General features: G+C 38.5%; 9 protein-coding genes, 1 long non-coding RNA gene, 1 other non-coding gene and 5 pseudogenes across 16 annotated transcripts; 7 read left to right on the top strand and 9 right to left on the bottom strand.

The window, feature by feature from the left end:
* Positions 1-9,761: 9,761 nt before the first annotated feature.
* Positions 9,762-13,656, top strand: LOC104732622 (transmembrane 9 superfamily member 4). The gene is made up of 8 exons (XM_010452185.3): positions 9,762-10,131; positions 10,503-10,543; positions 10,624-11,209; positions 11,302-11,439; positions 11,528-11,684; positions 12,261-12,745; positions 13,061-13,319; positions 13,414-13,656. The coding sequence occupies exons 1-7, from the start codon at positions 9,980-9,982 to the stop codon at positions 13,278-13,280; spliced, it is 1,779 nt and encodes a 592-aa protein (XP_010450487.2). The 5' UTR covers positions 9,762-9,979; the 3' UTR covers positions 13,281-13,319; positions 13,414-13,656.
* A 682-nt stretch (positions 13,657-14,338) lies between these two features.
* Positions 14,339-15,295, bottom strand: LOC147931119 (uncharacterized). Its single transcript, XM_087477186.1, has 3 exons — positions 15,200-15,295; positions 14,871-15,005; positions 14,339-14,767 (listed from the first exon to the last, which is right to left on the bottom strand). The coding sequence occupies exons 1-3, from the start codon at positions 15,293-15,295 to the stop codon at positions 14,339-14,341; spliced, it is 660 nt and encodes a 219-aa protein (XP_087333312.1).
* Positions 15,296-15,753: 458 nt separating this feature from the next.
* Positions 15,754-17,697, top strand: LOC104732621 (uncharacterized). 2 transcript variants are annotated; one of them, XM_010452183.3, is made up of 7 exons: positions 15,754-15,896; positions 16,106-16,235; positions 16,354-16,390; positions 16,831-16,904; positions 17,013-17,106; positions 17,221-17,303; positions 17,387-17,697. In XM_010452183.3, the coding sequence occupies exons 2-7, from the start codon at positions 16,164-16,166 to the stop codon at positions 17,567-17,569; spliced, it is 543 nt and encodes a 180-aa protein (XP_010450485.2). In that variant the 5' UTR covers positions 15,754-15,896; positions 16,106-16,163; the 3' UTR covers positions 17,570-17,697. The 2 variants fall into 2 exon arrangements, with proteins under 2 accessions (XP_010450485.2, XP_010450486.2); XM_010452184.3 differs by having other exon boundaries at positions 15,804-15,896; positions 16,115-16,235.
* Positions 17,698-18,180: 483 nt separating this feature from the next.
* LOC147931118 (secreted RxLR effector protein 161-like) lies at positions 18,181-18,750 on the bottom strand. The gene has a single exon (XM_087477185.1). The coding sequence runs from the start codon at positions 18,748-18,750 to the stop codon at positions 18,181-18,183; it is 570 nt and encodes a 189-aa protein (XP_087333311.1).
* A 14,269-nt stretch (positions 18,751-33,019) lies between these two features.
* Positions 33,020-48,941, bottom strand: LOC104733845 (wax ester synthase/diacylglycerol acyltransferase 1-like; annotated as a pseudogene).
* Positions 48,942-62,325: 13,384 nt separating this feature from the next.
* Positions 62,326-62,431, bottom strand: LOC147931117 (small nucleolar RNA R71). Its single transcript, XR_015576892.1, has one exon. It is a non-coding gene; the product is annotated as a small nucleolar RNA R71 (small nucleolar RNA).
* A 291-nt stretch (positions 62,432-62,722) lies between these two features.
* LOC104733843 (uncharacterized) lies at positions 62,723-63,918 on the top strand. Its single transcript, XM_010453383.2, has 2 exons — positions 62,723-63,296; positions 63,380-63,918. The coding sequence occupies exons 1-2, from the start codon at positions 62,723-62,725 to the stop codon at positions 63,916-63,918; spliced, it is 1,113 nt and encodes a 370-aa protein (XP_010451685.2).
* A 16,727-nt stretch (positions 63,919-80,645) lies between these two features.
* LOC147931116 (uncharacterized) lies at positions 80,646-82,129 on the bottom strand. Its single transcript, XM_087478125.1, has one exon. The coding sequence runs from the start codon at positions 81,770-81,772 to the stop codon at positions 80,843-80,845; it is 930 nt and encodes a 309-aa protein (XP_087334251.1). The 5' UTR covers positions 81,773-82,129; the 3' UTR covers positions 80,646-80,842.
* Positions 82,130-82,368: 239 nt separating this feature from the next.
* On the bottom strand, positions 82,369-83,655 carry LOC104732620 (uncharacterized; annotated as a pseudogene).
* An 8,045-nt stretch (positions 83,656-91,700) lies between these two features.
* LOC109127996 (uncharacterized) lies at positions 91,701-92,169 on the bottom strand. The gene is made up of 3 exons (XR_015574141.1): positions 92,094-92,169; positions 91,895-91,988; positions 91,701-91,780 (listed from the first exon to the last, which is right to left on the bottom strand). It is a non-coding gene; the product is annotated as an uncharacterized LOC109127996 (long non-coding RNA).
* A 1,133-nt stretch (positions 92,170-93,302) lies between these two features.
* LOC147931115 (uncharacterized protein At1g43920, Chloroplastic-like) lies at positions 93,303-93,931 on the top strand. Its single transcript, XM_087477929.1, has 2 exons — positions 93,303-93,543; positions 93,617-93,931. Exons 1-2 carry the CDS (start codon positions 93,370-93,372, stop codon positions 93,902-93,904), a joined length of 462 nt encoding a protein of 153 aa, XP_087334055.1. The 5' UTR covers positions 93,303-93,369; the 3' UTR covers positions 93,905-93,931.
* A 92-nt stretch (positions 93,932-94,023) lies between these two features.
* Positions 94,024-97,931, bottom strand: LOC147931114 (uncharacterized; annotated as a pseudogene). Its single transcript, XR_015574140.1, has 4 exons — positions 97,493-97,931; positions 95,604-97,378; positions 94,555-95,528; positions 94,024-94,470 (listed from the first exon to the last, which is right to left on the bottom strand). The product of XR_015574140.1 is annotated as an uncharacterized LOC147931114 (transcript).
* A 2,464-nt stretch (positions 97,932-100,395) lies between these two features.
* LOC104732619 (protein REVEILLE 2) lies at positions 100,396-102,478 on the top strand. Of its 3 annotated transcripts, none has more exons than XM_087479260.1 (6): positions 100,396-100,582; positions 100,834-100,919; positions 101,068-101,139; positions 101,236-101,347; positions 101,451-101,782; positions 101,873-102,478. In XM_087479260.1, the coding sequence occupies exons 5-6, from the start codon at positions 101,582-101,584 to the stop codon at positions 102,251-102,253; spliced, it is 582 nt and encodes a 193-aa protein (XP_087335386.1). In that variant the 5' UTR covers positions 100,396-100,582; positions 100,834-100,919; positions 101,068-101,139; positions 101,236-101,347; positions 101,451-101,581; the 3' UTR covers positions 102,254-102,478. The 3 variants fall into 3 exon arrangements, with proteins under 3 accessions (XP_087335386.1, XP_010450482.2, XP_087335387.1); XM_087479261.1 differs by having other exon boundaries at positions 100,435-100,582; positions 100,688-100,919; XM_010452180.3 differs by lacking the exon at positions 100,834-100,919 and having other exon boundaries at positions 100,414-100,582.
* Positions 102,479-102,935: 457 nt separating this feature from the next.
* On the top strand, positions 102,936-115,097 carry LOC104732617 (tocopherol cyclase, chloroplastic-like; annotated as a pseudogene). Its single transcript, XR_015575029.1, has 16 exons — positions 102,936-103,362; positions 103,457-103,573; positions 103,656-103,823; positions 103,939-104,037; positions 104,155-104,326; positions 104,502-105,129; positions 111,942-112,206; positions 112,303-112,547; positions 113,085-113,164; positions 113,321-113,397; positions 113,482-113,651; positions 113,799-113,893; positions 114,037-114,141; positions 114,217-114,332; positions 114,439-114,588; positions 114,696-115,097. The product of XR_015575029.1 is annotated as a tocopherol cyclase, chloroplastic-like (transcript).
* LOC147931113 (rop guanine nucleotide exchange factor 5-like) lies at positions 103,157-104,226 on the top strand. Its single transcript, XM_087477184.1, has 5 exons — positions 103,157-103,187; positions 103,457-103,573; positions 103,699-103,823; positions 103,939-104,037; positions 104,155-104,226. The coding sequence occupies exons 1-5, from the start codon at positions 103,157-103,159 to the stop codon at positions 104,224-104,226; spliced, it is 444 nt and encodes a 147-aa protein (XP_087333310.1).
* Positions 115,098-116,072: 975 nt separating the features above from the next.
* Positions 116,073-116,489, bottom strand: LOC147931112 (secreted RxLR effector protein 161 pseudogene; annotated as a pseudogene).
* Positions 116,490-117,400: the final 911 nt, after the last annotated feature.

Genomic DNA, 117,400 nt, shown 5'->3' with positions numbered 1-117,400 from the left:
CTGGAAAAGCAGTTCAAAACCCCAAGGACTATGCTACTATGCATGCCATCACCACCCAAGCTGTAGATGTACGACTCACTGAGGACACTGAGAGTTTAGATGGGAAGGAATTTCTTCAATATGAAGTTCATATAAAGGATCCTGTCGAGGTGCTCAAGGATCCAATTAAGTCAGCTAAGCAATCTGATCCTGAAGCTACTAAAGAACCCACTGCTCCCAAGGATAAACCTGTGAGATTCATTCCTCCACCATACAAGCCACCTATACCATTTCCAGTGAGGTTTAAGAAGAAGCTTACTGAGAAGTATAAAGCTCTGTTCGAAAACCAAGTCAAGGAGATTGAACTTAGGATGCCTTTGCTTGATGCATTTGCACTTGTGCCTCAATATCAAAAGTTTTTAACTGATTTGGTAACAGAAAGGACCAAAGAGAAGGAGGAGATAGCTAAAGGAGCTCAAGCTAAGGTTTTGGAAGATGAGAGGGTAGTGCATGACATAGGTGGGGTTATTCATGAATGCAAAGCTGTTATTCAGAAGATGATTATCCCAAAGAAGCTACAGAACCCTGGTTCTTTCACCTTGCCTTGTTCTCTAGGTCCATTGACCTTCAAAAAGTGTCTATGTGACCTTGGTGCTTCAGTAAGCCTCATGCCACTCTCTGTAGCTCAGAGGCTAGGATTCAACGAATACAAGTTATGCAACCTCCGCTTAATATTGGCTGATAGGACTACTAGATTGCCTCATGGTCTACTAGAGAACTTGCCCATCAAAATTGGACAAGCTGAGATTCCTACTGATTTCGTGGTGCTGGGAATGGATGAAGAGCCTAAAGATCCACTAATCCTGGGAAGACCTTTCTTAGCTACAGCTGGAGCAGTTATTGATGTCAAGTAGGGGATGATTGATCTCAATCTAGGTAAGAACTTCAAGATGAAGTTTGATATCAAGGATTCTAGGAAGAAACCAACTATTGATGGACAGACCTTCGTGATTGAAGAGAAAGATCAGAAATCTGGGTTTGACATCTTTGAGGATGTGAATGAGGCAGAAACAGAGGTTTTGGTAACCAAAGAGAAAACTCAAAGTGTCACTCAACCATTCTCCAACTCGAGTGCAGTCGTTACCCTCCCTAAGTGTCAAGACCTGCTTCCTAAACCTCACCAACCGCAAGAGTCAAGTCCTCCCGCGCTTGACAGTTTGTATAAACTCCAAAATACTCAGATTCTAAGGGATTCAGTGAAAGAGTTAACAGCTATGGTGAAGGAGATGAGTGGGCAAATCAAGAAGCTCCAAGGTACAATGAAAAGTTCTCCTCCAAGGAAATTAAGGAAGAGGTTTGGGATAATGAAGAAGAGGTGTTGCAGAGTTCAACCACCACCGTGCATTCTCAACCATCGTCGACTCGAGCAAGGTTCAACCGACGGCGTGGAATCAGACTCGACCCATCCTGAGAGGTTCATCACTCTGCACACGTTCGAGCCACGCCTCTGCTGTCACTCTCGAGCCAATCTCACTCCGCACACGCTCCAACTACCATGCTCGAGCCACTCAAGCCAACACCCGATCGAGCCCCTCTCTTGAGCCACACATGAAGTCTCCATCGAGCCAACTCGTCAGAGAACACTCTCTCTGGTTCCCTCCCCAGCACGTCAATCTTCATATGTGTCAGGGGAGCGTCAGCCTTCACCCGCTCCTTCATGCCACTCGTCACATGAATACAGGGAGAGAAGGAGACTCGGTTTGCGAGGTTCCAGAGCCTCCTCTAGTCGGCGATCAGCGCGTCGTTCTGCAGCTCAAGATGAGCACGAGGTTGAGATTGAGGTTGAGCAGCGAGTTGAACATCAGGGTGATTATCAGCCTACCGAGGTTGTTGTGTTGGTATCAGACCATGGCGAGTCCAGAGTCGATGACATGCAGTGTGACGAGCAGCCGAACATGTACCAGAACAGGCAAGCGGTAGAGCAGCAAGTCGACCAACCAGCTGAGGTCACCCCCGCGGATCCCGAACAAGGTGAAGGACAGAGTCAGTTTCACGCTCCTCCTTGGGCAAGCACGGACTCCTTCTTCTACTACTGAGGTACTCCGACCTTCCCTTTGTACATATCATTTCATTCATGCATTGTTTCTGTTGTGATTCTTAAATCCTCCTGCAAATTTTTCTTACACAGGAGACTGTGTAATTTAAGTTTGGGGGAGGGTTTGAGATAATGTATCTGATGTCGTGTTTTGTGATTCTTATTTCAAATTTTTGCATCATATCATGTTTGAGTCTGCATCCATCTATTTGCATAGAAAAACCATAAAAATTTGAAAAAAAAAATCGAAAAATTTCCACAAAGAGAGAGTGTTCATGTAGTTTGCACTTGCATATTAAGATTGAGTCTAGGTTTATTCATATAGGGTTGTTGCATTTAGCATAGGGGTTGATGATGATTGTAACCTTGTTAGCATGCTGGATTCAATAGGATAGGATCAAGGCCCTTGTTATTAGTTCTTTGATGCTTGTTTATTGAACTTGAAAATGTAAGATTGAAGCATGTTTTGAATTGATATCATTCCCTATCTACATGAACCTAATCCTGACTTGCAATTATCATGTGATGCATTGAAGTTGAACTTATGGATACCATACACATACTTGGATTGTCTTTCACATTTTTACCACCCTTGTCAATCCAAGTAGTTGATTCCCATCTTTGGAACAGTTCCCCGCACCCTTAACCAACCATTCTTTCAAGCCAATTGTATTCTTGAGTGTCAGACCTTTTCCGAGTTGAGCTTGTTAGAAAGTGTTAGGTTTTAACCGACAAGAGTAGGATCCTGTGTAGTTCTAGTTCGCGTTATCCGGACTAGTAGGACTAGGTGAGAACTCAATTTTGGGTATTGGGTATGGATTTGTGCAGAAAAGTAAAGAGGTAGAAAGTCTTTAGGAGGGGGATGTGTTTACATAGTTTACAAGTCTAGTACAGGATTTGGGTTGAGCAAAGTAAAAAGAGTTATTGGTTCTGGGCATAAAATAAAAAGATTAGACAAAGAAAAAGAAAATGCTTAAGTTGTCTAGAGTCCCTAGAAGAAAAGAAAACGAACCATAGTGATAATAAAGATTTTCCAATCCGCTAGAATGAAAAGAAGTGAACTCCTCCTAAGACTAAGTGTAAAAAGTTTGAGATGAAGTTTCTGATGAAGGGTAGAGATAGGACCAACTTCGGTTTAGAGTGTTCTTTGGGTAGACAGTGCGCTGCTCTTGCATGTATCAGTTGGTTTCAACCTTTAGCCTTCTCTTAAGCTCAACTCCTTTTCGTGAGAGAACCTTGTTCTGTATTGATAAAACCACTTGATGAGGAGACCATCTATGTCTCTAACCTTTACCCTAGCCAAATGAGTTCAATGACATTGCTTAGCTTGATTCACGGTTCTCTGTTAATGAATGTTAAAGGGGATGATTGATAGGATTGTATGTGTAGATTTGAAATAAAGTTCCTTCACCATGCATCATAGAACTAAAAAAAAGGACCTTGATTCTAACTACTCTATTCAGCATGTTTTAGGTTCTGAGACCCCATCTTCACACCTCTCTTCCATACTTTGTTCTTGATAGTTTGCTTGAGGGCAAGCAAAGAATAAGTTTGGGGGAGTTGATATGTCTATATTTTGCATCTCCTTAGCCTGTATTTGTCATGCATTTAGCTAGGACAACTAGTCGTTTTGCATCATTTTAGAACCTCTTTCGTACGTTTTGCATGTTTAGGAAGTTTCTGCATCATCCTTGCATACATTGTGCATTCCGGAGTTTTTCAGGTGTCTAGGAGACGTTGGAAGCGCAGCGGATTGAGCCATGCTCAACCTCCGCAACCGAGCCATGCTCAACCTCCGCAATCGAGCCACGCTCAACCTCCGCACCCGAGCCACGCTCAACCTCCGCAATCGAGTCACGCTCAACCTCTGCAACCGAGCCACGCTCAACCTCCGCAACCGAGCCACGCTCAACCTCCGCAACCGAGCCACGCTCAACCTCCGCAGCCGAGTCACGCTCAACCTCTGCAATCGAGCCATCCTCACTTCCACAATCGAGCTATCCTCAACCGCCTCAATTGAGCCATCACTCGAGCCACCGGTCTAGGGATTCAGCTTTTGACGTATTCATCAAAGTTGTAGAGAATTGAGTCATCTTTCCAGTGCCGTTTATTTCAAGCCAATCGGAGGTGTGGTTCAAGAGTTATCATCGTTTTAGTGGATGCGTATACACCCAGCTCGAGCCACTTTCACCGATCATGCTCGAGCCATTTTCACTCACACCACTCGAGCCACTCCTACTCACACCATTCGAGCCACTCCCACTCACACCACTAGAGCCACTCCTACTCACACCAATCGAGCCACTGGATGCACACGGACAAAATCGCGTATGCTAGGAAGACGCTCCGTCTGACATGCTTCAGGAGATTCCCAAACCGACGCTCTATCTTATCGTTTTAAGTTTTAGGGATTCACGCGTTTTTACTATATATACATTTTGTTAAGTCTTGTTTTGGACATCTTAGTTTTTATCTCGTTTCTTTTGTAAAGTTTACCTAGCCACCGAAAAACGTACTCTGACTTTGTATCCCGACATCTTTGAACTTATTCAGTATTTTGATTTGATTTCTTCTAAAAAGTTGTTCTTCACATTTTAATCTATCTAAGAATGCTTGTTTCAATGTTTTCTGGGTTTGCATCCTTGACTATGATTTTTGGATCTGAGTAGTGTGTTAGTTCTTGAGGATGGGATAGATTAGGTGGAGGATCTTAGGATGTAGAGTGTTTAAGCGTTGATTGCATGATTCCCTTCTGGACTAGAGTAAGAAATACTCCCTCTGTATCACAAAGGATGATGTTGTAGGATTTTCACATAAATTAAGAAAAACATTTAATGTTTAAATATAAATGCATTATTTATTTATAATAACATTTCTTATAACTATTAACCAATAATAATTTACTAAACTTAAATATTTTCATTTAATAGTTCTTGAAATTTACAATTTTTTAACATTAATTGATAAAAATCAATCTTTGTGATACAAGAAAAAATTCTAGAAAATCATCTATTATGATACAGAGGGAGTACTAGTTTTTCTCTTATCAATTGGGACTAGGTTTGAGACATTTCCACACCCAAAAGGTGTTTGACGAAATGTCTGACCAACTAGTGCCAGAGACTTACGTTCCTAGCCTAAGAGATTAGTTGTCTAGGATGTTTGTTGACATGAATGAACTTGTTTGTAATGCCTGCTCGACCATGATCCTCTAGCGAGAGCTAGGTATGGAAGTGGTTGAGTCTGAGTAGCTTTTGCCAAGAGATTGGATTAGCTAGGTTGTGATGTTCATTGTTTAGGGATAGTTTGCTTGTGGTATGTTAAACACTCTGTAGACTAGGATACTCCACCGACATCAATTACCCCATCCCTAAGACTTCTTTCTTTCTGATTTTTATTACATTCCTGGAACAGTTTCGTTTCTTGCTTTTTAGTTCATGCTTAGACTCGTTTATGTTTTTATTCATTTTCGCTTCTTGTCATGCATTCTCGTTTCTAGTTCTGTGACTCATTTCAGTTTTGCATTTTGATCATTCTAGGATTGTTAGAAAAACACTCTTTTGAATTGGCTTAACTTATGACTTCTTGATTGCATCTTGAGTGACTAGCATCATTCCATTTGGATTGACACCTTAAGTACTACAACTACATAAGGTTAATTGAACCTACTAGGAAACACAAAAATCCTAGTATCAATTTTCTTCAATTATTGAATGAAATATTCCTTAGTTATACTAATGACAATTTAATGTAAATCCCCTATATATTTTGATCTTCGATTATATCACCAATAGAGCTTTATAAAATTATTAGAAAGGTAACATTATTTATATTTTTGAATATATAATTTTAAATATATATTTTTTTACATCTCATAATATAGTTATATTATTATATTACAATACATAATAAAATTAATTTAATTTCGAAAATATGTAATGTAGGGAGTAATATTTATCAATTTTTGAATAATATTTACCAATTTATAGGAGAAAAATATTGTGTATATAAATAAATTGAATATGAGTTGCAGTTGACAAAAGAAATATATATAGCAGTGCGAGTTTATGTAATTTTATGGAATACTAAAGGTTAACAATAAATTGGCTGCGAAGCTCTCTGACGACGACACGTCAGCTTTTTCTCCAAAATGTTTCTCTTTTAATATATAGGGGATGTTTGTTTTTTCTTTTACAAAACAACTATAGTTACCAATAGTAACCATTCAATTAACTAGACCTACATTTATATATAGAAGATAATCTATTTAGTTCATTTTTTCTTTCAGGAAAATATTAAATTTTAAGCTATGATTGAATTATAATATTTTTTAATTAATAATTAGTTTTATGGTTAATTTATGTATCATAATACATAATCTTATGACACAATGTGATTTGTTAGTATTTATCTTAAAGTGTTTATTTATCATTATTGATTGATTATTTGTTTCTTACTTCTTTTTTGTTGTTAAAAATATTTATATATATGCTTTCAAGTTTTAAATTTAGTGGTAATTGACTATATTCTGGTTACTTACAACAACATATATATATATATATATATATATATATATATATATATATTGATAAAAAATCTAAGATTTGATAAAACTAGAGTTTTATGAATATTTAATATATTTGTATAAACAAACCAAATTAAATCAAATAAAAATTATCAAAATCTTCCTACTCATTCATATTTAGAATCATTTTTTCAACCACCACCAAAAAATGTTTAGCCGAGGTGAGAAGTTTATTTCTTACATTTTTTTTCTTCACTAAATGAATAAATTATATATGCTTTCAAATTTTGAAAACAATATATAGAGATTTTTTATTTATTATGTGAATTATGTATTGATTCAAATGTATGCTAAATAAAATCAAATAAATATCTCAAATTAATAATTATGTTTGCAAAATTAGAGGAGGGAGACAATTATAAATTTTCCTTAAATCAAATTGAAATGACTAATGATTTCAGTTATTTTTCACATTCAAAAATTTACTTCTCTTTTAATACATAAGATAATCATCTTTTTTTTTGTAAATTTATTTAGTGTTAATTTCAAAAATTTAACACATAAAGCCATAGTCATATGTACATGTTTTGAACATTATTTTATTATATGTTGCTGTATCTGACAGCATTAGTAGTCTTTATCTGGGTCCATGTGAATTTAGAAGAGAAAAAACTTCACTAGGTTGTTAAATTAATGTTTCGAAAAAAATTTGATGGAAAAGCAAAAAAATTGATTTTAACTTATTATGTAAATTTATTTGTTTGGCCATTTGGTCACAACATTTGGACTAGTACCTCCTAAATGATTGTTCTTAAGGGTGACAACATATATGTTAACAAAGTATATGTTAGCAATTAAATGAAAGACCTTAAACATTCATGAGACAAAACATTGCCAAAAATATATAAAAACCAAGGTGAAGCCAATATAGATATATAAAAACAGAGGAAAATTTGATCTATTCGAGCCATAATATTGCATTAGGTTGAAAAAGGTTTTAATGGTATAAATCACATTTTAAAGAAAAGGAAAATTTCTTTAAAAACCTCAACTTATTTTTATTTGGACGTTTAATACCTAATAGTTTTTGGTTAGAATAAAAACATCTTATGTATTAAACTGGTGTCAGACAAAACTTTATTTTAAAATCGTTGGTGGATTTCAACCCGCGACTTAACAGATGTCGACGGCCATTACTAATGACTGTTAAAAAAAATTATGCAAGTAAATCTACATTCTAAGTTTTCGTTAAACTGATTTCTTGTTTTTAATATCTTTGCATGGAAATATTCAATTTGTTCACATTACTAATTTGATTATCAAGTTAAAACATCAATACCAACAGTGTGGGCTTGAATTTTGAAAATTGATAAAAAAAAAAAATAAAATAAATAACTATGTGGTTTTGGAATGTAGGGAAGGTGTTGGTCTGAACAATATGGAGGCCCCAAAATTTGTTAAAAAAAAATATAATTTTTAACATTTTAAAAGGTGACGATAATAATATTATACTTTTTATGTTATAGTTTTATGATCTGAAAGCTCATGTTTGGAAACTGCATACAGATCCCAAGCTTAAAGTGTTTCTGTGGAAAGTCCTGAGTGGAGCTCTACATGTTATCTCCAAACTCAAAAACAGAGGGATACGGCTCGAAGATAGATGTCAGTTATGTGGTCAGCAAGACGAATCAATCAATCATGGTCTCTTTCAGTGTTTTGGTGCTAGACAGGTCTGGGCTCTTTCAGATTACCCATCTCCTGAGTTCGGCTTCGACAAAGGCTCTGTCTACTCGAACCTCCACCATCTTCTGATTAATAGAGACAACAAACATTGGCCATCTCAGTTGAGGAAAAGTTTTCCCTGGATCATTTGAAGAATCTGGAAGAATAGAAACATCTTCCTCTTTGAAAACAAGTCCTTCTCAGCTCCTGACTCGGTGATAAAAATTCGTGATGATGTTGAGGAATGGTTTATTGCCCAGAGGTTGGATATAAATGGAGAGATGGTACAGGAGACAACAGCGGTAGCAGCTCAACACAACACACATGGAAGAGGTGAACCAGAGGTACGGCCGAGAAGGATTGAAAACTGGAGTCCACCTCCCTTATCTTAGGTTAAATGTAATGTTGGTGTGTCGTGGTTGAGAAGGAACCAACTTGCAGGAGGAGCATGGGTTTTGAGCGATGATAGGGGAAAGTTCTCTTGCACAGTTGAAGAGTTTTTACCAATGTAGAAAGCAAAGTCAAGGCCAACTTTTTGGTTACCAATTGGGCAATCGAATGTCTTTTAAGTCATTGATGTGTCAAAGTCACCATAGCCTTGGAAGATGCTTCACTGGTTCGTTGTGTATTGAGACCAAAAGCTTGGCCATCCTTCAATTATGAATCAGGTGAACTCTTGAGGTTATTAGGTTTTGTAGATAGGTGGAATGTGGAAGTGGAGGGATCAAGAACTAACAGAGGAGCTTTTCTCATTGCTCAAAGTGTCACAAGTGAGTGTAGACTTCAGTCCTATGTAGCAGCGGGTGATCCATCTTGGTTGCATAGGGTTTTCGATCATGAGAGAGTTATATCCTCTGCATAGTTTCGGTTACTTTGGCTTTGGTAGTAGGGTAGGAAATTTTTGGGTATGGCTATGTTCACATAAATGGCATCCTTTAGATTAGACAATAGTGTAACCATGGGAGTTCTTATACTTTTTGGAATCCTTGTAACATCTTTTGTACTCTGTTGATATGTAATCCATCAATATAATTCAGTTGACCAAAAAAAAAAGATGTAGTTAGATTAATAACAAGTATATTAGGTTTTATAGTTTGCTTGTTGTTGCTATTTTTATAATCGTTCTTAAAATCCATCACTAATTTGATTGAGCAAAAAAAAAAAATCGAAGTAAAACATGATTGCAAATCTTTAGAAGAACATTTCTTTTTTTGTATTGTTTAACAAATTAGTCTCTTTTTTTTTTTGTGAGAACAAATTAGTCTTTGTAGGCAGTTCCTACACTATTTTTAGAAGCAATTTACATGTAACTTCACAAAAACAAAAAGAGTGCAGTGACCTTTACTCCTAATCCCAACAATCTGAGAGTTAAAATATCATTATCATTAATAAAAATATAATAATCACAAGTATATATTATTTTTCTTCTATGAAAATTATATATATATAAAATAAAAGTTGGGGAAATCGAAAATGACAAAAAGTGGTTTCTCCGTTTCAAAAAGTAAAATTTCATGACTTGCATTGCGGAGAACCAAAAAAAAAAAAAAATTAGAGTCTCTCACTCTCAATCTCTCATGATCATAATACACCCAACCGCTTTAAACCTCTGACTCTAATCGCTAATTTCAGTATCTCCTCCATTGGTACTGCCGGCGATGACGTCGCTTCTTCTGGTCTTCTTCTTCTTCTTCTTCTTCTTCCTCTTCGGCGTTTCTCCGGTTATCTCCGACGGTTCCGATCACCGTTATAAGGTCGGTGATGATGTTCCCCTTTACGCCAACAAAGTCGGACCGTTTCACAATCCCAGGTCTGTTCGCTAATTCTATTTCAGATCTGAGCTTTTGGTTTTCTGAATTTCGTTTTCCCAATTGCATGAAAGATCTCTCCGCGTTTCGTGTTTCTGATTTAATTTTTGAAATACTAAATTTCCTGGATGAGAACAGTCTCAAGCTTTGATTCGTAATTGTTGGACTGTGCATTAGGAGGATTTGGTGTATATGAATGTGCCTGGGGTGTGTTCTGTATCGTTTCAAGCTTTTTGAATTTTAGTGAATGTTAGTGTAATAGTAATTTAAGCCTCTTTTATGTAGATCATTAGTGATGTTCGATTAATTTTTAGTAACTCTGCTGTCTTAGTTTGACCTAACAATTTTTTTTTTTTTGTTTTCTGTGTTGCAGTGAAACATACCGATACTTTGATCTCCCATTCTGTTCATCAGGTATGTATGAATGGTATATTGCTTAGTTTCCATAGGTGAATTTTTGTTATTTTTATATAGATGAGGCATATCTTTTACAGCTCCTGTTAAGGAAAAGAAGGAAGCTCTTGGGGAAGTTCTCAATGGAGATCGGTTAGTCAGTGCACCCTACAAACTGGAGTTTTTGAATTTCAAGATCTCTGTAGTTGCATGTAGAAAGAGGTTGAGTAGAGAAGACGTTGCTAAGTTTCGTGATGTCATCTTGAAAGACTACTACTTTCAGATGTATTATGATGACTTGCCCATCTGGGGGTTCCTTGGAAAAGTTGTCAAGGATGGCAAAACTGACCCATCCGAGTACAAATACTACCTCTTCAATCACCTGCAGTTTGAGATTTTCTATAACCAGGACCGTGTTATTGAAATTATTGTGAGAACAGACCAGAACTTTCTTGTGGACTTGACTGAGGACAAGGAAGTCGAAGTGGATTTCACATACACAGTTCGATGGAAGGAAACAGAAATTCCATTCGAGAAGAGGATGGAGAAATACTCGCTGGCTTCTTCAATGCCCCACCACTTGGAAATCCACTGGTTCTCTATCATTAACTCATGTGTCACAGTTCTTCTCTTGACTGGTTTCCTTGCCACTATTCTGATGCGAGTCTTGAAGAATGATTTTGTCAAGTAAGATATTAACTAAAGAGCATAGCATAATTGAATTTGTGACTTTCAATATGTCTTGTAACTTACCCTGTAGACTTTTGTACTTCATATAGGTATGCTCATGATGAAGAGGCAGCTGATGACCAAGAAGAGACTGGGTGGAAATTGATTCATGGTGATGTATTTAGGTTCCCAATACACAAATCCCTGCTGGCTGCGGCCCTTGGTTCTGGCACACAACTGTTTACACTGTACGTTTTCACATTGAGTTGTGGTGTTGTTTCTTGTTATTGTGTATTCTTCTCACTTTGTAACACACTTTTTTTTATTTGTATGCAGAGCTGTTTTCATCTTTATGCTTGCGTTAGTTGGTGTCTTTTATCCCTACAACCGTGGAGCATTGTTTACTGCATTGGTGGTCATATATGCACTTACTTCAGGGATTGCCGGATATACTTCTGCTTCTTTCTATTGCCAGCTAGAAGGAACTAATTGGGTAAGTATGGATACTAGTTTATGGGTTTTTGTTTGTCTTAGGATTTTTTTTCTTATTCATATCTTCAGTAGTCAGTCAAAAGTCTTACAACGTGGGCGCAATTAGTCAAATAATCTGGTATAGTTTCTGCCCATGTGATAAGATGCCTGTCTACAGTGCGTAAGTGATATATTTGGTGAAAATTGTCAGTACTGCGGCAATTTGTTTTAGTATTCAGTACTAACTCTATGTGTTCCTTTACTAACTCTCTTTTATCCGGAAAATATGTGTATAGTTGAGGTCTGACCTTAATTGCCCATTAGATGATTAGATTTTTGAGTTTTCTAGTTCTTTTTGCATGCTGGGTTTTAACTCACAGTTCTGAACATTCACTTTTAGCAGTTTGAGGAAAGGCTATGGGCAATCACGTTTATCTTGTTCTCATTTGCAATTGGTTATCTATTTTTAATTTCTCTGTTATTCATATTGCTCCAAATGGTTTGATGCGAGGATGATAGCGTTGACAAAGTGAGTGAACAGTTTTAGAACTCAATAGCTTCATTAAAAAAACTGATATTGGTTGTCCTGTCTTGACAGGTGAGGAATCTTATACTGACTGGAAGCCTCTTCTGTGGACCTCTTTTGCTCACTTTCTCCTTCCTTAATACTGTTGCAATTGCTTACCAAGCCACTGCAGCTTTGCCATTTGGGACAATTGTGGTTATTTTCCTTATATGGGCACTGGTTACTTCACCATTGTTAATACTGGGAGGTATCGCCGGGAAGAACAGAAAGTCCGAGTTTCAAGCTCCTTGTCGTACCACAAAATATCCAAGAGAGATCCCGCCATTGCGCTGGTACCGGAGAACACTTCCGCAGATGGCTATGGCTGGTTTTTTGCCGTTCAGTGCCATTTACATCGAGCTTTACTACATATTTGCCAGTGTTTGGGGTCACAGAATATACACCATCTATAGTATTCTTTCTATCGTCTTCCTTATTCTCGTTATAGTCACTGCTTTCATCACAGTTGCGTTGACATACTTCCAACTTGCTGCTGAAGACCATGAGTGGTGGTGGAGGTAATGTCGTCTTTCTCTTTCTTTAACTTCTGATTCCATTATTTATCTTCTTGTATTTTTAGGGAATATATGAATTAAGTTTCCAACTAATTGAAACTACTTCTGTAGAGGTTTTTCATAACCTTTAACAAAGACAGATATAGTAGTAAGAAAACTTGATTCTTTGCAAATGAGAATCCTATAAGTCGTAATTTTTTTCATTTTGTCTGTGGTGGTTTCATGATCTCAGTTATAGATCAATGCTTTAGCCTGTTTGTCTATAAATTGTTTGATCTTTCTGTGCATCTGACTATTTTGTATATTCTGCATTGAAAGATCATTGCTATGTGGTGGATCAACGGGCTTGTTCATATATGCCTACTGCTTGTATTACTACTATGCACGGTCGGATATGTCAGGGTTCATGCAGACTTCCTTCTTCTTTGGCTACATGGCGTGCATCTGCTACGGATTTTTCCTCATGCTCGGGTCAATCGGATTCCGTGCTTCCCTTCTCTTTGTTCGTCACATTTACCGCTCCATCAAGTGCGAGTAAAACTTGAATATTCAACGACACCTTCTCTAGTGGTGACAGGTAAGAACATCATATTAGTGTTTGGACTTTGACTTGTTGATATCGAAGTTATGGTGCCAATGTTTACTTTTAACCTTGTTGATCATTGTAACAGCGATGGTAAAATGCGGCCGAGGGCCATCGATCCGGTGAAGTTGTCTAGTTTTGGTTTTGGTACCCCTATCATTTTTTTAACAGATCTTTCATTGCTTTTTCTCCGTTGGGATGATGTACTTGAGAACGATCGTGAGATAGAACACTCAATTTTCTCGTACATATTTTCTTCTCCATAGCAGTGACTAGTGTGGCTATATTCTTATAATGACTAATACGACGTCTACAAATTTTAAGGTTTCAACTGGAGACCACTGAAGTACCCCAAAAAAATGTAACAAAATGAATGAGGAATGAAAAAAAAACAAATGTTGAGAAATAAAAAAGAAAAATGCAGAGCAAAAAATTATGTTATTATGATGAATGATTGAATGGTAATTAAAGTGATAATAATATTTTTCTTAAATAATTAATTAATTCATTGAAATTAATTTACTATTTAGTTGACTTTTACATTTGATAGATTAAAAAAAGGATTTTCAAAAATACTCTTTTAATATGTCACTTTTAAAAAATATCCTTTTAAGTTGTTCATTTTCAAAAATATACATTTTATATGTATAAAATAACTAAATTCTAAGCACTAAACTTCAAATAATAAACCATAATCCCTCAAAACTATATCTTAAATGTAAAATAGAGAACCCAAACCTAAAAAAAGAATTCTAAAATTTAATTTAACATATTGTAATGGTGGAAAAAAGGATAAAAATGAAAATGTTTTAAAAATGTATTTTTGAAAAGGTATCTTAAAAGAGTTATTTCTAACAAATTCTCATCAAAAATTTGCGAATTAAATTTATATATTTCATGTTATCTATCAAAATTATTAAATTATATAAAAATTTTAAAATAAAATTGTAGGAGTAATTAAATCAAAAGATATTATTATTATTATTATTTTTTTTGACAACAAAGAGATCAGCTCATATGAGCCAATGCGAAGGAAAAACGTTTACAAACAACACTTGTTGCAGAGATGTATGCGCTTGGCGTGCCAACTTATCCGCACTTACATTTGCACTTCGTGGAAATAGAGACAAAGAGAAAGAAGTAAACTCCTCCATGTCCATCTTGATATCGTCGAGGTAGGTCTTGAAGGCCGGCCAGTCTCGAGGCGAAGACACCATCTTCACCAAGTCTAAGCAATCTGTATAAAAAGCCACTTCCCGATAGTCATGTCCAATCATACACCATATAGCCCAAACAAAGGCTTCTACTTTGGCATGTAATGGTGAAAGACTACGTCGAAAATTGGTTGCACCCCTCGTCGTCAAAGCGTCCTGAAAAGACGAACACACCCATCCTGCACCTGCGAAAGCATCGTCTTCTTTCCACGAGCCATCTACAAAACACTGAAAACCTGAATAACTATGATGAAGGTGACCTAGTCGCTCCAAACCCCGAGTACATGGGGGGGTTGGTCAATGGAGTTGGATCCTCCTCCACCTCCTCTACCTGAGCCTGCAACCAGGAAGTCGCCTCCCCAACCGCTAACCTCACTACATCCTCTGGTTTTTCCATTAAATTTTCAAAGACGCAAGCATTTCTCGCTTTCCAAATGTACCACATGAGCCAGGGAAAAGCTTGTACCTGCGAACCCGGATTTGCTGAACCTAAAAAATGATCTACATTGGTATACAGAGACTCCATGGGAAAAGAATCTGGCCCAATGGGTACGTAAGCTAAAGCCTAAACCTGGTGATCTGGGAGACACCGAAAAATCGCATGATTTATTGTTTCCTCGTCCGCCCCACATCTTGCACAACCTGGATCACAAGCAATACCTCGACGGCGCAGGTTGCCAGACCGAAATGCACCCAGACAACACTTGCCACATAAAATGTTGAATCTTCGGTGGACATGGGACTCTCCAAACCCATCGAGGAGAGGATTAATATCCGGCCCGTACCGAGTAGCCTGAGAAAACCGCTACTTGGCCAAGCGCTCCGTATCATATCCTGATTTGACCGAATATTTTCCAGACTTAGTAAAATGCCAATCTAGGGAATCTTCCATCTGAGAACTACCCAACGGTAAAGCCCCTATCAAAACAGCATCCTCCGGATCAAAATGCTCTAGGAGCAGATCCATACGCCAAGAATTGTTTTGATGATCAATAAAGTTTTGTAATTTTAAAGAAGGGTCCTTGAAGGAGCCTTTACTCAACACTGGTCTCGGGGAATGAGCTGGTATCCATGGATCAGTCCACATAGAAATGGTCTCTCCAGAACCAACCCGTTTAATAAGCCCTTTGTTTACCAGCTGAAACGATACTCCGCCATCAGAGTACGATCAAAAGATATTATTATATTTTCAATATTATTTTACTATCAATATTATTTTCCAATTTTAATTTCTTAAAATTATTTTCTCTCTCTCTCCTCAATTAACAGATTCTATTTCAGTGTAATTTTCTCCCGATTAAAAAGAGCTCTCTCTCTCTCTCTGTCGATCGATTTTGGGATCCCTAGCCTCCAGCAGGTAAGATATATCAGCTGCTTAGCTTTCTCATTTCTCATCTACAGACAAATAAGAAGAGCTCTCTCTCTCTCTCTCGATTTTAATTTTGATTTTTCGATTGGGCTTCCGATTTGTTTATCCTGAGTTGATTTTGCACTTTTGATTATTCAGAATTCCGTATTTGGCTTCTGATTATAATGATGTTGATTCACGTTCATATACATATATAGTCTTTGCAGAAGAACAATTCATATTCATTCGTCTCTAGAGTTTTTTAAGTGAGAAGGAATGTTTACAAATAAGGAAAGACAAGAAGAACGTACAGGAAAACATGGAACACCAAGGCTTCAATTTCTACAGGTCTTTCTCAAGAACCTAGTTACCATATAGTTTGTCTGAAATTGTTTATATCTCTCTGTGAGAAGCATTGTTGTTGGAGCTTAGTTTCTGTCTTCTTTTTTTTTTTTTTTAATTGCAGGAGCTTGTGAGTCAGTTTCAGAATGCAACTGATCAAGGTAGGATGTACTAGTTTGGGTTTTAGTAGTAGACCATAATAAGTATTGATTCATGTTTCTGTTTCAACATTTCGAAAGTATTGTTGCATAAAGACTGGCTTTGGTGCTTTCTTGTGATTAATATATCTGTTGACATTTGTTTTTGTGTGAAATGTTGAGTCTATACGCATTGCTGATTTGCATATATGATTTATAAGGATTGTGTGTGTGTGTGTGTGTGTGTGTGTGTGTGTGTGTGTGGCTCATATGGAACATTAGGGTACTTAAAATAGAAGATACGGTGGTTTGTGTTAAACAATCCCTTATGGCAAATTGCTGTCATCACTTTCAAATGCTTCTGTTAAACTATAGATTTAGCTAGCCTAATTAAGTATATCTCTGGTTTTTTCACTTAGTTTTGTCAAGTTATTTTGACACAATTATTGTTTTTGCACCTGCAGATACAAAGGAGAAAATTGTAGCAAACTTGGGGAATTTCGCATATGACCCTTACAACTTCATTATTTTACGTCAGGTAACTCTCTGAGTATGCTCATCTTCTTCTATCGTTTCCCATGGAGAACCCAAATATCCCCCACTTCAATTTTCTCACGATGAAAATGTTAATGGTGTACTCGATCAGCTAAATGTCTTGGAACTATTCATAGACTGTCTAACAGAGCCAAATGAAAAGCTTGTGGAATTTGGAATAGGAGGATTATGCAACGCTTGTGCCGGTAAAATGCCTGGAATATACAGTTTTACTCTCTGATTCTAAACTGTTTTTTGTTGTTGCCATAACTGCAATTTACTGATCATCAAACTAAATGCTCTTTTCTCTTCTTGTGCAGACCCAAAAAATGTTGCTACAATTGTCGAGGCTGATGGAATTCCTCTTATAATCAAATGTTTATCAAGTCCTGTACGGAACACTGTGAGTCCACACGAGTTTCTCGCCTCATTAATGTGTTTTCTGGTGTTTAAAATGGAAACTCAAAATTGTTTGTTTTCAAATAGGTGAATTACGCCCTTGGGGCGTTGTATTACATGTGTGACTATAACAGAGCAACAAGAGAGCAGATCTTGAGACCAGAAGTGGTGGATCTCATAGAGAGGTACGCAGCGGCTGATTCAGTCAGTGTAAGCTTTAGTAACTTGGCTAAGGCGTTTCTTGACAAGCATGTTCATGCATACACATGAGATTCTTGAATATTATCTTGGCTATTTTTGGTTGGAATTAGCTTGTATAGCAATGGGCCAAAACACAAACGCTACAATGGATGTGTTGATTTTTGATGTTTTGTGATAATATAGATGAGTAATATAAAGGCTAGATGAGTAGTTGGATCCAGTTGGTGGTCGTAGTTCATATTATATGAAAACTTCATAAATTCGAGAACACTTGGCGTTGTTTGGTAAGATCATGGCTAATCCCATTGTCGACATGGACAGTGAGATCTCTCACAGTTAAATGGGACGGGTCTCATGGTTAAATTAAAAGATATAGAAAGAACTTGAATATAAAGAATGTCTCTCTTTATTAATATGTTTAGAAAATCTTCTCTCGAAACTAAACACTTCTTAAGCTCTCTCTTAATCTTATATCAAGGTCACAACTCAACACATGATATATATAGAGGCTTTCTTATTCCTATTTCTATTAGGACTTAGAACTAGATAACTCCTAATTCTAACTTGAACATATTTTGAGTCTCTCTCTTATCCTTATCACTCCATTGTAAGGATAACTTAGACTTCAAGTTTCAAAACTTATCCAACAATCTCCCTCTTAAGCTTTGAATTACTCTTTGTCAAATCATGAACACCAAGCTTCTCATTTCCATAAATTGAATTCTTGCCAATGCCTTTGTCAATGCATCCGCCTTCTGATCAACTCCAGGAATGTGATCCACATAGATGAGTACCCTCTCAACACATTCACGAATAAAGTGAAAACGTTTGTGAATGTGTTTACTTTTGCCGTGAAAGACAGGATTCCTTGCGAGTGCGATTGCTGCTTTGTTGTCGACGTACAACATGATCTGCCTACTCTTCCAGCCTGTGATTTCACTTAAAAGATCTTGGAGCCAAATTGCATGCTTAGCTCCTTCTGTTGCTGCCATAGACTCGACTTCACAAGATGAGAGTGCGACTGTGTCCTGTTTCTGTGAACACCAAGTAATTGGTGTGTCTCCAAAGAAAAACATGTGACCAGTTGTACTCCTTCCATCATCTTGATCGACATTGTGACTACTGTCACTAAATTCCACTATCTCCTTCAAGCCTCCTCGCTTGTACTTCAATCTATAAGATGTTGTTCCTCTCAGATATCGTAATATCTGTTTCATGATCTCACCATGTGATTTGCGCGGACTCTGCATTTATCTGCTTGTTATACCTACTGCGAATGCCAAGTCAGGAAGCATATGCAGTAAGTACCTCAAACAACCAACATTCCTTCGATAACGAGTATGATCTATCTCCAATTCTTCAAGAGCTTTGGAAACCTGCAAACCAAACTCCATTGGAATTAAAGTTGGACTACAACTCGCTAATCTAGCTTCCACTAGAATCCTACGTGCATAGCCTTCTTGTTTAATAGTGATTCCGTCTTCCTCTTGATTCATCTCAATACCAAGGTAGTAAGTTAGCTTGCCTAGATCAGTCATCTCGAACTTTGCAGACATCTCTGCTTTGAACTCTTTTATTGCCTTAAGGTTGTTACCCGTAACCAACAAATCGATATACCGCAACTAAGAGCAGATCAACTCCTTTTGACTTTCGATACACAGATGTTTCTTTAACACACCTCTTGAAGCCTAACTCCTTCAAAATTTGATCTAGCTTTGTATTCCAAGCTCGTGGAGCTTGTCTTAATCCATACAAGGCCTTAGACAACTTATAAACTCTATGCTCCTCACCTTTTATCTCGAAACCCTCTGGTTGATCGACATAAACATCTTCTTTTAGTTCACTGTGCAAAAACGCCGTTTTCACATCTAAGTGATGGATCTCCCATCCATCTGCTGCAGCCAAGGCAATTAGTAATCGTATAGTTTCTATAAGAACTACTACAGGGAAAGCTTCACCAAAGTCAATACCACTTTCTTGCACATACCCTTTGGCAACCAGTCTTGCCTTATGCTTACTTATAGAGCCGTCTACATTTCTTTTGATTTTAAAAACCCATTTAAGCCCTATTACCTTCACATCTCTTAGCTTATCAACAAGAACCCATGTCTTGTTTTTTGTTGATAGAATCTATCTCATCCTTACAAGCAACTCTTCAAACTTGCTGGTCTTTAGCATCTCTGTAAAACAACGGTTCATCATTGATCAAGAACAGAAGTATTTCACTTTCTACCGTTGACAATAGAACATAGTCTTCAAAACGTTTTGGCTTCTAGGTTGGGCGAGTAGTTCTTCGTAGAGGTTGCTGTTGTTGTGTATCTTGGGTGACAATGATCTCATTGTCATCTCTGTTTTCCTGAGATGTAACACTCTCTGTTTCATCTTCATCTTGATCTTCAATGTCATTATTTGTCACAACCGGTCCTTCTCCTGCATCCTCAACATCACCCCACCGCATATGAAACATCCCTGGTTCACTAACGGATTGTGCAGTTGAAACAAGATATATTTGTGGGTGTGATATGATGAATGTATGCAATGGTGAGATATGAATGAATGGATGGTAAGGTGTTTCAATTCCCCTTATGCAGTTGCAGTAGCAGTATAAGAGGTGTCAATCCAATATGAGAGTTGTGAACAATCAAGATGTGTATATGAGCCTAAGTTAAGCCAAGTATGCAAAGGATGTTTGTCACTAACAATCCTATTGATGAATGTAAAGAGCAGAAGGTAAAGCTACTAGAACTAGATGCTAAATGTAAATGGAACAGAATGATTATGACTAATATGAAGCTAGAACAGAAATAGAAACTATACTAATGAACTAATGCAAGACAAGTAATGAACAAGACACTAAGAGAATGCAACAGAAATGCAACTAGAATGAAACAAGAGATAAGACATAACAACTACAAATCATAAACAAGAGTTCTGGGGATGAACTCGAGCAAGCACTCGATCGAGTGTAGATCGAGTGCAGGGTCGAGCTGGGCAAATCCGTGAAACAGAGCAATACAAGAAAAACAGAGCAATACACAAGCGAATCAAACAACGATCAAACAGCAGGATTAAGACTTAAAAATTAATAAACAAGGAAGGCCTTGAGGAGGGATTCATGGGCTGGACTAATGGATGAGGTCATCTAACTTGGTCAACAAATCTCAAGCAAACTTTGAGCTAATCTCTAGACATATATTTCTAAGACAAGTTTAATCCACTCTCATGGCAAGAAACAATCAAACCTATGCATCTCTAGACTTGTTCTCACAAAGTAAAGAATCTACACAAGAAGGCATTAAGCAATATGTCTCATACCAAACAAGACCTCTAATCTCTTAGCAAGCCTAATGGTAAGCTCTAGATCTAGCCTTATCTATGCTTCTTAAACATTGGTGTGATGCTAAGATGCTTGAAATCAAACCCTACCCTCTCAGTTATAGGATCAGCATTAAGAACATCTAGCCTAAAAGAGATTCTACCACGATCAAGCTTGACCAAAGCAAACAAACCTCAAACACAGCCCAGCCTAACCCATCCTCAAGATCCTAAGCTACTACTCACAAGAACACATGATGAACATCAAAGTCATAAACCCAGAAAATACTGAAACTTGCATCAAATGAAAGATAAAGCAAAGATCTACAATATTCAAGAATTAATCAAACACGAATTCTTAATATCTTGAAAGTTATGAAACCAACAAAATCCAAGAATCTTATGTCTTCTCTCTTAAAAGAGTACAAGATCTAAGAAAAATAAAAGTGCAAAAGGAATAATTCCCAAAAGGGTACAAACTAGGTTTCTGACTATTCTAAAAAGCTGGACCCTTGGTGGCTGCTGGGTACAAGGTCTTTAAATAGAAAAAGTAGTGGAAGCCCTAAAAATGCTAAAAGACAAAACAGCTAGGCGGCTCGGCCAACTCGACCCGGTGCTCGGTCGAGTGACCGGTCGAGTTGGCTTCTCTCGTGCAGCTTCCACTCGGTCGAGTCCCTCTCTGCACACGGTCGAGTGTCTGGTCGAGTGGGCGGTCGAGTGGGACTCCAGACCTTGGTTCTTCAGCCATAACTCTCTTGCTTTCCCTTCATGATTGCTTCACTTCTCCTCAGCATTGCTTCCATGCTCCTTAAGCTCCAAAATCACCTGATTATGCATGAAAAGATGCAAATGCAATGGAACTAAACTCTAATGCATGATTAGTCCTAAAGCTATGCAATAATGGTGAAAATGGATAGCAAAAGATGCAAAAGATGTGAATATACTAAGTGAAAACAGGGTAAAATATATGAACATCAACACCCCCAAACTTAGTCTTTGCTTGCCCTCAAGCAAATAATCAAGACATAAGAAGGTAGGTGAGGTTTGAAAGTGGGATCTCAGCTCCTAAAGCTTGCAAATAAACCGTCTAGAATCAATGTCCAAGTTACTAGTACTATGATGCAAGTTGAATGAGCTGTACTTAAAGATTTTAGACAAGCATATCACAACCTTTACTGATTTGAGCCTTAGATATCCACATGCATTCAAATCAACCATTTCCTTTAACATTCATTAATCAAGAACATGAATCAATTCTATGCAATGCTTAAACTCACTTGGCTTGGTGATAAAGGTTAAGAGACAATAATGGTCTCTTTTTAGAGTGGGGCTTATCAATATCAAGGTTCTCTCATAGAAATGGATTGAGCTTTAGAAGAATGCTAAAGGTAAGAACACTTAGACACATACAAGAACAAAACCTTGTCTACCCAAAGGCACCCAAAAAATTCATCCTATCAATCTAAACCCAAATGATCCTAGTGCTACCCTTTAACTTCTTCTTTTCTCTTTCACCCTTTTCTCTTTTGGTTTTCAAGCCTTAGGAGAGGTTTCTTATTTGATCTTTCTAGTGGGATGGGGGATTCTTACTTATTTGCTATGATTCTCTTTTCTTCTTATTCTTAAGACATACAAGCTTTTTGCTAGACTTTTATTTTCTTTCTTTTCTTTTCTTTAACTAGAACCATAAAATTTTTTACTTCCCATCCTTTCACTAGACCTTGCTTAAACACATTCTCCTCTTAAAGACTCTACCCTTTTTTCTTTCTCTTTTTCCTCTTTTCTTTTCAAAATAGCCAAGTCCCAAACCCAACAAGTGAACCACCTAGTCCTATCTAGTTTGAAAAAATGCAAACTAGAACTACACAAGGCTTTACTCTTGTCAGTTCAAACCTAACACTTTCTACCAAGGTCAATCCCAAAAATAGGCCTCACACACACAAGAATAAACATGGCTTGAAAGAAGGGATGATTAAGGGGTAGGGAAACTGATTTCAATAGTTAATCAATCACTTGGATCAACAAGAGTGGTAAAAAGGAGAAAGATGATCCAAATATGTATATGGTATCCATGAGTTTAAAGCAATGCACACATTGATAACTGAAATTCAATATTAGGTTCTTATAGATAGGAAATAGCTTCAAATCACAACATGCTTCAATATAGACCAAATGCAATGCAGGAATTCAAGGCTTGGTTCAATCTTATGCTTCTAACCACTCAACTAGCATCAAAGTACTATTAACTTGCGCATTGATCCTAGTCTAGTGAATTAAGCAAGCTAACAAGGAAAAACTCATCATAGATCCCTAATGCAAATATTATACAATCCTACATGAAACATGCTAAACAAGATCCTAATATGCAATGCAAACTACATGAACACTCTTTTTTTATAAAGATTTTTGCAAAAAATTTTCAAATTTTTAGGGTTTTTCTATGCCTTAGATGCTATGCAAATACTAACATGATGATGCTAAAAATTTGAAATAAGAACACAAAACAAAATGTCAAATGCTATCTCAAACCCTCCCTCAAACTTAAATCACACAGTCCTCTGTGTGAAAGAAATTTGATTGAAGATTCAAGACCAAAAACAAAACACAATTTCAAATGCAATGATATTTACAAGGGAAAGTGATAGTGGTACCTCAAGGATTGGAGAAGAAGTTGTCCACATCCTCTTGCATACTGTCAAATGTGTAGTTGGGGTCTTGTTGATCACTTGGAGATGGAGTTTGGGGCAGCTCGACGACGGCGATCGACCTGCACTCGGTCGAGTGCGTGCTCGAGCTGGACTGCGAGTGTTCTTTCCTTCTTCTATCTAGACTCCCTTGCTTCCCTGACCACGAAAACACCAAAAAAAAAATCAAAATACCAAAAACTCCTAAGAAATAAAGACAAAGATACCTTAGGGACTTCCTCCATAGTGAGCTTGTTTAGAGTCACTAAGCTTGACTTCTTCTAGCTTTTCAAGCTTGGTTTGGAGACTGAGGTGATGAAATCCCCCCTGGTTCTACTTGATAACCTTGGTGTTGTTCCTTGATCACTACTTCCTTAACACTTGAACCATGTTTCTTCTTAAACTTGAGTCTTGGTCTTGCCTTCTTCAAAGACCTCTTGTTGAGCTGAACTTGAAGATCCTTCACTAAACCAGCTAACACTTGAACTGAAACCTTTAGCTCTTGGACAGTCTTGGCTTGGGCTGAACCTTTAATCCTAGGGTCCTCTCCATCCTCAAAAACTTCACAACTAGCTTTTTTCTCTACCACAAAGTGCTGACCTTCAATAGTAGGTTGATGTGTTGAATTCTTGATGTCAAACTTCATAGTGAAGTCTTTAGCAAGGTGGAGCTTGATGGTTCTCATCTTAACATCAATTACTGCCCCAGCTGTGGCTAATAATGGTCTTCCCAAGATGAGAGGATCTTCTGGCTCTTGGTCCATGTTCATGATCACAAAATCAGTTGGGATTCTAGCCTTCCCTATCTTAACTGGAAAATCTTCAATTACTCCAAGCACATCCCTCTTGGATCCATCTGCTAGGCCAATATAGAGATTGAAAGGCTTAAAATGTTCATATCCCAACTTCTCAGCCACTGAATATGGCATTAAGCTCACTGAAGCTCCTAGATCACATAGACACTTGTTGAAGTGCATATAACTGATGGAGCATGGTAGGTTGAATGAGCCTGGATCCTTAAGCTTTGTTGGGACAACAGCTTTTCCAATCTCTCTCAAATCCTTCATGTCTTGATCATGAGCCTTCTTCTTGGATAATTCAAGAAGCATGTCCTTAAGGAAAGGTTGATTAGCATATTTTTCCAAAGGAGGTCCTCTCTCTTCCTCTTTCTCCTCAATAACAACCTCTTGTAGTATGACCATCACTTCTCTCTTCTCAATGACAACCTCTTCCTTCAAAGTCATCACTTCCTCTTGTTGCAAAGCCATCTCTTCCCTTTTCTCAATTATCTCCCTGAGTTCTTTCAGCTTTTGTGCCTTGAAACGCCCTGGGAATGGTAGAGGCGGTTTGTAAGCGGGAGGGATGTATCTAGCAGGCTTAACAGCTTCAGTGTCTTCAACTCGATCGGCCACTCGATATGGCACTCGGTCGAGTGCTTGCTCAAGCACCTGGTCGAGTGCTTTGACGAATTCAGTCTGCTGTGCACAATCTTCACTCTGGGCTTCAATAAATGATGAATCCTCCCCACCTTGAGCCTCACTGTCCTCAGTGACATCTTCTTCATAGAGATTAATAGCTTTAGCTGTGAACTCCCTTGGGTTTGGCTTAGGAGCTGAAGTAGAAGCAACGGAGCTTTCCATGTACTTGACCTTAGATTTTAGGTTACTAGAATAGGAATTCAATGTTTGGTTCAGCTCATCAAACTGCTTTGCTACCTCAATCTGCCCAGTTGCTTGCCCAAGCATAAATTGTTGCATCATAGCGCTTAAGTCAGGTTCTTGGGATTGTGAGGTCTGAAACATTGGAGGGTGACACCATTGAGCCTGGAATCCTGGTTGATGTTGCCATGGTACAGAATGGAACATTCTGCTGTGAAACATGATGACTGACTTGGACAGGCACTCGGTCGAGCGCAAGCTCGAGTGGGTGGTCGAGTCGACTGGGAAGTGATGTCTATTTGTATCCGGCTTCTGACTCGATCAAGTGCTCGATCACTCACTCAGTCGAGTGGTGGTCGAGTTGATGGTCGAGCTGGTACCTGAAACTCAATCACAGACAAGCAGGAGAAGAAACGAGATCAGTAGCGAACAAGTGGATAAACGAACTTAATCTTAGACTTCTATTGATCCTAATTGTCACAAAAATACTCTCAAATGGGCAACGGCGCCATATTGAAACAAGATATATTTGTGGGTGTGATATGATGAATGTATGCAATGGTGAGATATGAATGAATGGATGGTAAGGTGTTTCAATTCCCCTTATGCAGTTGCAGTATAAGAGGTGTCAATCCAATCTGAGAGTTGTGAACAATCAAGATGTGTATATGAGCCTAAGTTAAGCCAAGTATGCAAAGGATGTTTGTCACTAACAATCCTATTGATGAAATGTAAAGAGCATAAGGTAAAGCTACTAGAACTAGATGCTAAATGTAAATGGAACAAAATGATTATGACTAATATGAAGCTAGAACAGAAATAGAAACTATACTAATGAACTAATGCAAGACAAGTAATGAACATGACACTAAGAGAATGCAACAGAAATGCAACTAGAATGAAACAAGAGTTCTGGGGATGAACTCGAGCAAGCACTCGATCGAGTGTAGATCGAGTGCAGGGTCGAGCTGGGCAAATCCGTGAAACAGAGCAATACAAGAAAAACAGAGCAATACACAAGCGAATCAAACAACGATCAAACACCTGGATTAAGACTTAAAAATTAATAAACAAGGCAGGCCTTGAGGAGGGATTCATGGGCTGGACTAATGGATGACGTCATCTAACTTGGTCAACAAATCTCAAGCAAACTTTGAGCTAATCTCTAGACATATATTTCTAAGACAAGTTTAATCCACTCTCATGGCAAGAAACAATCAAACCTATGCATCTCTAGACTTGTTCTCACAAAGTAAAGAATCTACACAAGCAGGCATTAAGCAATATGTCTCATACCAAACAAGACCTCTAATCTCTTAGCAAGCCTAATGGTAAGCTCTAGATCTAGCCTTATCTATGCTTCTTAAACATTGGTGTGATGCTAAGATGCTTGAAATCAAACCATACCCTCTCAGTTATAGGATCAGCATTAAGAACATCTAGCCTAGAAGAGATTCTACCACAATCAAGCTTGACCAAAGCAAACAAACCTCAAACACAGCCCAACCTAACCCATCCTCAAGATCCTAAGCTACTACTCACAAGAACACATGATGAACATCAAAGTCATAAACCCAGAAAATACTGAAACTTGCATCAAATGAAAGATAAAGCAAAGATCTACATTATTCAAGAAGGAATCAAACACGAATTCTTAATATCTTGAAAGTTATGAAACCAACAAAATCCAAGAATCTTATGTTTTCTCTCTTAAAAGAGTACAAGATCTAAGAAAAATAAAAGTGCAAAAGGAATAATTCCCAAAAAGGTAAAAACTAGGTATCTGACTATTCTAAAAAGTTGGACCCTTGGTGGCTGCTGGGTACAAGGTCTTTAAATAGAAAAAGTAGTGGAAGCCCTAAAAATGCTAAAAAACAAAATAGCTAGGCGGCTCGGCCAACTCGACCCGGTGCTCGGTCAAGTTGGCTTCTCTCGTGGAGCTTCCACTCGGTCGAGTCCCTCTCTGCACACGGTGGAGTCCCTCTCTGCACACGGTCGAGTGTCTGGTCGAGTGGGCGGTCGAGTGGGACTCCGGACCTTGGTTCTTCAGCCATAACTCTCTTGCTTTCCCTTCATGATTGCTTCACTTCTCCTCATTATTGCTTCCATGCTCCTTAAGCTCCAAAATCATCTGATTATGCATGAAAAGATGCAAATGCAATGCAACTAAACTCTAATGAATGATTAGTCCTAAAGCTATGCAATAATGGTCAAAATGGATAGCAAAAGATGCAAAAGATGTGAATATACTAAGGGAAAACAGGGTAAAATATATGAACATCAGCAGTCGATGAATTCCAACTCCACTTGCTCTTCTCGTTGAACACCACATCTCGGCTTACAACTATTCTCCTCGTAGATGGATTAAACAGCCTATAGGCTTTTGATCCAGGTTCTATCCCAAGATGAACTAACGATTGAGAACGATCATCAAGTTTCTTGAGAAGAGCAATATCGACTTTCGCATAAGCCATACAACCAAAGACTCGCAAATGACTATTGTTCGGTTTTCTTTCTCGCATACATTCGTATGGTGTGATGTTGTTAAGCGACTTTGTAGGTACCCTGTTGATCAAATAGGTTGCATGTCAAACACCTTCCCCCCAAAGATAATTAGGTACTTCCATTGCTTTAAGTAGGCTCCTAGTCATCTCCATTAGTGTTATATTCCTTCTTTCCACAACACCATTTTGTTGTGGTGTGTAAGGGGCTGTTAGATGTCTTGTAATCCCAACAGATTCACAAAACTCATTAAACTCTCTAGATGTAAACTCTCCCCCTCTATCTGTTCTGAGAGTTTTGATAGTTCTTCCAAGGTCCTTTTCTACAACACTCTTGAACCCTTTGAAGCTTCCAAAGGTCTCACTCTTCTCCTTTATCAAGATGGACCACATATATCTTGAGAAATCATCAATAATAACAAATATATACCTGTTATTAGCGAGCGTTGCAGGTGTTATAGGACCACACATGTCCGCATGAAGTAGTTCCAATGGTTTAGAGGCTCGAAATAAAGCAGTTTTCGAAAACACTTGTCAAGTCTGCTTTCCAACCAAACAAGATTCACATAGCAACTTTTCTTCCATTACATCAGTAAGTTCGTGAACCATTTTATGCTGAAACATTCCATGATTGTTTTGAAACTGATGTGACCGAGCCTGGCATGCCACTTCCATATGTTGTTTTCAAGTCGTGATATTAGTGATGTCGGTCTTCCTACCTTGAGACTGATTTTGTAAAGACGATTCACATATCGCATTACCTTCACCAGAAGCCTCTCGCTTGGATCATGAACTGTGAGATAATCACATCTCATTCGAACATCACATCCTACCTCTGTTGCTTGTCCTAAGCTCAGTATGTTGCTTTTGAGGTCAGGGATATAATAGATATCAGACACAAGAATTTGTTCTCCATTCTTGCTTTCAAACAGTATCAAACCTTTGCCTTCAATCTTCACACATGATCCATCTCCAAACTTAACTTTTCCTTTTATGTTCCTATTAAGCTCAGAGAAGTAAGTCTCTTGTCCTGTCATATGATAACTTGCCCAATTGTCAAGGTACCACATGCCTTCTTCTCTGCTGTAGTTCTTTGGTATAAGCTTGTCTTCATTCAAGAAAACAACTTCATGCATATACAGAGTCTGATCAGCCTTCTCTGTTTCCTCTGTTTCGACCTTGTTTGCTTCCTGCACCTTTTGAATTTTCTCGGGACAAGAGGAAGCGTAGTAACCAACCTTGTCACATCTGAAACAGGTTATTGACTTCTCTTTCTTTTCCTGAGTTTGATTCTGATTAGTATGATAATCGGTTTGTTCTTGTCCATTATATCTTCCTCTGCCTCGTCCTCTACCACGGCCTCTGTAGCCTCTTCCCCCTCGACCACGACCTCGACCACGAAAGTTGTTAAAACTCGGGTTGTAGGTCGACTGTGGCTGATAATCGTTGGAACTAGTGAACAACAATTTCCCTTGTGTGTCTTCTTACTTATCTTCTCCTTGTATTCTCTCTTCATAAGCTTTGAGTCTTCCAACTATCTCTTGGAAGCTAGTAGTATTGAGATTCAATACTTGTTCTAGAGAGGCAACAAGATAAATAAACTTGTTCCTTGGCACACTGTTTAACAACTTCTTCACCATCCTAGGCTCATCAATTGTCTGTCCAAGTGATGTTGCTTGTGTCGCGATTTCTGATAGCTTCCCTGCAAAGGTGTCAACCTTGTCTGATTCTCCCATCCTTAGCTTCTCGAAATCAGACATCAGAGTCTGCAAACGTGCCTCCTTGACACGATCAGCTCCCATGTTCCTTGACTTTATCGAATCCCAAATATCCTTCGGTGAAGGTAGATCACCTACTTGTAGTATGAGAGATTCTAGGATCGATTGAAACAGCAAAGCAATCGCAACATCATTCTTCTCATCATCTGTTGAACCTGGTTCTATTGTCTCCCAAACCTTCTGAATTCTTAAAATCACCTTCATCTTCATAGACCAAACTGTATAGTTTGTAGAGGTGAGCTGAGGGCATTGAATCGAGACCGACTTGTCCATATCCTTCGGACGAGTTCCGGTTGCTAACTCGCTCATTGTTTTGAATCGAATCCGCTCCTTTGGATTGATCAAACACCTTGCTCTGATACCAAATAAAAGATATAGAAAGAACTTGAATATAAAGAATGTCTCTCTTTATTAATATGTTTAGAAAATCTCCTCTCAAAACTAAACACTTCTTAAGCTCTCTCTTAATCTCATATCAAGGTCACAACTCAACACATGATATATATAGAGGCTTTCTTATTCCTATTTCTATTAGGACTTAGAACTAAATAACTCCTAATTCTAACTTGAACATATCTGGAGTCTCTCTCTTATCCTTATCACTCCATTGTAAGGATAACTTAGACTTCAAGTTTCAAAGCTTATCCAACATAAACTGGTTATCCCACAACTGTTGGACGATCGGGAAATGTTGGGGTAGACGCAAGTCACGCAACCGTCTGCAAACTGCAAATTCTACACTTGCGGATGGTAGCGATTGCTAGCTTGTAATAAAAATATATGGACCAGCAATTAATTTTACCCTTCAATACATGACAAAGAAACAGCATGAAAGTTGCGATGGTGAATCCAGGCGTGTACCATCATTCGGGTGAAGTTGTCTTATTTTTTCAGATCTTTCGCTTCTCCTTTAAAGTGATGGTCCTTGTCTCCTTGATATGTTTTTCTTCTCCAAAATGTGTGATACCGATTGATGTTGTCGAAAAGACTAATACGATGTCTACCAATCCTTATAGTGACGAATATCATATATAAACAAAACAAAAATTATTTAGGGAGATATGCTTTAGATGATACAAACAAAAACGTTTTTCCCATGATCACGCAAAATATTTGGCCAGATACATTTTGATTTATATCTCATTAAAAGTTTTGGGTAGGGATGCTAATTTGGATATGCAACACCCATTTATTAGAAGGGTATGTTGAATTAAAATGAACACATTTAAACCCATAATTTTTTTTGTCATAAATGAGTTTAAATGGGTTCATTTTAGTTCAACATACCTGCCAAAACAGTAAACCTAGTTTTCTCACCAAAACCGTAAAAACGTGATTTCCAGCCAAAACACACAAAATTGTCTTTTGTTATCAAAAATGTTTTTTTTTCAAAACCATGTTTTCCCGCTAAAACCGAAAATCCGAGTTTTTCCATCATTAAAAAAATTCTCACAAAAATACAAAATTGCATATTATCACCAAAATTATTAAAAACTAAAAATTAAACTACAATCGAGTCTGTCTCAGAACCGCAGTTCCTCGATCATCATCTCCTACAATCGATGCTACAACAATTGGAACAAAATCAAAAACATGCAAACGAAAAGGTAAAGTAAAAGCATAGTTAGCCAACCCATCTGCTAGACAGTTAGCTTCCCTATACACATGCGAAACACGGACTATCCAGTCCCTCGATAAAAAGCCATGGCACAACCACACCAGGAAAGACAGGGGATGTGAGTCACTAATCCTTGTTGTTAAGAACCCAACCACAATCTCTAAATCCACCTCTAGTTCCAGTCGTCGAACATTTTTCCCCCATGCCAAGTACAGCCCGTGATACTTAAATGGATTTGATGGATTTAAAATGGGTCAATTTATGTTTAAATAGATACAGTTAAATGGATTTCAAAACTAAATAGGTTTATACTTAAATAGGATGAGTTTAGTTATGATGGGTTTAAATGGGGTGGATTTACCCATTTTAACATCCCTAACTTTGGGAGAGGAAACTAATGTATACACAATTATGAAAGTTGACCGAGGGAAGGAGCACGAATCGTATACCGCCTAGAATACACGGGAGATTCATGGTGTATCGGAAACACCCATTTTTCAATGTTTTCCAGAATGTGACATGTCCAGCAAAGAGGGAATGGGATCTTTTTTGATGGAAATAAATGATAAAAGATCAAACTGACTATTATGAGAACCATAAACGGAGAAATAATGAGGGATGGGATACTTTTCCATGGAAAATTGCCTATCCCATTTCTCTCTAATAAATTTTCTCATTGTAATTTGGAAACGTCTTAATGTTTCTATTCATTTCTTGTTGGTTTGATTTCCTAACAAAAAGCTTAGCCCGCAAACTTAAAATCTTGCATCAACAAACGACTAATTTGTTACTCCCTCTGTTTCACAAAAAGTGTCATTCTAGCCTGATTTTTTTGTTTCAAAATAAGTGTCACTTTAGATTTTCAATGTAAAATTAAGCATAAATTTCCAATTTTAACCTCATATTCATTGAAGAATATCAAGAGTCAATTTCATTTTTAAGGGTATAAAAATATTTTAATATGTTTTATTAATTTGTGTGCAAAGTATCAAAATGACACTTATTATGAAACAGATGGAGTATTTGCGAATTAAAGGAATTTAAATTTTCGGTGTCGCATCATTGAATTTACATAAATGCATATGGGTTTATTTGATTGTATTATGGTTTAAAATTTGTTAACAAAAAAAAAAACTTTAGTAGTTCAAAGTTTTTACTTGAGGCATCATTTTCACAGTACCTTTTTAAATTAAAGTTCTTGCCAGATAGATTTTAATTGATTTTAAGCTGAGTTCATGATTAACTTCTAAATTATCTAAAATGATGTGTACTTTCTTAGTTTTTGGCGATTTTTTTTTTTGTTTACCGACATTTCTCTAAATGTTTCATAAAACATATTAGATCAAACCAAATTAACAAACCTGCACTTCACCACACATTTTTTTTTAATTTTTATTTTACATTTTTTAACTGAAAACAGAAAAGTTCATATTTGTTATACATTTCATAGGTTTGATCAAACATCAGGTGATGTTTCTTAAACTTCGCTTTTACGAGATCTTTTCTCTTGCATGGCAGCATATTTGATGACCTTGAGTGCTTCTACCATATCATCACATAGTCTATGTGGATCTGGAATAGTTGTTGTGTCAACAGCTAGATTGATGACAATCTTGTTTACGTAGCTTATGAAATGGATACTGAGAGCCTTAAACATCACAAAAACAAAACAAAAGAAACAATTAGTTAAATTTAACTTCATCAAAAGTTTCATAATCTTTTAGAAGAGTAAACAAATGTACAAAAAAAAGGGATGATTAAGTATATATGAAATCAGTTGTACGTACTTGTGATCCAACTAATGCACTTCCCGCGATATATGAAATCGGATGGTGAAAAAAACTTATTTCTTCATCGGGACCTTTCACATTTGAAAATGCCAACGATGTGTGACCAAATATCCTCTTTCCAAAATCTTCTACCGCCTGTTAATTTCTTACAATAAAAAAAAAATTAGTTAAATGCATTAAGTTGTATCGAATAGATATTGCTCATATCGGTTTTGTATATTTTTCACCTTTCCTCCAAACAATTTCAAGGTGAATTTTATGATTCCATAGAAAATAAACGCTTCGAGAGATATTTTTTTCCTATCCATTATTGCTTTGGCTCGTCGAATGTACTCCAATGGATCATTCTCGAATTTCACCCACAAAGGAAATATGATAGTTCCTATGAAGTTTCCCGATCTACACTTTGAACCCTTCGCCATCATATCAGCCAAATCCTACATTTTCACATTTCATTAAACTTTACACTTAAACTAATTAAAAATTTGGTTTTGTATGATTGTATATAACTATGAATATGATGACTATCATTTCTATCCTTGAAACAACCGACCTTTTTTTTTTTTAATAAATAAGTAATAAATATATAATAAAATAAACTACAACTAGTGGTCCCATACCCACTAGTCACCTAACCACAACACAACCAACAGCGGAAATAATAATATCAATATCCAATAAATATTAAACCAATAAATACGAATAACCAATATAAATTCCAGTCTTAACTAAAGATCCAAACATCATAAACCAAATAACCAGCAATCCTAAACAATGCTCTAAGACTCAACTCTAGCAACCTAACCATGCTAGATAAACAATCAACCGAGTTCCTAGAACATCCTCCTCTTCATTGCCTGGATTCCACGATCACACTTTGCCTTTACCTGCACCACAAACACATATTGCAATGCATGAGTATTTTATAAACACTCAGTAAGGCGATCCTCCCATCTACTGGGCTATACACACAAGCAATAGAGTATCAGTAATTATCACACAACATTCAACACACGTCAATCACAAAACAGGACTTAGCATCGACCGATGCCAAACTAGCATCGACCGATGCCAACTGGAGAAGCATCGATCGATACAGAAGCTGCATCGGTCGACGCAAGTATAACTTGCATCGACCGATACCCAGTCTGCATCGACCGACGCATGCTCGACGCACACGAAAAACCCTAGAGTTCATCGCGCCGTCCTCGCACTTGCATCGACCGATGCAAGGTATGCATCGATCGACGCAACGTCGAGCACCGTGAATTCTCCAAAGCTTCTCGCCGGATTTCGTTCCTTCAACCACAAAACTCAATCCCAAGCCACAAGAAAGCTTCCTAACGTCCATAACAACAATCTAATACGTCTAACCACAAACAACAAGCAAATCACTGAATTCTCTAGCTTAGATAAGCCATGGTCCTGCACTTACCTGTGCCAAGACGAATCTAAACAAAACACAAGCAAGAACACGCTTCCAGGAACTCCTACAGCAATCCCAGCTACAGATCTCCTCAGGAAAACGCCAAAACTCCAAGAAATCTCCAAGAACTCTTTCTCCCTTCTCTTTTCGCTCAAAAACGGCCACCCACGAATAATGAGACAAAAGGGACGAAATAAGGGTTTTCCCTTTCTCTTTTCCCCAAAACGCAGCGTTTGACTTAAGTCAAAACGCACAGAATTGAGTCAGCATCGATCGATGCTCCTACTGCATCGATCGATGCACATCCTAAACCGGAATTCCGGTTCACGGATGTTAGAATTCTCCCCCACCAAACTGGATTCGTCCTCGAATCCCAAACAACCATCAGCCAAGGAGTCCCGTGCAACCGTCTCCACGGCCCGCACTCCTCCGACCGAACTGCAGAAGGTCACCTCTAGGTGATAGACTCACGCTCCAGGCGTCATTTGCTCTCGACTTTTGGACTTTCCTTTTTCTCATAGGCCTAAACCTTGAGTTTCATCGGCTCCTCATCAGACCTAAGTCTGCATGCCAATGCTGGCTCCTCATCAGGCCTAAACCTGCATGCCATAATATATAAGGAAAAAAAATCCAACTCGTCTCTCGGGTCGTCACCCTACAGCGCGCCTCCGGACCGTCGTCCGAAGTCGATATACCAACCATACTCCAAAGTCACAAAGTCTCCGAATATGGCAGTACTAGGAGAACCAAAGTCCTCCAAGAGTCGCGAGCAAACGATTCTGAACACGTCTGAGTCCTATCCCTATCCAGGTTTCCTTCCCGTGAATCGCGTAAAAACATCTCAATGTTCTACCAGCCACATATTCCCTCACTGGAATACCATATGACCACACAAGGATCATATACACGCCACAAGGGCCGCCACAAAGGCCAAACAAAATGTCCTAAAGAGGACCGCCACCAAGGCCAAACAAATGTCCTAAAGAGGACCGCCACCAAGGCCAAACAAATGTCCTAAAGAGGACCGCCACCAAGGCCAAACAAATGTCCTAAAGAGGACCGCCACCAAGGCACTCTGGCTAAACAGCCCCGCCACAAAGGCCATCTGTCCCGAAGGACCGTCACAAAGACACTCTGGCTAAACAGCCCGCCACAAAGGCATCTGTCCCGAAGGACCGTCACAAAGACACTCTGGCTAAACAGCCCGCCACAAAGGCATCTGTCCCGAAGGACCGTCACAAAGACACTCTGGCTAAACAGCCCGCCACAAAGGCATCTGTCCCGAAGGACCGTCACAAAGACACTCTGGCTAAACAGCCCGCCACAAAGGCATCTGTCCCGAAGGACCGTCACAAAGACACTCTGGCTAAAGAGCCCGCCACAAAGGCCAAACAAAACGGCTAAACAGCCCGCCACTAAGGCCACACACAAGCCCCTCCAAAGCTTTCCACCACTAAAATGGACAAACTCTCTCTCCCGAGTAACTTTCTATATTTAGCACTTTCCATTGCTGGAAACTTTCCATTTAAGGAAACTTCTATTTCGGGAAACTTTTCCCCCAACCCCGCCTCACGGAAACTTTGTACTCCGAGCACCACCTCATCTTGTTACTGAGTCGCACAACCAACCACCCCAAGCGACCGAGTAACAAGAGAGATGGGCTGGAATACTCCATTCCCGCTCCAGCCACGGATTACAGACGGAACCAGACTAGGCAAGCTCAGGTCGTGGTTGCTTCTCATACCACTTCTTGAACCTTGCCTTCATCCTTGCCTCAGGTTCCCAAGTCTGCTCCTCCACACCATCACAGTCCCACATGACTCTCATCAAAGGAATCTTCTTCTTCCAAAGTTCCTTGATCCTCCTCTCGAGAACCCTCACTGGTCTCGCCTCCAAAGTCATGTTAGGCTGAAAATCTTCTGGAATCTTAGCCAACAACTGATCATCCTCACGGAGACACTTCCGCAACATAGACACATGAAATACCTTATGGAAAGCACGCATAACCTCAGGTAACTCCAGTCTATATGCCACTGGTCCAACTCGCTCAATCACTCTGAACGGACCCATATACCTCGGACTCAACTTAGTCTCTGTCAATGACCTGTTCGGACCCCGCAACATGGCCATCTTGAGGTACACTCTGTCTCCTACCTGAAACTCCAGGTCTCTCCTCCTCTTATCAGCATAACTCCTCTGCCTATCCTGAGCCTCTTTCATGTTCAGCTTGAGAACCCGGATCTTCTCTGAGGTCTCCTGAACAAAATCTGCCCGTACATGCTCCTCTCCCCCACCTGAGTCCAGCATAACGGTGTACGACATGACCTCCCATACAAAGCCTCATAAGGAGCCATACCAATATTCGCCTGATAGCTGTTGTTGTAAGCAAACTCTACCAGGTTCAGGTGATCTGCCCAATGGCCACCCCAATCCAAAACACACATCCTCAGCAAATCCTCCAACGTCTGGATCGTCCTCTCAGACTGTCCATCTGTCTGGAGATGATAAGCTGTACTCATATGCACCTTAGTGCCCATCTCTGCCTGAAATGCCTGCCAGAACACCGAAGTGAACTTAGAATCCCTATCAGACACAATGCTCGCCGCACCCCATGCAATCTGACTATCTCCCTCACATACTTCTTAGCCAAGACCGCTGCTCCATCAGTCTTCTTAATGGCCAGAAAATGTGCTGACTTAGTCAACCGGTCCACGATGACCCAAATAGCATCAAAGGTCCGTGACGCTGGCAATCCTACCACAAAATCCATGGTGATCATATCCCACTTCCACTCAGGAATGGGAAACTCTTCAGTAACCCGCCAGGAACCTGATGCTCAGCCTTCACTAGCTGACACACATCACACCTAGAAACCCAACTAGCTACATCCTTCTTCATCCCGACCTAATGATAGTACCTCTTGAGATCACGGTACATCTTAGTCGCTCCTGGATGAATAGACAACTTGCTCGCATGAGCCTCTCTCAGAATCTCCTGCCTCAACTCCTCATCCTTGGGCACACACACACGACCGTGCACCAAGATAGTACCATTATCTGAGACCTGGTACTCTGAATCCACATCCTTAGAAGCATTCACCAGCCTCAAATCCTTCTCCTGAGCCAACCGCACTCTACTTAGAAGATCTGCTCTATCTACTGCTTCCAAACCCAACGGTTCCTGTGAAACAGCACACAAGCTCAAAGCACTGATCTCTCCTACCAGAGACTCCATCTCCTGCTCCTGAGCCGAAGCTACCCTCTTCCGACTCAGAGCATCTGCAACCGTGTTAGCCTTACCAGGATGATAGGCTATCTCCAAATCATAATCCGCCACAAGCTCCATCCACCGCCTCTGCCTCAAATTCAACTCAGGCTGAGTGAATATATACTTTAGGCTCTTATGATCTGTAAACACCTGTACCTTTGCACCATAAAGATAAGATCTCCAAATCTTCAGGGCAAAGACTACATCACCCATCTCCAAATCATGAGTAGGATAGTTGCCTTCATGCACCCGCAACTGCCGCGATGCATAGGCAATCACCTTCCCATGCTGCATCAGAACACACCCCAAACCAACTCTAGATGCATCTGTATAAACCACATAGGGTTCTCCCTGCTCAGGCAAAGCCAACACTGGCGCAGTAGTCAACATCTCCTTCAGGCTTGCAAAGCCTTCCTCACACTCTTCTGACCAGACAAAAGGAACATCCTTCCCTGTCAACTTAGTCATAGGACGTGCTCTGCTTGCAAACCCCTGCACAAACCTCCTGTAGTAACCTGCCAATCCAAGGAAACTCCTGATCTCTGTGGCATTCTGCGGTCTAGGCCAATCCCTGATAGCTTGAATCTTCTCTGGATCTACAGAAACCCCCTCTGCAGAAACAATGTGACCCAGAAAGCCCATCTCACGCTGCCAAAAACTACACTTGCTCAACTTGGCAAACAACTTCTGCTCCCGCAGCTTCTCCATAACTGCCCTCAAATGCACTGCATGCTCCTCAGGACTCTTAGAATAAACCAGGATATCGTTGATGGAAATGATGACAGATACATCCAGAAACTCCTGAAACACACTGTTCATCAATCTCATAAACGCTGCTGGTGCGTTAGTTAACCCGAAAGGCATCACTACAAACTCATAATGCCCATACCTCGTCCTGAAAGCAGTCTTCCTCACATCTGCCTCATCTATCGGTATCTAATGATAACCCGACGCCAGATCCACCTTAGAGAACCAAGTAGCACCCCTCAACTGATCCAACAACTCATCAATCCTTGGAAGAGGATACTTGTTCTTCATAGTGACCCGGTTCAAACCCCGGTAATCTATGCATAACCTGAAACTCCCATCCTTCTTCTTCACAAACAACACTGGCGCTCCCCACGGTGATACACTAGGACGGATGAATCCCTTACTCAACAAATCCTCTAGCTGCTTCTTCAGCTCTGCCATCTCTGCTGGAGCCATTCTGTAAGGAGCCTTGGATATCGGTGTCGTCCCCGGTTCCAGTTCAATGGTAAAAGGATCCGACCGAGATGGTGGTAATCCCTGCAAAGACTGAAACACATCCTCAAATTCCTCTACTACCGGAATACCGCTAACCGTAGACTTCCCCACTGACTCTGTCATAGATATAGTAACCAGATAAGCCTCACGGCCCTTCTCGATCATCTTCCCAGCCTGAATGGCTGAAATCACGAGACTCCCCGAAGTCGGTCTAATACCCTGAAAAACCAACTTCCCTCCTGGACGCTCAAACTCCACTCTACCTCGATAGCAATCTAAATGCACCATATGCCGATGCATCCAATCCATCCCGAGAATAACATCATACAGCTCCACGGGACTGATAAGCAAATCCGCTGGCCATGACTCTCCTGCGATCTGAATATCAATTCCTCTAGCTCGTCCAATGACTCTCAGGAACTTGCCTCCCGCAACTCTAACAACTCCTGTACGCTCTCCAGGATCCCCGCTGATCCCCGCACACTCTGCACACTCTGGAGTAATGAAGCTATGCGAAGCTCCATAATCAAACATAACGTGGGACTTAAACCCGCCCACCAACAAGGTCCCTACACAAACCTCATGTGTTGAGAACCCTACACTTTATCACAGGAAACATAAAATCTGACCCTACTAAAATTCACAAAGATTAAGTACCAGAAATTAAACCTGTGATCGCCCCGGCACTGGTTCCACCAGTCTCCACTGTCATGTAAACCCGAGGCCCCTGCTCAATCCGTGCTACCTGCTGACCTCCAGGCTGCACCTGCTGTAACGCTGCCACTGCTGCCGGCTGCAACTTGGGACAAAAAGGCCTGATGTGCCCTGTCTCCCTACAGTGATAACATACTCGAGGTCCTGCCGTCGGAACACTCCTCTTGGGACAACTAGCAATCTTGTGATCCCTGCTCCCACAACTGAAGCAACCAGCACCACTCGGCTTCTGCGTAGCCTCCCACTTCCTCTTGGTTCCCTGGGCATGCCTACCGCCCCTGCTAGAACCACCCTGCTGCTGAGCCTTACCAGGCTGAGCTACTGGAGTAACCGTCACTGACTGTGCCCGGATATCCTCCTCAATCTCTGCTGCTGTCTCCACCAGCTCTGCACGCGTAGCATAAGACCTCCCTCTACAATGAACTCTCAAGTCATCTCGTAGAGCCCTCAAAAACCTCCTGATCTGAGCCTCCTCAGACTCCATACCCCGACCCCCATAACATAGAAGTCGACTGAACTCCAAATCCAGCTCCCGCACTGACCGTGTCCCCTGAGACAACTGAAGGAACTGCACCTCCAAACGATCCAATGCCTCTCTAGGAAAATACTTGCGGTTGAACTCCAAAACGAAGTCAGCCCAAGTCATCTCCCGCTGCACCCTCCTAGCAGCCACAGACCTCCACCAAAACTCAGCACCACCACTCAAAAAGTAGACCCCTATGTCCACCCAGAACTCCTCAGGACATCTCAAAGTGTGGAAGTTACGTTCCACTCTCGTCCTCCACGCATCTGCAGCAGTAGGATCTACACCAGTAGGATCTACACCTCCTGAAAACTGCTCAGTACGCAACCGACCCATCTCTGTCAACATGCTGAGATAACGAGCATGGACCCCCACATCCGCAGCCACTGGCTGCCGCTCCTCCGCCACCACTGGTGGCACTACCTGAGCCTGAGCCGGTACCACTGGTGGTAACCGCTCCAACACCTGTGCTAGCAAAGCCGCAATGTCAACACCAGGGACTCCACCCGCTGGGCCTCCCACACCCGGGACCCTAGCATCACCGACCACTGGAGCATCAACACCGCCCCCTCCGGCCACACTCACTGAATCCCCCGGTACACCCTGCGACTCGCCAACACCCTCAGCTGTCACACTATGGTCCTCGGTCTCACTAACCACTGGGGCTCTGCCCCTACCACGACCTCGTCCGCGACCACGACCGCGTCCACGACCTCGACCAGCAACAGCATCCTCTCTAACCATCTGCACTACCATGAACAGAAGGCTAAGCAAACAATTACTATTTAACACTGAAATAGAAACTCACCGTGGAATCACCAGTAGGCTCAAAGAGGATGTTCTAGGACTCCATGCCACACACAATTGACTAACTCACATAATCAATCAAGACATGCAATCCCAAACATCTACAGCACAAAGCCTAGTGAACCCAAACCTAGAACCGTAAGGGCTCTGATACCAAAATGAAACGACTGACCCTTTTTTTTTTTTTAATAAATAAGTAATAAATATATAATAAAATAAACTACAACTAGTGGTCCCATATCCACTAGTCACCTAACCACAACACAACCAACAGCGGAAATAATAATATCAATATCCAATAAATATTAAACCAATAAATACGAATAACCAATATAAATTCCAGTCTTAACTAAAGATCCAAACATCATAAACCAAATAACCAGCAATCCTAAACAATGCTCTAAGACTCAACTCTAGCAACCTAACCATGCCAGATAAACAATCAACCGAGTCCCTAGAACATCCTCCTCTTCATTGCCTGGATTCCACGATCACACTTTGCCTTTACCTGCACCACAAACACATATTGCAATGCATGAGTATTTTATAAACACTCAGTAAGGCGATCCTCCCATCTACTGGGCTATACACACAAGCAATAGAGTATCAGTAATCATCACACAACATTCAACACACGTCAATCACAAAACAGGACTTAGCATCGACCGATGCCAAACTAGCATCGACCGATGCCAACTGGAGAAGCATCGATCGATACAGAAGCTGCATCGGTCGACGCAAGTATAACTTGCATCGACCGATACCCAGTCTGCATCGACCGACGCATGCTCGACGCACACGAAAAACCCTAGAGTTCATCGCACCATCCTTGCACTTGCATCGACCGATGCAAGGTATGCATCGATCGACGCAACGTCGAGCACCGTGAATTCTCCGAAGCTTCTCGCCGGATTTCGTTCCTACAACCACAAAACTCAATCCCAAGCCACAAGAAAGCTTCCTAACGTCCATAACAACAATCTAATACGTCTAACCACAAACAACAAGCAAATCACTGAATTCTCTAGCTTAGATAAGCCATGGTCCTGCACTTACCTGTGCCAAGACGAATCTAAACAAAACACAAGCAAGAACACGCTTCCAGGAACTCCTACAGCAATCCCAGCTACAGATCTCCTCAGGAAAACGCCAAAACTCCAAGAAATCTCCAAGAACTCTTTCTCCCTTCTCTTTTCGCTCAAAAACGGCCACCCACGAATAATGAGACAAAAGGGACGAAATAAGGGTTTTCCCTTTCTCTTTTCCCCAAAACGCAGCGTTTGACTTAAGTCAAAACGCACAGAATTGAGTCAGCATCGATCGATGCTCCTACTGCATCGATCGATGCACATCCTAAACCGGAATTCCGGTTCACGGATGTTACAATCCTTGTTGCTGGTATTAAGTTTATAGCTACAGCACCACGAACACAGAGCTTTTCTAAGATCTCTTTCTTCTCGGCCTTTGATCCATCTGTTAACAATTATCAAATATTAGAAGTATTATTGAGGATGTTCAAATACTATGAATTATGATGTAATTATGGTTTGAGTGATTGAGTACCTTTGTTTTTAATATTATAGGGAGTGATTACATATCAAAAATATAATAATTGAAGAAAAATAATATTATAGGTAAGGTGGTTTGTGGATTTTTTTTTTATGGTAAAAAAATAATAATTGAAAAGGTATATATGGTAAATGATAGATACTTATAAGAGGAGAAAGGAATTTGAATTAACCATATTTGCTACTCAAATATCTTGAAAGACCTGCTTGTGTCATTCCAAGAAGAACATCATTCACCTTCTGCAAAATTTTTGAATATTATGAAGTTGTTATATAAAGTTTACGTAAAAACGAAATGAGTGATCAGTATATAAAGCAAAATAACAATTACTATACATACCATGTTCATTGTGTTCTTCACAAACTTGACATCATCAAAACTTATTATCCGATGGATAAGCTTCCAATATTGAAATCCATCACTGGTGTAAGTTCCTAAGATCAAGATTGATCAAACCGCGACTTTGAATCGATCACAGAATACGTAAAAGCAATTAAGGAAAGTAAAGAAAGACGCAAGCGATTTAACGAGTTCATGTCCCAAACCGGGAACACTACGTCTCACCGGAGTTATAACTCTGGTAATCCACTAGAACGATGAAGAGAACGATTCTGTTACAACGCTCAAGCTCTCTCTCACTCTAGATCAAATCACTTCTCTCACTTCTCTCTGATTAAGATCTAACAACCACTTAACCTCTTAATCTCCCCTTATTAGAAGATCAGATCTGAGAGTGAGTAACAAACTCGAACCTTAACCGTCACGAGCTTGATTCAATCCGAGTAAACAAACCTCACGTGAAACCCACGTGCTTCCTTCTTGAGCTTGTAAGTCAAACCCTCTCTTTGACCGAGAGCCTTCTCAACACTTAAGCATTTCTGATATAGAATCTGAGTCATACCTCACAATTCTCCACCTTGACTATGATTCTCTCCTTCTGCTTGTTCCTGTTCTAGTTCTTGGATTACCCCCTCCGGTCCCTGAGCTCCACCGCTCAGTGTTCAGTAACTCGGAGCATCTCCAATGCTCCACTCAACTTATCAACTGGAAGCACCTTCGTAAAGATGTCCGCTGGATTGCATTCACTTGCAATCTTAAGTACCTTTACCTTACCTTCATTGATAATGTCTCTGATGAAGTGCAATCTGATGTCGATATGCTTGATCCTCTCGTGGTGAACTGAATTTTTTGCCAGTGCTATAGCACTCTCAGAATCAGAATGAACCTCCACGAATCTTTGAGGATGACCAAGCTCACCAGCTAAACCTTTGAGCCAAATGGCTTCTTTAACTGCTTCAGTCAGAGCCATATACTCTGCTTCAGTTGATGAGAGAGCAACAACCTTCTGTTGCTTTGACTTCCAGCTAATAGCATTGCCTCCCACTGTAAACACATAACCTGAGATTGATCGCCTAGAATCTCCATCTCCTGCATGATCTGAATCACAGTAGCCTCGCAGGTAGAAATCATCATTCTTTCGATAACACAGGCTTCTCTTCTCAGATCCTCTCAGGTACCTCAATACCCATTTAGCTGCCTCCCAATGACTCTTAAGAGGCTTCCCCATAAACCTGCTAATAACTCCAACAGGATAAGCTAAATCAGGTCGAGTACCTATCATTGCGTACATGATTCTGCCTACGGTATTTGCATAAGGCACCGTCTTCATCCTGTGGAACTGATCTTCATATTCCTGATCAGTTGCAGCTCTTAACTTGAAATGTGCCCCTAACGGAGTCGCAGCTGCTTTTGACTGATCCATATGAAAAGACTTTAAGATCTTCTCCACATAACCAACCTGAGACAACACTAAAGTACCAGCAACTCGATCTCGAGTAATCTCCATGCCTAAAATCTTCTTAGCATCACCTAAATCTTTCATCTCAAATTCTTGACCCAATAAAGTCTTCAATTCCTGAACATGAGATCTACTGGTAGATGCAATCAACATATCATCGACATATAATAACAAATATATGTAAGTCCCATCCTCAATTTTTCTCTAATAGACACAGCTATCATAAGCACTTCTGTTATAACCAATCTCGCTCATGAAAGCATCAAACCGTATATTCCACTGCCTAGGAGATTGCTTAAGACCATACAGAGATCTCTTAAGGAAACATACCTTATTAGGATGAATCTTATCTTCAAAACCTTCTGGTTTAGCCATTACTATCTCTTCATCCAAATAACCATGCAGAAAAGCTGTCTTCACATCCATCTGTTGAAGCTCCATATCAAACTGTACCACCATTGAAAGTATATACCTGATTGACACATGTTTCACTACTGGTGCAAAGATCTCTGAATAATCAATACCCTCTTTCTGAGAATACCCCTTTGCAACTAATCTTGCTTTAAACCTTGGTGCTTCAACTCCAGGAATACCAGGTTTTCGAGTATAAATCCATCGACAACCAATTACCTTAGCATTCTCCGGCTTGTCTCCTAAGTCCCATGTATGGTTCTTCTTCATTGATAACATCTCTTCTCCCATTGCAGCATTCCATTTCCCCCAATCAGGATCAGATAGGGCTTCTCTATATAAACTTGGTTCTGTCTTACCTCCATCCTCAGCATAGTAAGCAAAACCCACCATATTTGATTCCTGATACTTTCGATTTACCTTGATAGCTCTTTTACCTCGATCTCTGACTAATTGATAGTCACTTAAATCCTCCTCATCAGACTCTACCTCTGGATCTTCTTCAATCATTTCTCCTTGATTTAGAGGTTGCACTGCTTCTTGTTGACCACTCGTAACTCCACCTTAATCATCTGAACCTTGATTATTCTCCTCTTCTTCTAAAGATTTCAACTCTAAACCCAGATTCTCTCAGTCCACTTCATGCATATCCAACTGAGATGACTCCTTAGCTTCTTTATACATCACCGCTTCTCGAAAGACCACATTACGGCTGATCACACACCGACCTTCTTCAGGAACCCATATTTTATATCCTTTGACACCCTCAGGATAACTAGTGAAATAACTCTTCTTTGCTCTTGGATTCAACTTCCCTTGATCAGTGTGAACATATGCTAGACATCCAAACCTTCTTAATGTACTTAAGTCAAGTACCCTTGAAGTCCATCTTTCTTCAGGAAGATCACACTCAATAGCAGTTGAGGGAGATCTATTTATCAAATATACTGCAGTAGAGGCTGCCTCAGCCCAAAACCTCTTCTCCATACCACTTTCACTCAGCATGCTTCTCACCTTATCCATTATTGTGCGGTTCATCCTCTCTGCGACTCCATTCTGCTGTGGAGTGTAAGCACATGTTCTATGCCTCACAATACCTTCATCCTTGCAGAACTTATCAAAATATTGATTACAATACTCTAACCCATTATCTGTCCTCAACTTCTTTACCTTCTTCTCTGATTGTGTCTCCACCATCTTTTTCCAAGTGACAAAATTCTCAAAAGCTTCATCTTTCTTCTTTAAGAAATAAATCCAGGTCTTCCTCGAGTAATCATCAATAAACGAAATGAAATACTGGCAATTTCCCAATGAGAATGGGTTATGAGGAGATCCCCACAAATCTGAGTGCACATAACCCAACTTCTCTTTCGTCACATGTTGAGCTTGAGGAAAGCTCACTCTGTGGTTTTTCCCAAATACACAATCTTTACAGAACTTCAGGTCTCTGATGACGTCTCTTTTTATACATCCTTTCTTAACCAAGATATCTAAGCCTTTTTGACTCATATGTCCGAGGCGACTATGCCACAGGACAGTTTCATCACTTGACACTTCTGAAACGTGTGATTCTCCAACCACCGTTTCACCTTTAAGAATATAGAGTGTCTCCCTCTTTTCTCCTCTTAGAATTGCAGAACAACCCATTATCACCTTGAGAATACCATTCTGAGACTTAAACCAACATTCTCTATCTTCACGTGTCCCCAATGAGATTAAACTTCTAGACATAGATGGCACAAACCTCACATCTGTCAGAATAATACACGTACCATCTGGATTCTTGATTTTCACACTTCCAATTCCCTGAACCTGAGACATCGAATCATTACCCATCTTCACATAGCCTGAGCTCACTTTTTTGAACTCACAAAACCAATCCCTCCGTGGAGTCATATGAAACGAGCAACCTGTATCCAATACCCATTAATCAGTCTTACTCCCAGATGTAACCAAACTTTCACCTACGGCCATCAGAACCATTGCTTGATCACTAGAATTTGCCACCCCAGCTTCTCCCTTATCAGAACCCTGCACCTTTCCTTTGTTTTTCTCAAGCCATTTAAAACACTGTTTCTTAAAATGACATTCCTTCCCACAGATCCAACACACACGTTTTCCATCCTTAGACTTCGATCGAGATCTTCCTTTACCCTTGTTACTTTGACCAGTATACTTTTCCTCAGAACGACCTCTTGTAAAATGTCCCTCTCCTACAGATTTACTGTTTTGAGTTACATCCCTTTCTTTATCTCTTGCCGCAACCATAACATCATCTAACCTCAGCTTCTCTCTACCAGTGCTATACTTCAAAGTCTTTACCAAACTATCGAACCTAGCCGGTAAAGAACTCAACAGAATTATAGCTTGTACCTCATCTGATACTTTGATCTGAAGATGATTTAGATCTGCGACGATCTTCAAGAAGTCATTAATGTTATCATCAATCTTCTTACTCTCTTGCATCTTGAATGTGTAAAAGTTCAATTGAGAGTACACTCGATGTGGCAGAGAAGTAGGCATAAACATCTTGTTTAATGTCGACCACGCCTCCGCTGCAGTTTCACACAACTCAATATTTCGCAGCACCTTATCAGCCACATTCAAGAAGATAACGTTCTTAGCCTTATCACACCTTTCCGATCTCGATACCTCATCCGCTTCACGTTTCTTCTTCTTCTCAGGATCTTGTTCTTCCTCTTCTGTGAGTGGCGGAGACGGAGCTTTCTCCACCAGCACATCCTTTAATCCGATCACACTTAGATGAGCTCGTATCCTCGTTTTCCACAATGAAAAGTCTCCCGAACCATCAAACACCGCAATCGGAACTCCTGACATCTCGATTCAGCTTCGCAACACCAACGCCGTAGCTCTGATACCAATTGTAAGTTCCTAAGATTAAGATTGATCAAACCGCGACTTTGAATCGATCACAGAATACGTAAAAGCAATTAAGGAAAGTAAAGAAAGACGCAAGCGATTTAACGAGTTCACGTCCCAAACCGGGAACGCTACGTCTCGCCGGAGTTATAACTCCGGTAATCCACTAGAACGATGAAGAGAACGATTCTGTTACAACGCTCAAGCTCTCTCTCACTCTAGATCAAATCACTTCTCTCACTTCTCTCTGATTAAGATCTAACAACCACTTAACCTCTTAATCTCCCCTTATTAGAAGATCAGATCTGAGAGTGAGTAACAAACTCGAACCTTAACCGTCACGAGCTTGATTCAATCCGAGTAAACAAACCTCACGTGAAACCCACGTGCTTCCTTCTTGAGCTTGTAAGTCAAACCCTCTCTTTGACCGAGAGCCTTCTCAACACTTAAGCATTTCTGATATAGAATCTGAGTCATACCTCACAACTGGGATTACCCAGAATAGGATTTTTGGTATCTTGCATAAAGAATACTGTAAGAATTAACTTGAAAAATTCAACAATAGTGGTGAAGGTGACTCTTATTAAAAACAAAAGCCCAACAACCAACCACCAAGCCATGGAATTAACAGGTTTCTTTGTAGCCACGGTACTAGAAATTAGTGCGTCGGGGTCTGATGTTTTTCGTGAACAAGCAAGTAAGAGAGACATAAGAGACATTCCATCACCAACTGTGTGATGTATTTTTACTATAGCCAAAGATTCTGCTTTTGATGTCTTTACGTTGAGCAAATGAAATTCCCAAAGTGGTTTGGACATGTCCATTGGAATGTTAGCAATGGTTGAAATATAATCTTCTATGAACAGATCAGGATTTTCAATGTTGGGATAGTCAAGATCCGGCACAATTATATGATCTTCTACTCGAACTTTAACAGGAATCCACACCGGTTCTCCTTTTCTCTTGTAGTCTATCTCCTGAAAAGGCAAGAAAAATTATATATGATCCCTAAGACAAAATTCAGAACTAATATACTTGTGATATTTGCATACTAAAGGGATAGAAACAAATTTAATTCTATTAGTCACTGAAGAATTCTTTATATATATCTTATTCAGTATGTTTATACTTATTATATGTATATACCAAAATTATAGCTAGTACATATATAACAAAATGCGTGCATGCGTACGTATAGAATATTTATAAATTACCATTTTGCTACAGAATCTGGGAGCATTGATCAATGAGTTGTTGATGCCTTCAACAAATTTCGATGGGTTGCATCTAATTTTAAACCCAAAAGTTATAACAATGAAGAAATTTGGGGAACTTAGCATATGTGACATTGGGCTAAGCGGCTCCATTGGCTTTTCTCTCTCCATGTCTTTTTCCATTTTTATGGTTTTTTTTTACGATTCTCCAACCTTTTGCAGTACCACTTCGCTTTTATAGCATTCATATTTTGTCCTTCTCTCTTTTTTATGTATTATTATAAGTAGTAAATGAGGTTTGGTATGAGGTTAGGGTTTTGTGGTTGCTACCTTCGTGGGTTCCTTCTGTAGTTTTTTTAAATTAAGTCCTTCCATTTTATTTATAAAAAAACCCATTTGGTTTCTAAATATCATTTCATAATAGCTGTTGTTTTAACATAAATTGTCTTGATAAACTTCAAATTAATCAACAAATTAGATAGAGAAATAATTAAGTATGCGGTGTATAAATAAAAATAAGAAAAAAATATATTAATTAAAATTTTATATGTAGAAAATAATAAAATTCGAGAGTATACTACTTAGACATTTCGCTATTACTATTGTACATCAGTAATTATAAAGATAGTAACAGAGGACAAAAATTAGATTGGAGTTACCTTAGATTTAGAAGAAAATAGAAAAATATGTACAATGTGTTAACCATTTGCAAGAAATGAAGTGTTTTAGTTAGTTATAAAGAGATGGCAAAGTTAGATAGATATAAGAAAATTATCCACTAATTATGAAAGAGGATAGGGTTTTAATAGAAAACTTCCAAATATTTTTGCTTTTTTTTTTTTTTTCTGTGGCGGCGGGTTAAGAAGTGAATATCTTAGGCGGATGGAGGAGGGAGATAACGATAATGGTCTCATTTATTTGTGTTTATTTTTCATTTCTAGTGATTGCGAGATAACTAGATTGAGCTTTTTTGTTCATGGCACTTGTGAAAGAGATATAATAGTAGCTAGCTTACTTGAATACATAAGGTGATCAGTTATCTGGTTATGATGTTAAGTCCAACCCTTTTATTAGAATTTGACCTAACTAATCTTAAAAGCTAGTTTTAAAAAAGAGTTTTTCATATCTTTCATATATACTGCCTAAAAATCTTTATCCTATTCGATGTGGAATTTTACACTTTAATAGTCTCTTTTTTTGGTCGAAACTTTAATAGTCTCTTTTCAAAGTGGGAAACAGTAGTACTAAAAATTTTTAAACCCAATATATCAGAATCACAACAAGATATGATACTTATATGAGCCATGCACATAAATGAAAAACTAGTGAGAAGTCCTTTTTTAAGCATCATATTTGTTAAGCCTAATTCAAAAAACCTAGCTCAAAACAAAACGATTGTTATATTCTTTATATATAGGTCAAAAACTTTATCCCATCTAATATGAGACTTTAAACTCTAATAGTTTTTATGCGTGCAGACCACGCCTAAATTAGTCATACACGTACGTGACGTTATATATGCAGTTTGTCCAACATAAATTTATTAGCAATCGTAGCCCAATAAATTTCTATACAAATCTATCAGAGTTGTTTTAATTGCCCATTTGATTTTTTATTTTTATTTTTAAATTCAACATATTTTAGAAATCAAAATACACTTTCATGTTTATCATGCCAACATGTGGAAGCATATTAATAGAATGCGAGTCCACTAGTACTGTTCGAGTTACATTTATGTTATTTTGGTGTATACTGTTGACATAATTGTTGGTCCCTGGATACTATAAATTTTTTTTTTTTTAACCTATTTGTTGTAGGTAAAGATGCATCCATGAGGATAACGTTTTTTTTTTTAAAATGTAGTTTATTATATCAGATTCAACACCCTCCACTTCAACTTTTAACACTTTACATCAGTTTCTTTTTCTTCCACCTAATCATTCAACACTCAATTCAATTTTAACTTTCCCAATAGTTCTGTTTAATAAAATTCAACACCTTACCCTACTATTTTATATTTCTTTAATTTTATTTTAATTTATAATTTATGATTACATATCTAATAATAATTATCAATTAAAACTAAACTAATATAATTTAAAATTAATAAATTTCTATATAAATTTATTTATATTGTAATTTATAATTATTTTTTTTTGTTTTTTGTAAGTAAAATGAAGAAGATTAAACACACACAAACAAAAAAATTGGTCCAAGGAAAATTGAAAATTATAATAAAAATTGATATTTTTTTCTATTTCCAAATAAAACAAAGACTAGTCTCTATTTGTAGATTTTTTTAAATGATGAATTTTGATGTACTTTTTATTTTATAAAAAAATAAATTAATGTAAGATAATTGAGCTAAAATAATTAGGATGAAATAAAATCTCACAAAAAGCAAATGGATACAACTCATTCACATCTTCTTCTCTCATATTTCGTCATGTGTCAATGTAGGTTCCACTTTTTTCAGATTCAACTAGTTGAATTTATTCAACTCAGTTTAATACATGTATGATTTTTTAAAAATTCAACAGGTCCATTGCATGAATTAAACAGATTCAACACCACTAATGTATGATGTTGATATAAATCAAAACCCGATAAATACTGATTTAAATGGAATACACGTATGAGCTGGCCCGACTGTGTCCCATTAAAGAAGTGGACATAGGGGAGTCCACCAATCAAAGCCAAAATTGCATCTGGTGAAAACTCTAGTAATTGGCCGAAGCTGAAGCAAAGCTTCAAGATCAATGAGGTCTGCTTTTTTTCATTAATCATCCAGAACACTCCATCTTTAATTTTGTTGTTCCTAACACCCGAAAAAGAAAACCCATTTTCTCTCTCAGGCACTACTATCGAGGCCCCAAGTTTGCCAACCTCCTCCGACGCCGGTGAAGCTTCTGCTCGCCGGTGTCGGGATCTCGCTCCATCTGCTCTCCTTGCTGTTAAAGTCTCATTTGTTCTTTCTTTACTTTTTTCCCCATTTTTCTTTTGGTTACAAATCTTTCCACAAACCTCAGATCCCGGCAAGATATCAATAGACAAAGTTAAAGGGTGCAGGTGGTTTCCGATGAACCCCCTCCTCTTTCCTCTGAATGCTTCAGCCGGTGTACCGCACCCACAATCAAATGACATCCGTACAATCAGATCTGGATGTGTATCCTCACCTGAGAAAGCTTCCCTTGAGGCACCGAGTCTAGCAGGTGAGTCCTCCTTTGGACCAGCTGCTACTTCTCACCCGGTGGAGACGTCGACGGCACACGGCGCCTCCGTTTTCAGGTCAAGCTCTCTTCCTTACAATCTTGAAATGTCTTTGTGGATCCCCATCCGAACCTTTCACCTTTCTTCTGGCTTGGGTTTGCTGGAACCTTGCTTATAAGAGACGTGTATTATCCTGCAAATCTACTCACCTTCTCCGACCAGCCACCGCCGCCGTGCTATCAATACAGCTAGGTCAACTAAAACGAACATTGGACTTCTTTTGGTGGGCCTTGACACCTTCTTCGGCCCATTAACAACCCAAACAGTAAAGGCCTCAGGGATAAAGCCCAGTTTTGACAAATCCGATTATTCACGAAGGTACATCATATTGTTCTCTCGTTTTGATTGTAAGGGCAGAAGATACCTTCTAAATCTCAAATCGTTAGTTCTGATCGATGTCTGTGAATGCCATCTCCAATCCCTGATCCAAAGCAATCCATTGAACATCACTCTCCATCTAAGCTACAGGCTCTCGGGAATTTTGCTTCTGGCCTCATATTACCTCTGCAGAGTGATGAAGATCGACATTATGACCATGCCTCCAAGGAGCGCTGGTTACCGAATCCTCCTCACTCCTCTGCTTTCATATCCCTTGATCGCTGAATTAAATCATGTTCATTATATTTTTCTCCGGGGAAAAGCTCATACAAGGTCGGCTCCAATCATTAAACTATTCCAATCCAGGTACGCTACTTTACAGCCTATAGTGATGTCGATTCTTAGCCAATGGTGTGATCAAGATTACGCTTTCTATGGTTTCCATCTGAGAGGTAATTCACCATTGTTGCTTTGGCGTCACTCGCTCCTCCTGAGAACCCTGGTAATAGTAATCTGTTCGACTCTGCCCTTTGAACCCTACTGCTTGAGTGTCTATGGTGTTTGGGTCCATAACCCATGTTGTCCGAGCGTTAGTTGCGGTTTTGTTTCTTCCAAGACCATTCTAAACCCTATGGCAATTCCACTAAACATACTTAAGCGACAGAGCATTCCAAACCTTGCTCGAAATTGTGTCAAGCTCCTACTCCGTGTAGACCTTCTCAAACTGGTGAGAAGCTCAGCCTTGACCCCTTCTCTAACGCCAATACGTCTTATGAAAATGGCTACCTCTCATCCATTGACTTGGTCATGGAAGAGTTTGTCGATAATCTTGATCTCACATCTACCAAGATACTTCCAAGATTCTGGCTCAAAGCTCTCAAGAACCTATTGCCGACTATCTTTATCTCTGCTTTGTTTCTTTGTTGTTATGGCATTGGGGAATGCCCTTGTTTCTTGTAGTTTAATCTTTGATTGTATTAATCTTCTCCCTTGAGTAATTAATGCAAGTGGTTTGACAAAAAAAAAAAAAAAATTGTTGTTCCTCAGTCACTAAGCTGATAAAGAGTCCTTGGCAGTTAATAGTCACCGAAAATAGACATGTTCCTCAGTCACAATTTTTGTTTCATTCAATCTTAAATAAATCAATTTTCATTCAACATGTCTATTATTGGTGATATCAAAAGTAACAAAATGAATACTGAGCCCATATTGAAACTCAGATATAATATTTTGCCTATTTATTAATATTGATTCAAACTCATTAGACCATAAAGCCATCATGCAATATAATCCATCCAATATTATTTTAATTAATATATTTAAATAATCATAATATTTAAAAATTTCTATTAATTTTTAGATATATCAATTATAATAACTTAAGGTTTAAAATTTAATATATATGATAAAATTAAACATTTAACTTCAAAATTAAATTAAGCCATATACAAATTTATTCAATTTGGATTTTTGTAAATTAAGCTTCATGCTCATTTAGATTAAGATTCAGTCTAATTATATATAATATAATTTTGAATCATTGTCTAAACATTTCAGCTGATGTGGGAATTGAAGATACAGTATTTTCCATCAAGTAAGTAATATATGTCTGTTTTGTATTATATGATGATTTAAGGAATTAAAAAAATAAATTAAACAAAGTTGATAGGAAAAATATACTTTAAATCTGAACAAAATATTTTAAATATCAATATAATTAATTGTTGAAGATTATATGGATAATTTTACAATTAATGTTAAAATATTTTAGTTATGTTTAGTTATATGGATAGTATTGGGAATTAATTGTAAAGTTGTTTAGATACATAATTTTTTTTTTTTTGTCAACAAAAGATTAGCTCATATGAGCCAATAGGGTGGATACATAAATATAATAATTTCATTGTAAATATTTACTAAAACAAAGATTTTCTTTAAAATGTACTTAAAAAATGTTAATGTAGATGCAAAGTTCATCTGCTCATTTAATGAAAATTCACATATTTATCCAAAAAAACTTGATTTAATTTTTGCGTTATAAGAGAAACTAATTATTAGGATATGTATCAATATATTCTCTAAAGATACAACTCTATCGTATTAGACAACTTGTACATGTATAAATACCACACTTTACCATATGGAATAAACAACTTAACATTCTATTCTACAATATTTCATGGTATCAGAGCAGAAGATTCTGACCTAGTTTTTTTCTTTCTCACGCCGCCGTCACTTAGTTTGTGACTGCCGCTTTCTTCTATTGTCTTCTATATTCTACCTTCTTTAACCACTTGTCCGATGTCGGGAACCATGGATTCCTCTACTACAAGTCAACTTGCCGTGACAACCACGGTAACTAACCCCTACTCGCTCAGCAGCTCCGACAACCCTGGTTCTCTCATCTCCTTGGTGGTATTGAAGGAAGACAACTATCCTGAATGGGCCACCGAACTTCGCAACTCTCTGCAGGCGAAGCAGAAACTTGGGTTTATTAATGGCTCGACTCCTAAACCAGCTGCAAATCCAGAACTTGCTCAGTGGCTCGCGGCGAACTCCATGATTGTTGGTTGGATTCGTACATCCATTGATCCTCGCATCCGATCTACAGTCTCTTTTATCTCTGAGGCTTCCACCTTGTGGGAGAGCCTCCGTGTTTGTTTCTCTGTTGGAAACGGAGTCTGCAAGCAAGTTCTCAAGGATGAGATCGCTTTGTGCAAACAAGATGGTCAACCAGTCCTTGAATATTATGAACGTCTCTCCAAACTATGGGAGGAACTCCAAAATTACAAATCCAGCAGGGTTTGTCGTTGTGAGGCTGCACCTGATGCAGCTAAAGAACGTGAAGATGACCAAATTCATCAATTCCTCTTTGGTCTTGATCTTCCTCGTTTCTCTCACATACGCTCTAAAATTACTGATGAGGATCCCTTACCGTCTCTCAACCAAGTTTACTCAAGGGTGATACGTGAAGAACAAAACCTCGATGTCGCACGCCTCAAAGAAACAACAAAACCGGAAGCAATTGGTTCTTCTGTTCATACCGAGCAACCATCCAAGGTTGCTGCTGTCTCGGTTCCTAAAACTCATGATCGTCAATGCACTCATTGTCATCGCCAGGGTCATGATGTTAGTGAATGCTTCTTACTTCACGGTTTTCCCGACTGGTACTATGAACAAAAGGGTACTACTCGTTCCACCGCTGAAACACGAGACTCTTCCTCTCGGTTCGACAACAAGTCAGTTAAACGTGGCGGACGTTCGAGCAGAGGCACTAGTTAGGGTCGTGGATGTGTTCACAGTGCGCAAGCTGCATCTTCCTCTACAATCATTACCGATCAGATTTCTCAACTGATCTCGCTTCTCCAAGCTCAGCGTCCTAATGTGTCTTCTGGACGGTTATCGGGTAAAACTTTGATGTGTCCGTATTTTATAGGGTTTTAACAATAGTTTTTAGGATTGTTTTGAGTCTTTTCTTAGGTCCAAGTGTGCTTTTAGAGTCCTTTTTGTTTTCTGTGAGTCTTTACAGGTCCTAGGTGACTTTAGGAGGAATCTGAGCGTTTTGGGGATGAAAATATGTTTCTGGAGCTAAATTGGTTGAAGACTGATCGAGATAGAAGGCAGATGGAGTGAGAGCAGAAATACGTTCCGGATCTACTGATCCTCGCGAGATCGACCAATCCCATCCCCGATGCAACTTTTTCTTTTTCGTTTTAAACCGACTTTTTAGGGTTTTATTTTATTATTTAAGCACGGGGCCCGACTTTTAGAAAAACAACTTTTATTCTACGCTGTTTTGAGCACTTGTAAGCTTGGAAGAAGATCTCTTATCCTTTCTAACCCTTTGGAGAAGAATTCTGAACCCTATTATCTTCTCTTGCAATTTAATTATGACTTCTTCATCCTTGATTTGCTGTGCTTTGATTTCGATGTCTAAGTAGTCTCTCTGTTGGGTTTCGGGTTTCAAAGGGGTTTTATGATTCACTGATTTAGGTTGTTAGATTCGGGATTGATCTATTGTGTTCTTCATCTATTGTTGTTCTTATTGCTTAAACTAGATTAACTACCTAGTTTATGATCTTAGGTTAAATTCATCTAGGCATCAAAAGTGTTGTTGAATTGTTTGAAAAGAACATAGGTGAGCAAGGTGATCCTTAGCCAACGACAGTTGAAGTTGGGGCACCTTGTGAACATAATCGAACTAGAATTTTATGCTTGCTAGGATTGTTTAGATTCAAACGACGGTTTAGGATTCATTCGATGCCTTGCATAGATAACTAATACTGCGACAGTAGGTTAGTTTTATATTTGAGATTTGAGTTCAAGAACGGTTCCTAAAGCTATCCCAATCCATCACCCAATTTCGTGATCATAACTCTTGACTGATTCCCTGCGCCCAATACTTTCTCTTAATTTTACAAACTCTTATTTATTTTCTGTTTTGTTCAGTTACTTGAAAAACAATCCTCTTATTGCTTTAGCTATACTCGGTCTATATAATTTCACAGTGTATCGTTTTTTCTCTGTGGATTCGACCCTGAAGTGCTACGACGACACCACTAGATCGTGGTTGAGTGTGCTTCGGGTTATTGATTCAACTCTAGATCAATTTGGCACCGTTGCCAAGGACCAAAACGTTGCCTTTGAAATTTTAGATTCACGTTTAGTCTAAGGTTTCTTTATTCTAGTTACTAATAAGTTCTTCCAACTTTATTTCTTTGTTTCAGGTGTATGCTTACAAGGAGCAGCAAGAAAACTGATCTGCGCATACTAGGGAACAAGGAATTAGCACAGCTCGAACAGGAGAATCGAAGAGCAAAAGCACAGACCAATTCTATGGCTGACGGAGAGAACACAAGGGCTAATCCGCCCAACCCTCAGCTCGTCATCATCCAACAACAGCAGAGGCAGAACCAGCAAGAGCAAGCTGAACTGAACCCACCTCCGAGGCAAGCCACCTTGAGGGATGAAGATGCTCAGAATAGGTTGTTTGCGAATCGATCTGCGATTCAACCTCCCGCTCCTGCAAGGCAAGACTATTAGATTAAGTATAGCCTAATCAATATGGTTCAGAACCGCGTGTTCCACGGTTTGCCATCAGAGAGTCCTCTAGATCACATTGAAGCTTTTGAGAGGCTGACCAGTACGACGAGGTCCAATGGTGTACCCACTACAAGAAAACATGTGTTTAGCGACACCAACAATCGTCGCTAAACCGTCGCAAAAACCTACTTTGCGACTATTATGCGACTATTTCAGATAGTCGTTAAAAAATGGTCGCAAAATTTAGGTGTCTTAAAATGGTCGCAATTTTACGACAGAATTATGACTGCTCTAATATAGTCGCTAATAAGCGACTCTTTACAGACTATCTATATTAGGAAGCTTCGGTCGTAAACGTAGTTACAGTTCAGTCGCAAGTTAGTGATTAAGTTGTTCGACCATTTTCAGACTCCTTTCTGTCGTCGCAAAATAGTCCTCGTTTGTTAGTAACCATTTTGCCACTAGTCTGATAATTTCATAGAAATAAATTTGGTCGCAAATTGGTGAGATTTTAGCATATAATAAACCTGTTTTATCTATCAAATTTGGTATGAATCACAATAAATTACAATTGAAAACCAAATTACCACAAAAGATATCAAAATCATTCATTAAACATAAAGATTAGCATAATCATTGTATTAACCAAAAATATCATCCTAAAGCAAAAACAAGTAAATGTCTCAAACAAGCAATTCATGTTTCTTTAGATAAAAAGACAATGTTTATAACTTGGAGTAAGTGGAGAAAGGGGATGTGGTGGCTGGTCTTGTGTCTAACTTGGTGGCTGGTGAGTACCTGACACGGTGGCTGGTGGTATGTTGTCTTCAGGTGTGCAGTCTTCAGGTGTGGTTGCTGGTGTTGTTGCTGGTACTCTTGGTCGCAAGGAAGCAATAATAGTATCATATGCTGGATCTTTCTCTTTCACGTAGATGAGAAGCTCTTGATGCTCCTTCTCACGTCGGACATTCTCAGCATCTAGATGAGCTATCTTCTTGCGAAGTTGTTCATGAAGCTCGAGAAGTGATGGTTGAGAAGATTCTGCATAGCTTTCCTTCCTTTTCCCTTTCCTTACTGTCTCAACAAGAGATCCAAGACCAAAAAGGTTTCCCTTCTCATCTGTTTGAGTACACTAAAACAAAAAAAAACATCAAGGTTAGAAACATCAAGGTTAGAAAGTTATCATGAAGAATAATCATACACACTCATCAAAATAAAGAAACTAAGGAGTTACCTTAAGAAAGATATCATTCTTTCATCAATGCTGAGAGTACGATGAGTTGAACGTTCAGAAGAATTCACTGAATTTTCTGGACCATCATCGTCCACTTCACACAGTCTCTCCTCTAATGTTTTCTCATAAGTCTCAGCTACTTGTTTAGCTTTTTGATCAACAAACGATCCGTCAGCTCGAGTATGTGTCTTCATGAACACTTCAGCAAATGATACCGGACGGCCCAATTCTTCTTCCTACAAAAAAATTGTGAAATGTTAAAATCATGGAAACAAGGTGTTTAGAGTGTTATAATCATGGAAGCAAGGTGTTTAGGGTGTTATATCATGGAAGCAATGTTAAATTACCATTTCTTGATGAACTTGCACATATGATTTCTGACCGGCAAGGTGTTTGTGGACTCCAAGACCACCACGATCAGAGTTTCTGCACTGCGAGGCATTTGTGCTCCTCTCCATTACATCAGGTTCGTTCCAATGTTCACACATCTCAGCCCACAGTTCTGCACTGGTGATCCAAACAGGTTGTTTACCACTGCTTTTAGCTTGACTAACAATGCCTTTCATTCGCTTCTTGGCTATCTTTAAGAACCCCTCTCTAACAAGCTCAGTAATCCCAGTATCCCAATAGAACTTCCGCTACATATTACAATTGAGTTAAGTTAGTGATGATACTAAGTCAGTTATGAGAGATAATAAAACTTTGAAAGCTATAAGACATTACCGCAAATGTCCTGAAATATCTCTCTTGAATGTGTTTAGGAGTAACCTTCAAGCTGTAGTAAGGACCATCGAATTTCCTTCTAAATATTCCAGAGATCAGGCGATAAATCTTTCCTTTGTGTCTGTTAAACCTGTCACAAAACAAACACAATCAGTCTTAACCAATACAAAGTAACACAATCAGTATTATCGAAACAATCAAACACAACCTCTACTTAATGAACAAAACAATCAATCTCAACCTACCACTAAGAGCAAAGAGAACAATCTCAATCTCAATTGCAAAACAAAACAAACAATCTCAATCTCAACTTAATCAACAAAACAAACAATCTCAATCTCAAAACAAACAGTCAATCTCAACCTACCAAACAATAAAACACAACCTCTAACTCAACCTAACTCTAAGAGCAAAAAACACAACCTCTAACTCAACCTAATTCTAAGAGAAATTACCATAGAGTCTCAACGTCGGGGATGGGATCGACAGACAGAACTGGGAGATGTTGTCGGCCTGGAAGAGCTAGCATTGCATCTAACAAACCTTGGTAGTCTTGTTCGGCAGGATTAGGAATAGGGTTTTCTTCTTCGGCATGATTGGGATTAGGGTTTACTTCTTCGTAATCCTCTTCTTGTTCTTGTATAAGTGGAGGAAGAGGAGGCGGTGGTTGAGGAGCAAGAACCGGTGCTTGAGAACCAACCCGCGGTTGTTGGGAACCAACCCGCGGTGGGGGAGAAGCAACCCGAAGTGGTGGAGAAGCAACCCGCAGTGGTTGAGAAGCAGGAGGCGATTGTTGTGTCCTCGGCGGAAACTGGGACGGCATAGTTCTATACGAATTACTCACGGACTGAGAGCCTGATGGATTCGAGGAGTGAGACGACGTTCCGACACCACTTCGACCTCCGCGTGAAGTCGCACCATTGGAGGCCTGATTAACTGCGGCTCCAATGGGTTCCCTCGCACCATTGGAGGCCTGATTAACGGCGGCAGAACTGGGATTAGTCGCACCATTATAAACCCTAACACCTCCAGCGGATCTGGCTCCGCGACCCCTACCACCTCCAGCTGATTTGCCTCCGCGACCCCTACCAGCCATTAGAGAGAGTTTAGAAAGAGGAGAGATTTGAGAGAAGAAGAGGCGAGATTTGATCAATTGAGAGGAAGAGGAGAGATTCGAGAGGAGAAAGAAGAGAGAGTTGAAAGGTTTTCGAAACTTTGTCAAAATAGAAAGAGAGAAACAAGAGAATTTGTAGTGTTCTTTGCCTAGTAATTAACGAAGAGGAGTCGCAAAGAGGTCGCAAAAGAGACACACATACTAAAAAATTTGCCTAGTAATTAACGAAGAGGAGTCGCAAAGTGGTCGCAAAAGAGACACATACTAAAAAAAAGGGGGGAATATTACGCGCCTAAACCTTGGCAAAAATAATAAAATGGTTAAACTTAGTAACACAATGGTCACAGAAGGGTAGCGAAATCGTCGCAAATTCAGTAGCAAGATAGTCGCAAAAATCAAGAGTCCCAAAGTTAGTAACAAGTTAGTCGCAATGTGTTACCCTTTTGTGACTCTCCGACTTTGGTCACAATACAAATTTTTGGAATCTATAATTTTTGCACAATTCTATAGATATCAATCAACAATATGGACTCATGATTGTCTTATAGTGTATATGGAATAGTTTATGACCTTTAAATATTGTTTTTATATCTTTGTTTTGCAATTTTTATAGAATCCTAAACCTTCTTATGAAATAACATGTATATTCTTTACAATGATTTAGATATTATGAAATGTTTGTGTCTAAATACTAAAACGGAAAGCTTTGACAAAGTTTATATGACTGATATTGATCAATTTAAAGTGAAAATGTGTATAGAAACATGTTAACATTTCTCTAATGTGAAATTTCAAATTCAACAAATCGAGAGTTGCTAAGGAGTCGCAAACCAGTAGCTAATTCAGGTGTTAGTCGCTAAACAGTCGCGAAAGAGTCTCTACCTCATGTGTTAGACGCTAAACAGTCGCAAAAGTAGTTGCACAGTGGTCGCAAATTCAGTAGCAAGATAGTCGCAAAAATCAAGAGTCCCAAAGTTAGTAACAAGTTAGTCGCAATGTGTTCCCCTTTTGTGACTCTCCGACTTTGGTCATAATACAAATTTTTGGAATCTATAATTTTTGCACAATTCTATTGATATCAATCAACAATATGGACTCATGATTGTCTTATAGTGTATATAGAATAGTTTATGACCTTTAAATATTGTTTTTATATCTTTGTTTTGCAATTTTCATAGAATCCTAAACCTTCTTATGAAATAACATGTATACTCTTTACAATGATTTAGATATTATGAAATTTTTGTGTCTAAATACTAAAATGGAAAGCTTTAACAAAGTTTATATGACTGATATTGATCAATTCAAAGTGGAAATGTGTATAGAAACATGTTAACATTTCTCTAATGTGAAATTTCAAATTCAACAAATCGAGAGTTGCTAAAAAGTCGCAAACCAGTAGCTAATTCAGGTGTTAGTCGCTAAACAGTCGCAAAAGAAGTTGCAAATAAGTCGCACATGTCGTAGCAACTTCGTCGCAAAAAATAGGAGTTAGCAAGTTATCGATAAATAAACTTGTGACCCGAGTATACGTTGCAAAATCGTTGCTAATTTGTGACTCTTTGTGTTTTACAAATTATTGTCACTGAACAGTCTCAAAATGCGATTGTTTTGCGACTATAATGTTTCCGTCGTAAATTTGCGACTGTTTTGCTTCTTCTTTACATTTAGTCGGGAAACAGTCGTAACTCAATCGCTAAGTGGTTGCTATTTTTTGCGACTGAACAAAGAGTCACAACTGGTAGTCGCTAAATGCAGGTTTTCTTGTAGTGACCCTATGACTATCGAATGCTGACTCTGTTCCAATTCTCTTTGGCGGATAAAGCACTTAGATGGCTGAACTTGTTGGATGCTGGATCACTCACCACTTGGGCGCAATGTAGAGCTGCTTTCTTGAATCACTTCTACACCAAGTCACGCTCAGCCAAGCTGCGAAGCAAGATCACTACATTCTCGCAAGGAGGCATGAAGTCATTTTGTGAAGCATGGGAAAGGTTCAAGGAATATCTTCGCGATTGCCCTCACCACGGTTACACTCAAGAGAATCTAATGAATATTTTCTATGGGGGCATCGAACAGAAGTATCAAATGGCATTGGACACAGCCAGCTAGGGAGATTTCTCCACCAACACCGCAATCGAAGCCAATGCACTTATAGAGAACATTGCGGCCAGCAATAGCAATCACGGCACTGACTATGACTGTACGGTTCGGGTCAATGCGGTCGAGACTGATGCTATTAAAGATCTCACGGCCAAGGTGAATCTCCTGCTGAAAAGGGAGCACCAAGGGGTTAACATGTGCGAGGAACAAGCTGGGGGATATGGGAGGACAAGGGAACTTCCAAAATCGAGGTTTTAACCAGAATTTTAGGAATCATCCTATTCTGTCCTACAGGAGCAACAATGTCGAGAACCTCCAGGATCAGGTCTACCCACCGCGACCTCAACAGAGCAACTTTGCACATGGATTCCAGAACAAGGGTACAGGTTTTGGTGGATCGAATTTTCAACAGAAACCTCAGGTCAACAACTTCGCGCAAGGGTATCAACCGGTTGCACAGCAGGCAGCAGTCTCACAGGAGAGCAAACTGGAACAGATTATGCATGCTCTGATGGAGAACCAGAAGAAAAACGCCACTAAGGTGACTGTCAAGATCGACAACATGTACTCTGAGCTGAATGGGAGAATTGAATCGTTAAATTCTCACATGAGAGTGTTGGAGAACCAAGTGGCACAATCCGCGGCTAGAGTCAAAGCACCTCCAGGGATACTTCCAGGGAAGAACGAGGCTAATCCAAAAGAATATGTGAATGCCGTCACCCTTGAAGCGGCAAGGAGCTTCCGGAACCGCAACAGAAAGCAGGGAATGACCAATCCAGCGGTGAGACTGACCAGTCTAAAACACAAAATCATGAAGGCAACCATGACAAAGTTCTCAACAACATTCCTGATGATGTGGTAAAACATGGACCAACAGTTCCTGAAGAAAAACAACCCAGCGGACCACAGCAACCCTATGCACCCAGACTACCTTTCCCTACTTGCCGCAAGTCAAAGATTCAAGAGCGAAAGTATGAGAAGCTGAAGTCAGTAGTAGGAGAGCTTCAGGTTAGACTCCCTTTCATCGAAGCAGTAAGGATGGTTCCAGCTCATAAGAAGTATATGGAAGAGATTCTAACAGACAAGCTCAGTCTGGAGAAGGGAGTGATGTACCTCACACAAGAGTGCAGTTCTATGCTCCAAAATCGAATGCCTAAAAAATGTGGGGATCCAGGACCATTTACTCTACCTTGCACGATAGGAGATCTCAAATTCAACAAATGTCTCTACGATTTAGGAGCGAGCGTGAGCCTTATGCCACTCAGCGTTGCCACGCGACTTGGCCTCTACAGCTTTAAACCGACCCAAGTCACCCTCGTCCTTGCTGATCGTTCCACTCAACGTCGAGAAGGGGTATTGGAGAACTTGCCAGTGCAAATTGGTAACTGCTACATCCCTACAGATTTCATCGTTTGAAACTTGATGAGGAATCCCAAGAACCAATCCTACTTGGAAGACCCTTCTAGGCCACGGCTGGTGCGATGATAAACGTTAAAGAGGGAAAGATCGATTTGAACATGGATGATCTAATTTTGAGATTCAACCTAGAGAAAGCAGCTAAGAAACCTACAATCGATGGTCAAACCTTTTGGGTTGATACAATAGGCGAAATAGCTGATGAGCTTTATGATGAGGTATGTACAAGGGATCATCTGGCTGTCGCATTGACAAAGAAGGAACCAGAGCTGGGATATCTGTCTGAGGAGACTAAGGATTTGGCCAGGACACTCGATGCTGCAGTAGTTCTGAAACATGAAGTCCTATTCATCTATCTGCAACCTGGACTGACTGATTCGGAAACTGGACTGACTGATGCAACTCCTCCTGTGGAAGCATCCTTTAAGGGCAATGGATTGACCATTCCAGGCGACAGATCAGCTGATCCCGAAACTTGCCCTGGGAGAAAATCGAATCAGGAGGATTGGAGTGAACTCAAAGCTCCAAAGTTGGACTTAAAGCCACTCCCTGAAGGGCTAAGGTACGCTTATCTGGGACCTAACTCCACATATCCGGTTATCATTAACTCTAACCTGAACAATGTTGAAACCGCACTCTTGCTCTGCGAGTTAAGGAAATATAGGAAGGCTTTGGGCTATTCCTTAGATGACATTTCAGGTATATCACCGGAGTTGTGCTCACATCGGATTCACCTTGAAGATCCATCTAAGTCTTCCATCGAACACCAAAGGAGGCTAAATCCGAACCTCAAGGAAATGGTGAAGAAGGAGATCCTTAAACTGTTGGGAGCCGGAGTGATTTTCCCAATCTCTGACAGCACTTGGGTGAGCCCAGTCCATGTAGTGCCAAAGAAAAGAGGGGTGACAGTAGTTGCAAATGAGAAAAACGAGTTGATCCCCACCAGGACACTAACAGGGCATCGCATGTGTATCGACTACCGCAAGTTCAATGCAGCCACAAGGAAGGACCACTTCCCTCTTCCATTCATTGACCAAATGCTTGAGCGTTTAGTGAACCACCCTTACTACTGCTTCTTGGATGGTTACTCTGGTTTCTTCCAAATTCCGATTCACCTGGATGATCAGGAGAAGACCACTTTCACTTGCCCCTATGGCACATTCGCTTACCGACGAATGCCTTTTGGGTTGTGCAATGCCCCAGCCACCTTCCAGCGCTGCATGATGTCGATCTTCTCCGACTTGATTGAGGAAATTATGGAAGTATTTATGGATGATTTTTTGGTGTATGGCTCATCCTTCTCCTCCTGTTTATCCAACTTGTGCAAAGTGCTTCAACGCTGTGTGGATAAACAACTTGTGCTGAATTGGGAGAAATGCCATTTCATGGTCACCAATGGGATTTTTCTTGGCCATCGAATTTCTGAGAGAAGGATAGAAGTCGACAAAGCCAAGATAGAGGTCATGTCCAGTCTGCAACCTCCGAAAACAGTTAAAGACATTCGCAATTTCCTTGGCCATGCTGGGTTTTATCGAAGGTTCATAAAGGATTTTTCCAAGATAGCCAGACCACTCACCCAGCTACTATGCAAGGAAATCTCTTTTGAGTTTACTGCAGATTGTTTGGAGGCCTTCCTAACAATCAAACAAGCACTGATCTCGGCTCCAATAGTCCAACCACCTGATCGGGATCTACCATTCGAAGTTATGTGCGATGCAAGTGATTTTGCTGTGGGAGCGGTTTTAGGACAACGCAAGGATGGTAAGTTGCATGTTGTTTACTAAGCTAGCAGGACACTCGATGGGACACAGACCAAGTACGCCACAACAGAAAAGGAATTACTCGCCATAGTCTTTGCCTTTGAAAAGTTCATGTCCTATCTGGTCGGATCCAAGGTTATTGTGCACACAGATCACGCCGCACTGCGCTACTTGTTAACTAAGAAATATGCTAAACCGAGATTGCTGCGATGGATACTACTACTGCAAGAGTTCGATCTTGAGATAAGGGACAAAAAGAGGATTGAGAATGGGGTTGCAGACCACCTTTCTCGGCTGAGAATCGATGAAGAGATCCCCATAATGACCGAATCCCTGAGGAGAATGTGTATGTGGTTGCAGCCTTCATCGACTGCTACAAAGAGAAAGCCGATGTTAAGGTACTTCAACAGACAGTTAACGATTCGCCATGGTATGCCGATATCGCAAACTATTTGTGTGCTGTAGAAGAACCTCCGAACTTCACTGGATATGCTAAGAAGAAGTTCCTCAGAGATGTGCAACGCTACTTCTGGGATGAGCCTTTTCTTTACAAGCATTGTGCTGATGGCCTCTTTAGGAGATGTGTTCCAGAATCGGAAGTCCAAGGAATTCTTTTTCACTGCCACGGTTCTAGCTACGCGGGACACTTCGCTACTTTCAAAACCGCGACAAAGGTGCTCCAAGCAGGCCTCTGGTGGCCTACTTTATTCCGAGATGCACACGACTTTGTCTCCCGATGCGACTCTTGCCAGCGACGTGGGAACATCAGCAAGCGGAACGAGATGCCACAAAACTTTATCTTGGAGATTGAGGTGTTTGACTGTTAGGGAATCGACTTCATGGGGCCTTTTCTACCCTCCTATGGCAATCTTTACATACTTGTTGCAGTGGATTACGTTTCCAAATGGGTTGAAGTTGTTGCAAGTCCTACTAATGATTCGAAGGTGGTACTCAAGATGTTCAAGCACATAATGTTTCCACGGTTTGGTGTTCCTAGGGTGGTAATAAGCGATGGGGGCACTCACTTTATCAACAAGCTTTTTGCAAACCTTTTGCGAAAACATGGCGTGACACACAAGGTTGCTACCCCTTACCATCCACAGACCAGTGGGCAGGTCGAGATATCTAATCGAGAAATCAAGAGCATCTTGGAGAAGACAGTCAACTCAACCAGAAAGGATTGGTCCTTAACACTCGATGAAGCACTATGGGCATATCGGACTGTTTACAAAACACCCATCAGCACCACCACTTTCCGGCTAGTTTATGGGAAATCATGTCACTTGCCTGTTGAGTTTGAGTATCATTCCTTATGGGCGACCAAGTAGATGAACTTCAACGTCAAGACCGCAGCAGAAAGACGCCTTATTCAGCTGAATGAGCTTGATGAGATCCGCATGGATGCTTATGAGAACACCAAGATATACAAGGAAAGGACCAAAGCCTTACACGACAAGAAGATTATCCCCAGGGATTTTGCTGCGAACGATTTGGTCCTTCTTTTCAACTCAAGGCTGAAGATATTTCCCGGGAAGCTGCGTTCCCGTTGGTCCGGACCTTTTCGAATCAAGGAAGTCATGCCTTATGGTGCTGTTGTACTTTGGGACCAAGAAGGCAAAGAATTCACTGTAAATGGCCAACGTCTTAAACCGTACCTAGCGGAGTATGACCCGATTGAGACTTCCCTCCCTCTGGAAGAACCACAAGCTGTTTAGGCAGTAAGACAAGTCAGGCTCGAGACTATAAACAAGCGCTAATGGGAGGCAACCCAAAGGGTATGCATTTGCTTACCCTTCTCTTTTTGGTTTTGTTTTTCTTTTCTTAGGAAATTTGCTATTTTTGTATTCTTTACAGAGTCACTCGAGAATCACGTTTGGTAGTGAGTTTTGTTTGAACAGGTTCTAAACGCAGAAGATGCTAAACCCTTTTCAAGGGACGTTCCGTGGTGGTCATGATCAGCTAATCCAATTCTCGATTGACTAATCCCCGTTCCAGGTAAGTAAAATCGCGGGACGCAAAAAAAAAAAAATGGTTTTCGGGTTTATGAACTTAAATTGAACCGGGTTAAACCGGATCCGTGTTCACACCCCATAAAATCTAATTTCTTTTCTTCTTCCTTCCTCGCCGTCCACAAACTCGTTTTCCCTCTCCTCTCAAATCCTCTCTTGTTTGATTCAAATTTTGGGTTTCTTCAACTTGATTTTTCATCCTTTACCCAACCCAATTTTTGTGCCAATCATTCGAACAAGGTAAGTACTTCCTCTCCCAATTTATATTCGGTTTCGGCGATTCCAAGGTTTTCACTTCTCGATTTTTGAGATTTATGCTATTCTCTCCTCTTCTTTACCGTTGATGAGTGCATTAGTGAGATTGATTGTCCTACATAAATCTTGGAGCTAGATTTAGGTTGCAATAGCTTGAATTTGGCATAGGCTTGTAACATGGATTTATTTAGCTTAGGGAATTTTCGATTGCTTCGATATTTCTCATATGTTGGCTATTTACTCTTTTGTAGACAATGCCTAAATGAAGCCGTAGCGGTAAGGAGACTGCCACTCCTTCCGAAGAACCGCCAACGAGAGTTTGGAGTGATGAAGATACTAAGGGTTTGAAGCTACTTGGACAATGCAAGATGGAGCCAACTTGTTTCGTTGATCGGGAGCTCTTTGAGAAGATGGGTATGCTGTCGGATGTTGATGAGTTGGTGAAAAATATGGGATTTGGTACTTTCGCTGAGCAAGCATGGGACTTGCATGATCGGCTTGCAAGAGAGTTTCTTGCCACTGTGCAAGTGGATTCGTCAGGCGGCTCTGATATAATGGCCGAGCAGTGTTCGATCAGCTTCTTCCTACTTAAGAAACACTATGTCATCTCCATGTTTGATATATGTGACATATTCGGTTTCCCCAGAAACACATTGTGCACGATGGAGAAGCTCGACAGTAGGATAGAAATTTGGAAGCTTATTGCTGCTGGGCAATATGCTTCTCGGAGCGCCAGACAGTCTCGCATCCGCAACCCCGTCCTCCGAATCACGGCGAAGTTCCTGAGTAACACAATTTATGCTAGGGCTGAGACTAGCACATTGCAGTTACCTGAGTTGTGGATGTTTTTCCATGGTCTTTGCAGGTTCCTTCATGCTCCGGATTCCCCTCTGTACCAGCAAACTCATGATGTCAACTTTGGCTTCCTGCTATCTAAGTAGTTTGAGCAGGTTCGGAGGAACATGGCTCATGCTAAGAACAAAAGAGTTCTCATCAGCAGTTTGGTGACCCCTATCATCGAGTATTGCGGCGTTGTTTTGCCACCGCACGCTATGGTGTCACAGCGGAAGTTGCTTGACCTCAAGTACATGTTTACTAGTGACATTTTGGTGAGACACAACTTCTGCTATCGCTTCCAGACCAAGACCGGTCAGCTTCGTTATATACTGATCCCTATGCCTTTCGTCACCTCCCTCCGCAAGGTTAAGAACATCGATTTTGATCCTCCTGTTGACATCCTTATGGATATTGACGATGTTCTTTTGGGAGAGGAGCGAGAGCCTGCAGCCCTCTGATCCCGTAGCCGCCCACAACCCACGGGGACATGTACCCCTTCACAGTCGTCTCAACCGTTTCCACCATTTCCTCCTTTTGATGTGAACCAGTTTCTTGCTGCACCACCTAAGGAGCCAGCTCGAACCGAGTTTGAGAGATGGGTCTACGACACACAGCGGAAGAACAATATGTTGCTCACTTGATTGGCTACTTGGCTCCAGAGTCTCGCACCATCCTGCTTCGCACCACCTCCAGCAGCTCACATCGATACCGAAGACGAGGAGGATGCAGCGACTGAGCCTCTTGGGTCTGACCATTCCGCGACGTCCTCACCATCTCAGCAGACCTGACCCGTAGCTACCTATTTCTTTTCTGTTTCTTTTCTAGGATTATTATTTTTATCTTTTGATTTTTCTTGTCGGAGGTTTCTTTTCCTTAGCTTTGCTTTCACACCGGGACGGTGTGAAGTAAGTCCGGGGGAGGGATGTCTCCAAGTTACTAATGTCGTTTTCTTTAGTTGTTTCTTTTGATTTTTCTTTTATTTGAGTCTGTTTGTCGTGTCTAAAAAAAAATGGGAAACTATGATCATTTCTAGGAATCTTTTGCTTTGAACTAACACTCTTATGATTACTTTTGTACCTATGATTTGGAATGAAGCTTGGAATGAATATGAGCAGTCTCAACACGCCCCAAAAGACACTCGCCAAGGAGAACACTAGGTTGAACCAGAAGTTATCTCTAGCTTTGACAAGACTTAACCGGATTTAATTTCTTACCTTGGGGCTTGGTATACATTGGACAAGATTCCTCCCTTCAAGCCTTACAAGACATGCATCTCCTCACAAAGTATGCTTCCCCTCTCTCTTCCCTTCAGTACTCAGCTAAAAAAAAAAGAGAGAAGCAAAAAGAGAAAGAGAGGATATAGGTAATAAAAGAAGTGAACCAAGGGTTGTGCGTAAACCCGTGCATCCTTCGGAACTCATGGAAACCTGTCCGTAAGAAAAGAGCAAAGGATTGATTAAAAAAAATAAAATGATACCCTAGAAAATTAGGGAGAAATCAATCCTTTGGAAGTGAGAAAAGAGAGAGGAAAGGGAGCATAAGAGGAGGTCTTGGGCGATAAGAGGTTGAAGGAGTCAACAGTTCAATGATCGATACTCCCATGGTAAGGCCGCACCTTTTTACTAATCTGATGTAAAGAGACAACGATGGGGAGACTGAAGGTTCTCTAAGGCCGTGGAGTTCAGAGTAGGGAGTGTTGATCCTAATCATGGGCAGAGTACAGAAAGTAGTTCTCAGTTTGATGTGATGAAGAGTGCGAAGAAGAGATCCCCAAGAAAATGTGAGTTTCCACTTTCAAACATTTTCTCTAATCTTGAGTTTTTGTCTGTTCTTGCTTGAGGACAAGCAAAGATTCAAGTCCGGGGGAATTGATGTGTCCGTATTTTATAGGGTTTTAACTATAGTTTTTAGGATTGTTTTGAGTCTTTTCTTAGGTCCAAGTGTACTTTTAGAGTCCTTTTTGTTTTCTGTGAGTCTTTACAGGTCCTAGGTGACTTTAGGAGGAATCTGAGAGTTTTGGGGATGAAAATATGTATCTGGAGCTAAATTGGTTGAAGACTGATCGAGCTAGAAGGCAGATGGAGTGAGAGCAGAAATACGTTCCGGATCGACTGATCCTCGCGAGATCGACCAATCCCATCCCCGACGCAACTTTTCCTTTTTTGTTTTAAACCGACTTTTTAGGGTTTTATTTTATTATTTAAGCACGGGGCCCGACTTTTAGAAAAACAACTTTTATTCTATGCCGTTTTGAGCACTTGTAAGCTTGGGAGAAGATCTCTTATCCTTTCTAACCCTTTGGAGAAGAATTCTGAACCCTATTATCTTCTCTTGCAATTTAATTATGACTTCTTCATCCTTGATTTGCTGTGCTTTGATTTCGATGTCTGAGTAGTCTCTCTGTTGGGTTTCGGGTTTCAAAAGGGGTTTTATGATTCACTGATTTAGGTTGTTAGATTCGGGATTGATCTATTGTGTTCTTCATCTATTGTTGTTCTTATTGCTTAAACTAGATTAGCTACCTATTTTATGATCTTAGGTTAAATTCATCTAGACATCAAAAGTGTTGTTGAATTGCTTGAAAAGAACATAGGTGAGCAAGGTGATCCTTAGCCAACGACAGTTGAAGTTGGGGCACCTTGTGAACATAATCGAACTAGAATTTATTGCTTGCTAGGATTGTTTAGATTCAAACAATGGTTTAGGATTCATTTGATGCCTTGCATAGATGACTAATACTGCGACAGTAGGTTAGTTTTATATTTGAGATTCGAGTTCAAGAACGGTTCCTAAAGCTATCCCAATCCATCACCCAATTTCATGATCATAACTCTTGATTGATTCCCTGCACCCAATACTTTCTCTTAATTTTACAAACTCTTATTTATTTTCTGTTTTGTTCAGTTACTTGAAAAACAATCCTCTTATTGCTTTAGCTATACTCGGTCTATATAATTTCATAGTGTATCGTTTGGTCTATGTGGATTCGATCCTGAAGTGCTACGACGACACCACTAGATAGTGGTTGAGTGTGCTTCGGGTTATTGATTTAACTCTAGATCAAACTTGTCTTACTGATGTGATTCTTGATACTGGTGCTTCGCATCATATGATAGGCGATTGTTCTATCTTACATGATGTTGTTGATATTATACCCTCTTCTGTCACAAAACCTGATGGTACAGCGTCCCGCGCTACCAAACGAGGCGTTCTTCCTCTAAACTCCACCTATAAGCTTTGCGACGTCCTCTATGTTCCTGACTTTGATTGCACTTTGATTTATGTATCTAAGCTGCTTAAACAAACGGGTTCTATTGCGATATTCACTGACACTTTGTATTTCTTACAGGACCGTTTTTTGAGTACTTTGATTGGGGTGGGGGAAGAACGTGAGGGAGTGTATTACTTTACGAGTGTTCTCGCTGCTAGGGTCCACACAGCTTCGTCGGTTCAAGCGTCGTTCGGAGCCTTGTGGCATAAAAGACTAGGACATCCCTCTACTAGTGTTTTACTTTCATTACCAGAATGTAGCCAATCTCCGCATGATGTTGGCAAGATTGCAAGTTGTGAAATATGTTTTCGTGCTAAACAAACACGTGATTCTTTTCCTATTAGTATCAATAAAACAATGGAATATTTTTGTTTGGTTCATTGCGATGTCTAGGGTCCATATCGAACACCATCTACCACCGGTGCTGTTTAGTTTCTTACTCTTGCCGATGATTACTCACGCTCCGTTTGGACATATCTTATGTCTGCGAAGTTTGAGGTTTCTCAACTCATACGCAATTTCTGTGCCATGACCGAACGATAATTCTCCAAACATGTATGCATAATCTGTAGTGACAATGGTACCGAGTTTATGTGTCTCACTTCTTACTTCCAAGAACACGGTATTCTTCACCAAACATCCTGTGTGTATACTCCACAACAAAACGGTCGGGCGGAGCGTAAACATCGTCACATTTTAAATGTGGCTCGCGCTTGTCTCTTTCAAGGCAATCTCCCTATTAAGTTTTGGGGGGAAAGCATCCTTACCGCTACTCACCTCATTAATCGGACACCATCCTCTGTTTTGAAAGGCAAAACTCCATATGAAGTTTTGTTTGGTACACGCCCTTCGTATGACATGCTCCGCACATTTGGTTGTTTGTGTTATGCACACATTCGTCATCGGGATAAAGATAAATTCAAGTCTCGCAGCCGCAAATGCGTCTTTCTTGGCTACCCTCATGGTAAGAAGGCTTGGCGTCTTTATGATCTTGACACTGGTCAGATTTTTGTGAGCCGAGATGTCCGATTTCAAGAGGACGTCTTCCATTTTGCGACACCATCTCAACCTTCTCCTCCGTTACCGTCTCCACCTTTGGTTGTCGCAGAGGATGATTGGTTTGCTCCAGTGGCTCCGGTGTCCTCTCCTACTACCTTGGATTCTTCTCAGTCTCTGGTTGTCATTACTTCTACTCATGAACAAACTGCTTCCCAGACGGTACCTTCATATATACCTCCTGTCCCTGAACCTAATCCTACCTCCAGAGCAGTTGTTGACACTAATTCCTCCTCTACATCACCTTACCGACTGATTAGTCCTACGGCTAAAACGGTTCCTACTACCTCTAATCCGGATGACTCCAGATCTTCTTCCCCTGGTCTTCCTGAACTGCTTGGTAAAGGGCATCGTGTTAAGAAACCTTCCATCTTACTCAAGGATTATGTCGTACCCCCAATACCCTCTACTTCTCACGTTCTCTTCTCTGGTCTCCCCACGTCACACTCCTCGAACTCGGTTTCTGGTAAGGTCCTATATCCCTTATCTGATTATCTACATGACGCTGGTTTTTCAGCAAATCACGTTGCATTTCTCGCGGCCATACTCGACAGTACGGAACCTAAACACTTCAAGGATGTCGTACTGATCAAGGAATGGTGTGAAGCTATGCAGAAAGAAATCGATGCTCTTGAGGCCAATCATACATGGGATTTAACCGACTTACCGGTGGGGAAGAGAGCTATTAACTGCAAATGGGTTTACAAGCTCAAGTTCAACTCTAAAGGTTCACTTGAGCGCCATAAAGCTCGCCTTGTTGTAAAAGGTAATCATCAAAAGGAGGGAACAGATTTTAAGGAGACTTTTGCTCCAGTCGCCAAGATGACAACGGTTCGTTCTCTCTTGGCTGTTGCTGCTGCAAAGGACTGGGAAGTTCACTAGATGGATGTTTATAACGCCTTCCTTCATGGTGATCTTGAAGAGGAAGTGTACATGAAGCTGCCTCATGGTTTTAAATGCTCTGACATGACCAAGGTTTGTCGTTTGCGTAAGTCCTTATACGGTCTTTGTAACAACTCGTCCCGTGGATCTCACTAGCCTCACTGCTAGCCCACTAGCCTCACTGCTAGCCGCCCCAATGGACCCCAAGCTGGCCCTGCAGGGCATCAATCCTAATCCATCACTGTGGATATCCAAATCCACCAGTAGGTTATTGGTGCTCCAGGCGTTCCTCAAACCCTGGTCTCCACCCTTTAACAACCTTCCCACAGGACAAGCTGTCACCAATTGACCTGCAGATCAATTGGTGACAGCTTGTCCTGTGGGAAGGTTGTTAAAGGGTGGGGACCAGGGTTCGAGGACCGCCTGGAACACCAATAACCTACTGGTGGATTGGGATAACCACAGTGATGGGTAATGATCGATGCCCTGCAGGGCCCGTTTGGGGTCCGTTGGGGCGGCTAGCAGTGAGGCTAGTGGGTTCCACGGGACGGGTTGTTACAGTCTTAAACAGGCTCCTCGCTGTTGGTTCGCCAAACTGTCTTCCGCTCTTTGCAACATTGGTTTTACTCAAAGCTATGAAGATTACTCCTTGTTCTCTTATAAGAACGGTTCTACCTATATCCACGTTCTAGTCTATGTTGACGACTTCATCGTTGACGGCAATGATCTCGCTGCTATCAATTGTTTTAAGGATCAACTTCACAAGTGTTTCCATATGAAAGACCTTGGCAAGTTAAAATATTTTCTTGGTATAGAGGTGGCGCGTGGACCGGATGGCTTCTGCCTTCTCAACGCAAGTATGCGCTAGATATTATTAAAGAAGCAGGTATGCTTGCCTGCAAAACTTCGGCTGTCCCCATGGAGTTGAGTCACAAACTCGGTTCGGTTGTTATTCCTGTCTTTGACAATCCCGAACAGTATCGCAGACTTGTTGGCCGCTTTATCTATCTCACTATTACGCGTCCTGATCTCTGCTATGCTGTTCATATTCTCTCACAGTTCATGAAAACGCCTCTTGTTGCTCATTGGGAAGCTGCTATACGACTCATCAGCTATCTCAAAGGTTCCTCTGAACAAGGTATCTTTCTTCGGTCTGACAGTCTTTTGTCCCTTACTGCCTATTGTGACGCTGATCATAGTGCTTGTCCACGCACATGACGGTCTCTCTCGGCCTACATTATGTATCTTGGTGATTCGCCTATCTCGTGGAGGACCAAGAAACAAGATACTGTGTCTTCTTCCTCAGCCGAAGCTGAATATCGCTCAATGGCCTTTGCTCTCAAAGAGATCAAATGGTTGAAGGCTTTGGTGACAACTCTTGGTGTTGATCACAAGCATCCTATTCCTTTGTTCTGCGACAGTCAAGCTGCTATTCACATTGCCGCCAACCCTGTCTTCCATGAGAGGACCAAACACATTGAACGTGACTGTCACCAGGTTCGCGATGCAGTCCAGGACAAGTTGATTTCTACTGAACATATTTCTACAAATGATCAAGTTGCCGATCTTCTTACCAAGTCTTTACCTCGACCGGTGTTTGATTATCTTTTGTCCACGTTGGGTATTCGCAACTATGACATACCAACGTGAGGGGGGGTATTAGGATATGTATCAATATATTCTCTAAAGATACGAGTCTATCGTATTAGGCAACTTGTACATGTATAAATACCACACTTTACCATATGGAATAAACAACTTAACAATCTATTCTACAATATTTCAATAATTAATGTGAGAATATTTAACATTAATACAAATTTTTGATTTGGGAATCAGGTTTCTTCGTTGGCTTCGAAACACTAGGGTTTTGACTTTTTATCTTGGGCTTTGAACTTCACTTGTTCGTTTTGGTGCTTTATAATTCGTTGTAGCTTTACAGAAAAAACAATTGCACTAAGAATTAATTCTGCTCATGTCTATTTGAATATAACCAACTCGCTGACGGCTGATCTTTTTTTTTTTTTTTTTTTTTTTTTGAATGAATGTAAAATTGTATTCACCCCAAAAAAACGTTTGTACAATAAATGCTTCTGTGTTTTAAAAGGATCTAAAATGCTGAAAGATCAAAACAAAATTACATCTTAAGTGGTAGAGGAGGAGCGTGCATAGGGTCTCATGGAGAACCAGAGTTGCAGGCCTTCTTCGTAGCGGGGGTCATGTATGTCGAGAATCGTGCTGAGATGGTTGCGTACATTCTTGTCAATGTACCAGATCAGCCGAGCTTGTGGAGAGGGAGTCTCGCCATGTCGCCGAGCGTTCCTCTCGCGCCACAGATGATAGATAGTTGTTTGAAAGACATACTTGAGCAGGAATCACTGAAGGAATGGTAGAGCTGGAGAAGTTAGCAGTGGGAGCATGCAGCGCCAGTCCGTTGAGTAGTGAGCAGAAAGCAGAGGTTGCGTGAGATCTTTCCAAATGGCAGCGGCATAAGGACAAGAAAAGAACAGGTGATCTCTTGTTTCTTCCATGCCTGAGCAGAGAACGCAGTTTACTTGTTGTCCCGAGGACCAATGTTTTATGCGATCACCAGTATCCAACCGGTTGTGGATCGCACGCCAGAGTAGGAATGAGTACTTTGGGGTGGAGTACTGGTGATCGCATTCCTACTCTGGCGTGCGATCCACAACCGGTTGGATAACGGATAAGTCCCCGAAGACAATTAAAACTTACTATAAGAGAAATTTAAATCAGAAAACGAAAGAGAACGAACCCAACAACTAAACCAGAGGCATACTAACAATAAAAGCAAAGACAAATACTAAGTCTAAACAAACAAACCAATCTTTTCTTCTGAAGTATCTGCGAATGAGCTATACCAATGCTGCCCACGGCCAACACAATGATCACAGCTGCTTCCTCCTTTCACATGAGAGATGATCTCTCCAAACCAAGAACCAAACTTCATAACCTGACAAGTAAAGGTTCAATTCAGAACCTCAATAAACACTTCCAGATGCGGCCGAGACGGTTGACGCGTCAAGTAGAGCCTAGATAGAAGCCATATAAGAGCAATCCGACATCCTACAGATTCGGAAACGCAGAGACAAGGAGCGAAACATAACTACTTCGATGAGCCTTGAAAACAAGAACAAAACTCATCTACAGAAGCTACCATCACCATCAACTTCCACCTAAGAGCAGAAAGATCTGAAGTAGAGAACCAAGCATAAACTTCGAACAACACAAACCTCTTCTAAGTAAGGAGACGAACTAGATGGGAGACTAAAAGCTAAAACCAGGCAAAACGGATGAGCGAGAAACAAAGGGGAAGTGAAGTCTGCAAACAGAACACTCACAAGCCACACACGGCATCAAAACCACTAAGAAGCATAGGAGCGGGTAAACAAATCTGGGTTGTGAGCATGCGCAAAAACAAAGGCTTATCGCCGTCGATCTCAGATCCGGTACCATCCTCTTCGCAAGAGCCACAAACCAAGCAAATCTGAAACGCTCGACCGATTCCACAAGACACCCAAGATACAAACTGGTTAAACTAGAACGAATCCCCAATCGAAATCTAAAAACTTCCCATAACTTAAGATAAAACTAAAACAGAGTAGTAGATGAAGGGAAACAGGGAGACCGAAGCCGGTGCTGGAGGAGCCACCGCACTCCGGTCTCAGATATAAAAAAACTTGAAGCGGCGCTGTGTATTAGGTTAAAGATCTAAAAAAACTTGAAGCCACCGCACTCCGGTCTCGAAACTTATCTCTCTCCATGCCAACACTAGAATATTAAGAATATGTTGTCGTATGTGTAATATTTTGTAGTTCATATACTAAATAATTTATAAGTTAATTTTTTAAATTTTGACTACAAATCTATAGTATATGAATTATGAAATAAACTAATAGTTTTAATGCTGGTTATATAGTCCAAACCCACCATGCTAGGCGGATCATCCAATATGTTCAAATATTTTTAACCCGCAAAAACTCATCATACGAAACCCGTGAAAGTAAAATGCAGTATGTGAGGCTAAAAGTCACTTTTTATTAAATCAATTTTTCAAATTCTTATCAAGTAAAAAACAATACTTATAAGTGAACCTCTTCATTCACATTCGTATAAAAATAAGGAAATAAGATCTGTATACATTTGCAATTATGTTTGTTACCTTTTAAAACACATAAGTTTTATTAAAAAAATCAAATATAAATAGAATTAATTTATTTATTAAATTAATTATTTAATATCAATGGCATGATTGTAAATATGTTCCAACTTCAGGATTTATTTGCTAAATGTCTCCAAAATGTATATATAGATAGAGGGAGTAGCTAGGTAGGGTATTATAAGAGACTAATTACAGTATAAAAAAGTTTTACATAAAATTAAACAGATCCACAATATACGTTAATCATAGATATGAGAATATTTTTGATACACCTTCTCAAGATGTAAGGACTTTTATTTTTGATACACCTTATTAAGATGTAAGGACTTTAGTCGCGCCAATCATGAAACAAGCCTTTTGAAATTGAGTCCTAGGCAACGATTTTGTCAGTTCATGCGGTTACATGAGAGACACACAAATTAAAGCATCCACTTGAATGAGATTCTGAATGAAGTGAGAGTAAAGCGATATGCTTTATTCTTAAGTAAAATTCTGGATTGCACAAAGATATGTGGCACCAATATTATCACAATATCTTATAGTTCACAGGCTGTATTTGCAACAAATCTATATTCAGCTTCCATCGGTGATCAAGTAACTCCTTTTTGCTTTTTGGAAGACCAATAGAACGTATTGGTAGAAACAAAGTTATCAGCATCACCTGTCCAACCCGCATCTGAGAAAACATGAAAAGTTATTGGTGAATCCTTGTGTATAAAAGTACCATGGTTGGATGTTCCAGCAAGGTAACGAAGAGCCCGTTTGGTAGCCTACCAATGGTATGAAGTTGGGCAACGCATAAATTGCAAGAAAAACGTGTGACAACATAAGATACGTCTGATCCGGTAAATGCTAATTGAGGCTCCCTACAACTAAACAATATTGACATAAACTAGCTAGTACGTAGGTGAAAGAGCAGGCTTAGAGAATTATAGGACCACAAGCCCAAATTTTTTGTTGGGATTTGAACTCATGATATCTAAGATGTTTATATTACACTGCTTTTACCACTAGGATAAACAAACTTTTCACTAGAAAGACCGATTATGTAACAGTATATTTAACGGCTGCAACCAGCAAGTGGATGCTTCATCCAATATAAGTAAAAGTAACATACTCCCAACTTTGGCATAACACGTTGAATGGTTATTTAAGCTAGAGGTAGACTCGATTCTCAATTACCAATTTTACTCGGCTTTCTACAGTTGTTATGAAACATTATTTCATTTTTATGGAGCAAGTGACTTTGGATGATGTATGATGGTCCCTTTTCCAAGGAGTGATAAATCTTTCAGATTCATTATAGTAGAATTTTTTTATATAATTTTTAAATTTATTATAGAAATTTATGAAACAATCTCCAAAATCCCCTCAATTGTACAGTACAATCAACGACTTTAACTTTGCTCACGAATAAACTACATATACGGAATGACTTACACTTATGTAAAGATTTAGTCATAAGACCATCTCCAACCCATCTCCATTTCTATCTGCAAACTCCATTTTGGAGAAAAACCTTCTCCAACCCTACTTCATTGTCATCTGCAAAATAGAGATCTCTATATTTGTCTCTATATTTGAAGACTTTTAATTCATTTCTCTATTTTGGAGTTGAACTTTTTTATTTGCAAATCAGTCCCTTAAATTTATCTATATTTATATTTTATATCTAAATACAATTAATTATTATTATTTTATACTTAAACTTATAAATAATAATTTTAAAATTAAACAATTAACATATATTACATAGAAAATAGACAATAAAAAAAGTACAAAATAGCATTATTTACTACCAATAAAATTTAAAATACATAATATGATTTAAACTAGAGATTAAAAACAATTTAATACAACAAAGACTAATAACTAATTAATATTGTGTAATGTAATGTTGTTCAATAATAAATTTTAAATAGAAATAACATGCTATTATCTTTTTTTTTGCTGAAAAAAATAATTGGGTCAAATTTGTAATTTTAATTAATAAAGGATAATTATATAAATTAATAATAAGATATAATAAAATATATTAAGAATATTCTTTTTTGGAGTCAAATATGGAGAAATAGGTTGGAGTAAAACCTATTTCCAAAATAGAGTTACTCTAAAATGGAGTCAAAAATGAAGAAATAGGTTGGAGATGTCCTAAGTACATCCTAAGACTATTTACAATGGTTTTCATATTACAACACCCATTTTATTCTTTTTAACCCTCCACATCATCTTCCCTCTCTTCCACATCATAATTCAAAACCTACATCATTTTTATCCTCTACAATAGTTTTATTTAATAAAATTACAACACCTTACCCCACCAATTTTATTTCATATTTTTCACCTTATTTGTGTTTATTTTTTGTGATCACATATTATTAATCATATTTAATATCAAATGAAATTTAAATAAGTAAAAATTAAATAAATTTATATAATAAATTGAGAGTTTGTTTTTCTCAAATAAAATATATATATTATTTGCAAATAATAAAAACAAGAAATAAAAATAGCCATTATAAAAACACATATAATACAATGATGAGAAATTTAAAATGCAATACAATAAACATACAACACAAGTAAAGAAACACTCATAACTTAATTAGTACAATAATCTCAACTAACAAACTTAAAAATCTCACTCACTACGGAACTAACAAACTTAAAAATCTCACTCACTACGGAACATTCTGAATTGTGACCATAAGTGTTTTACTAGATCTGCTTGTAATTCGTGATGTACACTTGAATCACGCAACTCAGATCTAGCACGCACATAATTTGCAAATACAGGTAGCACTTCGTTCGAGAATGGTTGTTCTGTACTAGACCCACTTGCCTCAGATTGATCATAATCAGTCCAATGTTGAGCATATGTCTCTCGTTCATCCTCAACAATCATATTATGCAATATGATACATGACCTCATGATGATCGCCAAATCGGCTATGTCCCACATGCGAGCTGGTTCACGAATGATTTTAAATCGAATCTGCAGAACTCCAAATGCACGTTTGATGTCCTTCCGACACCACTCATGGCATTGTGCAAATAACTTGTCTTGTTCACTTTGAGGTAGCCTAATTGATTTGATGAAAATATGATAAGAAAGATAAATACCGTCAGCTAGATAGTACGCCATATTATATGGACGTTGGTTCACGAAGAAATTCACTCTTGGAGTATTTTCTTGTTCAACATCATCAAACACCGGTGAACCGTCTAGAACGTTTATATCGTTCAATGTTTCAGGACATCCAAAAAAAGCATGCCATATCCATAAATCATGAGATGCAACTGCTTCAAGAATAACAGTGGTGGTTCCCTTATCTCCGCGAGTAAATTGACCATTCCATGCTGTAGGACAATTTTTCCATTCCCATTGCATGCAATCAATACTCCCAATCATCCCCGGAAACCCTCTTATCTCACTAACACGCAAAATTCTTTGCAGGTCATCTTGAGTCGGGGCTCTGAGATACTCTTGCTCATACAGTAGTATGATTTCTTTGCAAAATCTTCGTAAGCACTCCAAAGTTGTAGTACCTCCAATTTTGATGTATTCATCCACTGCATCGGCTGCCACACCATATGCTAACATTCACATGGCTGTGGTACATTTTGCTAATGAAGATATACCTTCTTTCTTAGCGGCATCAAATCGTTGGGTGAAATAGTTATCGCTGCTTGATAGGTCTCCAACGGTCCGAAGAAAAACATGTTTTCACATCCGAAATCGGCGACGAAACATTGCATCGTCATATGTAGGTTGATTGGCAAAGTATTCGTCAATTAGTCTTTGATTTGCTGCTGCATGATCTCTCTTGACGTATTTTCTCTTGCTATGAGGTGGATAGTCTTCCTCTATCTCTCTTCAATTGCAGACTACCTTTGGTAAGCTTTAATATCAAAAGGATGTTCTGATGGATCCGTTGAGATTTTTTAGTAAAGTGAGGTTTGTGGTATTGGTACATCAATGGAAGAAAGAGTCCCTATTTATAAAAAAAATGGTTGGAGGACTGAGTTCGAATTGAATGGTTGAAAATTCATAGATAAGGATAAGATTCACGGATTACATTATTAAAGCATAATGTAACAATGCAAATTATTAAAGAAAGAAAGTGACAAACACACTTTATTAAAGCATAACGAGCAACAAAAATTATTAAAGGAGAAAATGACAAACAAACATTATTGAAAGAGTAAGTGGCAAACACTCATTACTAAAGGAGAAAGTGACAACACACACATTATTAAAACATGAAGTGACAAAACACAAATAGCCACTTGACAATAATTAATTTTCAAATAAATTGTGGCTCAACTTCTGCAACAGCTCTTTGCCCTTGTCGTCGAGATGTTCCTTTTCAGTTAGCTTGAGATACATCTTCATCTTCTTAGTCAGCGTCTTTTCCTTAATCAATTGGTTTGTCTCCTTTTGCAACATGTCTATGTTGTTCAATTGATCCAGTTCTTGTGTCTTCAATTGTTTGAATGTGTTCCATTCTTCGTTAACCGCTTCCAAGGCTGCACCCTTACCTTTCTTTTTAGCCTTTTTCTTAGCAGCATCTCTCCCCATTGGACGAACACTAGATCCTACAGAATTGGAGTCACTAGCATCACTATCGTGGGATCTCTTAGATCCACTGCTTGCAGAGCCAATATTTCCTCATACTTGACTACCATAACGTGGTTGATCACGGATTGCGAGCCACTCTTTTATATATTTGAAATTTCCATTACCAGCACTTGAATAAATTTAATGCGCTTTTGCCAATACGTCATCCTCCGACCACCTGCTTTGTTGCATATGTTTAGCGTTATCGTAAGTGCCAACCCATTTTCCCAAGCTTTTGTTCATGTAGTTGTAGTGATTTATGCATGAAACTCCATCACACGGAGTATCAAATGAGCCATGCTCATTACAGTACTCAGCAATTTTACCCCAATATGAATCACCTTTTTGGTTTCTGTCAACGATGCTATCTGTTCTATATTTAATCCACCCACTTAGTAGCACCAAATTTTGCATAACGGTCCATTTGGAGGTTCTCTAACGAGCAGAAGTTGAATCATCTTCATTTGTAATGGCTTCATGAACACCACTCATACCACCAAGAGTCGTTTGTGTAGAAAATTCAGGAAATTCAGCTCCTCCCACATTCGTATTAGTTTCATTACCCATTGGAGAAGAAGAATAAGAGGGTGTTTGAGATGAATTTGACATCATCGATCCATGATATGGATGATAGTTTGGAACAGCTGACGGCATGAAGAAATTTGGTGGATATCCATAGTTTGGTATATGATGGGGATGGTTGGGAGATTGATTTTGAAACTGATAATTGTTGGGATTTTGGTAGCGAAAAAGATAATTAGAAGAATTTTGGAAATTGAAAGGGTTATTATTAGGATCCATTTAAAAACAAAAGGACGGGGTAAAACAATAAACAAAAGTTTATGAAGGTTGATAGCAAAAATATAGTAGAATAGATGAGTTTTTTTTTGTGTGTCCAAATTAAATGAAACAAGTCTCTATTTATAGAGAATGAAAAATGATGAATTTTGGTATAAAAATATTAAAATAAAATTTTCGGATTCTATAAGGTAATTGATCTCAAATAATTGGATTGGATAAAAAATATATGAAATCTAACCATCCAATAGAAACACAACACATTTTCTTATCTAAATATTATCTTAGAATTAAAAAAGTAAAAATAAACTTTTCGTTCAAAAAAAGAATTAAAAAATAAACCAATAAAAACCTGCCACTTGGCAAGCACAACCCAAACTTTTGCGATTCAACTCCGTTGAATGGCTTTAACACAGTTGTCTCCAGCTCATCACTTTTCTCTTTTTCAACTGACCATTGTAATGCTTCAACTGTTGAATAATTTATTCAACAGCTTAAAATCTCACTATTGTAAGTAGTCTAAACTAGCGAAGATGTTTTTAATTGATGTGCTGAATAAGGGGGGAAACCGCCAAAATCAACCCTAAATATTTGTGAAACGCTTATTTATACCTGAATTTTAGTATCCAGCATAAATCAACCTAAATCATCCAAAATTTCAAATTTTATACCTCACATATGTAAAAAATTTGGCCAATTTCAACATCTCTTTTAACTGTGTTAATTAGCCAGTTAACGGCACTGAGTTAGACGACACCGTGGCATACATGTGGCAAAAAGAATTTAATTCGACGTCGTATTGGTTGCAAAATAATGAAAAAATATTGTAAGCAGGACCCGAACATGCGGATGAAAGACTACCATAATGATTCCCAAACCATTCAGCCTTATTAATTTATTATCTTGTAAAGCAAAACGTTTTTATATATCCTATTTTATTTTGTCCGTTCATCTTCTCTTCCCCTTTTTTGTTTCCCATGGGAACGGAGACGACTCAGAAAAGAAAACTGTAGAATCCAAAAATCAAATCGGAAAAGTCCACTGCTCGATATCCTCTTTAGTATCCAAAAGAGAAGCTCCCCCTCAAGCCCACTGCTCGATATCCTCTTCTCTCTCACACCGAGAATTCCTTCATTTTCTCGTCCATCCCAAAACCATTTTCTTTCTCATCCCTTTCCTAAGAGAGAACCCAAAGCTCTCTTCTCTTTTTCTAGGGCATGAGACGGCTCGGGAAGGAACGCCTAAAACGAAGAGGAGTTGTCCTTAAATAGGGAAGGTTTAGGGTTTCTTCCAAAACCACACTAAACTGCCCCCAAAATCGGAGACGAACCAACCCACAACTTTTAAAGGGGTGTCGTTCGACCAACCTCAAAAACCAGAAATTGGTTCATGGGCGTTACAATTCTCGCCCTCTAACAATAAATTCATCCTCGAATCTGAAGCACCGTCTATCCATAAGACGCACCCACCACCGACGCAACGGTTCACCCAATAATCCTAACCATCATGCCCACACAACCAATCTCGAGATTTAACCACCATCAACCTCTGAGGTCTACATCTAGTCACTGTGCTTATATTCACGTCCTAGAAAATATTTGCTCCCAACTCGTCCACTCTCAGGTCAACACCTTTGTGCTATAATGATCTCACTCTCATAAAACTGTCTTTGAGTCATACCGTCTCACTTTCATATCGCAATCCTCGAGATCTCGATATCAGGGGAACTATTTATCCCCTCAGGAGAACTAATGTCTATCGAGAGCTAATGATATTTTTCATAGCTTAGTTACGGTCGACATTGCGTTTGTAAAATATTTTCTCAGTATCACAAAGAATAATTTTCTAGGATTTTTTCTTGTATCACCTAGATTGATTTTCTGTAAATTTTTATTAATTAATGGTAAAAAATGTAAATTTCAAAAATCATTAAATAAAAAATATAAGTTTGATGAATTACCCGGGTTCAGGATGGATCTTGGAAGGTGGGTGACTCTTTTGCAGGTGCAAGATGACTTTGTGCAGTGGCTCAAGGTGCGTCGCCAATGATGGGAGCCACTAACTTCTGACGTAGTCTCTCTCCCTTGCATGTAGAAGTGGAAGCCTTTATATGGGCTATGCGGTGTATGATCGGACATGATTACCGCGATGTGGCTTTCTTCACAGTGCTCCGATTTGTTGAAGATGGTGTCTTCACCTGCCGACTGGCCGGCTTTCTCCCCATACTTTGAAGATATCAAGACCGACAAGGAGGAGTTTTCATCTTTCTCTTTATTTCTTATTTCCAGAAATGCTAATGTCACTGATGATTCTTTGACACGCCAGTACATCTCCGCAACATGTTTTGTATGTAAATTTTCCCACCTAATTGGCTCATTTGAGCTGATCCTTTTATTGACAAAAAAAAAAATTGATGAATTACTATTAGTTATTAAATATGAGAAATGTGTTATTATAAACAAATAATGTATTTATACTTAAATATTAAATGTTTTTCTTAATTTATGTGAAAATCTTTAAACATCATCATAGAATGGGATCTAATATAAGTTGTGGTTATATAAGGTCTTGACAAGCTAAATTGTAAAATTCTGGAATTAGTGTTTTCGAGAACTTCTAAGCCATGTTGCTTTAAGATTTATGAGTCTTTTATATATATCGACATTTTAAATGTTGAGCTCCTAACTGAAATTTTTCAAAATTCTTTTTCCAATTATGTGTAGGCATAGGGAATTAATGCCTTGGTCACATGACTTTCGGTAATATACGCTGCATCATGTCCAACCAAGTGTGTCTGACTTCTCCATTTCTGCAATTTCTTCTCCAAGTGCTGTTCACATATTCTCATGTTTGTTAACGTCAAGTTTTCGTTAGACTTTTAAGCAAAAATGAAAAGAAAGGCCGATTATGTATTGATCCGTTTGACTGTAGGCTGTAGCCATCATTGTCGAGCTAAGAAGCCTGTGATACCCTAACCATTTACAATGTGATGATATATTGATTAATTTGCTATTATTTGGGCTTCTTTTAATTTTCATTTACATATTTTAAATATAAGTTACTTATAATGGTAAACAGTTTTTAGATCTTAAGTACTATCTATTTTGACCAAAACAAATACCAAAATATAACTAAATTTGCAACGAACACCCATGGAGACAAAACATGTACTAATTATATTATACTTTACTTAAAATATAAAAAATAGAATTCATAACTGTTTGAATAAAATCAGAAGACAGTTACTACATCAAACTTAACAAAGTACTTTTATAACACATGAACTTTTAAAACAAATTCAGACAATTTTTTTGACATTACTTTGTCTCAAGTTCACAATTTTGTTTTTTTATTAACAAAAAATTGAATTCAAAAGAAGAATTTCCCAAAAAACAAACATCCCTGAAAAGAAAAAAGAAATTGTAAAATACTAGATTTTAACCCGCGGTACACCGCGTGCATATAATAATTATTATTATTTATATTTTATATTGTGGCTGTTTGTTAAATATTAGATGTTTTGTAAATAGACGAATAACTAAATTTTTCGACCGTTTGTGCGGCTAAATGTTTATATTAATTTTTTAACCCGTAATACACTTCATGACTATTTGTTTGTTATCTTTAGTTTATTTTGTTTAGTGTTTGAGATTCTATTTTGATTTTTAATTATGATACCAAAAAAAATAAGAGATCTAAATACATAATAAGTAATTTATACGTTGTGATTAAGTCATATTTTTCTAATGATTTAATTATTTTATACAATCTTAGTTAAATCAAATTGATTTTATATGTCAAATATTCTGATATTAGTAGTGTTGACAAATAATAAAATAAGGATTTAACATGTGTTAGCACAAATTAAATAATATTTTATTAATTTCAACATGTCCTCTTTATAACCCATCTACTATATAATCATACTATATAGTATTTATTTTTTTAATTATACATATTCGTAATATTTTAAAATTTTATTAAGTTTATATATATTAATTATAATATTTAAATAAATGTGAATCAAAGTTTTTCTTACGTTAAACTCACAGGTTTTGAAAAACAAAATGGAAATCAAATTGTTATTTATTCGTTTGCAAATGATTCAGAAATAAAATATTTTCAAAACACAATAGAGGTGTAGTTTAAATATATCATAGTTTCTGTTTCTATATTAATTGCTGTAGTTTTTTAGTTGGAATGTAATGTAAAATATTTAGAAAACAAAATTTGAACTAATGCTATCTTGTGTTCCTCAACTTTAGTTCTACTGAGAATTTGGTCCGATTTCAGCATTCTGACTCATTCAAATTCTTCGAAAAGGTTTTTCACCAACCCTAATTTTCTTTCTCCATCTCAAGTAACTTTCGTGTTTCTCACGACATTCTTTTGGTATTACTACAAGTCTACAATACAAGAGCTTGCTTTCAGTCCTCCGGGTGTCATTAGAATAAAAGAGACTGAAAGCATAAGGCCTCAAGTCCATGACGAAAAAGCAATTATGAAACAAGGCCCATTTGATCTCAGTCCCTCTCGCCAATATAAGAGGACAAAAGCAGAGAATCTTGCTCTGCAACACAAGGACACAAATGAAAAACCGATGCAGAGGGCAAAGATAGGAAAACCAGCTGGCTCTCCCACAATCGTACTATCTAACCGTTTTGATCCTATCCTATCAGAAGAGAGTAGCTAGATGCTAGACAAAGTGTAAGCCGATCCAACACTGGGTATAGATTGTTCCATTGCTAGTATAAATATAAGCATCTTGTATCCATAGTAAGGCAATCGATGGAAATCCAGTAAAGCATCATTCACTAACTTTCTTCTTCTTCTTCATTTATTCACAGAGCCTTCTTCTTTGGCCTAGCCTTCAAGAAATTGACAGAGGATACAATTTCGGCAGAAACACATGTTTTGAGATGGATTTAGTTGGATACAGGACGCTCATAAAGCACTTCTTCTTTGCTTACAAATGCTTTATTTTAGGATGCAATATTTTACGGGTTGGGATGCAGAAAGAGCCACAAAGGTAACTAAGAGTAGTTGAACTGGCACAAATATAAATCAATCAACCACACAACTTGTTTTATAAACAAGTCTTATATATTTTTTTGGTCTACGAACTCTTGTGTTCAAAACAATAAATCAGTGAACAAATTGTTGACTTAAGTTTGAAGTTAACTTGAGGGATAGGCTACACTAATCCTATTAGAGTTATGATTCTAAAGAGATAAGGATCAAATAAGTTAGGAGTTATCTAAATTTATGTAGTTTCCTAGTAGGATTAGGTTTGGTGTTTTACTATATATATGTGTCGAGGCATGACACAATGACTTAGTGGTTTTTGAGAGAAAGAGAGATTGAGGGTTTAAGTTTTGAGAGAATTTTCTTAAACTAATAAAAGTGAGTTTATACTTTTGCAATCTTGAGTTCTTTAAAACCATATTCAAATTTTAGATTTGGTATCAGAGCTATGGGAGATATCGTCGAAGCAGCAAAGATGGTGGAAGGAGGAGGATCCTCTTCTCTTAAATGTCACATATATGTTTTTGTTCTTATTGACGACCATTCTAGATATATGTGGACAATTCTCTTGAAAGAGATGATGGTCGAGGAATGCCTGTGGGACAATTCTCTTGAAAGAGATGATGGTTGAGGAATGCCTGTGGGACAATTCTAGATATATGTGGACAATTCTCTTGAAAGAGATTGATCAATTGGTGGCAACTTGTCCTGTGGGAAGGTTGTTAAAGGGTGAGGACCAGGGTTCGAGGAATGCCTGGCGCACCAATAACCTACTGTGGATTTGGATGAATAGTTCCATTTGCCTAGTGAGGGATTAGGATCGATCCCCTGCAGGGCCAGCTTGGGGTCCGTTGGGGCGGCTAGAGGTGGGCTAGTGGGGTCCGCGGAACGGGTTGTCACACTCAGACAGAGGGTTTTGAAGTAAGAGGCTCAGAGGACAAGGTTTACAAGTTGAATAAAGCCTTTTATGTTTTAAAACAAGCACCAAGGGCTTGGAATGATAAGCTAAATCAAATTCTCAAGGATCTGCAGTTTAAGAGGTGTACGAAAGAGCCATCGGTTTATTGGAAAAGGGTGCATCAAGGTTTTATTGTTGTCGCAGTGTATGTCGATGATCTGTTTGTGTCAGGAACATATATAAAAGTCTTAGAGGATTTTAAAAAGGAGATGGCATCTAAATTTGAGATGAGTGATCTCAGAAGATTAACCTACTATCTTGGGATTGAGGTATGTCAGCATCAAGGAGGAATTACGCTAAGCCAAGGTTGTTATGCTTTGAAAAATTTGGAAGAAGCAGGAATGAAAGATTGTAATATGGTTCATACGCCCATGGATGAGGGATTGAAATTATCAAAGTCTCCAAAAGAAAAGGATATAGATGCGACTAAGTATATGAAAACTGTTGGATGTTTTCGTTATTTGCTTCAAACAAGGCCGGATTTGTCATATTGTGTTTGTGTGCTAAGTCGATATATGCAGAATCCGAAGGAGTCATATGGTGCAGCGATGAAGCAGTGCTTGAGGTACTTGCGAGGAACAACAACATTTAGACTGACGTTTGCAAGATCAATTTCACCAAAAGTTTCAACCGAGCTAGTTGGTTACAGTGACAGCAGTCACAATGTGGATCCAGTCGATGGCAAGAGCACGACTGGTCATGTTTTCTATCTAGGAGGAAGCCTGATCACTTGGTGCTCGCAAAAGCAAGACACGATGGCGTTATCTTCCTGTGAAGCTGAGTTCATGGCCGGCACCGAAGCTGCGAGACAGGCAATTTGGCTTCAAGACTTTCTCGGAGAGATCACCGAGTTACCATGTGGAAAAGTGGTTATTCGAATAGATAACCAATCTGCCATTGCATTAACCAAGAACCCAGTTTTCCATGGGAGGAGCAAGCACATACACACAAGGTACCATTTTATTAGAGAATGTGTTGAGAGGGGGCTTGTGGAAGTTGAGCATGTACCAGGAGAAGAACAGAAGGCGGATATATTAACAAAACCTCTTGGAAGGATCAAGTTTAAGGAGATGAGGGAGCTCATTGGAATGAGAGACTTGGCTGGAGTTAACTTTAAGCTTAGGAGGGAAAATGTTGACTTAAGTTTGAAGTTAACTTGAGGGATAAGCTACACTAATCCTATTAGAGTTATGATTCTAAAGAGATAAGGGTCAAATAAGTTAGGAGTTATCTAAACTTATGTAGTTTCCTAGTAGGATCAGGTTTGGTGTTTTACTATATATATGTGTCGAGGCGTGACACAATGATGTAGTGGTTTTTGAGAGAAAGAAAGATTGAGAGCTTAAGTTTTGAGAGAAATTTCTTAAATTAATAAAAGTGAGTTTATACTTTTGCCATCTTGAGTTTGTTAAAACCATATTCAAATTCTAGACAAATATTAAAATTGGTTGCACGATATGTATAATCTACATTGCTTCTAGACTGATACAAAATACGGATTCCTAATTACTATTCCGTGGTATGCGTACTTAATAATAATTAATAAACGTTTAAAAGCTGAAAAAGTTTGATGTTATTAAAAAAATATTGAGGCCTAAGAAACTCGTACACAGCCATAAGTGATAAATGTTGACACATTGAATATACAAAAAACTTTTTCACTGGTGTATGAAAAATGTCTCTCCAATTCATTTATTTAACATTTTCATTACTCAACTAGATTCCCACTAGACGCAACTAAACGCTTTCCCAATCCTCAAAACAATCATCGCACCATTTGCGTTTTTGGCCCAAACTGGCGAAATCGCCATCTTTGGTACTTCCAAACTGAATCCAACTACATCATCGTGAAAAAGATAATATTCAAGAATCTCATGTGTATGCATGAGCATGCTTGTCAAGAAACGCCTTGTCAAGCTTACACTTGAATCAGCAGCTGCGTACCTCTCTATGAGATCCACCACTTCCGCTCTCAAAATCTCCTCTCTTGTTGCTCTGTTATAGTCGCACATGTAATACAAAACCCCAATTGCGTAATTCACCTGTTCGGAAAAAAAAAAACAATTTTGAGTTTCCATTTAAACACCAGAGAGACATTAATAAGGCGAGAAACTCATGTGGACTCACAGTGTTCCGTACAGTACTTGATAAACATTTGATTATAAGAAGAATTCCATCAGCCTCGACAATTGTAGCAACATTTTTTGGGTCTGCACAAGAAGAGAAAAGAGCACTTGGTTTGATGATCAGTAAGGTGCAGTTATGGCAATAACAAGAAACAGTTTAGAATCAGAGAGTATATTTGTATATTCCAGGCTCTTTACCAGCACATGCGTTGCATAATCCTCCTATTCCAAATTCCACAAGCTTTTCATTTGGCTCTGTCAGACAGTCTATGAATAGTTCCAAGACATTTAGCTGCTCGAGTACACCATTAACATTTTCATCATGAAGAGAAGAACAAAGTGTTGGATATTTTATCTGGGTTCCATGGCACCATGTTGATAGTGTACTTGAACTTACCTAACGTAAAATAGTGAAGTTGTAAGGGTCATATGCGAAATTCCCCAAGTTTGCTACAATTTTCTCCTTTGTATCTGCAGGTGCAATGCAAAAACAATAATTGTGTCAAAATAACTTAACAAAACTAAGTGAAAAAACCAGAGATATACTAAATTAGGCTAGCTAAATCAATAGTCAAACAGAAGCATTTGAAAGTGATGACAGCAATTTGCCATAAGGCAGAAGTATCGATAATGTAGGACAATCTACAGAACTCAAAATTTCAAAATAAGAGTTAAATTGCCAATCTCATTTCTAGGTTTGCACATGCTATGATATGTGCAATGTTGACTGAAGTTAGATATGTGCCGATACAGTAATGTTTAACACAAACCACCGTATCTTCTATTTTAAGTACCCTAATGTTCCATATGAGCCACACACACACACACACACACACACACAATCCTTATAAATCATATATGCAAATCAGCAATGCGTATAGACTCAAACATTTCACGCAAAAACAAATGTCAACAGATATATTAATCACAAGAAAGCACCAAAGCCAGAGATATACTACTAGATTAGGGTCATATACTAAATCTATAATCCAATATAAGCATTTGGAAGTGAGCAATCTTCCACTAAGACAAAGTGAGGACAAAAACTTGACATTAAGGCAGGAGTATTGATAATGTTGGACAAACTACACAACTCAAAATAAGCGTTAAACTGCTAAGTCTTATTGCTAAGTTTGCACATGCTATGAAGCCTACTATCATATATCGTCATTCATACCTAGGTTCCCTAACAATCCATATGAAGCCGCACAGAGTCCTCAAGAAACACAAGAAAGCACCAAAGCCAGTCTTATGCAACAATACTTTCGAAATGTTCAAACAAAAACATGAATCCATACTTGTTATGGGGGAAAAAAGCCATAAAAATCCTCAACTTATCATTTTCGTTGAATTAAATCCCGAACTTTGTATATGGTGAAATATATATTGAACTCTCCATTGACGTTACGATAAAACCTCGAACTTGTGTTGACCAGGCCAATTTGAGCATCACGTTAACTCACTAAACGGAGGAAATAAACGCGGTTCAGTCTCTGTTAGTATTACCCGTTAGCAATTAAACACTGTCGTTTTAAACAAAACAAAAACCCCCAAATTCGATTCATATATCTCAGAACCCTAAAAATTGAAATCCCCCAAATTCGATTCCTCTCTTTTTCTTCTTCGATTCTTTTCCAATCTTCTCACAGTGTCGCAATTCTGATTTATTCATTATGAGTTCTAGCTCTGAGACATCGGTGATTCTCGGTGATCGTGGAGTGCCATTGAAGTGTGGATGTGGATTAAGTGTAATGAAATTTACATCAAAAACCCAAGATAATCCTGGCCGACCGTTCTTCCGTTGCATCAGCAAACGAGATGCAAGCTCATGGACAAGCAAGCGAGATGTAAGCTGAAGCTGATGGTTTTTTATGTTGATTATGTGTGTTATGGTGCTAATGTTGTTTATTTATGCATTAGGGTCACTTGTTTAAGTGGGTTGAGGATGCTGTCTATGAGGAAGTTGAAGATGCATTACCAAAACTAGGAATCTTGGCAAATGAGATTGTCAAAGCCAAAACTGAGATAAATGACCTCAATGCTGCTATGCAAGAGTTGAAAGAAGATGCAATGCAAAGGAAAAGAGACATCTACAAGCTTAATATGTTGTGGAAAATGTGTTTTATGTGGCTTTGTGTAATGACAGTTTTCATTGTCTACTTAGTGGTTGTTAAAGTTAAACAACCCAAGCTTGTTCTCGGTTATTAGTTTTTTTTAGTTGTATGTTGGTTTGTATGATTGGTAATGAAATCAGTTTGTTTCGTTTCAAAGAGTTATGGTTCATTCATAATAAAAGAGTTACTAACAACAAAAGAGACATCCTTCATGGTCTGAAAACAACAAAAAAACATAACTCATGGTCCTAAAACACACCAAAACATAGAGTTACTAACAACAAAAGAGACATCCTTCATGGTCTGAAAACAACAAAAAAACATAACTCATGGTCCTAAAACACACCAAAATATTCCATGCCATCATACATCCTAACTTGAGCATTGAAACCATGATGCCCAACCTCCTGACGCTTGTTGCCTCTGTGGTTGTTGTTGTTCCCACTGTGTTGTTGGCGGCATTGGTGTTGTCCTACGTGTTTGACTTTGTGGTGCTGCCATCGGTGATCCTTGAGAGGGTTGTGATTGTCGTGTTGGCATATGTGATCCTTGAGAGGGTTGTGATCCTTGTATCGGTTCCCATTGGTTTGGTTGTGGTTGCGATTCTCCTTGTGATTGTGATTGTGCTTGTCCTTGTCCAAACAAAGCATTCCTTGGTTCCTAGTTCAATATATTATGAGTATGACCTTACTTATTGTGTTAAGAACCAAATATAAAACGAGAAATTTACAAAATATGACAAACCTGGTCCTTCCTAGGTCGACCTCTTGGCCTTTTAGGTTGATCTGCAACACTTGGGTTTGAACAAGATAACCTATTGTGACCCTCTTGTTTGCAATTTGAACATGTCATGACTCTACCTTGTCGTGATAATTTGGTGGTGCTTGATGAGGCAGTTTCAAACCTTCCCTTCCTCCTAGCATGGTTAGGAGGTCTACCACGATTGCCTTTTCTCCATGGTGGTGGCAAAACTCCTAATCTATTCATCCTAGGCCACTATGACTGGCCTTGAACAGGCGCAATACCATCTTCATAAGTTTTTTGCCACATTTTTGTTGTGTACCAGTCGACAACATAATCTTCAACCTTTTGCTTTTTTGCTATGATAACAGAAGCAGCATGGACGCATGGGATTCCAATCATCTGCCACTTAATGCATCCACATGTATGATCATTCATATCTACACAGTAAGTATCATCATGCAACTCTACCTCGTGTCTATCGTTCCTAGCCATGCTTCTTATGCAAAACTGTGACCCTTCTATCATTTTTTCTATCTCCAAATGTGCTCTCTTCGTGAATCTTGTCTTTAATCTGCCAGCTATAATATGCCTCTTCTGATTTCTCACCATACATTGTCTCCTAATATCCTCAAGCATTTCTAGCAAAGGCTTCCTCCTAGCTTGACGTATGGTTCTATTAAATGATTCACTCAAGTTGTTCAAGTTATCATTGCAACATGTACCTACTCTGAAAAAAGCTCTAGACCATGTCTCTGGTTTAGTCTTTAATAAAGAAGCAAAAGCACCTGGATTATATTTCTGCAATGCTGCCATATTTGCATTATATTTTCCAATGGTGTAGCTACGAGCAATCTTCCAAAATAGACGTTGCAGTTCCAAATTGTGACTATCCCTCTTCCAATTCTCCATAATATGCTTAGCACACTGACGATGTTCTGCTTGGGGGAGAATGGTATGAATAGCTTTCACAAGACCTTGCAAAACAAATAAACTTAGATAAAATTCTCAATAATATATGAACACAAAAAACACATCAAGCAGAAATATACTTACCGATTGCTTGTCAGATATTATAGCAATTTTGCTTCCATCCTCAAGACCCAAACTCCTAGAGAGCAACCTCATAAACCAGTCCCAATTGTCATCATTCTCAATCTCAACCACTGCCCAAGCAACTGGTACTATCCTATTGTCTCCATCTCTTCCAACTGCAGCTAATAGATGTCCCTTTATATCCTATTTCAAGAAAGCACCATCTATTCCTAATATTGGTCTACATGTTTCCTTCCATGCATCTTTTTGTGATTTAAAACACACAAATAAACGATAAAACCGTTGCAAGCTTCCTATTGTTGGCCCTGGAATTGTCTCAATCTCAAAGATTGACCCTTCATTTGATCTGAGAATTTCAGCTTGATAATCCCAAATCCGTGAAAAGTGTTCTTGATGACTAGCACTCGCTTCATGCCTAAGTTTTGATTTTGCCTTTGAGCATTGTTCTTCACTAACTTCCAGGTTGTACTCTCTCTTAATCTCTGCCTTCATCTCATGTGCGGTGATCTTTGGGTTCTTTCTTAACCTCTCTGAAAATAACCAAGCTATTGTTCCTCTCTTTAACATATGACTGTAACCAGACCTCACACATCTATGCTTACCCTCATATCGATTGATTTGCATCTTGTGTTTCTTCTTATCATAAGCACAGTAGCATCTCCATAGACACTTACCATCCTCGTCAACATAAGTACATTTTGCTCCAAGCTTCAAAGATTGCGATCTATATAGCTTAATGTCGTATCTAGTTTTAAGAGAGTACCTCAAAACAGCAAGCTTGAAATCATTTGGAGAACTAAACGTTTCCCCCAAATGCAACATCTCTTCAGCATCTTCAGGTTCGACATGATTATCGCCATCAACATTGTCTTCATCTTCACTATCTGATACACGATCTGGAATCTTCTCCTCATCCCAAATATCATCTCCACTATCCACATCAGTCAAGTCTTCCTCGTCTCTCGCATCCTCTCCAAACTGATTTGCCATGTCTTCGCAAATAATTTCTTCTAAACCAACACAATTTCTATCTGATTTGCCAGTATCTTCATACCCAATACCATCACAATCATCGTCGCCTACGACCTCACAATCATCCTCACTAACTTCCTCACGGTTTTTATCCCCAGCAGTATCACCACCGAACACAACAAGAGCATTACCTTCACCATTAGTCACTTCGGGAGCAGCCACTTCGGGATCAGCCAATTCGGGATCAACCAATTCGGGATCAACCCTCTTTCGTTTAGAACGACGCTTAGAAGGCTTCTTTTTATTCACCATCACTTAACGATTTAGAAGAAGAATTGAAGAATGGAAGAGGAACTAAGAAGAAATAGAGAGGAATCGAAGAAGAAAAAGAGAGGAATCGAAGAATAAGAAGGGAGAAATTGAATTTGGGGGTTTTCAATTTTTAGGGTTCTAAGATATGTGAATCGAATTTGGGGGTTTTGTTTTGTATAAAACGACAGTGTTTAATTGCTAACGGGTAATACTAACGGAGGCTAAACCGCGTTTATTTCCTCCGTTTAGTGAGTTAACGTGATGCTCAAATTGGCCTGGTCAACACAAGTTCGAGGTTTTATCGTAACGTCAACGGAGAGTTCAATATATATTTCACCATATACAAAATTCGGGATTTAATTCAACGAAAATGATAAGTTGAGGATTTTTATGGCTTTTTTCCCCTTGTTATGGTCTACTACGAAAAAAAAACTAGTACATCATAGCAACCTTGAACGGTTGCATTCTGAAACTGACTCACAAGCTCCTGCAATTTTTTTAAAAAAAAAAAGAAGAAGAAGGCAAAAACTCAGCTCCAACAAAAATGCTACTTTAGATTCATTGGCACAGAGATTACAATCTCAGAAACATTAAACCAAACCTGTAGAAAGGTGTTCCATGTTTACCAATACGTTCTTCTTGTCTTTCCTTATTTGTAAACATTCCTTCTCACTCCTTTATTTTCTGCAATTACAAAATCAAAGCCTACAGAAAACCACAAACTATGAGAATCGCAAAGAGAAACAGAATCATCTAATACTAATGAGAATCTAACAAAATAAATAAATCAGAATCGATTCAAATTTCAAAAAAAACACCGTCCGTTATGACACCACCACGTCGTCTCGGGACACGGTGAAGCAAGGCGGCAAGGCTCCGGCGATGCACGGCCGAGAACTATAAGCAAAATTTGTTAGACCCATAACGCTTACAAGACTGGGCCGTCTTAAACTGGCCCAATTCTGACTTATCCAACTTGAGATAAAATAAACCCGTGATTGAAAAGCAAATATCACACATATGTTTATGCATTACTTGTCAGCGTTGTGTTTACATGGTTCATCATTAATATATACAGTATAATTTTGAAAGTTTTAAAGTAATATCATATGGTAAAAAATATTTTCGTCACAAATTATGTTATCTAGCTCAATTAGCATATTTTGTCATGAATTTTCAATCATTCGGTTTCATTTTTGAATTTGACTTTTTTGGATATAAAACAAAGTAAAAAGTATCAAACCCTTTCTCAAATAGTTAGGTTCAATTCACACATACCATACCAGATATTTCTTTTTCTTCCCTAAGTTTCGACTATTGAGAAATATCTCGATTGAAAAAAACCATCACATGTAATAACTCGATTTAAGTAATAATATCTTCTGTATTTTGTCAATGCTTCAGTAATATCTATTGATTTGAATAGAGTCGGTTAATGATACGAAACGTATCACGTATGTGTTTCAATAAAGATTATGTTTATTAGAAAAAAAAAAGAAAAAAAAAGCAACAAAAATACATGAACCAAGAACTTCTTAGTGGCCACTACACCAGTATTTTTACTAGTAGAATTTTTTTATAAGAATATTTTAGATTCGTAAGATCTGAAATAATAATGTAAAATTTTATAATAACGAAAAAAAGATAAAAGGAAAAAAAAAAACATAAACCCGACGATAGCTTAAAACACCACCGAACGAGAAACGAGTGGGCAAGAATTATTTGGTAATTAATAAATAATCGAGTGGCGTACAATTACAAACCAAGCATGATCCCTATCCTTCTTCTTCTCTCTCTCTCTTACCGTAACTCAACGCCACGTGTCTGACTTTTGGAACAACCCAGAGGACAACACTTTTTGTGCTGACTAGACCCAAAAAGTGCAAACCAAAAGCTATGTTTTTTTTTCTCTCTTTCATTTTGGGACAAATTTTCTAATTTGGATAATTGGTTTTTTTTTGTATGACTTGCAAAGATATTTATATTTTACAATTTTTGTCCTTCACATAAAATACCTATTTAAATTTTGGATTGAAGCTGACGGCTACTGAATTTTAAATATCTCTTTCTTCTTTCAAAACAACGCTCGTGTATGTTTTCATTTCGCTACTCGCTTTCTTTGCCACATACTTTGGTCAAAAAAGAGAGCACTCTAAGAATATATAATTATGATCTGTCATTAAACCTAATCTCATTCCTGATAACTTTTTAGGTTCCTAGTCTTTAAGTTCTTGGTTCTAATTATTTATTGCCCTGCTGAAATAAATGAACAATGAAAATGACATAAACATAATTTGCATTAACTAGATATAATACAGTCAATGTTTTTGAAATACTCAAACATATATATATATATATAATAATTTATAAATAATTGTTCAAAATATTGTAACTTTGAACATGAGACTTTTCTTGTTTAAGAGGGAGATGTCTTATAAAAAAATAGATATACAAATTAGAAATTTAATCGATGATGTAATTAAATTGCACTTAAATTTTTTTTAGTTACTATAAAACACTAAATATTATTAGTTTCGAATAAATATAACTAAAATTATAGATAATTTTTAATCAAATGATATTTTAAATAGATATTTTTGTATAATTTAATTAGCTTATGTGTCATAAAAGAGAATTCTTTCAAAATTGTACAAAGTGAAAGAAAATGTGGGACTTCATTTGGATGATCACTGATAATGATGAGAAGATTAACACTTTTAATGAACCATTATTTAACTAAAGAGATAGATAGAGAAACAGTCATACTATAAATATATTTATTTATTTATTCAAATTTTAAATATGTTTTTTATATAAAAATTATAATTTTGATTGAGATTTGATTTTTTTTGTTTGTTAAAAATTATAAAAATAATACTATGGGAAAAATAGAATCCTATATTCGAATCCAAACTTTATATATGAAATCCACTTGATTAATAAAAACTAAAAAGAAACAAAATTGGGTAAGAAGTTAGCGTAAACAACGTTGTTAAACAAGCACGCGTTGGCCACTCGCGAGTTAGGCAAAATGATAATTGAATGACTAGCTTTTCCTCCAAGTGGATAAATTAAATAAATCAAAAAATCTCCGACAAGATTTAACAAAGAACAGATAATATCTTCTCCGCAAAGACAAAAAAGCGAAAAGATGAGAAAACAATCCTCCACGTGTCATTAGCATCTTTTAACCTGAGCCACATGATACTAGTTTCTCGAAACCCCTCTTATTTAGTACTCCCTTCGTTTCAAAATATAGGATGTTTTAAGCAAAACACGCAGATTAAGAAGTCTTTACTTTTAACAAGTTCAACCAATCAGAAACAAGACTACATAATATAAAATACTAAACTAATCTAAAAGTTGCATTGAAATTTGAAAACATCCTATATTATGAAACAACAAACTTCTCCAAAACATCTTATATTTTGAAACGGATGGAGTATTATTTACGCTTTTCCAACCAAAATAAACATAAATGCTTACGTGGCTTATCTTCCCCTTGCTCTTTTAAAGTAACCCCTTGACTCTGCTCCTTTCCCTAAATTACTATCTTCTCTCTATCCCACCAATCTCAAGCAACTCTCTCTCTCTCTCCCTCCTTCAGTTTCAGATTAATTTTTCCGGCGAGAAAACATCTTCAGATCGAATCTTCAAGTCTTCTTCTTCTTCTACAAGCATGGCTATGCAGGTGTGAGATCTTTCTTCTTCTTAACTGCTTATTCTTATCTTGTGCAATCTTGATTATTTTGGTTTTTGTCACGATTGTTATGTTTAAGTCTTGTTTATTGGACAGAGGTTATTGAATCCAGACAGGTTCTAACCTAAAATTAGGTTTATTATATCCGAGAGAGAGCTAGGTTACTTTTTGCTGTTCTTATTTCAAGATTAAAGCTCTATGTATGAGAGAACTTGGAACTGAAGATTATTCGATTGTGGCAGGTTAAAAATTGTGTTAATAGACCAGGCGATTTGTGGGATATTATGTCCGGTTGTTTACTACTCTTAATGTATTGATGCTTTATTAGGTAAGAGCAAGTTTTTTAATTCCCTAATTATACTACTGGTGGTCTTGACTCTTCTAGATGCGTATTAGTGTTACGATTCTTTGCAAATTTTACTTACAAGACATTTGTATTAAGAGACTAATTGTAATTTTTGGATTTGTGATTATAGGAACGTTGTGAGAGTCTATGTGACGGAGGTTCCGATGAGCTTATCTCTTCCACAGATGCCTTTTACCTCAAGGTACTTATTGTTTTTTCTTTAATCTCTTTCTTTGCGCTTGATTTGGTTTCAGATTTAGAACTTGAGGTTAATTAGAGGTTTGTTTATATTTATTAGACAAGGAAGCCTTATACCATCACTAAACAAAGAGAGAAATGGACTGAAACAGAACATGAGAAGTTTGTTGAAGCTTTGAAACTCTATGGCAGAGCTTGGAGACGAATCGAAGGTGTGTGTGCTTATCTGACTTTTAAAGAGAGAGTCTAAATGCAGATTCTACTTATTGGGTAGAGTAGAGATCTGACTTTTGTTGATTCTTCCTTTGAAAACAGAACATGTTGGTACAAAGACTGCTGTTCAGATTCGAAGCCATGCTCAGAAGTTTTTCTCTAAGGTTGCTCGCGATTTTGGTGTTAGCTCTGAGACCATTGAGATCCCACCTCCAAGGCCGAAGAGAAAGCCGATGCATCCTTACCCTAGAAAGCTGGTGATTCCAGATGCAAAAGAGATGGTGTATGGTGATCTCACCGGAGCCAACAAGCTGGTTCAGGATGATGATGACCGATCTCCAACATCGGTTTTATCAGCTCATGGCTCAGATCGCTTAGGTTCCATTGGCTCAAACTCACCTAACTCGTCTTCTGCTGATTACCAACACTCACCGGTATGTTGTTACACGAACACAAGTTCTGATATAGTTTGATAACCAGACTTCTTGTGTAGTCTTGAGTCTGACATAGCTTAATTTTGACAGGGGCATGAGTTATCATCTCACACAGAGGAATCACTGTCTCCAGAATCAGAGACCAAACAAAGCCTTAAGCTCTTTGGAAAAATTTTTGTAGTTGGTGATTACAACTCTTCAACTAGCTCTGATGATTCTGAAGATGTCAAGAAGAAGCTAGACTCTGAAACACACGAGTCTGTTCTATATTCTTCTTCTACTTCTTCTTCGGAAAACATGGAAACAGAAATGACACTTCGGGTATCACCGGAGTTTAAAAGAAGCGAGAGATCGGCTTTCTCTCAGATGAAATCGTCGGTTACCGAGATGAGAGGGTTCATGCCTTACAAAAAGAGAGTAAAGGTGGAAGAAAACATTGACAATGGGAAAATGTCATATCCTCTGTGGTGAAAAGTGTAAATCCTTACTCAAAGTTAGTTGTGTAACTCTTTTGATCTCAACTTCAGTTTCTGTGTATAAATGTCAGAGAATTAGGGAAAGTTATTTTTTTCTTGGGTTTAGATTCGTAAGATCACTCCAAAGTTCCATGCCTTCCCATGTAATTAAACAGTCAGAAATTGAGATCCCTGTACTTACCTTTTTATTTGATCAATCAAATCTTCTTGATACTCTAAATTGTTGTGCAAGTCTCTCTTTCAATGCATTAGTAGTCCCTATTAAAGCTACCACTTCATTCTAGAGGATAGTGTTAAAAGTTTTTTTTATTAGATAAATCAAATCTTACATATTCTAGAGGATAATTATGAACAATCTTCAAGTCTCTGCCAAGGTCTGTTACAAGAATGAAACAATTCGATGAGTTCAATAAATAAAAAATGCATACAGATATCAAAAGTTGATACAATACGAACACAAGATTACTTTCATAATCGTTACCTAAACATTAAAACAAAACCTAACCCTATTTAGGCTAATCTTAGATGCTCTGTTCATACAACTTGCCTATCAAACATAGTATTAAAAGGTCAATACATGAACCAAATTCAGTAGGAAAAAACCCTCTAAACCCTAATTCACCCTAATCTTTATCATCCTCCTCGTACGGAACTCTACGACTCAAGGGACACGAATTGTGACGAGCAACAGTTTTGATCAATACAATAAAAACACAATGTTTCTTTCCAGAGCTTGACAGCTCAACTTCCATATTGAAGCAGGTGTTGACACCTCAGTAAAAATCAACAACCTATCAAATTATAAGAAATAATACAGCTCAGCTTTTCTCTTCCTTATGTGGACAAAAGAAATCAAAAACGATTTGTAACACTTCGTTTAATCAATGGCTAAATGAAGATGAAGATCGAACAAGAAGGAGAAGAGAAGTGTATTCGCGAATCGGAGAAGGAGAAGAGAAGCTGATGATTCGTTCAATGTGTTAATAAAGATCTCGACTTTGTTAATTGCTATTCCGTCTGGTGTTATTCGTTGTTTCTATCCTCGGCTCTTTCGATAGAGAGGCTGCGGAGGTTATTTTGTCTCAATTCGATCTCCTTCGTCAGGTTTGTTGATTTACTATTTTTAACCAATTTTCCAGCCCCATTCAGAATTTGAGTTGAGAAAGTTCTTAATTTGTTGATCTGATTTTGAAATTAGATGTGGATATGATGAAGGAGAGATTTGTAAAGTTGTTGCTTGGTGAAGATATGTCAGGTTCTGGCAAAGGCGTGTGTACGGCTTTAGCCATCTCCAACGCTATCACTAATCTATGTGGTAAGTTAGAAAAAAAAAAGACTATCTTGTGTGTGTTTGTTTGAACTCAAAAGTGTTGAATTACATGTTTCTTATTTTGTAGCTACAATAAGACTATCTTATTTTTGGGCAACTATGGAGATTAGAGCCGCTTCCGAGGGAAAAGAAGGAGATGTGGAGAAGAGAGATGGAGTGGATACTTAGTGTTAGTGATCACATCGTTGAGTTAACACCTTCTACACAAACTTACCAAGACGGCAAAAAGTTTGAGGTAAAGTGATAGGGGCAAAATATGAAGACTTGCTTGCAGTCATTGATGCAGCAAGGTCAGGCTGAGTAATCTAAGTTTCTCATTTTTTTTTTCAAACTCATTGGGCTCTCTGCAGGTGTGGCCTTGCAAAGTGATTGCTCCCAAATACAAAGAGCTATCTGAGAAGTACCAGGATATGGTGTTTCTTAAGCTTGACTGCAACCAAGACAACAAGGTTTGTTCTTCCTTTTGCTATTAATGTGTCTTTATTCTATAATTTGTAGTCATAGTAATAAAACAGTTTCCATAAGTATTAGTATTATATCTGAATATAAAAATGGTGAAAATAAAGAGATATGTTCGTGTTCGTGGAGCGGAGGACAACATAGTTGGTTTCCGCGTGCTGTACGAGACACAGAGATAACTTCTAGATAGAGAGAGAGAGAAACAGAGATGGAGACAAAAACCCTTTAAAGGATTTGAACGGAGAAGACGAGGCATAACACAACACAACAACTCTTTAAGTAAGTTCTGATCAGACCCCAATATTTCAGTTTCTTGATGTTTTGTCTGAAAAGTTTCAAGATTTAATTTTGAGGTGTTGGAGTGTCTCTTTTTTTTTTCTTCTTCGAATTCGTCTAAACAGATCTCTCTGTTTCCCTTGGAATTATCGATCTCTCAATCACTCATGCTGTAAAGTATAAGGATCATCCTCTATCTTAATTCTAGTGAGTCTTCTTTACTTATTTACTTGGTTAATGCAAGTCAGTCTGATTTCGCAATGATGCTGTCTGGAAACTATACTTAGTAAATGAGAGTCAACAGAAAGGTGTTGTCGACAAGGGTTAGTTATCACCATTTTTATCCATATATTTATACTAACTGTAAACTGTAGGATTCTTTAGGGCTATATCTAAATGAATTTATCGTCAATGCATTAGTCAACAAAACAAAGAATCATATATACATGATTTTCTTCATACCACCATTACGTTAGAATGGCTTAGGGATAGGGACAATAGTTGACTTATGATGCCTCCGTCTAAATTTCATGTGATAAGTATCTCTCTCCACTTTTTTAGAGTGACTAAGAAACTAATGTATCTGTATGGACATTATGTAGAAGATGATTCAGATTCTTATATTCATTTTCAGAATGCCTCCTTCTCCATAGCTGAAATTGCTTATGACAAAGTTTAATTCTTAAAAGACTGAGTTCTGTAAAAATGTTTGTTGTTGTCCCTTTTTTATTGCAGCTCTTGGAGAGCAAGATACAAGAGACAAAAGCAAAGAAATATACGCTCCTTGCATGTGCTCGAACTGCCAAGTTTGTATCGGTTCCTTATTATCCTTAATGGGAAGCTTGTTCCTTGTTCCACAAACAACAGTCACTGTTTGAAAAAAAAAAAAAAAAAAAAAGCACTTCCAAACCAAGTACATAATTATACGTTAATTGACATTAAAAAAATCTACATCAATTAAAAAAAAAACAACAACGAATCAAAACCACACAATTGAATCATCCACAAAACAATTCACAAATAAGATGCTAAAGATACGATGAATCTTTAATCCAACACAAACATACAAAACAACACATAATAGAAAAAAAAGAAAAAATAACCACACACAATAATTAAAATTATACAAAAAAACACAAAAATCTTTCCCGCGGCGTAGCGTGGGTACTATCCTAGTGATAAATAAAGAAGAGATCAATGACTGAATTTTCTGTGTATTGCTTTGGACCTAAAGGTCGAGTATATATACAACTTTACAAATCTTGAGGATCAAGCTAAGAGAATATACGATAAATACAAACTAAATATACGCATATCTAAAATATGTAAACATTCTATTCTCTATTCTCCATTACCCTCCCTCAAGCTGGAGCATGGAGATCCAAAATGCCTAGCTTGTCTCGAAATTCATCGAACTCCCGTTGTCCCAATGCTTTAGTGAAAATGTCTGCAAGTTGCATTGTCGTATGAACATAAGCTGCAACAATACGTCCTGCCTTGATTTCATCTCGTATAAAATGACAGTCCTTTTCGATATGCTTTGTTCTCTCATGAAACACCGGATTCGCACTAATGTGTAGAGCAGCCTTATTGTCACAGTAAAGACGCATCGGTTGCGTCAACACAAGATTTTTCACCCATTTCAACTCATTTGTTGTCATAGCCATTGTTCTATACTCGGCTTCGGCCGACGAACTGACCACATCTTGCTTCTTCGTTTTCCAAGAAATTGGTGACTGTCCAAGTTGAATAAACCAGCCCGTACAAGAACGTCGTGTTAATTTGCAGCCGGCATAATCGGAATCACACCACCCGGTGATTTGAAGATCACAGTCCGCTCGAAGCAATATACCTTTGCCCCAGACTACTTTTCAAATATCATAGAACCCGAATAGCAGCATCCCAATGTTCCTCTCGCGGAGCACTCATGAACTGAGACAAAATATGAACAGAGTATGCAAGGTCGGGTCTAGTAACACCAAGATAAATCAATTTACCAACTAGTCATCGATACGATTCCGGGTTTGTAAGAAATGGACCAACTGCCAAACCAAGTCGATGATGTTGCTCAAGAGGAAAAAAATGTTGGTTTCGAATCTAACAGCCCAGTCTCAGCTAGAAGATCAAGCACATACTTCCTTTGACTCAAATAAATCCTCTTTGGACTTCTCGAGACTTCGATGCCTAAAAAATATTTTAACACACCCAAATCCTTCATGTAGAAACATGTGCTAAGATATTTTTTAAACTTTTCGATCGCACGTACAGTGTTTCCCGTGATGACCAAGTCATCCACATAAACCAGTACTCTAATTTCGACTCATTTTTCTTGTAAACAAACAGAGAATAGTCCACAAAAGACTGATCAAAACCATACTTTTCAAGTGAAGAGGCGAGCTTAGCAAACCAACAACGTGGAGCCTGCTTCAAACCATATAGCTTCTGCAGTCTACATACTTTACCATCGTGTCGTGAAGGAAATCCAGGTGGTAACGTCATATACACTTCCTCTTCAAGATCGCCATTAAGAAAGGCGTTATGTACGTCCATCTGATGTACCTCCCAATTGCGAGCTGCAACCACAGATAGAAAGGCTCTAACCGTAGTCATCTTTACAACTGGAGCAAATGTTTCACCGTAATCTACTCCAGCAACCTGTCGATTTCCTAAGACAACTAGTCTCGCTTTATACCTCTCAATTGTTCCATCCGAACGATGCTTAACTCTAAACACCCATTGACAGCCAATTGCCTTTTTATTCTTTGGTAAATCCTCAAGTGTCCATGTCTTATTCAGCTCGAGTGAGCCTATTTCACTACCCACTGCATTTCTCCATCGATCATCTTTCATTGCTTCTGCAAAACTCCGCGGTTCATGTGCACTAGTAATTGCAGCTAAGAACACTTTATGACTTTCAGAGAACCTACTACAAGAAACCACAGCAGCAATAGGGTAAGGCTTGTTCGATTCAACACATACAAAACTTGTGTCATAATCTTTGAGATATCCAGGTTGTTTACGTTCTCGAAGCCCAGCACGCGGAGGTGCCGTACTTTGTTCTGGTTCGTGTGTATCATTTGCGTTCTGCTCAACGACATCATCTCCTTCAACGTCACCGGTGGAGATATCATCACTATCACTGTCGCTCGATGGTAGAGATACTTCAACTCTATCTTGAGTTGAACTTGTCACAACTACCTTATCAGCTTCTACAAACTCTCTTTGATCATCGTTAGTCGTAGAACCCACTTGTGCTTTGTCCACAAATGGATCTTCAGTTTCACTTCTCTGCAGAGACAAGAAGTAAAGTGTGTCCTCACGAAACACCACATCTCGTGAAACAACAAACATTTCTTTTTCTATGTCATACACACGCCATCCTTTCTTTCCATGAGGATACCCAACAAAAACACACTTTCTGCTGCGACTCACAAACTTGTCTCCTTTATGATCTTGGTTGTGAATGTAACAAACACATCCTATCACACGAAGAAGGTCATACAAAGGCTGTTTTCCATATAACACTTCATAGGGTGTCTTCCCTTGCAATACTAGAGATGGTGCTCAATTAATCAGATAAGCAGCCGCAAGTGCACATTCTCCCCAAAATTCAACCGGTAAGTGTCCCTCAAACATGACCGCTCTAGCCATGTTAAGCAAATGACGATGTTTTCGCTCCACCCGTCCATCCTGTTGCGGTGTTCCAATACAAGACGTCTCATGTTGTATCCCTTGCTCTAAGAAATATGTCGTTAGTGACATGAATTCGCTTCCATTATCACTACGGATTGTTCAAACTTGCTTCCCAAACTGTCGTTTAACCAAAGCAAGAAAATATCTCAACTTTGTCTGAGTTTCACTTTTCGCATTCATGAGATAGATCCAAGTACCACGAGAGTAATCATCAACTATGGTAAGGAAGTATCTTGCTCCTGAGAACGATGGAGTTCTATATGGACCCAAACATCGCAATGAATCATTTCAGAAATCTCTGAAGTCTTATTATTGCTTAAAGGAAAAGAACAACGAGTTTGTTTTGCGCGGACACAAATTTCACACGCTTTATTCGATAAATCACTACTATCACTACTAAAACCAAAACCAGATAACTTTTGCACTACTTTCAAAGATGGATGTCCCAAACGTCTATGCCACAACTCCACAGACTGACTTGTGTGACCCTTTGCCGCTGCAACAATCTCCATATTCTGAAAGTACATCAACCCTCCAAGAGGTCTACCTATCCCAATCAGCATCCTCGTAGTGCGGTCCTGAACAACACAAAACGGAACAGACATTTGAATAACACAGTTATTTTCTTCCATCAACTGTGAAACCGATATCAAATCAAACCCTAAGTTCTCTATGCAGAACACTTCAATCAAACTTAGATGAGAGTTCAACACAACTGTTCCGACTGTATTTCCTACTACTATCCGACCATCAGCCAAAATTATCTGTGTTGGTGTCGATGTTCTCAGGTTTGTAAGAATCTCTTTCTTACATGTCAAGTGATGTGTCGCTCTGCTATCAATTATCCAAGAGGGAGAAATCAACTTACCCGAGGATTGTTCATCTGCTCCGATGGCTGCAGCGTTCATCACACGCTTGACGCTGAGCCACTGTTCGTCTGTAAGACCGCACACCGCTGTTCTATCCGCATCCGTGACAGCTACATTTGCAACACCAACTGTTGGTTGACCAACCACTCTTGCCACGTTTGCACGAGCAACTCCACCTTTTCCTCGTGAGAGTCCGGCTGGTGGTCCAACTCCTCGTCCACGACCCACACGATTTCGTGGCCTGTCACCCCACCACTCTGGAAATCCTAAGATTTGAAAGCATGTTTCAGATCGGTGTCCTGTTCGTCCACAATTTGAACAAACAACTCCAACGTCTCTGTCATCTCCTCGATACTTTGGCTTTTGAGTTTGTGCTACAAACGCCATGTTCTCCTGTTTCTCTTCAGGATTCTTTTTCTTCAATCGAGCATCCTCATCTTGAGTCACCTTCAAGTACACATACTCGAGAGTAGGTAACGGTTCTTGAGAAAGCAAGTTTGACTTCACCATTTCGTAAACTTCTTCGTCGAGTCCCATCACAAAGTCATGAACCTTATCTTCCTCTCTTCTCTTCTCGTCTTCAACACTGAAGTTACATGTGCAAAGACCACATGTACAGCTCAGCGGAGGTCGATAACATCCAAGACAATCCCAAATCTTCGTAAGCTTTCCGTAGTATGCTTCAATACTCATCCCAGCTTGTTGACAATTTGCAAGTTCTTTTTGCAACTGTTGAACACGAGGTCCGTTGGTAACACAAAATCTCTTTCTTATGTGTTCCCACAAATCTTGTGCCAGCGGTTTATGCGAGATATTAGACAGCAGCTTAGGTCCGATTGTCATCTTAATCCAACAGACAATTAGTGCATTGATTGGCTTCCAATCATCATAGTCTGGTGATCCTTTGGTTGGAGCTTTGATGGATCCATCGAGAAATCCAAACTTCTTTCGTGAGTAAAGAGCGGTCTCCAAGTTGATAGCCCACTCTTCATTAATATCTCCTCTCAAAAGAGGACGCGATATGATGCTTCCGGGATTGTCGTTCGAGGTCAAGTCATATGGAGAAATCATTCGTCGTAGATTTTCCATCGTCTTCAGTTTCGATTCGATGTTCTTCACGTCTTCGGTCATTATCACAGAAAAATCAAGATAGATTCAATAAAGAGATCGAATACCAGGATCAAATCATAAAAGATTTTATGCCTGCTCTGTTACCATGATAAATAAAGAAGAGATCAATGACTGAATTTTCTGTGTATTGCTTTGGACCTAAAGGTCGAATATATATACAACTTTACAAATCTTGAGGATCAAGCTAATAGAATATACGATAAATACAAACTAAATATACGCATATCTAAAATATGTAAACATTCTATTCTCTATTCTCCATTATTTGATGAAACGAATGTAAACACTTAGGCATCTGAATGATGTTGTTCTGATGAATTCCGACAACTTCTCTAGACATATTGAACACTTCTCATCCAAATCGGGTTCCACAGTTTGCTTCTCAAGCAACCTTTGAAACACATCAACCGAAGCACACCACTCGACGGAACGGTCTGATGTAATATAATATGGAACGGTCTGATGTAACTTGACCGTTGATTAATTGTTTCCTTTTTTATTTTAGTTACTAATTCATGTTTTCCGTTTTTCTTGTTACTCTATCTACAAAACCATGTTTTAGTCTCTACCGTCAATTTGTCTTTTCCTTTCATCTCTGGTGATTAAATCTACCCGAATTCAAATCGATTATTGTACCGGAGTTTATGGCTGGTACTGGTTCAGTTAGTTCCGGTTTTTGTGGATTGAATTTAAACCAAAATTAAACGCCCTATGGTATGATATACGAAATATATGAAGAGTCTAAAAATCTGGTTTCCCTGTTTTGCCTCTTCCACTTATTGTGTCTGTGTCTAAATGATGTCATGCGCTTTTGGAGAGTCTTTGATGTCTGTTCTGCTCATTTTATCTTTCAAATAACCTTATTTTAAACCTTCAAAGTGTCACTAAGTAGCATTTTTAACCTCGAAAAAATTTCACTAACACTAAAAACTTTTAAAATAATTTTACTAACACTTCGAACATTTAAAATGATTTTACTAACATTTTAAACGTTGAAACTAACTTTTATGTTTGTGCCGCCATAAAAAGTAACGGAATAATAATATCCGTCAATGCGAAATAGTTAAACTATGGTGGTTTAATCTAATTTTAATTAGTTTTAGTTTTTATAAATAAATAAAAAGAGAAATATAAATTTGTATTCATATTTATTGTAGACAAAACTTTTACGACGTTACTCTTCACATTATTAATCCTTTTAATCTGCATCTCCACTGGATTCTGATTCAAACCGACTGATTTCTCATTGGAAACAATAAATCTTCTAAATATGTTGTCTTTTTCAATTTTACATTTGTCAAATGTAACCTTACCTCTGATTCTGCATATTTTTGCTTTGATGAATTTTTTCTGTTTTTGTTTTTTTTTTTAAATTTTTTTATCAATCTTAGTGAATAATTAGATAAAATAAAATAAAATAAATTTAGCAAGTATTTAAATCAAACTAGCATAGTTTAACTATTTCATGTTGACAGATATTACTGTTCTGTCATCTTTAATGGCGGTGCAAACATGAAAGTTAGTTTTATGGTTTAAAATGTTAGTAAAATCATTTTAAAGGTTTATAGTGTTAGTGAAATAATCTCAAGGTTTAAAATGCTACTCAGTGATACTTTGAAGGTTTAAAATGTGATTTTTTTCAAAAATAGTGGACTATCGCAAGCTTTGTTCTATTACAAGGGAAACGAATCTGGGATTTTAAACACAAACAAAAATAGTTGACTATCATAATAAAGATTTACTGACTTATATTTACACTTATTTTAATGGTTTTTTCTTTGTCAGTATTAAAGATTTATGTATTTACATCCACTTTTGTCGAGAACACCTTTTTTAAAAATAAAATATAAATCAAGATACATTAATAACATTTCGTTTGAACCACTTAAGTATTTACCGGCACACAATTTCACATTCTTTTGCAGATTTCTTCTAAATCAAGTCTTGGATTAATGGAGATACGGAGCTTGGTTGTTTTGGTAAATCCTAACTTATCTTCCTTTGAGCTCCTCTCTCGTCCTGTACCTCCCATCACTCGCTCACTCGTTAGTTTCAAATCGGGTAAACAAGTCCCCTGCTCCACACTCCTAGGGTTTCGGCGTCGTATAGTGATCAAACTTCTTCAACTGATGTGAAACCTGTTTACGTCCCGACGTCTCCCAATCGCGAGCTGCGGACTCCTCACAGTGGGTAAATTGAAAATATGAACTTAATAACTGTTCCTTTCGTGCTTTGCTTGTTAATCAAACAATGTTGTTTTTAACTTTTGAAAAAAAACAATTACAGATACCATTTCGATGGATCAGCTGCAAAGTTCTTTGTGAGATGGTATTTCAGGGTTTCAATCCCATAGAAAAAGGAAAGTTTTTGCTTTATGTATACTGTGGAGAATCCTGCATTTAGGTAGAGATTGTCACCAGTAGAAGTGGCTTTATATGGACCTAGGTTCACTGGTGTCGGAGCCCAGATTCTTGGCACTAATGATAAGTATCTTTGTCAATACACACAAGACTCTCACAACTTCTGGGGAGGTATTCTTCTTTCTCCTTTTTAAGATTGCTGTTTCATGGAATCCTAGGGGCTGTTATTGGAGAGATATTTCTAAATCCATATGAAATTGTAAATTTTAAAAATCAAAACACATGGATTTTGAAATAACATGTTTTATCCTTGGATTTGACAAATCCTTCTATTTTACACTTTTAGATCCATTCGAATCCATTAAAAACATAATGTGAATTTTCAAATCCAAAAACAAATCATGAAATGAATAACATGGGATTTTAACAAGTACTTGTAAATCATAGAACCAATAACACATAATTTTGATAAGTATTTTAAACTCAATGATTAAATAACACATGATTTTTGTTTAGATTTTCAAATCCATTAAAATCATAGAACCAATCCATTAAAATCATAGAACCGATAACCCCCTCTTAGTCTTGTTTCCATTTTCTAGTACTTATGTTCGTTATTGATGTTGGTGCTGGTGCTGTTTTCTTTAACATAAATTAGTTTACATGACTTTAAAGAGTCCTTACCATAATCATTTTACTCGTGCATAGATCGACATGAGCTAGTTTTGGAGAATACTTTTAGTGCTTTGCCAGGCGCAACGTCTCTAAACAAGGAGGTTCCACCAGGGGTAGAAACAATATATCGTTCTTCTCCCGTTGGCTACTCTTCTGTGTCTTTCCGATTGTATCCGGCTGGCCCCTCAGTGATTTGAATTCTACTTCTACTTGGAGGAAATCTCAAGTTTATATCACTCTTGTTATTCTCTTGTAATGTTGACATGTAGGAATTTAACAGAAGAGTGTTAGAAGGGTTCCAAGCTACCCCGTTTTGGAATCAAGGTCACATTTGCGATGATGGCCGGTAATTATCTGATTCTTTGTACTGTAAGATATCACTTTAATCTATTGAAAAGTTCTTTTGTATTCAATTTACTTGTTTCAGCAGGACTGACTATGCGGAAACTGTGAAATCTGCTCGTTGGGAGTATAGTACTCGTCTTGTTTATAGTTGGGGTGATGTTGGAGCCAAGCAGAAGTCTACTGCAGGCTGGCCTGCAGCTTTTCCTGTGTTTGAGCCTCATTGGCAGATATGCATGGCAAAAGGCCTTTCCACAGGTTTGACTTTTGCTCTCTTTTATTTTCTTAAGTTAGTAAACAACTAAGAAAGAAATCATCCACTTGCTTCAAATATTATCCTCTTTTAATCAGCAGAAATTAAATTGTTATTTTAATTCTTATGATTTTTTTCTCTTGGTTTTGCAGGGTGGAATGGGGGTGGTGAAAGGTTTGAGTTCCGAGATGCACCTTCATATTCAAAGAGGAATTGGGGTATAGGCTTCACAAGAAGATGGCTTTGGGTAAACAGATCTTATACTTTCTGTCACATTATTTTGTTGCAGACTTTAGGCATCTAGTTGGGCATGTGTATACCACCCACATGTACGTACTACTACATTTGAACCCTGTTCGATAGCTTTATTTGTGAATGTCCGATTTACAGGTCCAATGTAATGTCTTTGAAGGAGCAAGTGGAGAAGTAGCTTTGACTGCTGGTGGTGGTTTGAGGTAATTGCATGGATTGAACACATATGAAAATGCTGCACTGGTATGTTATGATAAAGTGAATGAATCTACAGACTACAATGTTAGAAGGCAAATAGCTTACAAAATCTATGTGCAGGTTTGTGTACACTATAATGGGAAATTTTACGAGTTGTACCGTGGAATGGTGTTGTTAGATGGGAAATGTCTCCCAGGGGTTATTGGTATGTAACTGCAGAGAACGAAACCCATATGGTACAATTTGTTTGTTTTTCTTCCTCATATTCATTCAGTTTTAGTTTTGTCATCATATGTACCTTATGGCTAAATTCCTCATATTCATATAAATGTCTTGGGGCAGGTGGAACTAGAGGCAAGAACAAATGAAGCGGGTACACCTCTGCGTGCTCCTACCACAGAAGTTGGGCTAGCTACGGTTTGCAGAGATAGTTGTCACGGTGAACTGAAGTTGAAGATATGGGAACGGCTACATGATGGAAGTAAAGGCAAGGTATGCATGCAAATGTTTAAGAAATCCCTTGTAGTTAAAGTCTTAGCTAGTCCCAAGGTATTTAAAACAAGATTATAAAACGTTGGTTATGGTTAATAATGATGCAGGTGATACTAGAGACAAAGAGCACAATGTCAGCGGTGGAGATAGGAGGAGGACTGTGGTTCAGGACATGGAAAGGAGATACGAGTAACACCCCCGAGCTACTCAAACGGGCTATGCAGGTCCCATTGGATCTTGACACCGCCTTTGGTTTGGTCCCTTTCTTCAAGCCACCTGGTCTGTAAACATTGATGAGGACATTATAGGATAGATTTTTTAAAACCAAGTTTTGAAAAAAACATTAAACACAATCGTTATGCCCGTTTGTGTGTGTTTGAAACAATTCTGCAAACCAAACATCATCAATGAACTATAATGTCCACTCATCATTGTAAACTTTATCTATGGTGAACTTGTTAAAAATCTTGTAAACGTATCTATATTTTTATGTTGGACTGGATAATCAATCCATAATGTTTTTCAAATTCAACTCTACAAATGTACTATAATTTTTTATATCAACTCTAGAAGTCTATTTCTATACAATCAAACAACATCACATCAAATATTTGATCGTCAAAAATATGACATTGTTATGAATTATAACTAGAATACACTTATATGTGTTTTGTAATACTTTATAAAGAGAACAAGAAATGAGAGAGAGAGAAACAGCCACGAGAGAGAGAGAGAAGCAGCCACGAGAGAGAGAGAGATTGGGAAGCCTTTTGGATCAAAGAAAAACTTATATGTCTCACTCTTCTTACACAACTCCTTATTTATAGTGTATTACAAAAGACATGAGTCACACACTTATACACTTGGTAATAACAAGTGTAGAGTTAGTGTAATACTACATGAACAAGTGTCATGACATGTGTCTTATGATGGAATAATCACACATGTGTTTTACAATACTCTCCCTTGATTATCCATCACCGTTGACGAGTTACGTACTACCTCATTAAAAACCATTGGGATAAAAACCATGACAAGGGAAAAAAAGTATAGTAACATAATCTCCCCCTCGAAAAGATATGTATAATCTTTCTTCATAGATCTTGTAGATGACGCATTCCAATACTGTGAATATGCTTTCTGAATGTGGTAGTCGGTAGCGCCTTTGTGAATAGATCTGCTGCATTGTTACTTGAGCGGATATGTTGAATATCAACTTCCTTCTTTTGCTCGAGTTCTTGAGTGTAGGAAAAAAATCTTAGAGGTATATACTTTATTCTGTCGCTCTTGATATAACCTTCTTTGATTTGGGCGACACAAGCAGCATTGTCTTCAAATAATGTTGTTGGCTCTTTGCTGATGACTATTCCACTCAATTCTTGAATGTCGTTAGTCATTGATCTGAGCCATACACATTCCCTCGATGCTTCATGAAGAGCAATTATTTCTGCATGATTTGAGGAAGTGGCGACCAAAGTCTGTTTCTATGAGCACCATGAGATTGCAGTTCCTCCAGTTGTGAAAACATATCCAGTTTGGGATCGTGATTTATGTGGATCTGATAAATATCCTGCATCTGCAAAACCAACAAGACCAACCGAAGAGTTTCTAGGATAGAACAATCCCAAGTCAATCATACCTTGAAGATAACGGAGAATATGTTTTATCCCATTCCAATGCCTGTGAGTAGGAGATGAGTTGTATCTTGCAACTAGATTCGTAGCAAATGCAATATCCGGTCTAGTGCAATTTGCAAGATACATGAGTCCACCGATAGCACTCATATAAGGTACTTCGGGACCAAGTATTTTCTCGTTATTTTCACAAGGTTTGAATGGATCACTATCAACATTCAGGGATCTATTGACCATTCGAGTACTCAAAGAAGTCGCTTTGTCCATATTAAAGCGCTTTAAAATCTTTTACGTATAATTTGATTGATGCACAAATATTCCATCTTGGAAATGCTCTATTTGAAGCCCGAGACAGAATTTTGTCTTTCCAAGATCTTTCATTTCAAACTCTTCCTTCATATGAGTTCTTGCATCATTAATCTCCTTTTGAGTTCTAATTATATTTAGATCATCAACATATACAGCAATGATCACAAATCCCGATGGAGATTTCTTTATAAAGACGCATGGGCATATTTCATTATTAACATATCCTTTCTTCAATAGGTATTCGCTTAAGCGATTATACCACATACGTCTGGATTGTTTTAACCCGTAAAGTGATCGCTGTAATTTGATCACACAAATTTCATTAGACTTAGAGTCTAATGCCTCAGGAATCTTAAATCCTTCTGGGATTTTCATGTATATATCATTATCCAATGATCCATATAAATATGCTGTCACTACATCCATAAGGTAAGTAGCCGTTAGGCTCATTAAGTACTTGAATGTAATTGCATCCATGACTGGAGAATATGTTTTTTCATAATCAACTCTAGGTCTTTGAGACAAACCTTGTGCAACAAGTCGGGCTTTAAATCTTGTGATTTCATCTTTCTCATTTCTTTTTCGCACAAATACCCACTTGCAACCAACATGTTTTACATCTTTAGATGCAGTGACAAGAGGTCCAAAGACATTTTTTTTATTGAGGGAGAGCAACTCAAGTTGCATAGCCTTTTTCTATTTCTCCCAATCAGGCCTATTTTGGCATTCTTATACGGACCTTGGATCTGGATTAGATACATAAAAAGAGAATATTCCATTATCATCATCGATTTCATCTCTATACTATAACATTCTATTTTGGGCATAGTTAATAGAAACCTCATATTTTTTTTGTATCATCCTGAGGA

Source organism: Camelina sativa, chromosome 12 (assembly GCF_030686135.1).
Source record: "Camelina sativa cultivar CO46 ecotype springtype chromosome 12, ASM3068613v1".
NCBI classification, from domain to species: Eukaryota; Viridiplantae; Streptophyta; class Magnoliopsida; order Brassicales; family Brassicaceae; genus Camelina; species Camelina sativa.
This window is presented reverse-complemented; position numbering and strand designations above follow the sequence as displayed.

Excerpts from the sequence above, each read along its gene's own strand:
- LOC104733843 (XM_010453383.2), top strand. The coding sequence starts at position 62,723 with ATGGGAGGACAAGGGAACTTCCAAAATCGAGGTTTTAACCAGAATTTT. Across the intron at positions 63,297-63,379 it reads TCCAGCGGTGAGACTGACCA|TTCCTGAAGAAAAACAACCC; the intron begins GTCTAAAACACA and ends ATGGACCAACAG.
- LOC147931113 (XM_087477184.1), top strand. The coding sequence starts at position 103,157 with ATGAAGATCGAACAAGAAGGAGAAGAGAAGT. Across the intron at positions 103,188-103,456 it reads ACAAGAAGGAGAAGAGAAGT|ATGTGGATATGATGAAGGAG; the intron begins GTATTCGCGAAT and ends TTTTGAAATTAG. Across the intron at positions 104,038-104,154 it reads ACTGCAACCAAGACAACAAG|AGATATGTTCGTGTTCGTGG; the intron begins GTTTGTTCTTCC and ends GTGAAAATAAAG.
- LOC147931118 (XM_087477185.1), bottom strand. The coding sequence starts at position 18,750 with ATGCAGAGTCCGCGCAAATCACATGGTGAGATCATGAAACAGATATTA.
- LOC147931116 (XM_087478125.1), bottom strand. The coding sequence starts at position 81,772 with ATGTTAGCATATGGTGTGGCAGCCGATGCAGTGGATGAATACATCAAA.
- LOC104732621 (XM_010452183.3), top strand. The coding sequence starts at position 16,164 with ATGTTTACAAATAAGGAAAGACAAGAAGAACGTACAGGAAAACATGGA. Across the intron at positions 16,905-17,012 it reads ACTTCATTATTTTACGTCAG|CTAAATGTCTTGGAACTATT; the intron begins GTAACTCTCTGA and ends GTACTCGATCAG. Across the intron at positions 17,107-17,220 it reads ATTATGCAACGCTTGTGCCG|ACCCAAAAAATGTTGCTACA; the intron begins GTAAAATGCCTG and ends CTTCTTGTGCAG.
- LOC147931115 (XM_087477929.1), top strand. The coding sequence starts at position 93,370 with ATGAGTTCTAGCTCTGAGACATCGGTGATTCTCGGTGATCGTGGAGTG. Across the intron at positions 93,544-93,616 it reads CATGGACAAGCAAGCGAGAT|GGTCACTTGTTTAAGTGGGT; the intron begins GTAAGCTGAAGC and ends TTTATGCATTAG.
- LOC147931119 (XM_087477186.1), bottom strand. The coding sequence starts at position 15,295 with ATGGGTTTGGAGAGTCCCATGTCCACCGAAGATTCAACATTTTATGTG. Across the intron at positions 15,006-15,199 it reads TGGCAACCTGCGCCGTCGAG|GTACAAGCTTTTCCCTGGCT; the intron begins GTATTGCTTGTG and ends CCGGGTTCGCAG. Across the intron at positions 14,768-14,870 it reads CTTCCTGGTTGCAGGCTCAG|TGTTTTGTAGATGGCTCGTG; the intron begins GTAGAGGAGGTG and ends TCAGGTTTTCAG.
- LOC104732622 (XM_010452185.3), top strand. The coding sequence starts at position 9,980 with ATGACGTCGCTTCTTCTGGTCTTCTTCTTCTTCTTCTTCTTCTTCCTC. Across the intron at positions 11,440-11,527 it reads GGCACACAACTGTTTACACT|AGCTGTTTTCATCTTTATGC; the intron begins GTACGTTTTCAC and ends ATTTGTATGCAG. Across the intron at positions 11,685-12,260 it reads AGCTAGAAGGAACTAATTGG|GTGAGGAATCTTATACTGAC; the intron begins GTAAGTATGGAT and ends CTGTCTTGACAG.
- LOC104732619 (XM_010452180.3), top strand. Across the intron at positions 101,140-101,235 it reads CAGATGCCTTTTACCTCAAG|ACAAGGAAGCCTTATACCAT; the intron begins GTACTTATTGTT and ends TATATTTATTAG. Across the intron at positions 101,348-101,450 it reads AGCTTGGAGACGAATCGAAG|AACATGTTGGTACAAAGACT; the intron begins GTGTGTGTGCTT and ends CTTTGAAAACAG.